Here is a 102,500-nt window from a genome sequence, read left to right as displayed (position 1 = left end):
ACCTCTGCCCGGCCAAGGAGCTGTCAGAAACCCTCTCCTCTCCCGTCAGCCTAACTCGAGTGGAAAAGGCCTGAGCAGCCGGTGAGGAGTTGGGGGTTGCACACCCATGCATTTTCAGACGTATGGGTTTCCCTCTGTATTTTAGGCTTCAGGCGTTCTTTATTAGCCAATTACGGATATTCCACTGCAGTGGAAACAACGCTTCTGCGAAGACAGGCAAATTACGACTTTCCCTGATGAGGGAAAATTGGAGTGAGCGTGCATCATCTGTACGGGTATATTTTTTAAAATAGGACTACTCTGTGGTGGGCGTTTCCTTTTAAGCAATACTAAACAATCTGGGAAGTTTTATTCACTGGACTACGTTACCCACAATGCACCAAGCCTCAGCAGATCTAATTGAGATGGGACATTCTGACTTAAAAAATAGGTATTTGTCACGGGTTTTATTTCCTAGCTTATGAGAAGTGAGTTTTGAGGGTAACTCAGGAGTGACAGGATCAGAAAAACGAGGCTGGAGTAGTGATGTCTAGCGCTTTTCCCCAAAGCTTGTCTTGAAAACTTGAAGAGCCATTGTCTTTGTCATTGCATATTACGTTATTGTTCTTATTGCTAATATTTTTAAGACACTACAGGCAAAACCATTGTTGTTTCATGCTCAATTTTGAAATTTTGGGCTATTTTGCATCCATATAACTTATTTTAGATATCCCTCTATAAAAAAAAAAACTTCAGATCTAACATGTCAGCAAAATGAAACAATCCAATGTTTATATTTCTGGCTCATTTGCATGTTTAAACATAACCTTTCAGAATACTTGTAATACAAAACAATTATCAACTGGGAATCACTTCCCCTATTCACTGTGGGATTTTGTTGCACTTAAACATTATTCATTGGTGTGACTATGACATGCAAAAATGAGAATGAGAATGATAGCCTATGTAATCCATTTGTTTGAAAAGCTCACCAGCACAATAATCACATTTGTTAAGGTTGCAAGATTATATGGTACATAGTTCCAACAGTATTGTGCAACACAAACTGATAACATGCAAACCTTGAATTCATTGCCAATTGCTGTGGGTAAAAGTGTCTACCAAATGATCATATACTGACTTTTGCTGGGATGCTCTGACTGGTCAACATCAACTGAGAAATCTAATTTTCCTTGAGACATATAAGAGGTCATCATACTTTAAGAATATCCTGTAATTTACAGAACTATAAACTAGTCCAGAAACAGCTTGTATTGACACCAGGCCCAGAAAAAAACAGGTTCTTCAAACTGGGGATCTATGGCACCAAAGGGAGGCAAGCAGCGCCTCTGCAGAAGAAGATCAACGCCTATCACTGCCTGTTTAGCCCCACCCATTGATTTACGCATGACATGCAATAGAGAAGGTAGCCTAAGTCACATAGGCCTACGTGGTGTTAAACTGTGAACATGCAGTTGAGGATACAGCCTGTAACCGTGTTGATTAATGCCTGAACTAAAAATGTAATGATTCATGTACAGTCAGATGTTCTTTGACTGTGGTCAGTAAATCAAACCAGTGACCAAACGTCCGCTTGCGTTGTTTCTCTTAGTAGAATGCAAATAATCTGTTATTTAATGGTGATTAAATTCTATAAAGAAAACGATCAAAGAAATCTCCCTTTGCAATCGTTGGAGCAGTGCACACGTCAGCTGTCAATCAAACAGAGAGTTTATCAGTGACGCTTTTATCAGTGACTCTCATTTCTTTCAACGGATCTCTTAACTATATCACGTTGAAGATGAAAGCATCCGTTAGTGTGCAGAAACTGAGCTGCAATGAAGCGATCACTGCATTCATGCGCTCATCAGGTCTGTGATCGGCTGCAATGCTCATCACTGCAACCTTTCATGCCACAGATCTAATGCCATAGATCTAAATATAATCCCAAAGATCTTAACATAATGCAACACTCTTCAAGATAAGTTAACCATTAGAGCTGTTATAGTAAAATCCTGCTAAAAGAGAATAATACTTAGCTATTTCATATGGAAAGACATTAGCCAACCACAGCAGTGGGCGTTTACACTGAAGTCTCTCGGACATGCCCATTAAAACAGTGTTCAGATCAGAGGCTAAAATCAGGGAAGAAAAAAGGCCTTTTATTTATAAATTATGACAATTTTTGATGTAAAAGCATTCTAACATTATAAGTGCACCCCAGGAAACATCGTAAAACAATAAAACAACAAAGGTCATGACCCCTCTAAGTCATATAAACATTAGCAACCACTAATAATCATTATAACTGACAAATTGGATGATGGCTTATATGGTGACACCTTTTCTGTACAAAAATGTTTAAAGCAATAAATAAATAAATAATAAAGTTTTTGCTCTGATCGATTGCTTACTGGACAGAGTGTAGTCAGTGATATTCTGGTACACTGTCAGAAAAAAAAGGTACATTGCTGTCACTGGGGCGGTATACCCTAAGGTACAAAACCAGAAAGGTACTAATATGCACTCTTAAAGTACTGATATGTACCTTTAAGGTACTAATATGTACCATTTAGGGGTGAGTAAGGTACAAAGATGTACCTTTTCACTCTTGTACCTTAGGGTACCACCCCAGTGACAGCACTGTACCTTTTTTTCTGAGAGTGTATTTAATGGAGGTCTGTGGGGTTTTTGTCCCTTTTTAAGTCATAAATATTAGCAAGAACCACTAATAATAATTATAAATGATTCATTGGAAATGGAGTCTGTATCGGCCCTGTAGTAATGAGCACTTTCTGGAGCGAATTATAGTGACTTGTATTTAACGACCTCCTTAAAAATCCACAAATATTTGCCATACTAACTGACAAACTGGCTCTGTACTTCCCTTCTCCAGGTGCATTCAGAGGAAACACGGCGCAGAAAGCCTCTCGTCTTCAAAGTGTCTGCTGTGAAATGCACATGGCCCTCGATATTTTGATGGACTACTTCTTGAAACCTAATCAAGATACGCTTTCCCCTCCCTGAACGCACTATGAGGCTTATTATTTTAACCCCGAATGCGCTGCATGATGTCTATACTGTATCTGCCGGCCAAGATTTCTCCGGTATGCTACGCTTCCTGCTTAAGCATGAAAAAAAAAAAATCAACATTCCTCTGGGTCTCTCAATTTGGCCATCGAGTTGGGATGGGACGCAGCCAGTACAAACACCCTGATGCCTGGCCAATTAGACATGCTAAATGCATTTGATTCACTGCCCTGTGAACCCTGATGTGTTCAATTAAACACGCCTCATCTCCATGCGCCCGTTCAACCTGATTACACCTCGGGTTAAGCTAGACGTCTCAATCGCACGAAGAGTCTCTTGAAATACGTTTTACTTGATGCGAGTCCGCATGAGGTTTTGATGTAGTCACAGCTTTTTAAATATAGGAATTCAGGTTGAGGACACTTTTTGCCATTGACATGACTGGGGAAAAGTGTCCCAGTCAACCTGAATTCACCCTTATATAAAACACAGTTCTGATCTATTTTACATCCATCATTGACATATGTGTTAAAGTCCACCTGTTGTTAAAATCAAGTTTTTAATGTTGTTGATATGTCTGTGGTGTTTTTAATATGCTTTTAGACAAACCATGTGCAAATTCATAAGTCAACATGAGTATTTTCTCCTTAAAACTCCATTGAGCGAAAGTCTCAAAAACATGGTTTGAAATTGCTGGTGTTTATGACGTCACAAACTACCTTAACCAATCAGGTCACGAGGGGGGCGGGGCTTTAGCATAGCATTACCTATTCTCTGAGGAGGGGAGTCTCAAGAGAAGCCATACCGGTATATTTTTCTGTTGATATGAAAAATCAGTTGCATTTAGCAATATAGCAGGTGAATTATGCATATGATGTATATTATGTTATGATGATCTGCCGTTCTCCACTGAAGTTTGAAGGGTTTCTTAAGGCCTGTACACACCAGGACGAATATTGCCCGCACTTATCTCCAGTGCTTTTTGACAAGGCTGTTTTGTGCTTGAGCGCCACCAAGTCGTGGTTTACTGTAACTTCAGCCGCTTCAGGCACATGAACAAAAGAGCTGATCTCATTGGTCAGGCAGCTTTTACCGTGGCGCATCATTTACTACAGTAACTTGAGTAAAAGTTGACTGAGTGGATCTCTGACCAGGTACGAGTGAGTGGGACGGGGCTAATTTGCATATTGATGGCTCCACCTTTACTAAATAAGGCAAGGATGTAGCGTTACATTCTTTTTTTCCACAGGGAAAAAAAACTAAACTTTTAGATATGTAATTTTGGTGATCAACTACAACAACTTCCTGTTTCATGGCGAAACATTGAACTTTGTCAGGCGCCACAGACACGCCCTCCAGGGCACGCTCAAGATCTCAAGATCTTCACAATGTAACATCGCAAAGGTCTTAATATTAGCCTGTGCAAGTATGATGTTGATCTGATTAAATCTCTAGGAGGAATGGATTAATGTACAATGTCTGGAAATGGGAAAAATTGCTACAATTTTGCAAAGAAAATAATATCTTACTTCTTATCATGATCAATTTTCGACTTTTTTGTAGGTATACGGCTGTTACATGTGTCTACTGAATTTCATGATTTTAAGTCTGGGTCATATTTTGTTGACCCTGGAACAACATTCCTGTCCAAAAATGAAATCTTAATCATATCTCAACCCCTAAACCTAACCCTAAACTTTTAATAATATAGGTTTGAAAAGGAGGCTTTTGCAGTAATGCCATTGAAGAACCATTTTAGGGTCCCAAAATGACATTTCAGGAAAGAGTTTCTAAAGAACCATTTCTTCTTGGTGTGAAACACAATCTAAAGAACCCACTATAAAGAACCTTTTTGTGTAATGAAGTTTTCGTGGATGTTAAAGGTTCTTAATGAAACTGTATGCCAGTAAAGAACCTTTATTTTTAAGAGTGTACCCATGATCAGAAGGAAATGAACCCTGGTTGTTGGCCTATATCTTAACATAAACTGTAAACTTGGCCCTCATATCTGATTGATTGGTTGAAATGTTGTTCCATGAATCAACAAAGATTGATCCATAAACATAAAATCAGGTTCTGCATCTTTATATTGAAGTAAATATTTGACAAATTACCTTTTTTTATGATTTGACATGCAATGCCATATTTTTTTACTTTCAGTCATGACACATTTGTCTCAAAAAATCTCAAAAGAAGTCTCTTCTGCTCACCACAACTGCATTTATTTGATCACAAATACGGTAAAAATAGGACAATATTATTAACATTTCAAATATGTAAATATATTTTTTAAGAAGTCATTTATTCCGGTGATCAAAGCTGAATTTATCATCATTCCTCCAGTCTTCAGTGTCACTGATCCTTCACTAATCATTCTCAGATGAGGATCTGATGGTCAAGAAACATTAATGATTATTATCAAATTGTGCTGCTTCATATTTTATAGAAACTGTGATCAATTTTCAGGATTCTTTTATGAATAGAAAGTTCAAAAGCATTCATTAGATTTTTTTGTAACATTAACATTTTGTCTTTACTGTCACTTTTGGTGCATCCTTTGCTGAATGAAATTTTGTTGTTTTGTTGGAAAAGCTGTGGAGTACCGTGCACAAAACCAGGAACATCCATAAGAACGAGCATGAGGTCAGTTTTGATTTCATGTTGACTTCAAGCTAAACTCAATTTGAAGGGTAAATGTAGTGGCAATTAAATTCAGATAAATGGCTGTACTTCTAAAAGCGCGCTCAGATTCGAGTCTAAGGCAGTGAATGTGTTTATTACAGCTTGAGAGCGCAAGAAAACGCATATGGATCCGCACCACTGTGTTGAAAGACACTTTAAAGTATTTGAAAGAGTGTACTAACAGATTAGAGCACTCCTTGATCTAATGAAAATCCATATTGCAAAACATTTAGCCATGAGAGAGGCATACATAATCTAATAAGACACATAACGCAATTTCTGAATTACTGGTAGAGCAAATAGATAATGGAGATGAACTTTATGGGCTTTATTTAATAATGTCGAACAAATTGAAAAATGTACCCATGAATATTCCCAAATTCATTATTATTTTATCTCATAATATAAATATAAACACACATTGGCATTAACACAGACTCAACCATATTCATGGTTTTACACCATGCACTGTAATAAATTATACAGCCGCAGTCGTACTTTACATACCACTGCACAAACTAATGGTCACTCTGATGTGCACGTCAATGTTAAACCAATCAGTCGTTCCTGAAGGCACAGGAAATAGACTTTATTAGCACTCACCTCCTCTCCTAAGACAACTTTTAGCTCTCATCTACACAATTAGACTAAGTGGCCTGTCACTGACCATTTCGATTCATATTCATTGTCCACACAGCGTCAGAACTGCCATGAAAACACTGAAACTTGGAAGGCTCTGGTCATACACTCATGTGACCTCAGATTAAGAGCCGGTCAAGCCTTTCCTAAAAGACTTCAGTTAGATAAAGGGCCAAAACAGAGAGACTTAACATGCATTAAACACATTTTGTAACAACTTTCCCTTAAAAAAAAGTACTGGAAGTACAGTGATGGAAATATTAGAACTCCATTATACCCATTTTAGCAGAGTAGTCGACGTAAAAAACAGTAGAACCATGGTGCAAAGAACAATACAAAAAAGTAATAGGCCTACCATGCTATACTTTTTTTGTAAATATCATTAGAGCGTGTGCATGATATGTAATAATGTGTGCATTTCAGTATCAAGGTATAGCCTATACGCTCTCAGAAAAAAAGGTACAGTTCTGTCACTGGGGTGGTACCCTAAGGTACAAAAGTGAAAAGGTACATCTTTGTACCTTACTCACCCCTAAAAGGTACATATCAGTACTTTAAGAGTGCATATTAGTACCTTAAAGGTACATCGTAGTGCCTTAAAGGTACATATTAGTACCTTTTCGGTTTTGTACCGCCCCAGTGACAGGACTGTACCTTTTTTTCTGACAGTGTATACAATCAAAATATAATGATGACATCACTGACTGTAAGTAGATTTGGATGTGCGCTGCTTTTAGACATGTACCTGAAAAAAACATGCTACAGCATTTAATTCAAAAACTCATAAGCATAATGTTCTGTTTTTGTGTGTCTCTTTAAATGCAAATGAGCTGCTTGTTCATGGGGCGGAGCTTCAAGAACTCCAGTTAGCTCTAATGCAGACAGGCAATGAAGTTGTTCAGTTTTTTATGTTCAAACCAGAGTCTGACAAGTCATTTATAAGTATATTCTGTTATGATAATCTCACCTCTTTGTTGTATGTTCCTGGAGGCGGGGTTTATATACATTTTAGGGTTAGTGATGTCACTAACCCGGGAATAAGCTCTTTGTTGTCTCTACACTGTAAAAAAAGGCAAATGTTGAACTTTTGCAGTACAATTGACTTGGATGTTTAAGTTTTTTCAACTTAAATTATGTTAAACTGACTTTAAAAAATGAGTTACATCTTGTAAAACTAAAAAAAAGTTTAACATTTCGTATTCTGATGAGATAAAACAATGTAAAAACATATGTTTTCATAACTTATTGAACATATACATTTTAACAGTGTACCAGCCATTTATTGTAATCCTTAAAAAGCGATTTCTTTAAAAGAAAATATCTCCCTTTGCATTGAGCTTTGAGCATCGCAGCTTTGATTTATGCTCAAACAGCAACATTCCACACTAAAGTTAAAAAAAGTCAAATCATAATCAACTACCCCTTTAAATACAACATAGACCTATACAAGTGTCGCCTCATAATGGGAGTAATAATTGGCAAGATTTTCATAATAATATCTAATATTTCATAGGCATGTTGGTATAAATTATTTCCCTGTTCACTGTTAGCACCGCTGTCTCTGGTGAAAGCAAAGTCGTTTTGAAACAGAAAGTTATAATTTTATTAGAAACTGCATAAGGTTTCATAAGATTTTGATTTATACAAAAAAGTAATCAGATTTAAATGATAATTACAAAGTATTATCATATTTCCATAAGAGTACTACCAAAACTCCAAACATTTGGTAGCTCTGAAAAGCCTTGAATGTGCTCTTTACAGGACATCCGGACCCAAAACGGCCTATACGGTGTCAAAGAAATGTACTAAAATACTGCAGTAGACAAAAGTCTATTCCTGGGTCCCAGGAGGATATTTACATCCAAACTAGGTAATATAGCCTAACTGTGAACTCAAAGAACATCTATTTTTTTAAGTTTTACAGTCTATGGTTAAAACTCAGCGTCGAGCGCCATCATGTGGTTCGTGTTTATATTCACGCGTAACTGAAGTGCAGTTTTTAAGCCATCCTCTAAGCGGCGCTGTCATAAAAACAAACGGAAACTCCAAGCAGACGCTCTTCACCGACGCTCTTCGGTTGTTTACCTTTAGCTTAAGCCACAGAGCTCAGTTCTCCGGTAAAACCGTTTAAATCTTATTTCCAACATGGGATGCGACGGCGGAACCATTCCCAAAAGACACGAACTAGTTAAAGGACCAAAAAAAGTCGAAAAGGTAAAAAGAATGCCTTAAATGCTCGATTATTTGTCACTAAACTTCATAAAATGAGCATGTAAGTTAGCTTTGTAGCACGTCTATAGCTCGTTAGTCGTCTTTAAACATTTATATTTTCTTAAGCTGCTGTATAATTTACACATGCTATACTTTTGTAAGTGATCTTTATATAATGTTACACGAATGTCCGTATCATGACATATTCCAAAGTACCATAGTATTAACGTTACCTAACCTCAGTAACGTTAACTTACCAATGTTTTTATTGCGATACCGTTTAAATACCATGGCATATATGAGTATGGTAACGAAACAGTACCGTCATAAGTATTAAAATACGTAACTATGATAATATTTATCTGCATTAATAAGCCATTACAAAGATACAGATACTGAATTCAACGAGGTTCACAAATAAATGTAACATTTTACACGCAAATGGATTCAAGTAAAATTAGTTTTAAAGTTTGATATTATCGGTGACACTTTACAACAAGGTCTCATTTGGTAATGTATTAACTATGAACATTTAATCGTTACTTAAAATAAGTGATCATGTGCTTTAACTAATGTTAGCAAATATTTTTCTTAATTTATTAGTGCATGTTGAGATTAAGATGAACTAAGATTAATAAATGGTGTATAAGTATTTTTAATAGTTAGGTCATGTTAACTAATGTTAACCCTATTGTGAATTGTTGCTGAATAATGTGACGATGTATAACATTTGGAATTGAACACTGTACACATTATTCTTTTTTGGCTCACAAAATTCACAACATTACTGTATAGAATCTGTATTAAGGCTTTTTGTGAGTGATGTTAATATTTGTAAGTCTCATTCTGAATTATGTCATTAATTCAGACATCTTTCATTTCATTCAATTCACTTTCCCTCTCTACAGAATGAATGTTATCAAAATTATTGGAAAATGTCTCAAAACGCTTTATTCTGCATGCCAGACAAGTAATTTCTCATCATTTTGTAAAGAAAAACTAAGTGCCTGCACGCGTGTATTCAAACCCACTTGCTATTGACAAAACATATAATTGTGTGTTAATTAGATTCATGGTTTTTTCATGTTTTCAAAGTTTGCCTTCTTTACCAAACACTGTTGCATTGCAAATGAACGGCTAATTAAAAGGTTTCTATTTTAGTTCAAAATTATGTTGTGTATGTAAAAAAATGAACGATTTTTTTTTTACAATGGAAATCAATCAATCAATCAATCAGTCATCAATCACAAAACGTCCTCTGGCCAGAGTGGCTGTATGTAACAGAGGCCAGCTAGTAGTAGTTGCTGTGTGAGTAAACCTCACTCCTCTGACCTCAAGAGACCCTCTAGCGACTGACGCAGCCTTTAGCCTCCTTGTTAGAGCGTCCGACTCATGCCGGTGTCATGACAAATCCTGTCCTAACTCTACCCGTATCCCACCTCAATATCAGCAAAAGTGCTTTGCAATATAATATGAACACTATAAGTACATTGTACTTACTTTTTGATGCAAGTACATAGTAGTTAAGGCCACCTAATATAAAGTGGGGTCGAAATTTTAATAGGTAATCTGTTCAGAGCCTGATTACAATTCTTACAAAATCGCATTTTGATTTTTGCTGTTTAAATTGTGTTAAAATAGTCTTTAATGCCTTACAACTCATATGTCTCATATACTAGTACCATATAACTGAAGCTATAAGTGCTTATATAAGTATATAAGATATAAACAAGCATATCTCGTATAATCTATTTATTTTGTGCACCCGTTTTGTATATTGCTGTTTTTTTTTAATTCTTTATTATTTACATTATAGGTACATTACTATGTCATGATTTTGTATTGGCACTTAGTTTATCAGTCGAAATAATTCAGAATATGTTTTTGCTCCCATTATAGCAATCAATTACATATTTCAAAAAAATGTGTTGCGTGTGTATGTGTGTACTTAGTATGGCAATGAACTCATAGTTTATTTTTAAACAATTGCTTTTCCAGACCCATGTATAACAACTTTTGATAAGCCATTTAAAACCGTTACCAGCGGACACGATTTCACCGGCGGACAGGATTTGTCATGACACTGGCGGACCCGGGTTCGCGTCCCGGTCCGAACAGAAGGGGTTACACGTACAGCCAAAACATTAATTTGAAGCTGACTTGACTTCTAGTGGTATTATGGCTAATAAATCAGAACTTGTGTTTTACAGGTCGATAAAAATGCAGAACTCGCTGCCAAATGGAAATACTGTGCACTGAGTCAGGAGAAGCTGAAGCGGCCCATAGTCGCCTGTGATCTGGGCAGGTACTGCATTGATTTTATACCTTAATGTTTTACTTTTGTTTGTGCTCAAGTACAGCCAGTTGTATGGAGTGATTTTTGTGCCATAATTAAACAAACAAATCCAGCATTTTGCAAACAAACACGATCTGCTTTGCAAAGGAAAACTTAACTCGCAAACAAACAGAAAGCGATGAGCAAATACAAAGAACAGTTTGAGCGAAAACACAGAGGAGTAACAAATATATGTATTGTGTTTTGCAAATAAATGAGTGAGCATAAATATTTCACAAATAAATACAAACCATCCTACAAATTGCATGTAACCTTTGAACAAATACCAAATCTAGTCCACATAAATGCATACATGTTTGTTACTATCTCTCAGCTTAATTTTCTCACAAATGCAGTTCAGGCTGATTTTCTCACAAATGCAGTTCAGGCAGATTTTTTCACAAATGTAGTTCAGGCAGATTTTCTCACAAATGTAGTTGAGCAACTTCCTCTACCAGAACAGCAGATGGCGCTTTGGGTCAATTTACGATTTTCAAACACGTTTTCAGACGAAAATGAGCGAGGAACCGGATGTAGTATTTCTGCCTTACTGTATATTAATCATTTTGAGATTTTCACTTTGTCAACCCTATTTCATAAAAACAAAACAAAAAAAACATAAAAATATTTAGATATTATTGTGACCAACAAGTGCAAAATCAGTAGTAACATGGCTGAAAACATTTTTGCTAGGGCTAGTTTTTTCTCATTAAAATGCATGCATCCATCCTCCATATCATTTATCCACTGTAGTGTAACGGGATATAAAAAAGTATTTACTTTTATGTAATTTGTACATTTGATGATACAATTCAAATAAGAACATTCAAAATAGTGTAAGGGTGTATCGTGTCACAATATATTGCAATACAAAAATGCAACAATATGTATTGTGGATTAAAGTTTAGACAGATTTAGTTTTGTAAATGTTACTGTCACATTAAATATGGTAAATCCTGATAAAATAAAATATATTTTAAGCAGAGTAGGCTATATATTATAAGCAGAATGATTTATATTTGTTTTTCTGCTGTCACCATTTCCCTGTGTGTGGGGGAGAAGGACCAAGCCCAGCCAACTATAGTTCACCTCTGATGCAATATCAAATTTAGCACTTTAATGAACACTGTTAAAACTATACCATTTTAACTATTTTTGTTCAAAGTATTGTGGGTCTATTGCACTGCAGGGTCGTAACCACTATATATATATAACCACAGAGGCTCTGTATGTTGTTGTTGGGATGACAAAAAGTTTAAAAGTAACATTTTAGTCTGTTTTGCCTCAGGTCTGACTGCGCTTGTCAATGTCAAAATGATTGAGATGGCCAATTAAATCAAAGTAGGCGGGGTTTGCGTTCTCTTTTGGCTTGTGCACAGCCTTCACACACAGACGAGCCAATCTATCGCTCAATCTATCGCTTAATGCCGTTGCGGAGAGAGACACTCTATTCCCCGTGTCCCTGCTTTTAATATACAATCATTGAATATCTTTGATTTTAATGACGAAGAAAAAAAAAAAAACTACATAAGAGCGGATTAGAACCAGAAACCTTTGACACGGTTAACATAAATTCTACCACCAGACCAGCAAGGTATACAGATGTATAAGCTCGATGTATTTATTCACTAAGACGAATAATCTCGGGACTAATAATATATTTAACACAAATTAATGCAAATATTGTTTGTGAATAGTCCCAAAAGGCTTATCCCCTCCCCCCAAAAATGAGTGAATTATTACATGCCTGAAATCTGCTGTTTTGGAAGAGAATTGCATTTGTGAGAAAATCTGCCTGAACTGCATTTGTGAGAAAATCAGCCTGAACTGCATTTGTGAGAAAATCAGCACAAACTGCATTTGTGAGAAAATCAGCCTGAACTGCATTTGTGAGAAAATCAGCCTGAACTGCATTTGTGAGAAAATCTGCCTGAACTGCATTTGTGAGAAAATCTGCCTGAACTGCATTTGTGAGAAAATCTGCCTGAACTGCATTTGCACATCGCTCTCTGTTTGTTTGCAAGTCGTGTTTTCCTTTGCAAAGCAGATCATGTTTGTTTGCAAAATGATGGATTTATTTGTTTAATTATGGCACAAAATTCATTCCATACAGTTGAACCAGTTATTGTTCTAGTTGAAGGTTATTGGCATGTGGCCTTAAATGTTGGATGTACATATGCACAATTAATACGCAGGATCAATGCACAGCAGAATTCTCATCACTGAAAAAAATAAAACTCTGCTTCACGTCAGGATCGCCATGTTGGGATATATTTTGACCGCTGATGACATTCTACCTTACATAACCTCTGTTAGAAAGATGGCATTAAAAACCAACCATTGTTTAAATGTGGTATCTGAAATAAGATCTGCGTAACCACAGGTCAAGCCATGGATGGATCCTCACGATAAAGCTCCACAGTTTTTAATAGAATTTGAATTTTTATTTTGACTAAGTGTCTTTCAGCAACCAAAGCAGAACTCTCTCCTCTGGTTGGCATATTATTTTAATATATATGGAAAATGTACTTTAGGGGCTCTGTATGTTGTCACTTCTAGAAAATCACTGAAAAATACAAACATAAATTATTTACAGATGACCAAATGTAAAGCTGAAAATAATGCTGTATGAAATAATATGGTCTGAAAATCCACAGAGAGGTTTGGGAAGTATTAAGTCTGGAAAAGTATAAAAGTTTGAATTGGAAAATGTGTAGGAAACCTGACTTAACGTCCTAATGATTTTTGGAATAAAGAATAAAAAAATCAATGATTTTTTGACCCATACAATGTATTGTTGGCTATTGCCACAAATATACCCATCTGACTGGTTTTGTAGGCTATGGTCAGATATAAAGCAAAGGTACATTTTAAATAAAATAAATGTTCTTCCAACAGACTGTATAATAAGGATGCGATCATTGAGTACTTGCTGGATAAATCCGCAGAGAGGCCGAACACAGAGGTTGTGGCACACATACGTGGCATCAAGGTCGGTATATACATTCTGCTGCCATCAGTGACAGGCTGTGAAAATAAGCTTTTCATTGGGCGATGCTAGACACGCCTCTACACGTGTGCTTCACTGGTATTATTGCATCACGGAGATTAATATGTTTTCATGGAAACACTTTACAATCAAGTTACAATCAAAATTTGTTAACTTACATAAGCTATATACATTGGCGTGGCCAAAGAGCAATATATTTTTGCAGCTTTTATTAACTTTTGTTAATGTTACTTAATAAAATGTTAATATTCATGTTAAGTTCACAGTGCATTAACTACTGTTAACAGATAACTCAATCTTTTTTATAGATTATTTTTGTAGAATTATTTTTATTGTTAGCTCATATTTACTAATGTTAACAAATGTAACCTTGCTGTAAAGTGTTAAAGATTTTTTTTTAAACTTTTAGTAATGTTTTTTTTTGTTTCGTTTTTTTAATAGCTCTTTATTGTCATTGTGAACAACAAAATATGTTTAGCAGCTCTTCATAATTAGCAGGATAACAATAAACAATGTAAACTTATATATATATATATATATATATATATATATATATATATATATATATATATAATATAATATATATATATATATATATATATATATATATATATATATATATATATATATATATATATATATAGACACACACCATGGGTACAAAAAGTATTCAGACCCCCTTACATTTTTTACTCTCGGTTATATTTTAGCCATTTACTAAAATCAATTGAGTTCATTTTTTTTCTCATTAATTTACACACAGCAGAAAAACACAGCATTGTTTACATTTTTGCAGATTTATTAAAAAAGAAAAACTGAACTATCACATGGCCCTAGGTATTCAGACCCTTTGCAGTGACACTCGTATATTTAAAGCTCCACTGTGTGATATTTTCCCCCATCTAGCGGTGTAAAGGTATATGACCATCCAGTGAATAATAGTTTCTGTTCCTCTCAATTCTGATTTTGTTTTAACTCCTACGGTGGCCGATTTAGTCCAAGATTAACATGGCAATCCCCCTCTTCACATTCGACACGGTGCCATCGAGTGTTAAAACGCGAAAGGCGAAGCTTGAATTTATGGGTATGTCCCTCTTTGGCTAATGTACTTTCAAGATGGAGGGGCAACATGGCGACTGGTATTCAGACCTCTCACCTGTATGTATTTTCAATGGCATATTATAAACTTACGAGTACTTTATTACATGAAAGAAGTAAATATACATTAATGAGCAAATATATTTTGGAAATAACTAAGTGTTTTTACCTAAGAATAAACTACAAAAGTTACACAGTGTAGTTTTAACTCAGGTGCTGTCCATTTCTTCTGATCATCCTTGAGATGGTTTTACACCTTCATTTGAGTCCAGCTGTGTTAGATTATACTGATTGGACTTGATTAGGAAAGCCACACACCTGTCTATACAAGACCTTACAGCTCACAGTGCATGTCAGAGCAAATGAGAATCATGAGGTCAAAAGAACTGTCTGAGGAGCTCAGAGACAGATTTGTGGCAAGGCACAGATCTGGCTAAGGTTACAAAAAAAATCTGCTGAACTTAAGGTTCCTAAGAGCACAGTGGCCTCCTTGATCCTTAAATGAAAGACGTTTGGGACAACCAGAACCCTTCCTAGAGCTGATCGTTCGGGCAAACTGAGCTATCGGGGGAGAAGAGCCTTGGTGTGAGAGGTAAAGAAGAACCCAAAGATCACTGTGGCTGAGCTCCAGAGATGCGGTTGGGAGATTGGAGAAAGTTGTAGAAAGTCAACCATCACTGCAGCCCTCCACCAGTCGGGGCTTTATGGAAGCCTCTCCTCAGTGCAAGACACCCGAAGGACTCCAAGATGGTAAGAAATAAGATTCTCTGGTCTGATGAGACCAAGATATAACTTTTTGGCCTTAATTCTAAGCGGTATGTGTGAAGAAAACCAGGCACTGCTCATCAGCTGTCCAATACAGTCCCAACAGTGAAGCATGGTGGTGGCAGCATCATGCTGTGGGGGTGTATTTCAGCTGCAGGGAAAGGGCGACTACTTGCAATCGAGGGAAAGATGAATTCGGCCAAGTATAGGGATATCCTGGATGAAAACCTTTCCCAGAGTGCTCAAGACCTCAGACTGGGCCGAATGTTCACCTTCCAACAAGACTGACCCTAAGCACACAGCTAAAATAATGAAGGAGTGGCTTCACAACAACCCCGTGACCGTTCTTAAATAGCCCAGCCAGAGCCCTGACTTAAACCCAATTGAACATCTCTGGGGAGACCTGAAAATGGCTGTCCACCAACGTTTGCCATCCAGCCTGACAGAACTGGAGATGATCTGCAGGAGGAATGGCAGAGGATCCCCAAATCCAGGTGTGAAAAAGTTTATGCATATTTCCCAAAAAGACTCATGGCTGTATCAGATCAAAAGGGTGCTTCTACTGAATACCGAGCAAAGGGTTGGAATACTTAGGACCATGCAACATTTCAGGTTTGCTTTTTTAATAAATCTGCAAAAAGGTGAACAATTGTGTTTTCTGTCAATATGGGGTGATGTGTGTACATTAATGAGAAACAAATTAACTTAAATTATTTTAACAAATGGCTGCAATTTAACAAAGAGTGAAAAATGTAAGGGGGTCTGAATACTTTCAGTACCCATTGTGTATATTTGTATATGTGTACAGACATTTAAATGAGAATAAATACATTTATTCAAATAAATAGACATAAACAAAGACTTGCAAAGTATCTTACAAAGATCTGCTTACAAACATTCTTTCAAAGATCTTCCTTTGCGTTCAGCAGAACAAAGACATTTATACAGGTTTGGAACAACTTGAGCGTGACTAAATAATGACAGAATTTTCCTTTTTAGGTGAACTATCCCTTTAAGTGAAGTGACCTGCTTTTTATTTATTCATCAAAAATGTGACAAATTCCGCATTATACAGTAAATTCCATGGGCATGTTTCAGCTTCCTAAGAAAGTACAGTCTCTTTTGGGCCAACCCTACCTGGGGCCTATGCCATGAAGCCGGTTTAGGTGGCTAAGTATTTTTCATTTTAGTTTGCCTAATCCTTGGTTTTAGGGACCCTAGAGACAGAGCGACACGCGTCATAAACTGAAAGCCACGCCCACCGGGGAGAAAACAAACCAACCATCTCCATTGACTTTCTATTCCGTGAAGTGGCCTCCTTGTTGTTTCTGACTTATTATTTTAAAAAAAACTAAAATCGGTATGTGACAAGGTGTACAGAAAACACCTTGAACCAAATACCCAATTTTTATAAGCTGTTGACCCAAAAAACAAGCGTTTAAGGACACAAAAGTGGATACAGGCAATTAGGACAGAGCGCAACATGTCATATTACACTGAGAACTACGCCTATAGAGGGGAACATAATCAGCAACAGGAAATATCATATATAAAACTGACATTTGGATATTTTAAAAAATGTTTACTGCACACGTAGACATACTGATGCATACTGAGTGTCAGGATCCCAAAATTGACCCATTCTTCCTGCTAAAGCTTCAAAACTTATTGCATGTGTTTACTTTTGTCTCCTTAAACGTTCGTTGACAGCATATAAAAACGTGGTTGTGTGATTTTTAGCTCTTTGTCACATATCAGCTTTTAGACATTGTTCTTTCTTTCGTTACAAGGCAACCGCTTCACGCAATACAAAGTAAATGGAGAGCATTCGATTTTCTTCAACTTGATTGCCTGTTCCTGCCCTGATTTTTGTCCATTCCCTCCTCTTATTGCTATAATAACTAAATGCCAGTGTGATCATCCTTACAGAGATTACATTATCAATCATGTTATCATTCACTAACTTTTCACTTCTGAACAGGTTGGGATGACCAAAATATTATTTCATGAAATTAGTCATTTAATATTTTTAAATGTAATTTTATAATTATAAAATACATTTTTAATTGTATCTTTGTTTTAAAAAAATAAGCAAAAAAATGCAAATTACAAACTATATGACATATATATATATATAGAGAGAGAGAGAGAGAGAGAGAGAGAGAGAGAGAGAGAGAGAGAGAGAGAGAGAGAGAGAGAGAGAGAGAGAGAGAGAGAGAGAGAGAGAGAGAGAGAGAGAGAGAGAGAGAGAGAGATAAACAGTGTTTTTTTTTTCAGCTACATTAGGTCTATTTAACAGTAGCAAGTCAAGAAAGAAATTAAATAATCAAATATAAAACTGCTTATACTCTTCACACTATACTTTAACTATATACTGATTCTTAATGAATATATTTTAGTTATTTAGCCTAGCATGTGGTGGTTTTCTTCTATTTTTCATTGTTGTTTGATTAACATTAATCAGACAGAATATTAGGTCTGTCTTAAAGGGTTAGTTCACCCGAAAATGAAATTGATGTCATTAATGACTCAACCCTAATGTTGTTCCACACCTGTAAGACCTCCGTTCATCATCGGAACACAGTTTAAAGGAACACTCCACCGTTTTTAGAAATGGGGCGTATTCAATTTCTTTCCTACATTTAGGTATGTGGGCAAATGCATTTTTTGTCTCAGTGCATGCATTGTTTTAGTTTGGCAGGGTTGCCACTTGTTTAGCTTAGCATAGTGAATGAAATCCTATGTTGTCAGCTAGCATGTCCCGAGTAAAAGTGACTTCTTGTGGCCTGCGTATTCACAACGACAAATTAAGACTAGGGAAGTTTTTCCCAGATTATGAGGATGCACAGGCGAAGCACTGCTACTTGGGCGCAGAGATATCACTGCTCTCATCCTCACATCCTCTGGCTGTTGAGCGATCGCAATGTGTTGCGTGATATCTCTGCACCCAAGTAGCAGTGCTTCGCCTGTGCTTCCCCTTAATATAGTCCCTAGGAAATCGCCTAGTCTTAATCTGCATCGCTATTTGTACTGGTTGTGAATATGCAGGCCACAAGAGGTAGTAAGTTGGGTTTTTCTTTTTTTTGGATCACTTTTACTCGGGACACGCTAGCTGGCAACATAGGATTCCATTCCTTATGCTAAGCTAAGCTAGCGGCGACCCTGCCAAACATGCACTGGGACAAAATGCATTTGCCCACATATCGAAATGTAGGAAAGAAGTTGAATAAGCCCTATTTCTAAAAACAGTGGAGTGTTCCTTTAAGATATTTTATGTTTAGTCTAAGAGCGTATGCAAGTGTATGTACACTATACTGTCCATGTCCAGAAAGGGAATAAAAACATCATCAAAGTAGTCCATATGGGACGTCATTTACATGCACAAAATACATTTTGGTCCAAAAATAACAAAAACTACAATTGATTCATGATTTATGATCATGAATAGGGTCAAATTAAGAAATACAGCTCATTAGCGATGTCCTCCTTAAAGTACCGGTACTAATAAAATTATTTTTATAGGTACTAATAAAATATATTTTTATATATTTTATCCATATTGTACCGTTTGTAATAGCAGGGTATTGCGATGCTTTTCTAGTACCAGTATATCGTGGAACACTATACACCACTGCATGTGTATATGGTGAGCTTTTAAGTTTTGGTTGGCCAAAATCAAGTGGAAATCAACTAAAATGGTCCATAGATGAACAGGATGAAATTGTAACAAACCTGGTGTGTTTCACAGGATGTGAAGGAGCTGAATCTCACCGATAACCCTGCGTGGGAGGGTGAGAGGAGGAACATTAAAGGGGACTGTTATGAAGACATGCACTGTGCCATGTTCATCTGTCCTGTGGTGGGACTTGAAATGAATGGAAAACACAAGTAAGGCCACATCCGTTCAGCTCATTCGCTGCTGTTGACTTCAACCGCAGTGCAACTGAATCCACTTTCAATCATCGATCAGGGCTTGACATTAAATGACTAGTTCACTCCAAAAGGAAAATGTCCTGATAATGTACTCACCCCCATGCCATCCAAAATGTTAATGTCTTTCTTTCTTCAGTGGAAAGAAAACATTTCAGGATTTTTACTCACAGACTGGCAACCAAAATGTTAAAGGTCCAAATCAATACAAGGGCTTCAGAGGCTCTGCATGATCCCAGCTGAGGAATAGGGTCTTCTTATCTAGCCAAACCATTTGTCATTTTCTAAAAAAATCTTTTTTAGAAAGATTGTGGCGACACACCACAGATTGCGCAATCACGTCAGAAAGATCACACTAGACTTAGGCAGAAGTACTGCCCGTCTTTACAAAGCACTTGTGCAAAGACTAATACTAACGTTCTTTAGCGAAAAAAAAAAGGTTAAACAATGATGTCAGACGATTTTGAAGTTGGATATTAAGTTTTTTTTGTAAAGGTGTTAAAGTGAGGATGGCAAAATAAAGTAAACTGTGACATATACCCAACAATTCTTCATACAGTGTATGTAAAATCTATGATACATTTGGGAGTAAATGATTTAGGCACTTTGAACTGAGCATTGTTGGCTCAAGTGTTTTTTTTTTAATTGTTAATGTGACCTTAGACACCACAGACTGAACAAAATGAAGCATTGCTTGCTCATTGTTTGACCTGAATTGGTTTTATCTAATTGTGTAGTTAAATCTAACAGCTGATTGGTTGATTGTAATCCATTACACACCTTTCTTTCAATCTGACATTATCAAGATTAATTTGTTCTGAGTTTAACTCTTTGATTTTTTGTCAGATTGTAATACAAGTTTCTAAACTACAGTGAATAATATACTGATAATGTGACAAAATGTCTGAATATATTTTAATTGCTGATAGTGAAAATGATTGCTTTTAATGGTCGATGCCTATTATTGGCAGATACATCAATGCATCCCTACTAAATATTATTAAATGTTATTGCATAAATAAAAAATCTGAACACTACAATTTTAAGTTGTTTAACATTAGTTAATGCATTAGCGATCATGAAATAAAACAGAACAAATTTGACAGCATTTATTAATCTTAATTAATATTAATTTGTAAATATACCAGTGTTAATTCATGTTGATTCATAATGCATTTACCAGTGCTGATTTATATAACTTAAAAATGTATTGGTATATGTTAGACGTTTATTGAACTAATGCTGTAAAAGTATTGTTTATTGTAAGATCATGATACCTAACGGATTAACTGATGTTAACAAATATTTAACCTGCAGAAAATATAAAAAATTATGCAGCTAAAGCTTAGTTCAGAACTAACGCTTTATAATTAGATGTAATTTGTTAACATGAATTAGCTACATTAACATAAACTAACAGTAAAGTATAAGTAACATATATATAAGTTGTCCCTTGTGGTTATTGACATGACATACAGAGAACAAATAACCTATAGATGCTCTTTTTAAAGTTTGAACAACTTTACACCAAATGGAATTTTTATTTTATTTTTCCACATTCAGCCTATCACCTCAGAGCAGCTCTTGATGGTTTCCTGTTTCCATGAGGGGAATGTAATTGCAGTGTCTTTGTGTTTTTCTATAAGGTTTTTCTACCTGCAGACCTGTGGGTGTGTTTTCTCAGAACGAGCTCTCAAGGAGGTCAAGACCGAGATTTGCCACAAGGTGGGTAAAAATAAATCTTCTGTGGCCTGTTTTCGCTGCATAATGCACAGATCTGATCTTTGTTTCTGTGCCACCTGTTATTCTTTTGATGATCGCTTTACTATGTGACACAGCTGACTGGTTTTGAATGGCTTAAAATGATGGCTATACTTTAGATTAGGTTCCAATTCACTATTAACTAACTATGAATTATGACTACTTTTGCCTCAATAAACTAAAAGTACTATAAAGTAAATAATACTAAAAGTTACTTAATTAGGGCTTAATAGTTAAAGGGGGGGTGAAATGCTGTTTCATGCATACTGAGCTTTTTACACTGTTAAAGACTTGGATTCCCATCCTAAACATAGACAAAGTTTCAAAAACTAATGTTGGGCGTTTGATGGAGTATTTCTGTGTCAAAAATACTCCTTCCGGTTTCTCACAAGTTTCGGCGAGTTTTTTTCGAGTATGGGTCTACTTGACGTTAAAAAGAGCGGAAGGTCCTTGTATGGGCCGTACGGGCTCTTCTCCCGGAAGGGTGCGCGCGCGCGTGACTAGAGCACGCTGTAAACAGTCTCTCAGGTGCAGATCCAGTCGTCCGTGAACATTTATGTGGCGCCGTGCTTCTCTTTATTCCTATGGGTGACGTCGAGCGACTTCAACGCTTCAGCACAGCATTCCGGGAAGGCAGCGCTGCATTTGAACCGATTTGAACGCAGAAATGACGGCAAGCTTCACAACATCGTTTCAGTTCTGTCTCAAAATGGATTTACACGCCACTGCTTTCACAGAACTTCACCAAATCAGACCAAAGAAGTGTGTTTTTGACGGAGCGGTCCCAGCGATAAAGGTCCTGCTTTGGAAGCAGCCGGTGAGTTAACTTAAACTGCTTCAAATGTCTCTGCTTTTGGCTACGGACGCATGAGTAAACATCAGTAAACGACACGATCGCGTGCTTCGTCATTCAAATGCTCTAACGGTTACTCCATTGTTGTTCTGTATAACGTTACACTAGTCTGACGTGCAAAACCGTTTTGCTTGCTACTTCTAAGGTCTAGTCGCATACAATAGTCCATAAACCGAATCATGTCCTCATACACTGCGAGTAAAGACACACAAATGTGGAGAGGCCATTAAATACAATAACTTACATACCACAGAGACGGACGTCCTGATGTTGCCGTTTCTCCTGTTCAATTTATTTCTCCCTCAGATTTGATTCTGGATCATATCTATTAGCTGAGATAGATGGGTTCCTCCACGCTTGAGGACGTCACCGCTTTGCGCGCTTGTCATTCTTTAGCTCCGCCCACACGATACGCCTCCAGGCGCTCGTTTTTTTCCGGAAAGACTCGGTACAGCCTATATTTCTTTTATAAATATGATAAAACTAAAGACTTTTCGGAGATATGAAGGATGCAATACTACTCTATAGGTACTCAAGATTGACATGAGATTGACTGAAACTGAGTGTTTCACCCCCCCTTTAAGAAAGTTGTTAAGTTTAGCTATTGGGTATGATTAAGGGATGTATAATAAGGTCAATGCAGAATAAGGGATTAATGAGATTGGACCCTAAATTTGCCAGCATGGATAAATTAAAAGATTACATGGATGTTTGCAGCGCAAAATCTGACCGAACAGATATATATATTGTAAAATAATAGAAATGTTTGTTGCTACGTTATGTACGGTTAGATCTACAATTCTGAAGTGAAATAAAGTAGCACTGTGATATTACATTTATTTGAATTATGATTTTGAATGAATTAACAAGAGAGAGACAGAAATGAAAAGTGAAGCTGTGAGTTTAATTGCAAAACCGCAGTTATCACCTCGTTGAGAAATATAATGTAGATTTCAGTAGCGAAGGGGTTTTATTTACAAAATTCATGGGGCAGAGGTTGAAAACCAGTTTCTGTGTGTCCAATTTCTTATAAAGTTTCCACTACAATAAAAAAGCTGAGTTTTTGTGTGAGTGCATATAGGCACATCTGCTTTATAATACAACATTGAAAAGCTATCTTTGTGGGCAAGCTGTTTGCCCTCGCCTTGTGGTGGCTTGGGATTACAGGGGAATCGGATTTGTGTCTGATTTAAAAGCACATTTGTAATTGGCTTAGAACGGATGTGAGAATCTGATCTCATGTGCAACAAATTCTGATCTGTGTCAGATGGAGGCTGTGGCCTCTTTCAGCTGGATAATACACCCTGCCACAAAGCAAAAATGGTTCAGGAACGGTTTGAGGAGTAACACAATATTAGGTCATAATGTTATGCCTGATGTGTGGATGTCGGCAGTGGTGGGGACAAGGCTCAGATAGACGATATAAGGCGATTATTGATAAAATATGTTTTTACATATCGCCCAGTCTGAGTGAAAACAGCCTTAAACAATAAACGACCAGTGGCATATATAATTCATTTGTTTACTTATGTAATTTGAGCTTATGGTTATGTCAGAGCTGATGGTTTCATAAATGATCTGAAATATCTTGCCATTATTTATTTTTTTCTCACTCAGTGTCAACAAAGTCAAGTTTTTTTCTTTTGTGTGTGTCTGTAAGCTCTTCCGCCTTTTCAGGATTCGTTGTTAAAAAAACAAACAAACATTTGAGCCTTGTGTACATGTTAGATCATTTTTTTTTATTCAATCATCTACAGTCTACTGCAATGCCCTTCAGATCACATGAAGCCTTAGAGCACACAGAGAGAACCAAATAAGAGACGCAGAGACCAGATTTGATTCTCAGTTTAATACAGACAAACATAGGATCTTTGTACAGATACAGAAACAGGACATCATCTCTTGACTGTTGTTAGTTTGCAGAGCTAGGTGTTGTCCAGTCACCTAAACAATTACTGGAAATAGGGTCTCGCACAGAAGCTTACCTTGAGATCACAAGCAGGGTGACAGAGAGCCAAAAAATATTTTACAGTACATTAGCTGGACTGAAAAATACAGTTACGTAATTGTATTCCTAATTTGAAATCTCTGTAAATGGGACATTTCATTACCTAAGAAAGACATTTTTGTATTTCTGTCTAAGTGATTTATAGGGACTTGTACTGAATTCATGTACAATACAGTATGCCCTCAAGTGCTTTATTGTGTAAATGTTAGTTTTATAACCGTGCCACATTTTCATCCACTCTGTGGTTGTAGATAGTGACTTCTTATCATAGGTGAAGATAAGCTGTGTAGTTAAGCAGTCGGCAGCTCTGATTATGGGCTTCTGTGCGCAGGTGATTTGTCACCTATGTGTGCACTTTCTATTGTGTTTATTTATGTTTGCGGTTGGGATTGGACAGAGTTGGACCGTGGGTAATGAGTGCGACTTGTCTTTTGCTCTCAGCAGTGAATCATTAACCTCACAGTCCCCTGCCTCAATCTAATTGGTTTCAGGCTCATCTAGCTGACGTTTCTCTGTTGCATTTGTCTCAATTAATCCAAGCATTAAGGCGGAAATGGGGAAACTGCATACTGAAGTCCATCTCTTCTCCAAGCCGGCAGACTGGAGCATGCCTGGCGTGCTGTGCTTGGACAAACATTCAGCAACATTTGAATATACAATATAAACCCCTAATGGTTATCCATTTCTAAGCAAATTTTTAACTATTCTCGGTGCTGTTAATCATAACCTGCGGTTATGTATTGTGTTACACGCATTTAGTTTTTGAATAGATATTTTTCATTCTGTGTTTAACACCAGGGAACGCTGACCCGATTGAAGGCTTAACCCTTTTTAACAGTTTTTTTAGACTAGGAAGAATTTTAAATTCTAGCTTGTATAGAAACATGGATATTTTAGAAGAATTATTCATGCAGGAATTGCTTGGTTTTGCAGAAATCACCTGCTGCACTTACACCTGGTTAAAATTGTGTCATGTTATAAAGTTTGAATATTTAGTGTCAGCTAGGGCTGCAAGATTTGCAGAATTTTTTTGTTGTTGCAATTTTTATGATAAATTGTGGTAATTAAAATTGTATTAAAAACTAAAAGCTTCAGGTTTGCTGTGCTTGTTTCTAGAGCTGCAGAATTTGTATATATATATATATATATATATATATATATATATATATATATATATATATATATATATATATATATATATATATATATATATATGTATATATATGTATGTATATGTATGTGTATATATATGTATGTATATGTATGTATATATATGTATATATATATACATACATATACATACATATATATACATACATATATATATATATACATATATATATATATACATATATACATATATATATATATATATATATATATATATATATATATATATATATATATATATATATATATATATATATATATATAGTAAAACTATATAATAATATTATATATTGATAATTCAATATATAATAATTATTATCATTATTTTTATATATTATCAAATTATTGCAATTTCAGTTTATTTACTGTGTTAATTTACTGTGCAGCCCAAGTATCAGCACACCTCTCCTCAAAGACCCATGATCTGAGAAACCGTTGATGTTTGTAGTGCAAACGGTTGTAGTTTCTACTCTGGCAGTGTGTACCGTCAGCTTCACCGTGAGTCAGTCAGAATTATTGACACCCTTGGTAAATATGAACAAAGAAGCATGTGATAGGTAATAGATCCACATTGTTAATTCTTTTGACTTTCTATTAAAATAATCACAAAAAATCTAACCTTTTATTAAAGCTTTCATTGAACAATGGAAAATCGGGATAAAATCTCATTATGAAATAAATGCGTTTCTCTAAAAGACTGTGATAATGTGAACCAGCTTTGATTCTTCTCCTATAATGCCTGATGAGTTTGGCGAGCAGAGACCATTCCTCCATACAGAATCTCTCCAGATCCTTCAGTCCATGTCGATACACTCTCCTCTTCAGTTTTCTAGGGTTCATGTCAGGGGACTGGGACCTTAATTTTGTGCTGCTCAGTGACCCATTTTTGTGTTGATTTTGATGTTTGTTTTGGATCATTGTCCTGATGAAACATCCAACCATGGCTCATTATAAGATTTCTAGCAGAGGCGATCAAGTGTTTTAATACATTTTTTTTAATTAGTTGGTATCTTATAGAATCCATGATGCCATGCATTTGAAGTGCAGGACCTGATAAAAAAAATAGGCCAACAATTTCAAAGATCCAGCAGTGTAATTAAAGGGGTGTTTCTGTGAACTTTTTTCTAGGCTTGGTTATGTTTACGGGGGGCAGTATAACATGTCTAAATACTTACTTATTTTTTTAAAAACTCCATATTTTTCTTATATTTGACCTTTATTCCACACCGCTGTCTCCACTGTCCTTTGAACGGCTCGTTTGCTTCCTGCTTCTATGAAGCCCATCCCTCCGAATAACGCAATGGTCTTAGATTGGTTAGATGGCCAAATGTAGTTTCCTGTATTTTTATTGGCTGAAGTGCAGAGCACAGGTTGTCCCGGAAACGCCATGCCCCTTCCCATTACGGGCAGAAGTCACATCTGCGGAGACTAGCGAGGGTTTATGATGTCACCAATCCAGGAAGAAGCTCGCTGTAGTCCAAACCGGCCATTTTTGTAGGCAATAAACTGCCATAACTTTAAAAGACAATATCTCCGTTTGCATTGAACTTTCAGCGCTGTAACTTTGCAGATACTGTTTATGCTCAAGCAGCGACATTACACACTAACTAAAGTTAAAAAAATGAAATCACATGCAACCACCCCTTTAAAGATGCAGTCTGTAAGTTTTGCCTCTTTGTCGTCATCTCTGTTTGAAACCTTTAATTGCAGTTATTTGCAGTTATTTCTATGTTGTCGAAATTTCCTTTGCAATACATTTTACTCAAAAATATAACATTGAATTAAACCACACTTTTAAAGTGTATGCTTTAATTAGAAATATCTTTTTTCAATTTGTTTCAACATTTTTCAAACACGATGATGGGAACACCAGTATCAGAAAAGTTGAGTATTTTTATAACGTCAATATTTACGCTTTAATTTCTACATGCTCAAAATGAGTACTATTGTTTTCGTTATTTTAGTTTTTGCCTGAACTATGTTTTTCATGTAGAAATTACATTTGTTTTTTCTGTTGAATTTACTTTCACTGAATATTTTTTATACATGCAGCTGTGATTGTTGGAAAGTCTTTAGCCTGTCAAAACACGCCTCCTCTTCCAGGCAGATTCGGAGCATTTCCAGTTAGTTGGAACTTGGTTGTTAGTCTGAACTTGGTTGTTTGTTTTTGTTTTTTGATTGCTTGCACAAATTTTCTAAAACTATGCCTCCATTTCTCAAAACTCAACATAGAAAACCACAAAACACAAGCCAGATTCAAACTGTCACATCTCTTGATGTTTGACATAGTTGTCACAGGTGCATGTGCACAAATACACTGCTTATACAGTCAGCATGCACATTTGATAAACTTTAGTTATTGAAATGAAGTGAACTCAATCAACACTGAACTGACTTGAGATAGATAATGACAGAGCTGCTTTTCAGCTGAATGTGTTACTATTGTGAAGCTACTTTGAAACAATCTGTATTGTGATACAATAATAAAGGTGGTTTGAATTGTTGCACATTGAATATACATTTATTATATTTACAAAAACAAAAAATGAAACGGTCAGAAATGTATTTGTTTCACACAACACTGAGTTTGATTTCTAAGTGACCAATTTAGATATATTTACACTACACAGAAATACAGGAGGGTAAAAAAAAAATTCTTTCTGAAAACACTGTTTTGATTTCTTCAATTTATGCATGAGTGTTTCACACATAACTGGGAAATGATTGTGGCATTTAAACAACAGTGTTTTCTATATGGAACACGAGCTGTAAGTTTTGAGAGATGTGTCTAATGTAGAGAACTGTGTTTAGCAAAAAGTTAGTTTTACAAATGCAAACTGAGAGTACAGCATATAATGTGTGGTCTGAAGATTAAGTATGTGAGAGAATGGTTTCACTGAGTGGCCTCAAGTATCACTTTTAGTGTATAAACATTTTAAAATAATTATTTCCCTGATGGTAGAAATGCAGGACGTTTCAATGCTTTAGCTATTTTCTTGCAGCCACTTTCTATTTTGTGAAGCTCAACAATCTTTTGCTGCACACCAGGACTATATTCTTTGGTTTTACTCATTGGGATTGATGATTAAGGGAATTTGGCCTTTGTGTTTTTGCTCATATTTATAATTCTGTGAAACCTTGACAATTTCATATTCCTAGTCCTCATGATGTGCTCGAAAACTGAATACGAGGGAAATATATATTCAGAGATATTTTACTCATAATAATTTCCAAGGGTTTCCATAATTGTGGCCAGCATGTATTAGAGAAAACTTTTATTCATATTGTTATTTTTTTTTTTCTCCCCCATATTCGGGTTTACTTCAGAGAAATGTTAGATTTTGATCATATTTACCAATAATTCTGACCTCGACTGTATGTTTAACTAAATATCGCACAGTGGTTGTGATATTAATGGCTGTGTGTATTGTGTTCCTCTGTCAGTCAGTAGTGTAATTCACATTGGCTCCATGTTGAACAGAACATTTCCAGATTTTTTTTGTCAAAGTTAGTAAAAAGGCACATTTATTAAGACAACAGTGGAAAAAAGTGCTTGATGTATACAGCTGCAGTTTCATCAGTCAAATGACAGCACTGACATATGTCAAGTGAACAGTGTTGAAATCTCAATTTCACAATATTTACTACTTAAGAGCATGATCTTGCATGAAAATGTACATACTGAAACATGGCTTACATTATGACATGATACTGCAAGTGAAAATAAAATATTTTTTGGTCGATGACTGTTTATATCACAGAATAAAAAATTGAAAATATCCTTTTGACCACTCTTTTGACAAATCATTCTTTTTTGGCTATTTAATGTTTTCTTTTTTTTTCTTTTTTAGAAATATATATATTTAAAATATTTAACATTTACGTTTAATGTAATTCATGTAAGATTACATTTCTTTAAATGCAAACAAATAATGAGGCTTATCTCTACAGTTTTGCAAAAAATTGTGTAGCAGTCCTTGTCGGAAAATGGACAAATCCTGGATTTGTCCATTTTCAATGGAATTTTATGCCTTTATTCCACTACAGTTTATAGTTGAGAAACAGTACATTATACAGCAGTTAATAAATAAATAATAAATAGATCTGTCAATATTACTAACAGTATACAAGGTACATTACTCAACACTCACATAACAATCAGTGTTTACAACATTTAAACACCACAAGCTGCACTGCGATGTGACGTGAATATTGTCATGACTCATTTACACTGTAAAGCAGACATTTTTTCTGTTGATCCTTTCTTCATTTTATACCACGATGTTCCAGAGTTGGACTGAAAGTTGACAAGTCTGTAAACGGTTTCTATTTCTTTGTCATTTCGGTTATGTTTAGTCAGACACAGTCCCCTGGTGTTAAAGTGAGAGTGCTGTTGGTGACTTCCACCTCTGTGGTGAGACGCCATGATGGCTGAATGGGAACTGACGCTTGCTGGAGAACTTTATGCCTGTGCCACAGTTCCAGACAATCCAGGGCCTCTGGGAAGCTAGCGGTCTCAAATTTATTAGCAAACATACCGTCTTTTTCGATAATCCATGGTAAATCACCAATCCCGAAAATGCAGATATCTCTGATGTATTGTCCTGTAGAAACAAACAGCGGTGTTGATATATATATACATACACACACACACACACACACACACACACACACACACACACACACACACACAGTTTACAACCCTATGTAAATAAAAAAGACAGTCTGTTGTTGGGAATTTGCAATGTTATTTCTGTACAAAAGACTCGATTGGCTCAGTAAATAGTGGGAGAAAAATATATATTCTCTGATGCATCACCTGAATTAAAGCCTGCATTTATGCACTCTAAAAAATTCTGGGTAAAAACAACCCAATGTTGGGTCAAATATGGACTAACCCAGCAATTGGGTTGTTTTAACCCAGTGATTGGGTTGTCTTAAGCAAATATTTAACCCAATTGCAGAGTTAAAACAACCCAATCGCTGGGTTAAAACAACCCAATTGCTGGGTTAGTCCATATTTGACCCAACATTGGGTTAAAACAATCCAGCATTTTATTGAGTGTGCAGTGAAATGAATTTGCATCACCAAATGCTTTTATAATGCAGTATTAATGTATAATATAGAGTGGGGAGTGGAAAGTTTTGCGTTTGAATCTTCTGATGATGCGTAAGTTAAAGAACACCGATGCAGCAGCTAATTTTCCTTATAACCAACACAATCTACCAAGAGCAGCACAACTTAGCATAGGGTGTCGAAAAAAACAGAGAGCTGATGATCAGCTTGCAGGTAAACGCCTAACACATCAGTTCGTTATAATTAATGTGACTCGGCAAACAATATGTTCGGATAACGTCTTCCCCTGGCATTCCACGTAAATAAACACGAGTGGAAAACATTCTGCGGTTCCTCCTCCTACAGCAACTATTGCACAATATTTAATTGATGCTGCAAATACCAGTAATTTGACTACTGCAAACCTTGGTAAATCACATTGCATGATTTATTTAAATGCTCTCCTCCCCTTACATTTGGCATATGAAAGGGAAGCCACTACAAATGTAGCTGCATGTCTTTTCTTCAAACCTTTCTCTCTTGTAAATCCTGACGAGTATTTTTTAACAGCAAGCTTTGTGCTGGCACAAGCTCCTAGTAAATCTGGAATCAGATTGTCAGGTGCCTAAAGATTCTCACTGCTAGAAATAAATGCAATATTTTAGTCAAAAAGTGTTTGTACCTTTACAGCCCTGGTGTGCGGCTCCTTCTTGGTCCCTCCATTTGATTGCACGAATATTACCTTCCCATCCACCGTCTACATAGCTGCCAGGTGCTTCTAAAAAACACAAGATGAGTTTTGATTTGGTGATAAGCTTCTGAACAGTTATGTTTCATCAATATTGCTTCTCATTATCTTGCTTGATCGGAAATCACTTAGTGGAAATAACACTGAGTCAACAGCACTTTTACAAACCACCCATGCTTATGATTATTGACTACACTGACACTATCACATGAGAACATCACGGTTGTCTTTTGTGGAGCTACTTTGCGGCTCAGTTCAATTGATTTCATAACTTTGGTGGTGGTTGAGGAGATTCCCCCTTCAATGTAAAGCGCTTTGAGTGCCTTGAAAAGCGCTACATAAATCGAACACATTATTATTATTATTATTATTATTATTATTATTATTATTATTATTATTACTATTATAACTGATTAATTTTACAGCATTGACACTAGTTTTTTCCATCACCATGTATTTATGCACATTTTGAAGTATTGCATGAGAAACAAGTGATGGAAACACCAATTTTTTTCACTTGATTTTTGCTCACTTGAAGTGTTTTTTGACTTGTGCAAACAGTTAATGCGAATAATGGGAGATGGAAACATATTTGATGAATAAATTCTGACGTAGTGGAATCATTTAAACCACATTAGAAGCATTTTCTTGGTTTTTCTAAAGGAGGAAAACGCTTAACATGTAATTAAACGCATTGCATTCATATTCTCAACTCTGCTTTTCTGTTCATATGCTTTAATAGTTTGGTGTTTACCAAGTTTGGTCAGTTAATACCATGTTCTTAAGCTACTTTAAGTGTTTTTCATGTTAAGGTTAAGCTGAGGGAGTTTTATTTACTGTTGGTTACTAGGTTACCAATACCCCAGTCATCTATTCAAACAGCTTAATGGAAACACTCCTAATTTGCATTTTTTTTTTTTTTTAATTTTTTTACGAACTTTGAAAAGATCCGCTTCACGTTTAGATGGAAACCCAGCTACTGTTATCGAACTGAATTGAACGTTATTGTCTTTTTAGAGCGGCTTTACTGCAGAAGTTTTTGCGCCATTGGTTATTTTCCTGTTTATTACTGATTATTTCCATACTTGATTTATTGCATTTTTGGCTTACCTTTGATGTGATTTAGTGTCACCCAGTAATGTTCATCTGGACTGAAGGTGTCTCTAGACCACTCCAGAAAGTCTTTGGCCACTGGGTTGCTGAGGACAAACTCCACAAACTGTTTTGTCAAAGCGTAATAAGCGGTGCCAAAGTAAATTGTTAGATTGTGTGGCGGTGGTCCCTTCTTTTGACCTTTGCCCTTTGGTGCCACATGGGTGCCCTCAACCTCCTCGTACTGAATCTCTGTCCTGTGCTTCATAGCGGGCGGCTGCTTCACACCCGGCGTCATGTTCCTGTCTTTCCATTTGGATCCTTGCATGTACCGGACTAACTCCAGGTTGCTCTGGATGGGGAAGTCCTGGCCGCACAAATTTATAACTTTTCTCCATTTTATTGGCGACTTCACCAGGTCTTTCATGCAGTTGATGTCAGCCTGCAGACGAGAGAAGCCAGCATAGGTCACCTTTTCGTTGACGGATGTCAGAAAGACGTTAGAGAAGCACCCAGATATGATTCGGACGCTTGTCTTGTATTCTTCTGGCGCTTTATCGTCGACGTGTATACAGTAGACATTCTGTGGTGCATAGATGGCTCTCAGCAGACGCACAAATGTTTCCAGCTCTTTGTGAATGGTGATGATGAAAGCCAAAGGAAAGTCTTCCTCTTCTTTGCTCAGCGCCGTCATAATAAAGTGCAGGTCTGTCTGCAGTAGAGTGCAGTTTGTGTTCGGTTTAGGCTCATAGCTGATTTTCTTACAGTCTTTTTGCTGCCATTTAAACCCTGGAGTTGCAGGTGAAAGAATGGTACAAACCTTGGAGGCTGGAGATTGGCTGCTTGAGTCATTTGTTGGAAGAGGTGCGTTGGATATTTTGGCTTTCAGGTAGATAGCAGAACATATTAGGATACAGATGGCAAGGCAGAAGAGAAAACTGCACTTGGTGTTCTCAAGCTGGACCATAATAGTCCAACATCTGAAAAGCAGCTATAGACCTCCTAAAACAGAACAGAAGAGCAAAATAATCAGAGAAGCAATTATCTCAACTAGGGATTGGGAAAGTATCAGTTCATTGTATCATAGTTCAAATATACATCATTTACTTTCTGTTAATCATTAAATAAGTTGTTTAGTTATGCTGTCGATGTGTTTGTTTAAAGGGACCAAGTTTGATAATGCTTACGTTGATCTTGTACAATCAGAAAAATCTTTCACCTAGAAAAGTAGTCCTAACTCTAAGCGACAATACAGACAACTAAACACACTACTGTTCAAAAGTTTGGGATCTTTAAGATGTTTTAAAAATTCTCTTATGCTCACCAAAGCTGTTTTTTATTTGTTAAAATACAGTAAAACAGCTATATCATATGTAATTTGCAATTAAAAACATCTCTCTTGTATTTTACATTTCTATTATATCATGTAATTTATTCCTGTGATCAAAGCTGATTCTTCAGCATCATTACTTCAGTCTTCAGTCACAAGATCCTCAAGAAAAATGGAAAAAAAGAAACACTTTGAAATTTTGTAGCAAAGTAAATGTCTGTCACTTTTGATCAATTTATTGCTGTATAAAAGCAGCAATTTCCTTAAAGTAAACATCTTGAAAAATGTGTGTGCTTTAAACAAATAAGTGTTTAACATTAAAGGTAGCTCTTTACAAAAAGTGTTATCATTATTTATAACCAACAGAATTTTGTTAATCTTGGTTAATGTTAATTTAAGTTAATTCATTAAGCAAATGTTGCCATTAGGTACATATTAATATGTAACTTGCATATATATTAATAAATGCTGTAAAAGTATTGCTCTGTTATTTTGTTAGCTATTGCATTGTGACGTATACAATTTTAGTGTTACCACGTTTTTTGTTATTTAAGTAATTTCTAAAAACAATAATTTTAAGCTAATAAACATCTAAACATACACTAAACAAGCACAGTAGTCTAATACAGCTTTCAGACAATGCCATAGAGGAGAATAATGTTTAATGAACATTTAACTCCTAAACAGCAGCTTTAGAGTAGATGCATGGATTTGGCTCCACTATCGGAGTTGTGTTGAGAGTTCATAGATGATCAATTACACAGAGAAACGTCTGCAGTATTTTTGAACAGGGTTCTCCATTACTCAGGAGCGTTTTATCTCTCATAATGACGCATAGTGATGAAAACCCCTATCATAGCCTTTGACAGTGATGACGATTGCCTTCATATCTCAGCAAAAGGACAGACGTCTTCTCCCCTGGATATAACTCTCTCGTGTCACTCTTTTCTAAGCGCAGCAACCCTCAGGGTTCCTTTTAATAGCACCCCAGAGAGCTGCGTTCACCATGAGGTCTGCTAAAGGTCCCATTTGCTGGACACAAAGGAGCTGTTGATATCAGTTTTGTCTTGGTAATGTAAGTTGTTTAATGAACCCGCCGGGGTTTATAAAACATGCTGACGTGGTCCATTGTCATCTTAAAGAATGAAAAGAACACACTGTTCTATCAGCATCATGTAGTGTTTAAAAGTTTAAAAATATGACTATAAAAATCAGTTTAAATCCAGAGGACTGTAAAAAGTCTCTAGTGGGATTTTAAGAACAAATTTTGTATTATAGCACTGTATGACATAACATTTCTTTACTAGGTGTGACTCTGAGTTTCACCAAAGATGTGTTGTGTGCTCACAATAGCTGCATTTATTTGATTAAAAATACAGTAAAATGGTAATATTTGCAGAATATTATTATAATTTAAAAGACTTTTCTATTTGAAAATATTGAAATGTGTCATTTATTCCTGTGCTGTAAAACAGAATTGTCAGCATCATTACTTCAGTGTCACATGAATGATTCAGAAATCATCTAATATTTAATCATTCTTTATATCTACGTCACAGCTAAATATGTTAAGGGTGTATTGCAACAAATAAAATGATAAATCAAAGATGGGGAATTAAGAGATAAACCTTTTTGATTACACTTAAATCATTTAAAATGCTATTATTGAATGATTATATATTCTGCACAGAATTAAAAATGTCAAAACAGTAGAAATTATAGAAAATATGTGAAAACATATATTAATGCTGGCTGATTCAGCAATCAGTAAACAGATCAGCATTACAGGATGCTGTGGTTTGGGCGAATGCTGTTGAAATCAAGTGATATATTTAACGGGATATGCATCATCATCACCATTTTTTGTGCAATTTTTTCTTTTTTTTTAAACACTTTTGCACAGATAAACTGATTAATTAATTAATTAATTAGATTTATTTTTGTAATTGCTTCGCAGTAAGTTGAAACATCTATAGCAAATGTTTATAATATCATAAGTAAAACTAATCTACAGCGAGGTGTACTTAGTAGTGTATGAATGTTTCAGGCACTTTGAATAGTGTCATCACGATACTGCAATTTCCAACATCAATACGAAACCTAGCAAAATATCTATATTCAAAACAATTTCACTACCATGTGGAAAACTCTCAAATGTACGTATATATATCGCCATGCAGATAATTTGGTATTATCAAATGTTTTGATAATCTACATTTACACACACACACACAAAGAGAAAAGTGAGTAAAGAGGCATTTTGACAATTTTTTATGTTTTTAACTTTAAGCTATTTTACTATTTTACTTTATTGTTTAAGCACAATAAGCCATGAAAAATAAGTAAATTTTGGTGGTATGAGCTAACTTGGTCTGGACCTTCCTAAAAAAAACTAAAAAAACTTTTAATTCTGATCCTCTTATCGTTCACAAAGGCGTTTTTTTCACAGAACCAAAAGATACTGAACCTCACGGCATAGGGATGGGCTCACAACCTCATTGGTCGGCTTTTATGATGTATTGCCCATTTTGAGACGGAACTCACCGAAAATCCAAATTTATGCAATGTTGTATGTGCGTCGCTCCATATGATGGTATTTTGACCGGTTGAGAACTCGTTAAGAGCTTATAAAACATTTAAAGGAGTCAAAACAGTGTCAGAAATCCCCCCATCACACACACAAACCAAGATCTGCTGCGAGGAGACGCGGTTCTGTTGCCTCTACCGAACTGATGATGGGCAACATGTGCTGAGAAAAAACAAGTGTGCTTGAGCTTTCTGTCCTGTTTAGGTTTTCATCTTCCTGTCCACTTATAAAGGTCAGTGGTGCACACAATATTTGGTGTGAGAATTGTCTAAAATGATGCACAATGCAAGCCCTATTCAACCGTAGCGAATGAGAAGAGTGAGTGAGAGGAGGCTGGTGTGTGTCAATTCGCTGTCGGAGAAAAGGGAGAGTGAGAACGCACAGCTGGTATTGGTGTATCGTTACTGCACAATAGGAGTATTGGAACTGTTTCAGAGATTTCAGCATTGAAGCATATCAAAATATCAATATTTTTGACAACTTTGAATAGAAAAAACACCTGTGATGTGATAGCTGTAAGGTTATATTGGTGGTGCAATCTCAGTGCTTTTTATTGAAACATGATTCTTGTCATTTTCTAACTGTCCGAGTAGTTGTTAGCAGACTTGTAAAGCACCTGCTACGTTTACAAAGGTAAATGCCCAATCAAAGATCCGCAGATTTGTGCTGATGGGAAGACATTATGCTTCAACAGGTTTTCGGTTTGTTGCTTTACTAATAGTGTACAACCAGCCTTTAAATGCAGTTCAACGTTATGTAAAATTTGTTGTTATATTAGATTTTTCTTTTTTTGTAGTTACAAGGAAAGCAGAACCTCTTTACAGGCTCTCTACTTCATGTGTTGGTTTTCTGAAACATAAACATAAAGTGTGTTTAGACACAGCCCAAAATAATCAATGACTCAAAGTGACCCTACCTTTTAGCTCAAGCCGTATCCACTTCTTTAAATGGGAAATGTGATTAAACATTCACAAATGCGCTCGGGTACGCTGACTTCCACATGACCTCTATCTAATGTGCTCCGCCGTGATTAGAAATCCACTGGCATGTACCGGCAAGCTGTCAGTGCGTCTGCCTTTCTGAGATAAGACTGCTTCGGGTGTGAGCCGTTGTTGTTATGATGTCGTCGCTGTCCTCCTGCGACTGTGTGATTTGGCTGCTCGGTAACACTCCCCAGTGAGGAGAGGAGGAGCGTAAGGAGGTGAAAAATGGTTGGTCCAGCTCAATTTGCACCTCTTTTGCTCTTTAACACCCCTACATATTTTTTTCTCAGGAATTATTGTCATGAAGCATGGTATTAACAATGTCTAAACAGTCCTGTAACTCGTGCAAAACTGGTTTATCCACACACAACTTTTCATGGTTTCAGGCTTGCCTTTCCTAGCTAATGGCTTTGGGGAATTAGTTTGCTAATTAGTTTGATTCTTTAGGGAATAGTTGCTATCATTCACAAAATGAAAATTCTGTCAACATTCTTTTATCATCTGTAATGAATGGGAACAAAGCTTGTCAAGCTTAAAAACAACCCCAGTGAAAATAGCCCATACAACTACTTTAGCAGGTCATATGAAGCAGCTTTGTGTAAATAACAGGGCAAAATTTTAATTATTGAAACACTGTGCACTGTATATAGTATGATCAGGACAAAGTAGTCAAAAGAAAACTGAAATGCATCAGCCAGATTTAGTATCTTTTGTTTAGCCGACGTGTTACTCTGTTTTTACCTTCATCCTTTTCTTCTCTGTTTGCTCGCTCCACCTCCTGTTCTCTTTGTCAGGTGCTTGGTTTCCAGAAAAATATGATTCCAGATGCATTACCTCCTTGTTTTTTCCCACTTGAGAATAGAGAGAGAGGATCTGACCTGATGTGAGCGCAAGGGCCGGCAGTCTGTGTTTGCTGATCACGAGAGAGATTAACGTTTTTGTGTGTGCCAGTACGAGACAATAGCCGCTGCTGAATGCCTCCCATCGTTCATGATTGTGTGTATGTGTGGCTTTCAGTTAACTTAGTCATCGGTGCAATATTTTTTTTAGTTTTTCAGGGCATAGCCCGTTATACCTGGTTTGTTATTAGGGTTGCGAATCGGATATTTATGTTCAGAAATTCCTCTAATCTATTCCTTTGTGTGAATTTTAACATGACTTTAAACCATTCAAGCACAAGAAGACCCCTACGCGCCAGCCAGCTCTCATACGGATTTTAAATAGTGCGTGATACTATGTGTGTCTTTATACTGTGTATACTTTATACTTATACTGTGTCTTTTTGCTCTTGAACGAACACAAAAATGTTGGTTATGTCTTAAAGTCTCCCTGTGGTGAAAATCAAGCTTTTACTCTTGTGTATATGTCTATGGGGTATTTTTTAATATGTTTTCAGATAAACCAAGTGCAAATTCATAAGCTGAACCACTGATATTAGTATTTTATCTTTAGAGGGGTGGTTCCGTGGTTTATTTCTAGGCGCAGTATAACATGTCTTAATACTTTTTTTTGTTTAAAACGCTGTATTTTTCTTATGTTTGACCTTTATTCCACACCGCTGTCTCCACTGTCCTTTGAACGGCTCGTTTGCTTCCTGCTTCTATGAAGCCCATCCCTCCGAAAAACGCAATGGTCTTAGATTAGTCAGATGGCCAAATGTAGTTTCCTGTATTTTTATTGGCTGAAGTGCAGAGCACAGGTTGTCCTGGAAACGCCACGCCCCTTCCCATTATGAGCAGCAAGTCACATCTGCGGAGACTAGCGAGGGTTTATGATGTCACCAACCCAGGAAGAAGCTCGCTGTAGTCCAAACCGGCCATTTTTGTAGGCAATAAACTGCCATAACTTTAAAAGACAATATCTCCGTTTGCATTGAACTTTCAGCGCTGTAACTTTGCAGATACTGTTTATGCTCAAGCAGCAACATTACACACTAACTAAAGTTAAAAAAATGAAATCACATGCAACCACCCCTTTAAAGATGCAGTCTGTAAGTTTTGCCTCTTTGTCGTCATATCTGTTTGAAACCTTTAATTGCAGTTATTTGCAGTTATTTCTATGTTGTCGAAATTTCCTTTGCAATACATTTTACTCAAAAATATAACAAAAATAATTAAACCACACTTTTAAAGTGTATGCTTTACTTAGAAATATCTTTTTTCATTTTTTTTCAACATTTTTCAAATCCCAGTGCATGATGGGAACACCAGTATCAGAAAAGTTGAGTATTTTCAACTTTTTCAAACTATTTTTAAACTACTCAACTTTTATAATAATATATCATATATATTATAATATATAATTTTATATTTACGCTTTAATTTCTACATGCTCAAAATGAGTGCTACTGTTTTCGTTTTTTTAGTTTTTGCCTGAACTAAGTTTTTCATGTAGAAATTACATTTGTTTTTTCTGTTGAATTTACTTTCACTGAATATTTTTTATACATGCAGCTGTGATTGTTGGAAAGTCTTTAGCCTGTCAAAACACGCCTCCTCTTCCAGGCAGATCCGGAGCATTTCAGTTAGTTGGAACTTGGTTGTTTGTTTTTGTTTTTTTATTGCTTGCACAAATTTTCTAAAACTATGCCTCCATTTCTCAAAACTCAACGTAGAAAACCACAAAACACAAGCCAGATTAAAACTGTCACATCTCTTGATGTTTGACATAGTTGTCACAGGTGCATGTGCACAAATACACTGCTTATACAGTATGCATGCACATTTGATAAACTTTAGTTATTGAAATGAAGTGAACTCAATCAACACTGAACTGGCTAAATAATGACATTATTGGCTTATTAGAGCTGCTTTTCAGCTGAATTTGTTACTAAAAAGTGATATCGCATTTAAAAAAAACACCCCTTTAAAGCTGCAGTGAACCAAAGACAAAAATTAATCGCTGGTGTTTCTGAGGTCACAAACTATGTTGTATGTTGTATAATTGTTATTTTTAAAATGTTTGATAAAAAGCCCATACGATTTCATCACTGTCCTATATTTATTAGACATAAAATCTTAACCTTTGTGGTGTTTTTTTATTTTAGCTATATAAAAGCTGGTGTTTAAATGTTTGAATAGACTTGCCCCAGAGCCACTTAGTTTTTTTGTTTTTAAAAAAAACAAAGTGGTCTTTTATATTGTCTTTTAAACAAACTGCAAGGTTTTAGATCCACGAGAGCGTCCACAAGTGGAGACTGTAAAGTTCCATTTTGTAGAACATCGTTTGCTCAGACAGTTTTTTCTGTGAAAGGAGCTATCCAATAAAACACTCTCCCTGCTGAGATAAAGACTCTTAAGCCCCTTTCACACTGCGATTCCGGCAAATACACGGATAATGCGACCCGGCATTTGTTCCCGGGCCGCTAGATTTGGTCCATTCGCACAGCCAGCGAAATACCGTAATATGTGCGCTTTCACACACAACGCTTAACGGTCCCGGGTCGAGTTGACACGTGACATCCTGATGTGACGTATAATGGCGAGCGATCTCAGCTTCAGCGCGGATAGTAAGGAGCTCCGTGGTCTCGACTTGTGTCCAGTTTGCGCACATTTCTGCTTGTTTGATTTTAGTTTCTTTTGTATACGAACACTATCTGCGTTTAAAACACCGACTAGCTCTTCTGGCACTGCAGGGTTGTGTTATTGAAAAATCAAGCTCAGGAGTCGCACGATAACTACGTACACGTTGCGGCATTAGTTTTGGCTTTTGTTCACACAGCGCTCGTCCCGGGTCGAATACCGCAATATCACTAGGTCCCCGACCCGGGTTGAATTCGGTAAACAATCCCGGGACGTGGTTGCTTTCACACAGAAGGCGACCCGGCAATGTTCCGGGAATATTGCGGGTCCGACGTGCAGTGTGAAAGGGGCTTTAGTAAACTGTCTACTTGCAAAAAACGGACAAAATCCTTCCTCTGTCAGCAACAATGTGTGAAATAGTATTTTTTTTTTTTTTAAATCTGATCTTTTTTGTATTCAATGTATTGTGACTCTTTTATTCCTTTACATTTACTGTAATATCTTAATACAAAAAGCCCTTCTAGGGACAAGTGTTGCGAATTAGCCTTTGGCCATAAACACTATGATGCTGGCATGGGATTGCTTAAAGAAGCTAAGCTATGTTTATTGTATCTGTCTCTATCAAATAAACTATTAAATAAATTAAATAAACCAATCACATCAACGTGGGATCGTCAAGTGTAGTGGTGCAAGTAAGTGGAGACGGGGCTAATTTGCATATAAAACCGCATATACTAAATGAGGCAATGGTGTAGAGTTACATTCAAGCTATTTCAAGGCATGAAGGGTTAGGGTTGAAAACGGGGGTTTTAAGTGAATGTAAACAGTTGACAAAGAAAACGCATGATTAAATTGGATCTGTGCAGCTGTGACAGCAGCCTAATATAGGTGTGCATTGACATTTATATGACTTTTGTATGAGCCTGAATTCAACGCTGGGGAAATACATGAAAATGTTTTGCCTGAGAACAATTTATAAAAATATGAAACAGGTAGGTCTTAATCCAAGTAATCTTATTGTCATATCGCCCAGCCCTAAATGTATAGTTTTTGGCAGCGTTTATTTAAAAAACATCAAGCAGAATATACAATAATAAATATTCAATTGATGAGTTGTCAATATAATGTATACAACAATACAATTTATAGGGTATTTTCATATTTGTCCCCAAAATTCAACGTGACAAAATGACAACTGCAAATCCATGTTTCGCTGGCTGGAGTTCAGTTGTTTCTGTGTATTGTTAATGAAGGCTAGTTGTTTTTGCTGTGATTTTTTTATGGTATTTTTTTCTTGTGTAAGTGTTGTTTAGCCTGTTGATTTTTGCTCATGGTGTTCAGCTACAATGACATGCTTTCCAATAAGACTTGTGAATGATAGCCAAGTTTTTTTTTTTTTTTTTTTTTTTTTTTTACTATATTACAATCTAAATTAGGAAATTGATAAGCAGAATCAGAATTGTTACAATACCCAACCCTATTGGTGTTGCGTTATTATTACATTTTGGTGACTTCATACTATTCTTCCATTATAGAATATTTTGATGACGTTTCTATTGTGGAAAATGATTAAGTCGTGAGTAGATGTTTCCAAAAGATTGTTCTGTATTTTTTCACCAAAAGTAGGATGACATCTTCTCACCTCCTGGAGAGGGTTGTTTTATCGTTATCAGTGTTTGTGTGTGTATCATTGATTGTAAGTAAAGAAGACACATAGGGTTAAGTCTTCTTCCAGTAAAGCTGTATTATCTTAGATCTTTAGCCAGGTTTAATTGCTCTATAATTTCTATTTGAAATGCTATTGATTTTTCGTCTCTTCAAGACATTGTCATGGATATATTTCCATTGTAGCATAACTTTAAATTGGTCATTTGCCTCATTTCGTCTCATGCAACATTTCAGCACAGTTTGATCCCAGTGGTAAAGGTTGCTTATGCCTCAAACATCAATAATTATGTCATGATTTAAGCATGTTTGCTAATAACTATTCAGTCCTTATAATGCAAGTAGACAGTAGATGACTTAAGTTGTAATAGCAGGGCTCCAGACTGCGGCTAAAAATGTATTTGCGAGTGATTTCCATAATTGCGAGCAATTCTGTTCATAATTTAAGTGAATCTTAGTTCCCAAGACATCCACAAAATGGATGAAAACGCTAATGCTGTAAAAATAGTGCAGATGTGACAACACATGAGAAAATTAAAGGAATAGTTCTACCAAAAATGAAAATTAGTCCATGATTTACTTACCCTCAAGTCATTCTAGGTGTATATGACATTATCCTTTCAGACAAAAAAATGCAGAGTTATATTAAAAAGTCCCGGCTAATCCAAGCTTTTTAATGGCAGTGGATGTAGATCTGTTTTTGAAGTCCATAAAAATGCATCTGTCCGTCAAATAACATGCTCCACATGGCTCCGTGGAGTTAATAAAGGCCTTCCAAAGTGAATCGATGCGTTTGTTTAAGAAAAATATCCATATTTAAAACTTTATAAAGTCAATTTTTGGCCGATCGCCTTCCGTATTCAATTTATGGAAACCGTGTTGAAAGTGCCTCTGCCGTTCTTACGCTACCAGTTACGCTCGGCAGACGGAGTGAAGTAATTGTCACCGATAGTCTCTACGATCAACTATGGCTTACAATGCTTTTGGAAAACGCAGCCCTGGTCGATTAAAACTGATTGAGGTTAATCATGGTATTTTATTTTATTCAGTGTTTATTATTATTATTTTTATTATTATATATAGTTATGCATACATGTTTTTGTGCCAAATCCAGTCCTGTAACAGTAATTTAATTTTCATGTTCTTGTCATTATTGTGGTTTTTTTTATAGTGTGGAGATCCTTTCCAAGAAGATGACCTTGTGGTGCTGAATGGGACTAAAGAGGACGTGGAGAAGCTACAGAAGGCCATGGAGGAGCGCCGATCAAAGGCTAAAACTGCAAAAGTATGCTTATGCCTTTCTGGTGTAGAGTTGCAGTGGTGTTTGGGATGTGCTTGATGGGAGATAAGATTAAAAGCTAGGGTTGGGCCGGTAGGCGATGCCATCACCTATGGCTGACTGACATCACAATGTTAAGCCCGCATCATGATTTCAACGTTAAAACAGCAGTGCAGATCACACCACAAGCACACAGGATGGTTTGTGGTAATGATCTTTCAGTGAGACATCCTCTAGTAGTTTTATCCAAAGCCAAATGCACTCCATTCAAGCTCTTTCAGCTCCGTGCACATTCTCTCTTTCTTCAGATGTGCGCCACATTAACGGAGCTCAACACTCAAACGCAACCCCCTGATGTCCTCATCCATCGTGATGATTCACTGTAGACATCATCTGACACATCGCCCAACCCTATTAAAAAACACCATTAATGTGAATTCATATCCGTGATCTAATTCAGTGAGACGAGAGGAAATGAAACCGCAGTGCAGATCGCACTACAAGGACACAGGATGGTTTGTGGTAATGATATTTTAAGTGATATATATTTTTAAGCGATAAAACCGAGTAGTTTAATCTAAAGCCAAACACACTCCATTCAAGCTCTTTCAGCTCCGTGCACATTCTCTCTTTCTTCAGATGTGCGCCACATTAACAGAGCTCAACACTCATAACGCAACCCCCTGATGTCCTCATCCATCGTGATGATTCACTGTAGACATCATCTGACACAAGACATCGCCCATCCCTATTAAAAAACACCATTAATGTGAATCCATATCCGTGATCTAAATCAGTGAGACGAGAGGAAATAAAACCCCTCCCTTCCTTTATACTTCAGTTTTTAAATTACTTTTTTTGTGTTATGAACTATTCTTATTTTTTCTTACTTTGCAGAAATCAAAGAAGAGCAGAGATACTAAAGTCTCTAAGAAGCAGGATTCAGCAGGTACAGTAACGCATACGGTTAAAGCTCTGACGTCAAATCAGTGCTTATCAGTGACGTCATTCATCCTTAGCTAAATTAAAGGAATAGTTCACTCAAAAATGAACTCCTTTGCTATTATTTACTCACCCGTTTCCCATTCCATGGCGTATTTCATTTCTTCTGTTCCCTGGAAATCATCAGTGTTCCACCAGACAGGTTCAGTCATGTCAAATGCACATCATTGTACTCCCAAGATTTGGTTCTGCTAATTTTCTGCAATGCAATACTAAAGACACTTTTTTTTTAACACGTACATTAATAGATTTTAGAGCTCCAACATAGAGGAAGTGGATTTTCCATCTGTTCCTCACACAAAACTTATCATTTGGCTTCAGAAGATTTTGTGTGCAATATACAAAATCCACCTAAAATCTCAGTTTTGTTGCTTGAGCTGTTAAGTTTTCGAAGAATGTTTATTTATGCATTACAGATATAATTCTAGTGGGTGGATTTCTCTCTGTGTACACATCCCCTTTTACTTGAGCATATTGTGTAGAAGTTTAACTGGCTTTACTGGCTTTACCGGCATTGCATCATCAAGACATCTGTATTGAAAGATTGAATGAAACTCAGATAAGCTCCTATCACACTAGTCTCATGTTAACACACACTACTGTTCAAACGTTTGTGGTCAGTAAGGTTTTCTTATCTTTTATTACTTTTGTTTTATTCAAAAAGAATGCATTAAATTGATCAAAAGTGACAGTAAAGCTTTTATAGTGTTACAAAAGGTTTTGATTTCAAATGATCAAGGAACCCTGAAAAAAAATGTCTCAGTTTCTGCAAAAATATGAAGCAGCAATACTGTTTTCAACATTGAGGTTCATAAATGTTTGTTGAGCAGCAAATCCTCATATTAGAATGATTTCTGAAGGATCATGTGACACTGAACACTTGAATAAAGATGCTTTGATCACGGGAATAAATTACATTTTACTATATTTAAATTGTTATAATATTTTACAATATTTTATTTTTTTCTGTATTTTTGATCAAAGAAATGCAGTCTTTTGTGAGCAGAAGAGTCTTCTTTCTAAAACCTTACTGACTCCAAAGCGTTGAATGATAATGTATAATTGCGTTCTTTTACTGTTAGGACATGATTTTAAAACAAATAGACAAAGCTTCAACATTGCTTTAACAAGAACTTCACATTTCTAAAAGCCTATAGATCTCTTTTTCATGCAGTCTATGGTGATTATTGACAGTGTGTCACACATGCTGTGGAAAAACTCTCATTGAACCCAAAACATTATTTTCAACTGCATAAGCAAATATGTGAGACTTGAATAAATATTAAACTTTGCTTAGAAATACTGAGAAGAGTTATCAATGTAGAACAAGTGTCAATATTAAAATGATTTTATTTTATCCACCCTTTCAGTTTTGCTTCATTCTGAATCATGTGATCCTGGTATTATTTCACATGTAAACATTGCTTTAGCCTTCATACTTAAAAAAAATGGAGACCTGTTTCCTTTTCTAAGAGTAGGTAGAAATGGATAAACAAGTAAACTACACAGGCTGCATTTGTTAATGTCATCGGTTTTTATAAACAGACATTAAAGACAAAATATACAACAATATATAATGTCTTATAATGTCATTGACATCATAAGACTTTTATATATTTATATATATATATATATATATATATATATATATATATATATATATATATATATATATATATATATATATATATATATATTGTATATTTTAAATGTGAATTAAATTAAAATAGAGTTCTTAACACAGCAGTTGATGACATTATGCCATGTCTCATAATTACTCATAGTGTACATTAACTAATAAACTGTTGAAGAAGACATGATATGATACAGTTTTATCACAGTTTATTCGCTATAGTTTAGAAAATGGTAATAAAATCTGACAAGAACTCAGAGTGAAACTCAGAACAAATTCATCTTGATAATGTCAGACTGATAGTGTAGTGATTCTTTCATCCACTCAAGGATGCTAAGGTAGTGATTGGTACTCGTGTCATCGCTGACGTTGTGATTTTTGGATCACCTGTCACTTAAAGGTACACTCCACCGTTTTTAGAAATAGGGCTTATTCAACTTCTTTCCTACAGTTAGATATGTGGGGAAATGCATTTTTGTCTCAGTGCATGTTTGGCAGGGTCACCGTTAGCTTAGCTTAGCTTAGCATAAGGAATGGAATCCTATGTTGCCAGCTAGCATGTCCCGAGTAAAAGTGGTCCGGAAAAAAACCCATCCACCTAATTACTTCTTGTGGCTCAGTATTTACAACGAGTGCAAATAGCGATGCAGATTAAGACTAGGCGATTTCCTAGGCAAAGCAATGCGAAGCACTGCTACTTGGTTGCAGAGATATCAGGGCTCTCATCGACTCATCCTCACGTCCTCCGGCTGTTGTGATCGCAATGTGTTGCGTGATATCTCTGTGCCCCATTGTAGAACATGCATTAATAGCAAATATTTGTGAGATAATTGTAATAGTAATTGATCAATGTTTATATATATTATTTTAAAAAGCTTAAGCTTTATCACATAAAGTGATCTCTTCAGAAGAAACATTTGATTGCCTAGACTTTCAATCGGCAGACAAAAAAAAATAGAAATAAATTAAAAATAGAAAAGGTCAATGGGAATCTGATCGACTGTCATCTCAAAGACGAATGTTTGCATTTTTAAAATTTTCAATAAATTAATTTGAAAGTGAAGTGAACCAGTTGAGTGATTTTGTTTGGGGTAATTGTTTTTACAGTTACCCCAGGTCCAGGTTAGATGGTAAGAAATACTATCAATACACAGTAATATATTTTGATTTATTTTTTTAATTAAATTTGCTTAAATATCTATTAAATAGATCCTTCTACTATTACAAAAAACAATTTTGGCTGCTTTTAGCATTTTCTCTTTTGATGTGATAAAAAGCTCTAAATAATTTTGACTATGTATTGGTATGTAATTTACAGTGGTGTAGGGAGCTGGAAAAAGCTTAAAATGGACCTTGAAAGTGCTTGAAAAGTGCTTGAATTTGACCTTGGAAAAGGTTTATGAACTGTTATAAGTTATGATGTTTTTGAATGTAAAAAACACAAACCTCACTAGTAGACCTCAGAAAACAGTATAAAAAAGCCAGTTCATGATACCTTTAAACATTTAATACGAGCTGCATGTAAATAATACAATTAAATGATCTAAATGCTGTGTAGAATAGTTTGTGAATGGGGAAGTGTCCAGAAGCATCAGCTCAACATCTTTATCATCCATATTCTCAGAAAACAATATTTTGTGGTGTTTAAAATTCCCCAATAATGGTCAAACTACTTAAGTACTAGTAGTACTGTTGTAAATGTACTAGTGTAGACTGTTACTCTAAGTACTTGTGTAACTACAATATTTTTTTCTTTTCTCTTATTATAGCAGAAAGTTGTGATTTACCCCAAAACACTCCAGAGACTGAATCTACATCACTTAATGGAGACGGCAGCAGTGAATCAGGTATCCCAGCATGCCAGGGTACAGAAGGACTGAGTTACATTTTAAATAGAATTAGATGTAAAAGGTTTGGATAGCACAATTATATAAGTGTTGCTTTCTCAAATGAAAAAGTCTCAAATCGAAAAGTTTCTCAAATCTGTGTAGATGTGATGCATTTCATCATCGTTTTGGAGAAATGAAAGGGAAACTCCTCATGAAAATCTGTTGCAGTTTTAATTTGCTATACATATTCATTCCTAAGAGTACTATAATGTAGTCAGGTCATGTGAGACAGTTAGCCTTGCATGCTTCACACAGTATTTCTGAATAGAAGTACAGTATGTATTGTTAGTACATACTCTATGCAATGGTATGTACAGTTCAGTGTACTGTTGGCACTATATGATAGTATTTCATTTTCAATATATCCATCATGACAGTAGATGGCAGCAGAGGAAGTCAACTCTTGTTGTCTTTTTATTTTACTTAACTAATCTTTAGCTAGAGTATACACTTTATATTAAATAATTATTATTTACAGCGCACAAATCACATGAACATCCACAAATCATTATAATATGAGGATTTGCTCAAATTTTATCATTTTTTAAGAATTTTTTTAAAGAATATAATGTTCAAAACATGTATGTGAAATATAAATATTTTATAACATTTTAAATGTCTTTTTATTGTCACTTTTGATTAAGTGAATGCATCTTTGCTAAAGAGTGCATTCAATTCATTCTAAATACATTTTGCCCCAATTATTTGCCCATTTATGGACACATTTGGTGTGTTGTATACATAAATATGAAAGTATAGGTCCTCTTTGACAGTGTTTCTCAACCACTTGTTTTCCCATGTAAAATTATAAAATAAAATAAAAATTGGTGTGATATATACATAAATATGAAAGTATAGGTCCTCTATGACAGTGTTTCCCATGTAAAATTATTAAATAAAATAAAAAAAGAACTGCTGCAAATAAGAATATCTTTGCGCTGTTGACCGAAAGCATGTATCTCAACACTCAAGAATCACTATGTCCATAAAGGCTAACGTCTTAGTCTTTGGCGTCCAGTTGTAACAAATATAGTCCTAGCCTACTGCTTTATATCTCCTGTGCATTGCACTTCATCTTTTGTTTATGAGATTATGATCATAAGATTTCAACAAGAAGAAAGCTGATCGTCCATATAGCTATAATATACTGCCTCAAATGCGACTGTTCCAGCGACAGACAAAATATATCTGCCATTCGCTGGTCAAAAACATCATAACTCCATGTGAGCTTGATTTTCATCAAATGTTAATATCATAATGACGTGCAAGTGTCTGACCATAGCTGTATAGAGACACATCAACTACAGCAACCGTGTTTCATTAAATACGAGGTTTCCAATCATATGTACATTTTTTTGTTTAATCATCATATAATAGCTACATAAATGACCTTATTTCAGCTGAAGTTTCACATTAAATGTGAGTACTTTTTTAAATATAATATCTGGTTTTAATATGCCATTTAAAGCAATGCATGTTTGAGTAATTTTGTTATATTTTTATGTAGTGGTGTGCTGTGGGAATTTTTACTTATCAAAACTGAGCCAGGTTGAGAAACACTGCTCTATGACACTTAATGCTAATATCTGCATGAAAAATATGCCGTGATGTGAATCCGTGAAAGCCACACTGGATTATATTAGCATATGATTTACCCCTACTATGCAAATGAAGTGGTTATGTCATCTAGGGACAAATCAGGCTACTATTATCTCATCCTCAAAAAGTAGTAAGCAGTAGGTTTAGAGAACTCTCTCGGGTTTCTGTGGGTCCTAATTTGACCTTCCACTATTAAAGGCCTTAAAAGGGCGGCAGTGGTTCAGTGGTTCATGTAGGTTGTCTACAAACCGGAAGGTTGGTGGTTCGATCCCCGGTTCCACCTGACCAAGTGTCGAGGTGTCCATGAGCAAGACACCTAACCCCAGCTGCTCCCGACGAGCTGGATGGCGCCTTGCATGGCAGACATCGCCGTCGGTGTATGAATGAGTGTATGAATGGTGAATGTGAGGCAACATGTAAAGCGCTTTGGATGGCCATAGGGTCTGTTGAAAGCGCTATATAAATGCAGTCCATTTACCATTTACCAAAAGTGTCTTCAATTGTATTAGAAAGTCTTAAATTCAATATCATGGCATGAATTTAGGACCCTATTATTTCTGTAATGCAAAAAAACATGGGCGTAATTTCATTCATAAAAATGGAATTTACTGTATAATGCAGAATTTGTCAAATTTTGGTTGAATAAATCAAAAGTAGGCCAGTACCTTAAAGGGACAGCTCACTCAAACGCTCTAATGTCGTTCCAAACCCCTAAGTCGTGATCGAGTCTCTTGAAATCTGGAATAAACTGCTTGATTGATTCGTACGGATTGGTTTTATGATCTCTTTATGAACTTTCTGAAGTGTTAGTGGAAGTTGCTTAGACGATCAATAAAGGAACAGAAATCTTTAACATTTATTCAATTTATTCAAAATAAAATTACAAGCACTGCAAAAGTACAAATTATAAACATCCTTAAATCAAGATACATTTACATAACATGCAAATTGAACACAATTAAGTGAGTTTATGCTTAAAACAAGAGCTGTTCTGTCATTGGGTATAAATATTACCCATATTCTTTGACTCCATGGCAGATATTTGTTCTTGTTGTAATCATAAAATCACTTTCACAAGATCACAAGATTTTTTTTTATCTCAAACTGTAAGCTTTTTTTGTTGTTAAATTAATTAAAATATAATTGAGATCTGTTGGAAATGTATTCTCAAACTTTGAAGTGTCACTAATAAAACTCATTGTGTGCTTAGACATTTACATTTAGAGATCATATTGACGTGGTATGTTCCCTACAGTTTATTCCTTACATTTTCTTTAAATGCTCTGAAAAAGGTCTTAAATTTACCTTCATTAGACTAGCAGAGACCCTGAGAACATACAAAAGAATTTAAGAAAATAATATAATTTTGTCAGACTTATGAGGTAATTCATGCAGAATTATGAATATATATAATGTCCATGTTAATCAGCACATTAGTAGTTTGCATGTTACATCACATCCTGAATGTTTAATAATGTTTGTGTTTTTCCCGCTCAGCTCCGGGACCGTCCACATCCGGCGAGTGCTCGAAGGCGTTAAAGGCACCCGTGGATCCCGTCGCCGGCAGCAAAAGATCGATCCAGGACATGAAGGATAAATCCGAGACCTACAAGTCTCTCTTCACCTCCCACAGCTCGGCCAAGCGCACCAAAGACCAGATCTCCAACTGGGTCACACACACGCCTTACCACTTCTGAGTGAGCTCTTCCTAGTGAAGCTCGCTCTCTAGTGGTCAGGCTTTGGAGGAGCGACAGTGTACACCAAATGATTGCGTTGCTTTAGCCTGTTTGTTTTTCAGCATCATTAACATTGCATTTTGTATTTACCTAGATTCCATCAGCTTCGTTTTGTTGCATGCGTAAGTCTTTATTTCGTATACCTGTCTGCTCGTGTGTTAAACTATCATTATTTGACTGCATTGTGCTTTGCAGCAATATCTTGTTTTAATTCACTTAATTTCATTAATGTATTGCAGTAAAACAGGATATCTCTGTGTTTTCCATCCTTAGGGAGCGTGAATGTGTTCCTGAATCGCTGTTGATATTATTATTGTCTTGTTACGGTATAACTGTAATAACCCACTAGTTACAGTAGTTATGCTTTGTACTTTTAAAGATGTATTATTTGCTGATACAATAAAGGTCCAATCTGGAGGAAAAAACAATGCACCATTTCTTTGTGTTCTTAGTTGTGGCAGTGAAGTTCATCTTTTGGCCACAGGGTGGCAGTAGATGTTTAGGAACGAGCGCTTTCCCGCTCAATCCGCATCAGATGAGTGTGTTGACTGTTAGCAGCTCCACATAATGCCGTCGTTTATGTCCCTCTGTCTGACAGGTGAAAAACAAATTCCACACATTTTCAGGTATGTCTTAATTCCTGTGTGTGTGCGTGAGAAAACTTGAGAAATGCATGCTTAGAATGTAAGTCAAACTTAAAAAATGTCCTGTATTAATTAATGTTGTGCAACCTGATAATATTGTGACATAATATTTTAAATAAAGTCTAATGGATTCCAAAATCCTCCCCCTTTCATGTAGGGCTATCGTAAAATAATGAAGGTCCCCACCTTCATAGAAAACATTTTTAAATATAACTTCGAATATTAGTCACGCAGAAACACGGGTTTGAATGGGAAAGTCGGTGTCGATATAGTTCTAATTTGCTCTCTGTCTTAATCACTGCAATCTTTCTCGTAAATCCGTGTGAGCAAGTGTTTGGGGATTCTTCAGATGGCGTTGGTATTCAATCACAGCGCCGTTGTGCAACAGTGTGACGATGACTAATCACCCTCATCGATTGGAATGCTCGTCCCCCGTTCAGGTGTTCCAAGAGTCCGCGCATGCGCTCTGCCTGCCCGGCGCATCCAGGTGTACTGAAGGGCAGGAGCGCGCGCGATGCGAACATTCGCTGCTTCACTGCGGGACTGAACGGCTAGTCAAGCAGATGTCGCTGCTGGAGAGGCTGGACTGGCGGGTGAGTTCTCACCTCTTTAATATCAGGCCCAGAAGGCTTCATTTATGCAACGAGGAAAAACTGTTTTGAAAAATCGATTTAGCATTTGTTTTATTATTTGTGTTAATATGCGTGCATGTATGGATAAACGCGTGTAAACAGAACCTTTTGCTTTCGTTTGCAGAACGAATAGCCTAAAGATACTAACAGCTAGCCTATTATTAATCATAATAATAGCACTATTGCAGAGCTTTTATTTTAGGGTGTGAAACTTAATCCCTGAATTATCTTAGAGGAAACAAAGCATTTGTATAATCATCTAAACATGTATAATTCGGTTTTATTAGAATATCGCAGACGCCTTTAGTGCAAATGAAGGGGGGAAACACAAGCTCATATTTGTCCATTTACAGCAGGAGAGCGGGTTATTAAACACCTTCGCCCATTAGAGATGAGCTACTGTCTAAATGAAGGATTTACTAAAATAAGAGTTTTCAAAATAAATAAAACAGCATTTTGCTCATTGGTTATATAATTTGATTTGTGATCATGTTAAATGACCAGCCGCGTCATCTGATTCTCTTCTTTAATTTGATGTTTAACATCTGCTCGACTTTCATCTCAATGATTTTAAAGGGGTATTAATATATCATATCTGAGCGCCGGTGTTTTTGTGTCGGCTGCACATTTGCTCGGACTAACACACGCAAACACATTTGATTAATTGTTAGCATGTAGCCTATTATAAAACACGTTTTGAGGAAATAAGAAAAAAAGACATTTCCGTGTGTTTGCATTAGCTATTAAAATTATTACAATTAAATCCGGTTGTTGTAAAATCACTAATGTTCAATAGGCCTATTTAAAATATTATTTTCCCCTGTTCTCTGTTATTATCACACGGTTACAACTGAACTTTCATCATATGCGTTTGGTTAAAATCTTCTACCCATCCCCGGGTTCCTGTTTATGCATTATATATTTAATATAATACGCTATATGTTAACAGTTAATTAAACACAGAATGTAGCTATATTATATTTATGTGTATTGTATTTGATAGCACGCGACAGGCCTGTATGATCAGGAAGTGTTCATTTCAAAAGGCTTCATTTCTTTTTTTATTAAATTTTATTTTAAACGAGACTAATTACTTCGTAATGTTGTTGTTATTATTATTATTATTATTATTATTATTATTATTATTATTATTATTATTATTATTATTATTATTATTATTACAAATACATTTATAATTCGAGAAAAAAATATCTGTATGCGTAAATGTTACATTTTACGGTATGCTTCATTTCGTTAATTTTCGTTTTGAACTGAAACTAAACACTGACAATAATTGCAATTATTACAGTGTTATATTGAGTTATCAGATAACTCATCAATATGACACTGTAGGTAATAATTGTAAGTATTGTCCGTTATTAAATGATCCGCAGTGATTCCGAGTTTTCTGCTCCAGGCTCTTTTGCTCTCTGACTCTCAGGCCTCTCTGAAATAATAATAATATTAATAATGATTGTCTTATGACAGTTGGCATTCCTGCGTTTTATCATTGCCTTGAGTGAGTTTTTCTCAGCTGGTTATATAAGTCGATGTTTCTCCCTCGGGCTTACAGTAGTTCTGATGTGACTGTAACATCACTAAGATCACAGACGCGCGCGCGCGCTTCATTTCACACACATTACAGTTCATTCACCTGCGCTAACTGATCAGCATCAGTCAGGGCGCGCGCGCTGTTTCTTTCTTTCTTTCTTTCTTTCTTTCTTTCTTTCTTTCTTTCTTTCTTTCTTTCTTTCTTTCTTTCTTTCTTTCTTTCTTTCTTTCTTTCTTTCTTTCTTTCTTTGTAGTCTATTTATTATTATTATTATTATTAGTATTATTATTATTATTATTATATAATACGTATTTTATATTGCATTTTATTGTTTAATTTAATGCATTCGTGTATAATCAGCATAAACATTAACAAAGAAAAAAATTACATGCATATTTTTAGTTTGTCCAACTTTTTCTTTATTGACAACAACTCCATATTTGTCTATCGATCGATCGATCGATCTATCTATCTATCTATCTATCTATCTATCTATCTATCTATCTATCTATCTATCTATCTATCTATCTATCTATCTATCTATCTATCTATCTATCTATCTATCTATCTATCTATCTATCTATCTATCTATCTATAATATTATATCTGTCTATATTTTTAATTGGTCAAGGGGCCAACAATATTAATAGTCCTATTTTTAGTAGCTAGTAGTGATTATTTGAATGGAGTAAATATCATTTAGTAATAATAATAATTTGCAGGTTATTTAACATGATTGTGTGCAGAGTTTGTTTCAGTGAATATCAAAACAATCGCAACTTTTCGTCCCGGATAGATTTGCCCTCTGCGCAGACGGACAGTTCTGCGATTGGCCCGTCGCTCTGACAGTAACCAATCAGCAGCAGGGTCTGCGCTCTGACGTAGCCAGCACAGCAGGTCGACGCCCACCGCTAGTTCATCCAAATATAGTAGTGAGAGTCCAAAGAGAGTCAGTGAGTCGAGACTGAGCCCTCGATCCGTCAGAGGGAGTCGAGCGCTTCTGTTTGGACCGCTGCGCGCAATTAGTTCATGAGTTTCTCCTCATTCATCCTCCCTTCTTCAACACTTGAGTTGATGCTTCACTTCTGCGCAGCGCGCGCCGGACTCTCTGGATTATATTCTAGAACACACTCAATCTCCTCCGCGGCTCCGCACATCTGAGACTCGCGCGCGCGCGTCAAAGACAACATGCTGTGGAAACTAGCAGATAACGTGAAGTATGAAGACGACTGCGAGGTAAGAGTTTAATGAATTAAACGTGCATTGTCTGCTTACAATTTAAAGTATGGATATTCGAAATTTCCAAATAACATGCAAATTGAGCTCTGGGGAAAAGTTAACTAACGTTAGATGCGCTGGTAATGGGTGGTTAGTTTTGCACGAAGTTGCATTCTTGTAGTAAAAAAATAAAAATAAATAAGTTTATAAGCTATTTAAAAAAAGCTGTTTACAATAAAAAAAAAAAGAAGAAGAAATAATTAGATATTTTAAATCATTCCTCGCGCATGCACATCGCAACAGAGCAAAGACCAAAATGCGTTCATGTGTTAATTTTGCAAATTATAAATGCATTGCAAATAAATAAACAATCGTTTAATAATATTTATTTTTCCAATTTATATTTATAGCTAATAATAATAAAAATATAGCTAAGGCTTTAGGCCTAAACATATCGAAGTAACAAATGTATTAATAAACGAATTGGAAACGCAATCATTGCGCGCGCGATTACTCTGCATCTTTATCACGCGATTCACGAAAAAAGTGAATGTTCCTCCTTTCCTTTTTTATTCGCAATCATTCTTGTTTTCAATTCTCGGTTTCCAGAATGAATATGAGTGCAAACTGTCGAGTGTGCTTCATGTGGTCTCCATTAAGCTGTCTAGAAATGGCCCGCCGCTCATTGTCATTCATGTGTCTCTGGTGACAGGGACCATCCGAGCAACTTTGCCAGACAATGGGAGGCATGAAAGCACTCACGAGCTCAATGTCTGCTGATGTTTAATTCATGCGAATTAGGAAAAGAACAAATGACACTGTACAAATGTTTGGTTAGGTAATCTACAGAAATGTTGCATATGAAAATATCTAAATTAGCTGTTTAATCCGAGTCGTTATGAATGCACTGGGTTAAATGAACGAAATGACATTTCAAGGGTCGAACAGTTGCACAAGAAAACAGTTATTTAGGAGGTGTCTGGGCTTGCATATAATTTTGCATGATAAATAAATAAAAGAACACGCAAAGACTAAAGTTCAGGTTTTAGTTTGCATGAAAATGTTTATACATGTTTTGTAATTGTCCACGCACCAAATGAAGCATTTTTGTTTTCTATTTAGACTTAATTAGACGTTTTTATTTTTGTGTTAGCTCAGATATTCATAGGCTTTCCTTGTGAAATGCATCCCTTTATGCTCCAGAGGTGTTGATGTCATCAGAGTGTGTTGTTTTAATGCGGTGCGCTCTCTACTCCAGCAGGAAAGGCATGATGTTAGCAGCAACGGGAACCCTCGGTTACCTCACATCCCAGCGGTGAGCCAGCACCTCTACAGCCCGCCGCCGTCCCTGTCGCACACAGCCAGCTCGGATTTCCAGCCGCCGTACTTTCCTCCCCCTTACCAGCCTCTGCCGTACGGCCAATCCAATGACCCGTACTCTCACCTGGGCGACCCGTTTAGCATCAACTCCATCCACCAGAACGCATCTAATCAGCAACAGTCATGGCCTGGAAGGCAGGGCCAAGAGCCCATCGGGACCCACGGCCGCGTCGGGCTCGGCAGCCCCATTCTGGGCCTCGAAGGGGGCTCGTCCGGGATGCGGCGGGATGGCTTTAGGAGACCGGACCTGCTGCCTCCGCACATCCATGGAATCGACTCCATAGGTGATGGCATTGGATTGCACGACATAGGCCACGGATTGGATGACGTCCAGGTGAGTTCATGTGATAAATGTCTTTTTAATATCATTTATTTGGGAGTGAATAGACAGTGATGCGTTTCCCTGTTAATTTCTTGCAGCATGAAGGTGATCACGGTGCCATGCCTGATCATACAGTCATCAAAAAAGGTTGGTTGCATTTTTATTTTCTATATAGATTCACCTTTGCGTATAGGTTCAGATCGATATGAACGTTTAAGGGAAAGTGTATAATCTTTTTAATCGCCTTTAGCTTTAAATGTTCCTGTGGTGTGACAAATGAAAGTTAAAAAAAAATCCATGTTGTCTTTCAATAAATATGAGCTCATTAAAGCTTTGTACATAATAATTATAAAGGATCTGCATGCTATTTAAAAATAATAGGTCCCACTTTAGATTAGGGTCCAGTTCTCACTATTAACTTCTGCCTCAATAAACTCCTGAAGTGATCAGTTGAGTTACCTTAAAAAAAGTGAGGAAACCCGTTGCCTTAAAATTAAGTAATAAAATTCATGCATACTTGAAAAAAACATGACAATTCCACATAACTTCATTTTTTTGTTTATATACTTAATAATTTTAAGTACAGTAGCCTGATCACTTTTTACAGTGGGATTAAGGGAATATGTAGAATATGTTCATGCATTAATATGTGCTTTATAAACACTAATTAACAGACAAAATCCTAGTGATATGCATGCTAATAATTTGAACCTAAACTAAAGTGTTATCAAAAAATATCATTCTATCATTCTATATAAAATATCAATATCATTTATAAAAAATAAAAGTTCATGCACACACTACAGGTGTCAAAAACCCTCTATAATTTTGTGAAATTTGATTCTTTTAATTTGAATAGTTTAGCATTTGCAATCTTACTCGGATCAATTTTTAGTGTTTACCTTGACCCAGAAGTGACAGGATTAAACCGTGTTAAAGACTAAAATCTCACACCTTTTCTGTCAGGGGAAGTTTATGTGGAAAAACTCAGTCAGGCAGGCTCCAGGTTGAGGAAGGCGTAGCTGAGGTGGTACTGGTTCATGCGTACATCACTAATCCTTTTGGTCATGTGTTCCATTTAACTAATCTGGCATTGATCCGTGGGGCATTCTGCCACTCTTTCAGCATGAATGGAAAGCCAAAGAAAGGATTCCTCTCAAAATGGCAGACTAGCCAAAGTTGGAGATGTTGGGCAATCCTTAAAATGGTGTTTGCTCTGAGAGAGGAGGCCTAGGCCTGCTTTTTAGTCTTTTGAAACGGCACTGAACACCGTCAGTACGCAATTCTGTCCCACTGCACACACACACACACACACACACACACACGCACACGCACACGCACACACACACACACACACAAGAAGACAAGAATCAACTGTAGTTGGGGTGTGGCTGCTTTTAAACATGTGTGGGTATTTTGTTCAGTCATATGCTGTGACATGAAATCTTAAATAAGCGAAACCGAAAAACAGTTTTGAACGTCTGTTTGTTTTGTGCTATCACTAGCTGTTGAAATGAATGGTTTATTTGCTTTATCCCTTCAAGCAACGACCCAATTTAAGACTCAAATATAAAAAAAAGTTCCTACATTTGCAACAGGGTATCTTTACAACGTTTGTTTAAAACAATGTCTTTTAGTTTTGTTGATGGCTTCTGAGGTTGACATCTAATTTGACTATCTTCTCCAAATGCATGTGCACCACAATACCATAGAGACCCGCATGACCTTCAACAGAAAAATAACGTTTTCTCCTTTCTTTTTTTAAAAGTTGATGTTCCTATTTATTTAGCTGCGGTAACTGTGCGTGATCATGTCTAGTTTTATAAGAAGCACAAATCAGAACAGGCTTGCAACCTCCCCGTTGAGAAACCCTGATTCATTCCAAAAGCATGTGAAGTTTTGCTCTTCTTACTTTTGAGATTCCTGCAGAAACACCCATCGTATAGAGGCACGAACGATCACAATTGAATGCAAAAGTGTTTGCTGGTTTCTTGAGCATTTTTCTTGCAGTATAATGCAGTGTTTTGGTCCGCAGCGTCTGCTGTGTGTCGTGGTCAGGGGTTGATTGACAGATTCTGCCATGCATTTTAGTCAGTCAGTAATTTAGATTTTCTTTCGAGTCACCAGAGTGCCTTGCTGAATTAATGTCTATGTCAATATTTTAGTCGGCATGATTATAGCATGGATGACTGCTCTGCGGGACGCTGTCCCGTTCTGGTTCATGTCAAAATTGATGTCACATCATAAACATCTTTATCTATAGCATCACAGCCTCTGCTTTGCAAATGCATACACTTTAAAAATGTATATATATGATCAATAAATATGTTTTTTACATTGCTTTAACGCACATTGCTACAAAAGTTAAACAAGATGTAAATAATACATTGTCACATGATGTAATTTGTTGAAATGACTTAAACATCCAAGCTGATTGTACTTAAACATTTAATGCAGCATTTTTTTTTTAATGTATTCTTATTCTCACTCTAAAGAAACTGTGATTACTGATCAAATATCTTACCCTGGTGAAGCTTAACCTCGTGTTTTCTCCTTCAAGTTGAAAAATAAAACCGTGATCAGATTTTCTCAGAGGCTAAAGTCAGTCCAAATCCAATCTTTGTTCAAATGAGCTCAAACATTTCTCATCAAACGACCTGGGCTGTTATCCACAATCATTTCATAGCTCTGGATAGTGTTCATGCATAATGCATGTCTTTATATGTCCCAAGGCCTTTTGGAAACACCTTTATATAAGGTTTCATTTGTTAACAGAAAAAACACTTCTAAAGCATCTATTGATTTTAGTTAATGTTATGTACTAAATGTGTACATTATTAATGTTGTTTAATGAACCTGAGCTACCAGTTGCATGTCCAACATTAGCTAAGACTAATAAATACTAGAACAAATGTATTGTTAGCTAGTTAATGCATTAAACAACGTTAACTAATCCTCGTCTACCTGGAGTAGAGGAGTTTTACTGGAATTCTTGACGCAATAATGCAAATTTTACTTAAAAAAAAAACTACACTGTAAAAAAATATTCTCCAATCTCCAATTGAAAAATTTCTAGTGATTGACCACATCTAAATTTTTCAATTGGCCGAATTGAAATTCTGTGAATTGATGCAATTTAATTCACTTGATGCAATAAAATTTCACTTGGAGACCTGATTTATTTTGTACAGTGTAACATGTTCCTGTTAATTTCTTTCTCATCTGTTTTTCTAAATCTGTTTGTTTGACCGCGCCGATATGTTTCTCATCTCCAGGTCCGGTGTCCCTGCCAAAGGGAAATGCGTTTGGAATCCCCTTCCAGAAAGAGGCCCTGCTGGGAATGGTGTCGAATCCCACCGAGGTCTTCTGCTCCGTCCCTGGCCGTCTCTCTCTGCTCAGCTCCACCTCCAAATACAAAGTGACTGTGGCCGAGGTTCAGAGACGCTTGTCCCCGCCGGAGTGTCTAAACGCATCCCTGCTCGGAGGGGTTTTACGCAGGTGAGCTCCGTTTTTGTTTTTGAAAATCTACCGAAATGACAATATGAATACTGTTGATATATTGGAGACCGGAGCAATTAAAAAAAGCCTTCTGGGTGAATCTTGTGAAACCTGTCAAGAACTTGTCCAGGTCATATTTCAGCCAAAAAATCAAGGCATATTTTAAAATACTATCGTGACATTGTTTTCATAACAATTACACACATTTTCACCAGAAATGATCAAAATCATAATGTGAAATAATAATTTTGATAAACATAAATCCAAATGCAATTCTCACTATTAATTATGACTTTACCTCAATAAACTCCTAATGTCCGCTTATTAATAGTTAGTAAGGTAGTTGTTAATTTTAGGATTAAGGGACGTAGAATATGGTCATGGATTTATATCTGCTTTGTAAGTCTTAATAAACGGCCATATCGTAGTAATATGCATGCGAATAAGCAACTAGTTAATAGTGAGAGTTGTGACCCTAAAGTAAAGTGTTACCAAATATTTGTTTATTATGATTGCATAAGATGTACTTTTCATCTGTGTTGATTGAATAAAAAGTATTTCAGTCATTTACTGCAATGTAGTGAAAAATACTACGGTGAAAAGTATCAAAATAATTGTGAAAACTCAAAAGTATGCTTATCATGAAAATCGTCACAATGCAAAATGTAATTTCTTATGTTTTATCTCTTGATATTTTTTGGGTTTTGTTGTGAAATTCCCACCTGTGTATTTAGAAATCATGGTAAATAAAAAGTTATGTGCATGCAGGTTCACGTTTGGTATCATCAAGCGGCATTTGTGTGCGTACAGACGAGATGGTTTTAATTTCATAACAACAGACTCAACCTAATGTCATTGGCCTTTATCACTGGGAATATTTTTCTGTCCGCATGTGTCTGACGCAAACACACTGAGATTGGTTAAGTAGGTCATATAGCTGAAGCGTTGGGAGGGGGAGGTGTCGGACGGAAAAAGGGGGCACTTACTCATGCCTCCCGCTAACAGTCCCTTACCCCACGAGTGAAGGGTGATGCCAGGCCACGACTCTAGTCATGCAGATCACAGAGGCCGAAACGGCCCTGTGTGCGTTTTTGTTTCACTGCATTTTAAACACTTGAGCTGTGACATCATTTTATTTCATGAGCCTGTTTGTTCGTGTGAACCTGGGTCCTAACCCTCTTTCCATATTGGCCTCTAAGTTGTATAACACAAACAAAACAAATAAAATCCATGTGTTTCACCTGCAATAATTGAGCCTTTCACTCAGAGCAGCTTTACAGAACAGGCCGTCAAGCAGTTTCTGCTATTTGGAAAAGTCGTGAAAAAATGCTGTGTTTATCGAGTCAAGTCAAATGTATTTATATAGCGCTTTTCAGAGCAGCATGACTATATTTTACATCTCTTAAGTTTACCCAATACATAAATACCTTACTAACTATTATTAAGCAGTAATTAGGAGTTTATTGTGGCAAAAGTTAATAGTTGGTTAATAGTTTTTGGAGTTTTTACAGAATTGGACCATAATCAAAAGTGTGACCTTATTATTTGTATTATAATCATGGTTATATTATCGCTCAGCTGTTTATATAAAGTTGGATACACAAGTATGATGTAAAATATGGTCGGGCATTAATAACTGCTTTATAAGTATTAATAAACAGCCAATATCCTACTTTTAAGCAACTACTTAATAGCGAGAATTAGACCCTAAATGAAAGTGTTACCAATAATAATAATAATAATAATAATAATAATACTATATCCATCTGAATTTCTAAGCAAACATGTACAATAGTTTGTCTGCTAACATGATGAATCACAACAGTTATTAAGATAGGATTGATAGCAAAAGGTCACTAATGAAATGTGCAATTTTCAATGTGCTAATTTTTGTTCATTTTATTACTAAGGGCAAAGTCGAAGAACGGCGGCCGATCTCTGAGGGAGAAACTGGATAAAATTGGGCTGAACTTGCCAGCGGGTCGCAGAAAGGCTGCTAACGTCACCTTACTAACCGCCCTGGTGGAAGGTAAGCGCGTTTTCCGCCGCTGTTACTGTAAAAGCAGCCACAGGGCAGAGTTTGGGCATGAAAGCTGAGAACATGAGCATATTTCAGTCTACAAAATCTTGGAGGATATCTTGAAGTTCTAGACGGAAAAGTGAATGTTAAAGGCTGGAAAACGCTGCATGATCTGAGCCCGGATATGCAGTCTGGAGGAGTCAGAGTTCAGTCTGGAGCGATCCAAATTGACATATTTCACAAATCGTAAAGTGCATGATGATGAGCACAGACTGTGATACTTTAGCTTCAGACTCGATTTTTTATATTTTGAGTCAATTTTTTGTGTGAACTGTGAACACACACACACACACAACAAATCATGGACATGATCCAAAAAAGTAAACTAGTCCTGAAAAAAATTGTTACACTAGTATTGTTCGTGGTCAAAAATGCAAAAATTGTATGTACTGTATACAAACAAAATCATACTTTTTTTCAAGACAGGAAATTCAAATTTGAAAACAATTTTTTTTTTTTTTATCCATGACTTTGATTTTCTCACAAAATTGTAGCGTAAACATTGAAAATATATATTTTATATTATATTGAAATTTGTATTTTTGTTCACTTTTTAAAACCTGTCGTCATTAAAAGAGAAGACATTATCTGTGTTCCAAAGCATTTATGATTTATGAGCGTTTAAGCTGCAAATAAATGTTCAGGTCCATGCTCAAAAAGGGAATAAATGGTTTATAACTACAGCATAAATATAACTTAGATTCATTCCCCTTAAAAATACTGAATATTAAATAAAAAAAACATTATCAAACTAAAATATAGTAGTCATGTCACTGAATTAATCAATTAATCATCATACATTGCAAATGTATGATGCCTTGTTTAGATTAGAAAAAGTGTGCAGTGTATTTTAGCCTTAAAGGGTTAGTTCACCCAAAAAAGAAAATTCAGTCATTAATGACTTACCCTCATGTCGTTGGACACCCGTCAGACCTCCGTTCATCTTCAGACACAGATGAAGATATTAGTGTTGAAATCTGATGGCTCAGAAAGGCCTTCATTGAGAATCATTTCCTCTCTCAAGACCCATAAAGGCACTAAAGACGACGTTTCAAAGCCCATATCATTACAGCGGCTCTACAATCATTTGAAGAAGACATAAGAAGATTTTTTTTGTGCGCAAAAAAAAAGCGAAATAACGACTTGGCGGTTTGACACGCGATCCGAATCATGAATCGATACACTGATCATTAAGCTCTGAGGCTTCAGGAAGAAGTGTTTCGAAATCGGCACATTACTATATAAGTCGCTATCGTAGTGAGATGGGCTTTGTAACGACGTCTTTCGTGCCTTTATGGGTCTTGAGAGAGGAAATGACATTGGTGTCAATGAAGGCCTTTCTGAGCCATCGGATTTCAACACTAATATCTTCATCTGTGTGTGAAGATGAACGGAGGTCTGACGGGTGTCCAACGACATGAGGGTAAGTCATTAATGACAATTTTCATTTTTGGGTGAACTAACCCTTTAAGTTGCAATAAATGTGTTCACAATTCCATTGAATCTTCCAAGAGCTAGTAATAATTCAAAACATAGATCATATATGTGAGCTCTACTCATGCATTGGCAGCAGAGCCTCAAGTTTGCATGCAAGCGATCTTTAATTTCTTGACATTTCATCTCTACTTTTACCTTTCGCATGAGCGTAGCGAACCGTCGAGTCACAGAGACGTCCGCGTAAAGATCACGAGTTAACTAGCACCAGGAGCGATGTAGAATACTTTTAGCTTTCTCTTTTAATGTCACCATTCTCACCACTAATGGGAGCATGGGTCTGAAGCAGGAACATGACTAGAAGGCGTAGTTATTTACAGACCTTCAAAGCTGAATTAGGGCTTGTTATCACATGTTCGCTAGCCAAGAGGAGAGTCTGACCTTAAAGACGACGACTGTGAATAATGTGCTAGTCTATCAATAAGAGCCTGTTGGGTCTAGGGGACCACTAGACGCCTTCAGCTACAAAGGCTCATTAAAGACATACAGTGTGACCAGCGCTATCCACAAGAGAGAGCTTATTCATCCGAATTCATCTTAGCTGATGATTCTCTCTGTGATGCCATTTTGAGTCAGATCGAGTCAGTGACTCATCTGTGTGGTTCAGTCACACGCTCTACGTGAGTCACCTGATTCACATCTGATCCTGTCTGCAGGTGAGGCCGTACACCTGGCGAGAGATTTCGGGTATGTCTGTGAGACGGAGTTTCCTGCAAAGGCAATCGCGGAATACCTCGGCCGACCGCACGTGGAGCGCAACGAGATCAACTCCCGCAAAACCATGCTTCTAGCAGCCAAGTGAGTAACCGTCTGTTTGTTCCTCCCATTTCACATTAACTCTCGAAGCATTAAGGTTAGGGTGGCCAAGCCCATTTTGATGGCGCCGTTAAGAATGAGTCCCCTGCTTCGCCTAGTCGAGAGCCTGTGGGAAAGATTTTGAGACGTCTGCTTTATGGTTTAATACTTTAACCGGTCATCTAATCTTTCAGGCAAATCTGTAAGGAGTTCACCGACTTGCTGACTCAGGACCGATCTCCTCTGGGAAACTCTAGGCCAGCTCCCATTCTCGAGCCAGGGATTCAAAGCTGCCTGACTCACTTCAGCCTCATTACCCACGGCTTCGGCTCTCCGGCCATCTGTGCGGCCATGACCTCGCTGCAAAACTACCTCAACGAGGCGCTCAAGCAGGTGGACAAAATGTACATGAGTTCGACCGGAGACTCCTCACAGGCGTCTTCCGACGGCTCCAACAAAGCGGACAAGATGGACAAGCACAGAAAGTGAGACTCGTTGAGTTGAGGTGGAACTGGATCGGACCATTTGAACGCAATAACCGTTTTTTTGTAGCGGAATTACCAGTTTCTACCAGATCTGACTTGTCATCGTCGTTGTCGTAGTTTCCGTTCTGCTTTTGTTTTCCGACATCAAACTCAAAGCCCTTTCGGTCCACGTCTTGGTCTTCCAGCACTTTCTCCTCTACAAAGACACAAACACATTTCAATGCTTAGCCTTAGTCGAGAGAGAGAGAGAGAGAGAGAGAGAGAGAGAGAGAGAGAGAGTGTGTGTGAGTTGTGTATCGGGCGGTCCCATCAGGAAGTTGTCTCTCAGAGGGGAACTGCAAAGAGGAAGTTGTTGAGTTTCCCAAAGACACCATTTCAAGAGTTAATGTGGATTTTAAACAATGTTTTCTTTCGCTACCAATCTGGGAGGAGGAAGTTTTGTTTCTCTGTGTCCTCCTCCTTGGTGCTGACCTCCTTTGGACTTACCAATGATGTGATTTATGTTTGAGACATTATAACCTGTTCTACGCTTGACTTCATTGGACACAGTGTTATCGTTCTTCTGTTTGTGGGAGTGTTGTTGGCACGAGTGTCTGTTTTGTGTGCCTGGATATACATGATTACTAAACAACCCTATACCCAGACAGCAACATGTGTCGGCCCACATCCGGCCCACGTTGAATCCACATGTGCCAGATGTGGGCGGACACCATGTTGCTGTCTGGGTATCCACCGATCAATTGGGTATTTGGCTTATATTTCCACTTGTTGAACAACTTTGAGTTTTGATTAAGTTAAAAGGATCAAATATCATACGGTTGGGTGGGTGTGTGTGTGTGTGTGTGTGCGTGCGTGGGCATCTTTTTGATGCCTTTACGTCAGACTAGAAGTTAAATGTTCCATTTGTCCTTCCCCAAATGTAAATATTTTCTAATTTATGTTGTAATTTAATGGGATTTGTAAATATTGGTACAATTATGGTGTTTGGCTCCACTTTTTAAAAAGATGTGTTAAGCTTTTATAAAGGGGTTTGTTTTTTATCATGTAGTGGTTAGGCTCTGGGATCGATATTCTTTATAGATATGTGTAATATTGGTTTAAAGCTGTAGGAATAAAAACTCAACACTCTTGAATTGCGTTGACCAAGACTCCCCGTTTCTGACGTTGAGTTGTACACTTCACTACACGCGTGCCCTTCCAGCGAGGCGTGCTGAACATTCATGTGTATAAAGAGTCCTTTTAAAACGAATGCTCACAGAAACTCGTCATTACGCTGAACATCAGCCTGTGTAAAAAAAGAAGACGAGCAGGCCAACCGAAAGCTCTCCTCGGAGAAGACCGGACGCTCTTTGAAACACCTGTCTTACCTGGATTACTCTTCCAATGTTTGTTTTTGTCATTTGCTCGAAACAGACAGTTCCCCTCTTTTCATAACCGCACTTATCTAGCAAATTGGCGTGACAGGACAACAGCGATGTGTGTGAAGTTTCCGCAGAGCTCTTTTCATATTTAAATCCTCTGCTGTGAAACTCTCAATGTGGTTTCAAGTGACAGGACTGTTGAGAAGAGCTAAACAAAGCCACGAGAGAATGCTGACTTTTTACTATCTCACTACTTTATTATTAATGCACCGTGTGGTCGGTTGCAAAATCAATCAACGTTTTATTCATGTTTTCATCCTTTTGTTTGTAAAGATAGCATATGTATCTCCCTCTGTTTAGATTGGGGTGGCTGATATGTCGATGCAGCTATCACATCTCCTTATCAAAACCATCCCCTATCTTAACTCGTTCTCACAGCAAGTCAGTTTTTTGCATGCGGCGTGATCGCAGGTGTGTGCGAGCGAGTGTGCTTGTTTGTCTCCGTTGAGTGACTGACTCATGCAACTGAACTGACAGTCGAGCAAGTGTGAGCTTCTCCCTCAGAACCAGTCGGACCAGATGTGTGGCTTTGCCGCGCTCCTACAGTTGACTTCAACCGCCTGCACTCGCTCCGATTCTTTTCCTGCACAAGGCTGTAAGTTGAGCTTTGACGGGCCACCGTAGGAGTCGGTGGCAGAACTTCCTCCTTGCAGGTGTTGATCGCTGTGACACACACACATCGACACAGACTTTGAACGGTCCAGTGATGATGAGTGTACACGGAAGTTTTACAAAAAGTTTGCAACATTACTGCATCTCTTCACATCCTGAGGATACGCTGTGCTTGTTTACACTGGCTGCAACCCAACTCTGAAAATGGAAAATGATATAATTAAAAGCATACGGAGACGAACACGATTGTAAAAAAAAGTCCCTTATTTCTCTTCCTATTAAATATTAAAAATGGGTGCTGTTGTCTCATGCAAAATTTTCCAGCACAATGGGTTGTTAAAATCTTTGTGCTTGCAAGTCTCTATGATATTATGTTTATTACTTGAGGTTGGGCGTTTATGTTTATTAGCCAAAAATTAACACCGTTTACTCGCCCGCATGTTGTTTCAAACCGTTGTGCATTTTGAGGAACAGAAAATATGAAATTTCAAAAATGTACACCCCCCAGGTCCAACGCTGTGTTTGACTTTTAGGTCATGGGTTAGTGCAAAAGTTTAAATATTCTTCGTAAAACGTCACTTAGGCTTTTGTTTTTATATGAATTTTAAATAAACAGATCAATGTGTCTCTTAAAGGGACAGTTCACTCAAAAATGAAAATATTATGGGTAAACAAACAGAAGTCAATGGGGTCCATCAACTGTTTGGTTACATTTTGTTAATTTAAAACCACTCATATGCATGAAGTTTAATTAGTCCCTTCTCAGAATCGGTTTTGCAATGCTAAGCTAACATTAACGCCATCTCTTGTGTTCTGGCTTTGCATAAATTACTGTTAATATATGCAAATATGCTTATTAAGATGTGCAAAGCTCATTTGTTCAGGGCGATATCTAGGTTTCTTGCAGCCCTTGATTGGATGACCTATGCTAACGCAGGTCAAAGGCAAGAGCGGGAAATGCCACGCTTCCGAATGACTGTGTCCGCTGCACAGCTTTTTACAGTACATGCACATAAAGAAAACAAATCTATTCTCAGACTAAATCTCAAGTACATGAACGTCGACTGGCTAATGCTAAATTGGTTGTCTGTACTTAAATAAATTCACATTACTGACTCGTATTGTATTTTTGGTTTCTGCCATGCTTTTATTTCTGGAATCAGATAATCTCTTCTAGATGAAACCCCCATAGGAGCCTGAGTAGTTTTGTAACGCTTTTCACTGCGTTTCTGAGCGGTCTGTGTCAGTCTGGTTTGAGTTAGGAGTCATTAGCAGTGACACTGATGGAAACAGAGACCCCAGACCACTGTAACCGCTCTTAAAGACACGCTTTAAAAGCTGTCTGAAACGTCCCTCAACCTCAACAGTGCCTGAATGTTTTTGCATTCTCCTTCAGAAAGCTTTTTAAGAGTAACACGGTGCTCAGAACTTCTCGTCGGATGTTGTCGTGCAGATGGAAGAGGGGGATGTTGCAAGAGCCAAGCCGAGTGGTTGCTTGTTGGTATGAGGAAGCCAAATAATGGGAACGTAAAAGCTGGCGGAGGGAGGGATGTGTGTGCATTTAACGGGGGGCAGGAAGAATTCCTGCAGAAAGTGCCGGGAATGAATTTAAATTACAGACTACGAGGAATTCGTCCTGCATGTTCGGGGTGGAGCAGAACCTTTCAGGGAGGAAATACAGGCACCTGGTGGGAGGGGGAGGTGGAGGGGTCGACAGAGGGGATGTTTTGTTACTTCTGCAGTTGTGTGTGGACGGGACCCTCTGTTCGGGGTCCGATAAAAGGATAATGGGAACTAAGGACAGCCTTGCAGCCTTCTAGGCCGAACCCTGAAATGTTGCATTATTTCAACTTCATCACAATATGAATATGTGTAGTTTTAATATTAACAGATCACTGAGTAAATTCTTTCTGGTAGTGTCATTGGTTTAGTCATTTTTTTTTTCAATCTTACAATTTTTTTTGAAAAAATACATAAATTATTTAGTCATTTATTAATTTTTTTTTTTTTTTTTTTTTTTTTTTTGCAAAAATACATTTGCCCTGTTGAATTAATTTGGCCTTGTTTAGTGTGTTTTAATCAGAAAGCGAGGAAATAATATTCATTAGTTTTTTTTATTGTACTTGTGAATTGGCTGATAATTTTAAAGTATTTTTTAAACGTCTTATTTAATCAGAAAGCGAGGGGGGGGGGAGCAATGATATAACAGGGAATGTTCTCAGAAAGGGCCTTTAAAATATTATGTTTTTGTATTTTTTCTATGTGGACTTATAAATTGATATAGTATTTTAAAGTTTTTTTTTTTTTTACTTGAATTATTGCACAATAGCACAGTCTCCTGAAAACGCCCCAGAACAGTGTAGGTTAGAACGGATTGGGTGCGTTATCCTGGACTGACTCTCTTTTCTTCCTTTCTTGGACTCATTCTGTGGGAATGTGATGGTCTGCCTGCGTCTCCAGTGTCAGGCACCCAAACACCCCCGCCCTCGCTCACAACACGCACCGCCAATTAGCCAGCGCTATCGCTAACGAAGCCGCGGCCTCCTCACCCCTCCACGGCAGACGACAGATGTCCGTCTTTCTGAGGGAACGGCCCAAAACGTCAAGATGGTTCTTGCTTTCTCAGAAACAGCCATTACCTACTTTCCAGCGCAAGAAATTACTCCACGGCTCACAAGACATATCCAGCTTAATTAAAAGCATCTGTCCCGCCTAACGATACGCAGCTAGTCCTGTTTATTCTCCTATAATGCACTAAACAGCGCTAATCGAAACAACCTGGCTGAATTCCCTGTCCAACTTTGGAGCCATTATCAGATGCAAGGGCTCTCTGTTTTGTAAGAGTACTTTGTTCGATCTTTTCTACAAAAAAAGGCCTCTAATTGTCTTAAATTCGATGCATAAAAAGCAAAGCCATATGGGTGCATGTACAACATGTTTTATGTCCACTGCAAATCTTTGGATGTATTTTCCATGTTTTGTCCATTGAACTGATGGCCAGATTCTCTTCTATTGATTGGGCTGTTGATGTTAATCCTGCATGTTCATATCCACCATATGGGTGATTCTCATGTCCAGGGACGCTTCTTTAAGCTGGGATGCTACAGGCGATGTGAACGACCACCTGTCATTGATGCTGCATGTTGATCCTTTATTTTGATCGTCACTTTGACTCCCACTTGTAAAATAGAAGTGTCCATCAGGAATAATCCAGTGATTCAGATGACTACTGTTCAGTTTGGTCAGTTTTATAAAGACATTTTATACACTTTTATATAGTCAGAACATGTTAAAATGGTCAAAAGTGACAGTAAAGACATTGATAAGGTATATCATTTTAAAAGCTTTTTAACGTAGTTGTACTTTAAAGGTGACAGTTCATCCGAAAATGTAATTTATCTCATAATTTGTTCACCCTTATATAAATCAATGCTTCAGGTGTAGGTGGGTGCTGTGAAGCACAGAGAAATGAACTAGATGAAATCAGTGTGAAACCCTTCCCTGAAATTACAATACCACAATGGGAAATATAATAGGCCTACTGAAAAATGCGATTGCCATTTATAAAATCCATTTGCACAACCATCACGTTGTAGATAGAGTGGGAAAATAACCAGCTTTTTTCTGCTTATGACGACTGCGTGGATAAAGCAAAGCAACCATTTGGACCTGATCAAACTCATTCAATATAAATTATATTGCCAAAAGTATTGGGACGGCCCTCCAAATCACTGAGTTCAGGTGTTCAATCCCTTCATGGCCACAGGTGTATAAATCAAGCTCTAGGCCTGCAGACGCTTCTACACACATTAGTGAAAGAATGGGTCGCTCTCAGGAGCTCAGTGAACTCAAGCGTGGGGCCGTGATAGGTTGCCACCTGTGCAATAAGTCCATTTCTGACATTTCCTCACTACTAAATATTCCACACTCAACTGGGAACAACAACAACTCAGCCATGAATCAATAGCTCCAGACCTCCAAACTTCTGTGGCCTTCAGATGAGCTCAAGAACAGCGTAGAGAGCTTCATGGAATGGGTTTCCGTGGCCGAGCAGCTCATCCGAGCCTTACATCACCAAGAGCAATGCAAAGCGTGGGATGCAGTGGAGTAAAGCAGCCGCCACTGGACTCTAGAGCAGTGAGAGTCTGTCTGTCTATCTATCTATCTATCTATCTATCTATCTATCTATCTATCTATCTATCTATCTATCTATCTATCTATCTATCTATCTATCTATCTATCTATCTATCTATCTATCTATCTATCTATCTATCTATCTATCTATCTATCTATCTATCTGTCTATCTGTCTGTCTGTCTGTCTGTCTGTCTGTCTGTCTGTCTGTCTGTCTGTCTGTCTGTTTGTCTGTCTGTGTCTATCTAATCTATAATATTTATATATATATATATATATATATATATATATATATATATATATATATATATATATATAATTTATTTTTATTTTTTACAAAGGCTATGTTTAAATCACCGTCGTGTTAATGTTATATCTTGAAATGAATATATTATTCTGAAAAGTGTATCTACAGCAAAACAAAATCATTTAATTTTACCTCAGGGTTTGAATGCGCTGGTTTTCTCTAATGGTTATTCAGATTCATCCAGGCTCGTAGGATTGCCGTCACCATCGCTGTGTGTGTTTTAAGCATTAACCAAGTGACACCCATTGACTTACATCATATTGATCGTTTTCATAAACGTCATTGTTTGTACTCATCTGAAGAAAGTAAGTCATATACTTTTGGGACGGCATGAAAGGGAATAAATTATGAGATTTTTTTTTTTTTTTAACTAGACCTCTAAGAATATAGCGCTAATCTGAGTTAGGCAAAACATTTGTTGAACCTTTATTCAAAACAGAGCCCAGCAATTCAGAACAATTGTGTGACTACACACTCACTGTTAAATACAATTAGTTAAACTTACTTTAAAAAAAAGCATGCAAACCGATTGACAAACAGACTGATGTCTCATACCGACTACTTTGAGGATGTTTTCATTCCCTTCTGGACGTGGACAGTATAGTGTGCATACACTTACATTTAAAGGACAGAAAGGCCTCGGACTAAATCTAAAATATCTTAAACTGTGTTCAGAGGATGAACGGAGGTCTTACGGGTTTGGAACGACATTGGGGTGAGTCATTAATGAAAGAAATTTCATTTTTGGGTGAACTAACCCTTTAACCTGGGTTTACTGAGTAAACAAAGCATGATTACTAGATTTTTACAAGACATGCAAAAAAGTGTTAGAGTAAAGACTCTAGAGCAGTGAGAGTCTATCTATCTATCTATCTATCTATCTATCTATCTATCTATCTATCTATCTATCTATCTATCTATCTATCTATCTATCTGTCTGTCTGTCTGTCTGTCTGTCTGTCTGTCTGTCTGTCTGTCTGTCTGTCTGTCTGTCTGTCTGTCCGTCCGTCCGTCCGTCCGTCCGTCCGTCCGTCCGTCCGTCCGTCCGTCCGTCCGTCCGTCCGTCCGTCCGTCCGTCCGTCCGTCCGTCCGTCCGTCCAGGTCAGGCTTTCTCAAGTCATCTTCAATATTTGTCTTGGGGAACTCTACTTTAAAACCAGATGAAAACTGTGGTTTAAACAGTAATAAGTGTTTATTATCTGTGAGTTTTTATGACCCCCCTCCAACCTTTTGTTCTGTCTTTCCGTAGATGAATCGAGCTTTAAATAGGCCGTCCTGACCCACCCAAACCCTCCCATACACACCCTTCTCATCCCAGCATGGGACCAAGCATTTCTCCATTTTGATTTGACCCATTGTGACTCCGATAACATGACACCTTTTATCTTACCATCTCTAAAGCCTGTTTAATTTTCCACATGAGTATGAAGAAGCTTCGAGGAAAAGTGACTAAACTAAACGGGTTGTTAAAGACCATAATTACACCACTATCAACATAATTCATCAATCGCACATCACAGAAAGCGTGCAGCGTTAGATGGCATATGTTCGCTCTATATATCTTCATGTCTTTTATTCATGCAGACTGATTTACATTTAGATTTTAATTGTCATTTGCTCTTCCAGAGCTCAGAAGACATTCATAGTTTCATTTTTCAAGTATCACTTAAATGTTATTTAGATTATGGAAAAGGAAATTAAAATGATGTGCATGGGCCATTTTGATTGCACACTTCTGATGACATATCTTCATATATTGATAAGTCTATGACTGTATGTGTCTTCATGTGCGTCTAGCTCAGGTTTCACCAGGATGAATTTCACCAAATTTCTTCATCTTGTCAGTTAACACATGGCAAAGCTCCCAGTCCAGGCACAGGTGTAATTCGTGTCGGTTGTGCTGGACAAACACATTGCGGTTTATTTACAGTAACAGCAACAGATGTGGAAGTGCAACCGCTGACAGTGTCTTCATTTTGAAGGCTATGAATAACGCGATACATCATTCATTAGTAATGAATAACCCGCCTATATATGGAAGTTTCCATTCAAGGGAGTTCCTAGGCTTTCTTCTGCTGAGATATGCCACTGCTGTCATGCAAATGAATGACATCTGCAAAGTTTGGCTTTTCCTTTGAAAGATTATTATATGAAACACACCAAACTCTACTTCAAAACCTAGTCAACTGACTGCACTGTACAGCATGATTGGCAAACATTGACATAGGATCTATTAATATGTTGGCTCAATGCAAGTCTCATTGCATTGCAGAATCACAAGTTTCCTTTTCAGAGAAATGCATTGCAACTCAGTGAATATGGTTCATTCTTGATGATGGAAGATAATTCCATGCAGCATTTAGTAACAAATATTTTTGTGCGCTATACATTTTGAAGTTGCATGCAAACAAGCAGATTACATTGACTTCTTCTTCTTCTTCTTTCGGCTGTTCCCCTCAGGGGTCGCCACAGTGCATCATCTGCCTCCATCCTATCCTCTGTATCCTCTTCTCTCAGACCGACTACCTTCATGTCCTCCTTCACTTCATCCCTAAACCTCCTCTTTGGACTTCCTCTTAACCTCCTGCATGGCAGCTCTAACCTCAGCATCCTTTTACTGATATATTTACTCTCCCTCCTCTGATGTTAAATGTTAAAGAAGGTTAAAGAATGTATGTTAAAGAAATCTTTTCCAGTTTTCTGCGCAATATGCATCACATGGTCAGTGATGGACTAGAATTTTTAGATTTATGTTTGAGCACTAAAAAGCAGCTGGTTTTGAAATGTCAGATTATGAGCAGTTAAACACTGGTGGCCAGAACTATGGAATAATTGTAATTAAAGATAATAATCAATAATTAAAGATGTATTAATGCTTTTGAAAGAAGTCACTTCTTCTCTCCAAGGCTACATTCATTTGATCGTAAATACAGTAATACTGTGAAATATTTTTCCCAGGGTATTCTCACAAAAATGCATATAAATAGTAAGAGTGTGCAATGTCGTGGAATGTATACGCCAAAACTCATTTTGCCGTGTCTATGGCACGCTGTTTTTCGCGTGCATATGATACGCATTTTATGGCGTATTATACATACAAACCCCCCACCCCACCACCCTAAACCTACCCAAGCGCGTGTCATATGCACGCCAAAATGAGTTTTGGCATATACATTCCACGACATTGCACACTCGTACTATTTATACGCATTTATGTGTATATCAGCTATTTTCTATGTGAATATATGTTAAAATGTCATTTATTCCTGTGATCAAAGCTGAATTTATCATCATTACTCCAGTCTTCAGAGTCACTGATCCTTCACTAATCATTTAATGCTCAAGAAACATTTGTGATTATTATCAGTGTTGAAAACAGTTCTGCTCAGTTAATAAAATGAATACTTTTTATTTAACAAGGATGCATTAAATTGATAAATTATTTGACCGTAAAGACATTTATAATGTTGCAAAAGATTGTATTTCAAATAAATTGTTATTTTGTACTCTCTATTTATTAAAGAATCCTGAAAAAATACATCATGGTTTCTACGAAAACATTAAGCAGCAAAAATATTCGACATTGATGAAAATAATAAGAACTATTATTAATAATAAATGAGCACTAAATCCTCGTACGAATGATTTCTGAAGGATCATGTGACGTGAGTAATGATCAATTGTTGATGATGAAAATACAGCTTTGATCACAGAAATAAATTATATTTCACTGTATATTCACATAGAAAACAGTTATTTTAAACTGTAATGATATTTCACAATATTTACAGCATTTTGGTCACATAAATGCAGGCATGTGAGCAGCAGGAAAAAAAACCTCTCTTAAAAAAAAAAAAAAAAAAAAAAACCTCTTAATAAAACTCTTAAAGATTCAGAGACATTCATCTTTCGTGAAACAGTCGACAATCCAGATGTGTGTCAAGTTGACCCGGAGATTACTGAACTAACTCTCTAAGCCAGGTACAAGGAACCAGATCCCGCGGTAAGCAGCGTGTGGAAGGCTGTTTTGGAAACTATGAGAGAAAGAAAGAGAAAGATTAAGAAAGACAAAGAGAGCGAGGCACAGCGCCTAAAGGCGTAGACCAGTCTTTATGGTTCACCGAAAGGTAAAACTCATTACTCGTTCTGCCATCTCTAACCAGCTGTCTTACATGGCAAAAAAAAAGGTCTCGAGGCCTTCCGCCTTCATACTGATAACACAAATTTGGAACTGGTTAAGTGAAAAATATAAAGCAGTGATATAAAGCAGAATAGGGTCAAATTGAAATTCGCATGTGCATGCTAGGAACCGCTTACATGTCAGCAGCACACATTCAGGTTCATTGATAAGTTACCCGTTTCCAGATGGAAAGATTTAACCTAACTCTTACATCTCACGTTTTTAAAGAAACATTCAACAAAATGGTTCTCCTAAAATCCCTAAAAAAATGCACATGCAGCTATAAATCTTGATTCATTTTTTTTAAATGATCTTTGAAAAATAAAGAGAAATGTTTAAATTTGAGAAATTATTGGACTTTTCTGAAACTCTAGAGAAGACATTTGAATGTTAAGTCATGGAAATGCTGCGCTGATTCAGCCCATGTTTGGGTCAAATATGGACAAACCCAAATGTTGGTTTAAAATTTTGCATTTGACCCAAACATGGGTTGAAACAACTCTGAATTTAAAAAAAATTATATGAGCCTAATACAAAATTCCTCCAATTTTCCCATAACTATTCTCATTCATTCATGCCAGTTCCAAACATTAAGTAAAATCCATTCATTTAACCCCTTTCCAATGGGAAGCGTTGAAGTTTCCTTTGAGAACCGCACAGTTTAAACGCACTCATGTGAATACCAAAATTAGCAGTGACTTAAAGTTGGGCTCTTTCCTTCAAGCTCTCACAATAAACAAAAACAACAAATAACCACTAAAAAATGTCATCTGGTGCAGTAAACATGCCACACTTTGTCTAAAACCTGGAATGAATCTTACAGACATTAAGTGTTTCCAGTCTAGGGTGAATCATGGCTCAACCACACTCATTTCCTGTATGTGTTTATCTGGGGGGTGTGTTCGCTGTCCGGGCTTGTTTTTAGTGCAAAACTGGATGAAAAGAGGGAGGATGACTGGAGCTGTAGTATCTGAAGGGTTTCAAAAAAAAAAAAAAAAAAAAACAGAAGAGAGAGTTAAATCGAAACCAATCACAGAACTTACAGCCTGGAATTAGTCACTCTTAAATGAAAATGGCAATCAAATTCTGGTAGCACTTTATTTCAGTGGTCCACATTAGACGTTAAACCATGCATCAACTAACTCTCATTAGTAGAACATTAGTAATATCACTTTATTTTGAACTTTTTATTTTATAACTTTGCAAGTAGCCTACCTACTTATTCTACTAACCTGAACCCCTTATCCCACTTTAGTGGGAGAGTTAGTTGAAATAGGTGCAACATTACATCAACAGAATGTCTAAAACGGACCATCAAAATAAAGTGTAACTGGGATGTTCACTCTAGATATCAAACTATAATTAACTTTGCATGTCAACTAGCATTCATTTATTAGTAAAATAAGTTGACAAGTAGTTGCAAAGTTACTTACAGTCGGTAGAATGTCTGTTGAGGTGCATTAAAACTGTTTGCAGATATGAAACAGTCTACTGACAGAGGAGACTGGAGACGTTTGTCTGTCGTTAAAAGAAAAAGTGGATTCAGACACGCCCTAATTGCACCTGCGCCAATGAGCTCAGAGCGTTAAAATTGGGCCCTGAGAGGTCATTCGCTGAAAGAACACACACACTTTTCAATTTTTCCATAAACACCATTGAAGAGCAATGTATTTTTAGGACATTAAATGTTGTGCAACACAATTGCTGTGCCTATGTGTGTGTGCGTGTGTGTGTGTGTGTGTGTGTACTGTATTCCTGACACATACAGGTTCAGTCACTAGCTATGTTAGATCCACATATTTTTATGCGAATTTTGAGATATTGGATAAAAGCGCTGGATGAAAACATCAAATTGCACATACATTCTTATAATGTGCACAATAACTTGTGCGTTCCATTGGGGCAGATCATTTTTCAGCTTTAAGAAGACATGCACATAAACCATGATGGAAACACATTTACTGAATAAATCCCTCGATACACTAGTCTGGATGCCAGCCGAACTCAGCCCGGCCTTGCTCCATAGAGGAGTAATTATCCCCGAACAGAAACTGACCAATGAGATCATCAGGGCGGGCTTTAGACGATGACGGACAGATGATCAACAGTAACGTAATCATCACGTCATCAAAGGGGCTTGGATTATATTTGTTTGAATCCTAAACGGAGAGCTTGTTTGTATGTGCGTTCACCTTCACTATTTCTCTCAGAAATTATGATCATGTTGGGTAAGTACTCTGTGGATCATTAAATTATTTTATTTTTTTACAACACCGGCAAAGATCGTGTATTCCAGCGCGCGTGCAGACAGGGTTGCCAAGTTTTTTACAACAAAACCCTCAACTACTAGCCCTAAAATAGCTTCTCGGGGGTTCTCCGGGGGGAAAATGGCGTTTGGGGGATAAAATGTGTGTTATTTTGGCAAGGTTGCCTGCTAAAATTCGCACTCATTGGTCTATATATCACATAATAGTCGCTTCAACCCGCGGACATAGAAAACAACCCGCGGAAAAAAACGCGGACTTGGCAACACAGTGCAGTTGAGCTCTGTTGACATTTGACAATGTGTCGCTTCGTTGCTCTGATTGGTTGTTGGTCTGTCCAATTGAGGTCTTTCCTGGTTCGGTTGAAACACCCCATAATCACAGCCCAATGGAGCATCAGACTCATATTCTGACTAGAATTGAGTATGACCACGTCAGGCTATCGATACGCAACAAACTCACATGATTTTGCCTCAACAGAGGATGTGATTGATAACTGATAATAATGTTACTTTCTTGCCTGAAAATCAGTTTTTTTTTTTTGTCATAAAATCTACAACTTTCTCAGTCACACGTGATTTCTCAGGTGAGCTCAAAAAGAAGATGTGAGTGTATGATACTGATGATGTTAGCACAGCTCTTTTCTGACCTGTCAAACACACAACCTGTGTTCACTTACAAACACTCCCCCTGCTCTAATGACTGCTAGCTGACATGCTTATTGAAAGAAAGCGTTGCCAAAGATCACCATGCCACACGTATGACAAAATAACTCATCTGACATTCAAAATAAGTGATTAATGCTTAAATTAATGATTCACGTGCTATCTGAATTGTCATAAATAGGCATACGAGTTTCCTTGGTAAAATTGCACATGAACGCCCTCTGATTTCGTGTTTGCCGCTGGGAAGATCGGAAATAATTTTGATACCCAAATTCCCGAGATGGGCGTGCATAAACTTTGGCGACGAGGAGAACTAGTGCTGGGACAAGTAGGCTATTATTTATTTGTCAAAAAAAAAAAAAAGAAGCTAGATCGTCTTGTCTAGTCATTAACATAGTGATAAACATAATATTTTTACATAGGCCCTATATGAGTAATTTAAATCGCATTGCTATACACAGCAAAAATAGCCTGAATTCGACTGAAATTACAGAATCTGGATAGCATCGTAGCCTACATGTTTATATGGTTGTCAGTGAATGTGACACTACATAGCCTATAATTATGGTTTTAAAGGTGGGGTAAGTGCTATCTGGTAACCGTTATTGGTATTTCAAATCACCAAAACAAACACGTCCCTACCCCCAAAAGGGTCTCGCCCCTATTTTGATAGCGCCACCCCACACATACGTAGCCCAGAGGCATCAACGGCTATGGCAGAATCTCTGTGTATCTAATCCAGGTCGAATATTCAATGAAAAAGTCATCCCCTCTATCACAAAAACACAAACCGTTCTCATGAACAACTCGATAGTACACGAGCAAGACAGTCCAACTAACGACATATTACAGTTATGACCAGATTAGAGATAGCGATCACAAAATCACAAACTGTTCTCATGAACAACTCGATAGTACACGAGCAAGACAGTCCAGCTAACGACATATTACAATTATGACTGGATAGGGGTTATATAGATCATGAAAAGAGTAAGCAAACATATATTAGGGAGTATAGTATCTTACTTGTCGGAGACATTGTGTGAGCTGATCTTGAAGCACACAGTGATGAGATTTAAATGCTCCAATGATCGCAAATGGACAAACAAGCGAACATGACACAGGAGCATATTCAAGCAGCATATATTGGGCTAGTTCTCGGCTAATGTCCGTCATGTGTGACTCGTGTGTTTTGAATAATGCGTGTACAGAGCGAGAGCGAGCGCTCTTCTTACCATCATTAGTAGACACGCCCCTTACCTGCTGATTGGCTACAAGTTTGTTATTCCACTCGGCCCGTGTCCTTTTTCTAAAACGGTTTTGAAATAAGACTTACCCCACCTTTAATAAGATTTCACCAATAAATTAGCAATAAATAGGCAAGAATAAACCTGGTGTCGACCATGATTGATTGCACTTGAATGCAACAAGCTCGTCATCGCGACTTCTCAAGTGAGAATTTTTGGGGTGAACTGTAGGCTATGTTGGTTTCTTACCACTATCCGGTGAAGGCTAGAATCTGCTGATTTCTCGAAATGTCACATTTTGGTTCAGATGGAGATCTTGGTTACATACAAAACAATCCCCAACCCATAGCTCAGTCAAGATAGACTGTGCCAGTCTCATGGAGTACCAAGGCTCGACCAAATCTGATATTTTTCAAACCACACTGTCCATACCTAAAACAAGTAAATGCAGAGTATTTTTATAAGCAGTGGAAAATAACATTGGGATGGATTCAGCCTATAAACGTGTTTGCTTGAGGTGAACCATCCCATACATCTCCTCTGTTTACTCTGGCTGTGTTTGTCTTTTGTTTAGGTGCTGTTTGACGTTGTATCAGGCCACATTCCAGGGTAAGATTTCTGGCAGAAGGAGCTGCATGCTGTTGAAATGTGTCCATGCCACCTTGTCAGATGGTTCCCTTCTTTAAATAATGCGAATGAAGGGAAAGAGCAAATCAGACCTTTATCAGATATATCAGAATGATAATCTACACACTGCTTCTCTCTCTCTCTCTCTCTCTCTCTCTCTCTCTCTCTCTCTCTCTCTCTCTCTCTCTCTCTCTCTCTCTCTCTCTCTCTCTCTCTCTCTCTCTCTCTCTCTCTCTCTCTCTCTCTCTCTGTGTGTGTGTGTGGATGAGGGAGATACTGTTGTTTTATTTTAAATATATCACCCAGAACAATGTTTGTGTGATTATTTACTCCCTCTCATGTCCTTTCAAAACCGGATGACTTCCTTTCTTAAAAAAAAGCTCAAAAGAAATAATCATAATCTCCAAATGGCTTGTGAACTATATTTTTAGTCAGTGGCATTACTCACATCAAACCAGATGAATTGAGTGTGCTTTAGTTATATAGAAAAGAGCAGTGTTAACATTGGTCAACATTTCTCCTTTTATTCAACAGAAAAGGAAACATGAGGACGAGTCTGTTAAACTTTAAAACAAATGCATTATTGAGGGAATAGACAAAACATCTGGGAAGCCAGCTTTTGTGGTTAATTGATGTTTAAATACTGAACTAAATACTGGAATGTACAGGGAAGGAAAGAAACAGAGCAACTTCACATGTTTATAACGGAGACTGACACATGCTGTCTGGGTGCAGGTTTGTACCAGCATGCACCTGTGCAATCTCCGCTTCTCACGACTCGAGCGTGACTGCTGCCCATGATGTCTGCTGCCACAAACACTTCTGGAGAAAGACACGGCTGTACCTGACACCAGCTAAACAAACACAGATACACGAGTGAGGAAGAGATGAGCAGATGCTAAAGGTAATGTAAAAAAAAACAATAACAAAATGTTATCTTAAGATATGACATTTGCAGCAGCGTCCTCAGATTTGACAAGATATTGTCAAATATCTTGTCAAAGATAGATATCATATCAAATGATAGATATCATATCACATTTTTAGATTTGATATGATAATTTGATATTTATTGACAAATTATAGAATTGCTCAAAAATGGCCCATAATGGAAAGATAAATAGATAGACGGACAGACAGACAGATTGACAGATAGACAGAGGCGGATGGATGGATGGATGTGTCACATGCCTGTCCTGTCTTGTGTTCACATGTGGGTTTTGTCATGTCTAGCCTGTGCTCCTGTCATTGTCTGATCCCTCCCCCTTGTTATCTGATTAGTGTTGATTTCTCCCACCTGTTCCCTCTTGATTTCTTCCCCTTATAAGCTCCTTGTGTTTGTCAGTCTGTGTTGGATCCTTGTTTCATGTATACGTCTTCCGTTCCCCCAGTGACTTTGAGTTTTAGTTTATGTTCTATTATGTGTTTTGCCCCCTCGTGGGTGTTTGTTTTGTATTTATGTTTTGTTAATAAATTATCACTTCTTTTGCATATGAGTCCTCGCACCATTTTCCCTTGTCTGTGACGTGACAGGATGGATGGATGGATGGATGGACAAATTATAGAATTTCTCAAAAATGGCCCGTAACGGAAAGATAAATAGATAGACGGACAGATGGACAGACAGACAGATGGACGGATAGGCAGGCAGACAGACAGACAGATGGACAAATGGATGGATGGATAAACAGACAGACGGATAGACAGATAGATAGACAGACAGACAGACAGATGGACAGACAGAAGATAGACAGATGGACAGACAGAAGATAGACAGACAGACAGACAGACGGATAGATAAGACAGATGGACGGACAGACAGACATACAGACAGATGGATAAACAGACAGACGGATAGACAGACAGACAGACAGATGGACAGACAGAAGATAGACAGATGGACAGACAGAAGATAGACAGACAGACAGACAGACAGACGGATAGATAAGACAGATGGACGGACAGACAGACATACAGAATGATGGATAAACAGACAGACGGATAGACGGATGGATAGACAGATGGATAAACAGACAGAAGGATAGACGGATGGATAGAGATGGATGGATAGAGTGGGTATAGAAAATAATCACCCCCTTTAAAATAATCTGATTGGGTTTACAGCTCAGTTTTAGGAAGGAGGTGAATCTTTTTTTTTTTTTTTTTTTTTTTCAGAATGGTAAGGTAGTATTATATCTTTAAATTGGATGTTATAATTTCTAAATACAGCTGAATAAAAGAAAAACTGTTTTTGTCTGTTTTCCTTTCAGGCTACAGACAGACAGACAGACAGACAGACCTATTAGAATGATGTAAATGAAACAGAAATAGAAATCTCCACTCATCCCAAGCTTTGAAAGAGCAGCCCGTTTATAAATCACCTTCTCTTCTGTAGAATGAAGATCAGCAGCTCAATGAGAAGAGCTTCTTCCCTTCCCTTCATCTGAGTCCTGAAGCAGCACCATGGACCAGTGCAATGTACAACAACTATAACACTACACTGTGTTATTGTTATGATTATTATTATTGTACATGACATCTACATACCAATTTGTTGCAAGTCAGCACAACTTATTACTGCACAATTGGAGTTTATTGCACAATGCACATATTTCACATGTCAGATTGTGTCTGCCCTCAATGCACTCATATTCCAACCCGATCACATGTAAATGCGTATAAATAAAACTCATTTTGGCGTGCATATGAAACGCTGTTTTTCGCATGCATATGATACGCACTTTATGGCGTGTATATGACACGCAACATTGCACACTCGTACTATTTATACGCATTTTCGTGAGATCCGCCTGCATATTCATACCAATTTATATTTATGAACATTACACTCACCTAAAGGATTATTAGGAACACCTGTTCAATTTCTCATTATTGCAATTATCTAATCAACCAATCACATGGCAGTTGCTCTACTGCATTTAGGGGTGTGGTCCTGGTCAAGACAATCTCCTGAACTCCAGACTGAATGTCAGAATGGGAAAGAAAGGTGATTTCTTACCCCCAGTGCATCCAACATCATGTAGGTGTGTTTGTTTCTTCAGTAGAACACAAATGAAGATTTTTAACTCCAACCGTATTGCCGTATAATGCATGTCAAGGAGTTTTTTTATTTTATATGAGAGCCAATATGAGACTAAAAAACACATACATATGAATCCATATTAATCCATATTCGCATCAGGTTTTGACCTTCTTCAACAGAAGTACTGACGAATGGGAACGCTAAATAAGAATTTTCTACTATGAGGTAAAAAAAATGACAAATACTGTTCGGTTACCCGCAGAACCGGTCGTTTCGTGTTTTAAGACATCAATGTATCATCACGAGCCGCAGAGTTTAATATGGATTCGTATGCATGTGTTTTTTACTCTCATAGTGGCTCTCATACAAAACGGTTGGAGTTAAAAATCTTCATTTGTGTTCTACTGAAGAAATAAACACACCTAGATGTTGGATGCACTGGGGGTAAGCAAATACACATAAGATTTTCATTTTTGGGTGAACTAACCCTTTAAGCAATTTTGAGCGTGGCATGGTTGTTGGTGCCAGACGGGCCGATCTGAGTATTTCACAATCTGCTCAGTTACTTGGATTTTCACGAACAATCATTTCTAGAGTTTACAAAGAATGGTGTGAAAAGGTAAGAACATCCAGTATGCGGCAGTCCTGTGGGCGAAAATGCCTTGTTGATGCTCGAGGTCAGAGGAGAATGGGCCGACTGATTCAAGCTGATAGAAGAGCAACTTTAACTGAAATAACCACTCGTTACAACCGAGGTATGCAGCAAAGCATTTGTGAAGCCACAACACGCACAACCTTGAGGCGGATGGGCTACAACAGCAGAAGACCCCACCGGGTACCACTCATCTCCACTACAAATAGGAAAAAGAGGCGACAATTTGCACAAGCTCACCAAAATTGGACGTTGAAGACTGGAAAAATGTTGCCTGGTCTGATGAGTCTCGATTTCTGTTGAGACATTCAGATGGTAGAGTCAGAATTTGGTGTAAACAGAATGAGAACATGGATCCATCATGCCTTGTCACTGTGCAGGCTGGTGGTGGTGGTGTAATGGTGTGGGGGATGTTTTCTTGGCACACTTTAGGCCCCTTAGTGCCAATTGGACATCGTTTAAATGCCACGGCCTACCTGGGCATTGATTCTGACCATGTCCATCCCTTTATGACCACCATGTACCCATCCTCTGATGTCTAGCCTAGAAATCTAGACGCACCCTAGCGGCAGCAAATTTAATTTGCCCGCAAGTGTCATCTAGGAACTCTCAATACCATTCTGAGCTGTATTCCTCACAATCTGGATGGGCCAATCACATCATGTATAGAGTCGGCGGGTGGGGCTATAATGACGACGGCCGAGTTGCGTTTGCGTGCTTCTAGTAAACACAGAAACTGGCGAACGGCGGCGGTCTTTCGAATCAGCTTTGACCGCGATTCTGGAAGACTTGGAGTTAAGCGTTTCTCTGAGAAAAGAACAGAACGGCACTGAAGTCATTCTTAAAAAGGGAAGATGTGTTCGGAGTAGCCGACCGGATACGGCGAATGTTTAATCTGTCAGCGAGCTCTGCTTCACCATCGTTGCTCTGGTTGGTTGTAGCGCTATCCTATCGCGTGCAGAGGGAGTTTGAAAGACAACCGTTTATCTGCCCCTCGGATTGAGCTGTCAATGGTGAGTTTCCAGACCAAACATCTTGATGTGGGTCTGACTTGTCAGGCTATCTGATGGCTACTTCCATCAGGATAATGCACCATGTCACAAAGCTCGAATCATTTCAAATTGGTTTCTTGAACATGACAATGAGTTGACTGTACTAAAATGGCCGCCACAGTCCCCAGATCTCAACCCAATAGAGCATCTTTGGGATGTGGTGGAACGGGAGCTTCGTGCCCTGGATGTGCATCCCACAAATCTCCATCAACTGTAAGATGCTCTCCTATCAATATGGGCCGACATTTCTAAAGAATGCTTTCAGCACCTTGTTGAATCAATGCCACGTAGAATTAAGGCAGTTCTGAAGGTGAAAGGGGGTCAAACACAGAATTAGTGTGTGCTCCTAAAAATCCTTTAGGTGAGTGTATATTTCTTCCTTCTCTCTATATAATTCTATCATGTTGTTATTCTTCCAATTTTATAATGCTCAGATTCAGATTGATTTCTATTTTACTTTATATTTTTATTCCTAATAAATAGTATTCTGTGGAGAGTTGCACCAAGCATTACACTACATGTCGCACTGTGTATGATTGTGTGTGTGACCAACTTGAACACATTCTTCTTTTATCTTTCAGGTTTTTCAGAAAAAGAAAATCGAATGAGTCTGGAACGACACGAGGGTGAGTAAATGATGACAAATCTGTCATTTTCTTTTTAGATTTATTTCTTTAACGCCGCATCCTTCAAAGCAAACGTGTTGAGAACATTCCTCGTTCTCCTCATTGAGCAACGGGTTGTCAGACAAATCATTCTCTCCTTTTGTGTGTCACTGTCACAGCAGCTCTGCATGTCTAAAGCTGATCTCTAAGACAGTTACTATGAATATAACAGCTACTGCGGTGAAGAGACCAGAAAAGCCGGTTTTAGAAAGTGTGGAGTCCCTCCCAATGCATCTTTCTCAGGTATGTGTGTGTGTGTGTGTGTTTTCTCTTTATCACAGATAAATTAGAACTCGACTCTTTTCATGTTGTGATGGTTTCTCATTGTCTTGGGTGTGAGAAAAAAAATCAAACTGTTCAGATGCAATGAGTCACTCATTCAGAGCCATCATGGGCTGGGAAGCAAACACAAGAACAAGGTGTGCTGGTTTTTGGCAGATGTTTCAGCTTAAGGAACAGATCAGCTATTGGGAAATCACATTTGTGGGTGGCGGTGACAAACGCAGACGAAACACAGATTGTTATTTATGATTTCCACTGAACGGTTGCAGAGACATTATTCCGCTATAACGTAGTGGCCTTTCGCGTTGCATTGCTAAAGGTAAAGTTTTCCAGTACTGAACATTGATAAACATTTACTTGAGAAGCAGAAGGGAGAGTCCCTGAGTGAGGTGTGGATAGAGTTGTGTTCTTCATGAACTCCCTCCACAGGCAGCATTTTAAAGTGCCCATATTGTGCTGTTTTAAAGGCTCCTTATTTTGTTTTGGAGTCTCCTACAATAGCTTTACATGCATCAAAGGTTAAAAATAAAAAAAAACGTTCGTTTGCAGATTCATTCTCCCTAAATCTCTCCTTTCAAGAGCCTCTTCTGCTCTGATTGGTCAGATGACCCAGTCTGTTGTGATTGATCTACTCTGCTCTGATTGGTCAGATGACCCAGTCTGTTGTGATTGGTCTACTCTGCTCTGATTCGTCAGATGTTCCAGTCTGTTGTGATTGATCTACTCTGCTCTGATTGGTCAGATAGCCCAGTCTGTTGGGATTGATCTACTCTGCTCTGATTGGTCAGATGGCTCAGTCTGTTATGATTGGTCAACCACTTACAGAGCATGTCAGAAATGAAATGCCATTACCATATCTGATTTTAGCTCCAGATCTTGTTCACAGTGATACAAACAATAATGTTAATGTAAGTTTTACCGGATCAGTGCTGTGTCTTTTTGAAATGTATCCACAGAATTAGCACAGAAAGATACTTATTCGCGACATGAACAATACAAACCAAACTCTTAGAGTTTTATCTTCAACTACAGTGTTTGAGGGCGGGGCATAGTCAATAAAAGCAGGCAGCCAATGAAAACCATAGGCTGGCATTATGCAAATGTTAAATTATGTAGGTATATATCAGGAAGTGAGACTAGAATTACTGACTCGTTTCAAGCAGTTTAGAACTGATTATATACAGTAACTTAAATGCACTTTGATCTTTAAAACTTTGCAGACCTTTTATGTTCACAAACAGTGATTAATACACACTGCATGAAATGTGATATTCGAAAATGCATAATACGGGCACTTTAAGGCCTCAGAGGCGTTCTCCTAATGCAAGAGCCTGAAATGTGGGTGACTTAAATATCCTGCATCCTAAGATTATTTTCATAATATTCAGCCAATATCCACATGCATTCCGTGTGGAAAAGGTAATTATCATATATATAAAGTATATACATTGTAAAGAGAATTCAGGTCTCCAATTGAAAATGTTCAAGTGACTGATAACATCTAAATTTTTCAGTTGGCCGAATTGAATTTCTGTGAATTAAATTGCATCAATTCACAGAATTTCAATTCAGCCAACTGAAAAATGTAGATGTTATCAGTCACTTGAAATTGTTCGATTTTTGCCACGTGGATGAAAAAACAGGTTGTTACACCACCCTGAAAACCCCCAACAACACTCTAGTATTGTGACATTGAGTTTTGCATATAGACAAGCACTCACATATTTGTCAGAAAATGTAAAAAATCTAGTTCTCTCATTATTATATTTAGTATTTAAACCCACTGGGTGTCTTGTGAAGCAGAAGTATGCAGCCCGTGAGAGAGTTTCAGTCTCAGCGTGTCAAGCTGTGACATGTTTTGCTGAATTTGCACAGCACATGTAATAAGGCGAGAAGTGTAACCCTTTACATGCAGCATGAGTGAAGCAAAGCCCTTAATTCCACTTAATCAACTGAAAGGATTTACAGAACGAGAGAACACAAATGTTACCGGATGTTTCCAAAATGAGAGGCATTAGGTGAGATGTTAATCAAGGACAGGCTGAAGATTTTACACAAACACTCTGAAATGAAAAAAATAAATAAAAAAAATCCCCTTATAAGTTCCCCCCTTGTTCTTTTTTCCCTCGTTTTCCTCTCCCGTCATGGTCTGTTCTATTTATTTACGGTTAGTTAGTAAGTAAAGGCTGACTTCAGAAACCTAAGTGCACTCATTGACCTCTCACTGTTCGCCTGCTGTCAAGAAGACATGCAACAAAACTGGGAGTCATTTCAGATTAAGATTTATATATTATAAAAACTTTAAATTCGGTCAGGACAAGTGTCTTGACTGAATTTAAAGTTTTAATAATATAAAATGACCAATACTTAGGCCTAGTGAACATTTCCCATCTGGACAATGCCATTTTTAGAGCTCTTATCAAGCCACCCTTGACATTTTTTGTATTCACAAAGTGTCGTGTCTTGTTCACACTAAGTTGCGGCATGTCACCCAGACTATATCATCCATACTAATGTTAAATTAATGGTAATGGTGCATGGGGTGCCATGGGGTGTTTGTAAATATAAACATGGAGATTTATTTTTTACAGCCTGCATCTTTGATCATATTTACCAAGGTTGACAAGAATTCTGGCCATATAAATAAAAAAAAAAACATTTATTGTAACATTTATTTATTTATTATTATTAGTGATATACATAAGAGTAAAATATCCTTAAACTATCTAAATATTTTATTGTCTTATTTCTATGCATTTTCATACACATTTCAACTGTGCCTCAGTTATGGCGTCGCTGTCACCACAACCAGCAATTTTGCCCCAAGTTATGTTTTATGTCGGTATACTTGTTTACCAAGGGAACATCAGTGAAGAGCTTGAGATGAAATATGAGACATCAAAGAAAGTAAATATCACTGGTGAGCAGAATATTGCTATTGTGCATCATTTCCAGTCAAGCTGTATGTCACTTATGCTATTTAAGAGTGTAGTATTGTGTAGATTTAGGATGCATAACATACTACCTATGACAATAGTCTATTAAAAAGGGCCATTTCTGCCACAGAATGCATCAAATGAAATAAATACTATTTAATATTTTAAAATGATGCTCTCCAGATGATGCGTTTTTTCCATAGATGTTGCTCTAAATGATCAAATGCCTGCTACAAGTGCACTCATTGACACTGCTTTTACTTTCATTTGACTTTGCTACATTTATCATTCTAGAGTATCATCGCCTTTGGTTTGGCACGGAAGCGCTTCTTGAAGATTTCTGCATGCTAGGCTCGACCGGGCTGTGCTCACTGACTGAGCCTGTTTTGCGTACTTGGCCTACAGGGAGAGGTCACACAAATCTGGGCCAAGCCGAGGAGGTCAGGGGTAGTTGAACCAAAAGCGTGTGAAGGTGATCTCCCCGATACGCTCTCTTTGTGTTCGTCTGTGTATCTGTGTATCTGCGTGTGTGTCTGGGGGGTTGAAGCGGAGGAAGTGGATGAAAGAGGCAAAGCAAGGCCAAGGGTGGGAGGGGAGCTGCATGTAAACATCCTGCGGGCAACGGGACTCATCCTGGGAAATATTTGTCTTAGCTGGTAACGCAGAGAGGCAGCCAAAGCCTTCATCTGGCCCTCAGCTATTTTCTCCCAAAATCTGGGGGGACGAAGGGTGGAGAGAGAGAGAGAGGGAGAGAGAGAGAGAGAGAGAGAGGTGGAGAGAGAGAGAGAGAGAGAGAGAGAGAGAGAGAGAGAGAGAGAGAGAGAGAGAGAGAGAGAGAGAGAGAGAGGTGGAGAGAGAGAGAGAGTGTGTGTGTGTGTGTGTGTGTGTGTGTGTGTGTGTGTGTGTGTGTGTGTGTGTGTGTGCGAGAGAGAGAGAGAGAGAGAGAGAGAGAGAGAGAGAGAGAGAGAGAGAGAGAGAGAGAGAGAGAGAGAGAGAGAGAGAGAGAGAGAGAGAGAGACCGTCACTTCATTAACTATTTTTCTGAAATGTTATACACATACACAAGTTTTTTAAATCAAAATATTAAAAACTTCATAATGTTGATGTCGAGCGTGAAAAAGGTCCGTTCTTCCACGACCATTTTTAAAACAAAGTGACGCCCATGGCAAACGTCTGAGGACTTTGACCAATCCAAGAGGGCAAGAGAAAGAGAGGAGGAAGAGAGGAAGATAGATAGATGCGGACAGGCAGTGTTGGCGACCGGAGGGCAGGCGTTCAGGCGCGAGCGGTGAACGGCGTCACGGGAGCCCGAGGGCGGCAGCGCGGAGTGTTGGAGGCTTCTGGAGGTGGAGAAAGAAACCTGCAGGTCTCACCTGAAGCGCATTGCAGTCTTCTGAGATCTCATCTGACACTCTGCATGCTTCTCAAGGCTGATCCACACACACGCAGAAGGAAACGTTCACATCTTGTAGCTCTCATACACTGTACAGGCACACACACGGCCATAAGTGTGGACGCGCGGATAAAGCTATAACACACATCCAGCTGCACAATACCCTCCTTATTAAGATTAACGTATAATAAAATGTGACATAGAGGAGCATGTATTTATTCCTCCCTCGTGTCTGAAGGCGCGAGCCCTGTGGTGCAGCCGTTCCTTACACTGAGAAAATGACACAATGCATTCATATTAAACCCAATGAGATCATCTCATAATATCAGGATAATAAAGCTCATGTTTGGTGATATTGTGCTTTATCTGTGTATGCTTGTCACCTGGAAATATGGGTTTAAATATACAGATTTTTGCTTTTTGCTTTATGATTTTTGATTATTTTGCTGCTGGTATTTATATATAATTATGTAGGAGATTATCAATTAATATTTTAAATTAGCTTTTATTATTAGATTTTCAGTTTAGGTTTGGTAACTTTGTTATGTGCTTAAAAAATATTTTAAGCTTAATTTTAATTTATTTTTTTATTATTTTTTTATTTAATTTGTATTTATTTATTTTTTATAATAATTGCCAATGCAACATTTCAAATTTTCTTTTAACTTCTTAAAATGTAAATGTTGCATCTAATATATTTTATTTCTACTTTATTTTAATGAAAAAAATGTTAGTTTTAGTTTAAGTTATTGATAACTCCATTGTGGTCTAATAGGACAATGTGCATTTATGCAATTGTTAAACAAAATAAACCACTTTTATGATTTCTTTTCAAACTAAATCTGTTTCAAATGTTTTTTTTTTTAAATGTTTAATATAAACTTATATTTTCTGCAATCAGACACTATAGTACAAATACATGTTTTCCTTAAGGTGTGCCTTTATTTAGCCCCTTGTACCCTAAACTCACACACATCCATTAGAACAGACAGCGCTGAGTGTGTGTGTTTATGTGGAGATCTCTCACAGTATTGTCTGCGGTCAGGCCTGGTGTTTGAGTGGCATGTTGCATATGGTCAGACACGGGCAGTCACTGCCTTCAGTTCCCATCAGTTTGGTGGACAGCACAATACATATCAGGAGGGAATGTCCTGCTGCAAATATTGTGAGAGGAGCTTACATACTGTACTTGGGGGACAAATTGCCTCATCTGTAAAAAAAAAAAAAAAACAATTGTAAAATTATATATATACTGTATGTGTATATACACTCAAGATAACTAGAATAACAACATGAGAAAATTATATAGAGAGAAGAATCACAGTAAAATAAGGTGATAGAAGAAATATACACTCACCTAAAGGATTATTAGGAGCACACACTAATACTGTGTTTGACCCCCTTTCACCTTCAGAACTGCCTTAATTCTACGTGGCATTGATTCAACAAGCAGCTGAAAGCATTCTTTAGAAATGTTGGACCATATTGATAGGAGAGCATCTTACAGTTGATGGAGATTTGTGGGATGCACATCCAGGGCACGAAGCTCCCGTTCCACCACATCCCAAAGATGCTCTATTGGGTTGAGATCTGGGGACTGTGGCGGCCATTTTAGTACAGTGAACTCATTGTCATGTTCAAGAAACCAATTTGAAATGATTTGAGCTTTGTGACATGGTGCATTATCCTGCTGGAAGTAGCCATCAGAGGATGGGTACATGGTGGTCATAAAGGGATGGACATGGTCAGAATCAATGCTTAGGTAGGCCGTGGCATTTAAACGATGCCCAATTGGCACTAAGGGGCCTAAAGTGTGCCAAGAAAACATCCCCCACACCATTACACCACCACCACCAGCCTGCACTGGTAACAAGGCATGATGGATCCATGTTCTCATTCTGTTTATGCCAAATTCTGACTCTACCATCTGAGTGTCTCAACAGAAATCGAGACTCATCAGACCAGGCAACATGTTTCCAGTCTTCAACTGTCCAATTTTGGAGAGCTTGTGCAAATTGTCACCTCTTTTTCCTATTTGTAGTGGAGATGAGTGGTACCCGGTGGGGTCTTCTGCTGTTGTAGCCCATCCGCCTCAAAGTTGTGTGTGTTGTGGCTTCACAAATGCTTTGCTGCATACCTCGGTTGTAACGAGTTGTTATTTCAGTCAAAGTTGCTCTTCTATCAGCTTGAATCAGTCGGCCCATTCTCCTCTGACCTCCAGCATCAACAAGGCATTTTCGCCCACAGGACTTTTATACTGGATGTTTTTTCCTTTTCACACCATGTGTGTGTGTGTGTGTGTGTGTGTGTGTGTGTGTGTGTGTGTGTGTGTGCGCGCCCTGGAAAGCCCAACATTATGTCTAAGGATGCCAATATCTAAAATCCTTTTCCTTGTTCTTGTGGGGACATTTTTTGGTTCCCATGCTCAAGTGATGTTTTTTGAAAATGTAAAAATTTTCTTTGTAAAATGTAAATGTAAAGCACATTTCTTGTGATCATTTGTGATAATTTTATTCTTTGGAAATATTTTTCAACTGCATAGCAACGCCCTGACAACCACTCACACTATCATGTCATAGATTATTGCACAGGCAAATATTACTCAGTTTTCATAAGAGAATGTAAAAATCTAGTTGTAGCCTTTGTGCTGTACTGACTCACAGGCCATTTTGAGACAATTCTGTCAGCGAGAGATGTGTTTAAACATGCAGAGTTTCACTAGAGGTAAAGTGACAGAGTGGAAGAAATAAACACACACACACACACACACACACACACACACACACACACACACACACACACACACACACACACACACACACACACACACACACACACACACACACACACACACACACACACACACACACACACACACACACACACACACACACACACACACACATACGAGAAAGCAGGCCTTTTACAGGATTTATTGCAACAAGTCTGTTGGTTTCTTCACTCAGTGCTGTAACTTTTAACATTTCCACTTTCTCATAATATAATTTTTATGTCATAAATGTATGCATCTTTTGCAACACAGAGCATGTAGTGGATTTAGCAATTTCTAACTGCATACGGCCTATTCAGAATGAAATGTCAATTTAATCTTCTAGATATAAATACAGCAGAAAGCCTCATTGCTTGCTCGGGATCCCCATCTGGGTGTTAAATAACACCAGTAACACCATGCTCTACTGTTACCAATATGGCAAGTGCAGCAGCTTATATTTACATTATGATTATGCTTGTGTTTGTTGTACTAATATTGATATTAGGGACACTTAAAATGCAGGCCTTAAGTTGACATGAAACTGTTGTGATGTATATCCGAGTGAAATAGCGAACAAGAACAAATGTAGGGCGGAGCTTGATTTTGTCCCTGTGGAGTTGATTGGATGGTTGTGGTTTGTATTGGTGGATCTCATATGAATGACAGGTTGCCCTGCCCTCCTCATCGGAGGAGAGATTATTTTGATTCAAGATTACGAGGGAACATGAATTTAAAAATATTGATGAGCACAGATAAATAACTTAGAAAAAACTCATTTTAATTGATTTTATGGTGCATTTTAATTTTGGTGGGGGACTATTTCTTTAAATGATTGTCAGAACTGAGTGTTTCTTTGTGTGCCGTTTGAAATGTACATACAAGCCCTTTTTACGCTCCGCAAGTGGAAGGGGGGCATATTATGCAAGAGCCTGTGGTGTTGGAAGGGCAAATTACATCGCTGTCTCTTCCAGTGAACGTCACATTGTCACACACACTGCTGTCCTTCCCCAGAGCTCAGTGTAACCCTGAAGAACACACACACACACACACACACACACACACACACACACACACACACACACACACACACACACACACACACACACACACACACACACACACACACACACACACACACACACACTACTTATCGGCACAGAGCAGTCACTGCACACCATAAAACACCATTTCTATTGAAGTATAATGGAGTAAGACAGGCTGGTTACACTCTTAGAGAACTAACATTATGAAGAACTTTACCACCAGAGTTGTGTGGATGTCCCAAATCTCTAATTTATCGGCTATAAGCCTTAAAACAGAAACCACCAAATCAGAACAATCTGTTCCAAAACCTAGCCACTACCTTGCTTTTATAAGATCATGGTAAGCCAGTGATGACTAATGTGTTACCAAATATGTCCGAAGAAATTACTGTCCAAATGCTTGCACGGGCTTCAGTCATTATAAAGGGCATTTCCATACTGTTGCAAATAATTAGTATTCGCACCCAAAATAAAATCTTTGTGGGGTTTTTTTTCTACCCAAAACCTGGGCTGTGCCTTTTAGTCCTGGGTCAGATGTAACCCAGTGTTTGGGTAGTTTTTGTGTTACTCAGATCCTGGGTCAGACGTAACAACCCAGTGTTTGGGTAGTTTTTGTGTTACTCAGATCCTGGGTCAGACGTAACAACCCAGTGTTTGGGTTGTTTTTGTGTTACTCAGATCCTGGGTCAGACGTAACAACCCAGTGTTTGGGTAGTTTTTGTGTTACACGGATCCTGGGTCAGACGTGACAACCCAGTGTTTGGGTAGTTTTTGTGTTACTCAGATCCTGGGTCAGACGTAACAACCCAGTGTTTGGGTAGTTTTTGTGTTACTCAGATCCTGGGTCAGACGTAACAACCCAGTGTTTGGGTAGTTTTTGTGTTACTCAGATCCTGGGTCAGATGTGCCAACCCAGTGTTTGGGTAGTTTTTGTGTTACTCAGATCCTGGGTCAGACGTAACAACCCAGTGTTTGGGTAGTTTTTGTGTTACCCTGATCCTGGGTCAGACGTAACAACCCAGTGTTTGGGTAGTTTTTGTGTTACTCAGATCCTGGGTCAGATGTAACAACCCAGTGTTTGGGTAGTTTTTGTGTTACTCAGATCCTGGGTCAGATGTAACAACCCAGTGTTTGGGTAGTTTTTGTGTTACCCAGATCCTGGGTCAGACGTAACAACCCAGTGTTTGGGTAGTTTTTGTGTTACCCTGATCCTGGGTCAGACGTAACAACCCAGTGTTTGGGTAGTTTTTGTGTTACACGGATCCTGGGTCAGACGTAACAACCCAGTGTTTGGGTAGTTTTTGTGTTACACGGATCCTGGGTCAGATGTAACAACCCAGTGTTTGCCTGTTTCCCTGATTACCCGTTTGGGCGGTGGTCTGAAAGTTTCCCCGCTGAACACGACGCAAGCTCCAGCACGAGATCCAGCGCCGTTACGGTGGAAACAGGACAACAGAGACTGCTCATTACGCTTCAATTTAAAAAAAAAATATTTCTAAATGTTTATTTTTATTTTTTCTTCTGATGTTTGTTAAAGTAGCTTAAATGATAATATGTATTTAAACAATATAAACTATGCTGTACTGTAAAATATGGGAAGCTTTATAGGTAAAATGAATCAACGCACTGGGTAAAAATCACCTCATCATGTGTTGTCCCCTATATTTACCAAGCCAGTGGGTTAAAAAACAACCCACTGTTTTAACCTCACAGTGTGGTATGATTCTGTAAAACTAGAGTTAGTGAGTTACTATGATGACTTTATTATGAATTATCCTACATCATGCTATAGTCACAATAATTATGAGCCTGGATATTAGTAGTTCTCTGGAGGTATAAAAAAAAAGTGGTTATTGATTAGCTAATAATGAACTATTTTATATAATTAACTTAATGCTTTTAACTGAATTTAACAGAATGCTATACACTTAATCATTTGTTAATCAGAGTTTCTTGTTAGGAATAGTGCTAGAATGTTAATATTGTGTAGTTATTCATTAATGACAGAACAGTATTCTAAAGTGTTACCGTTTTATTGATTCTTTTCAGTATAAATGAAGTCCATTTATAGTCATAAAATTTGAACCACCACATTCTGATTCTTTTAATTATTTATTTAACGTAACTTTGGCAAAAATCTCAGATGACAGCGTGATGTTACATTCTACATGTTTTAGCAGCCCTAACTCATGGTGCTGTCTACAGGTTTTGAAACAGTGCTGTGCTGTAAGAACATGCACGGAAGGTCAAAAGCTTACAATTAAACCAGAAGACATTTTTACTGTCTCTCTCTATCTGTCCATCTTTCTGTCTCCCCTTGGGCCATGCAGATGAGTCTAGTGAAGATTAATTAGTGAATTAACTGAGCCTCCCTCAGGACTTTGGCCACGCCTCCTGCCGTAGGAGGTGCACTCAATTAGATCTAAACAGAAGCTTTCTCAACTTCGTGTGGGGAGGGGGACCTTTTAATTGAATTATCATTACGCCCTGTCCTGATTATTCTCTTTGCATTGTGCTCCATCGTGTTAGACGTCCTGCCTTCAGCGACAGCTCGTGAGTTTAATGTGAGTAGAGGGATACACACATACATGCACGTAACCCCACTTCAGCTGCATGACCTCACATACACCACTGTGTGAATGATATATATGTGTATATTATATATTCTATAACCACTATTTTAGACAAAATTTCATGCTTACATTAAAAAATGTCATTTAAAGTCAACGTAAATCAAAACACACGCTTTGCTGCTTAAATGCACATTCCTGATCTCAGTGTTATGTCGGATATCAAAATTCAAATCAATTTTTTTTTTTTTTTTTTTGACATTGCAAACCTCTTTTGCATTTACAACAGATTGCCTACAATCACAATTATAACAGCAGATACAGTATTTGCTTGTTGAGTATCTTGTTTCATTCAGGGTTAAGTGAGATTACAAGAGTTAAACGGATTGTGAATGGCATGCTTTGATGACTTTTATATTAGCTTATATAGTAATAATGCAAGTTGCTGTTTTTTTCCCACTTTTTTTTTCAACATGTATATGCACAAGTTCAAACAGATATTTAGAGATGGCACATTCAACAGATTGCATTGTTCCAGGTATTTTCCTGTTGCTCAACATGGAACATGTTACCATTTCGTACATGTAAATGTGTGACACATGCACACAAAAGCAAGTTGAGGCGTGTTTGCGCTCAATAAGAGGAAGTTTGTGCTCCTGTGTGGAGTCACCATGTGTGCATCTGCTGATGGACAGGTGATATACTGCAGAGGTCTCATATTCTCACAGTTTTCCAAAAATAAAGGTTCCAATCAGAACCCAAAAGATGAATTTTTGTTTACACTTTAGTTCATGAACCAATAAGCAAGCTTATTAGCATGCATATTACTAGGATATGAATGTTTATTTTGTGCTTAAAGCACATTAATGCATGATCATATTCCCCCAACTCAATACCTAAACTTAGCGACTACCTTACTATCTATTAATAAAAAATAAATTAGAGTTTATTTAAACAAAAGTCGTAGTTAATAGTTAGAATTTGACCCTTAGCTAAAGTGTGACACCCCCCCCCCCCCCCCATATCCCCCTGAGACGAGAGATTTAGGCATTTTATTTCTGGAAAAAATTCCTCGCATGAAGCAAATATCGTCAATTTGCGCCATCGGAGGAATTGTTGGCCAGAGGCTTAAGACTACAGCCAGCAGAGGGAGCCATTTCCAAATGTTTTCAACTCGCGCATGGGGAATGGAGATCACACTCACAGCTCAGCTCGGCTCAGGCATTCATGTTTAAACGGTGCGGCCAGCAGAGCAAAGTAAGTCTTTCAACTTCTCAAACTAATTCCTATGAAAGTTAAGCTTTCAAAGGCATGAACTGAAAATGCGGCAGACTGAACATGCGCTGTGAATCTATGCCGCGGACGCGTTTACCTCAGCTCTCATCATGAATGTATGTAATCTGACTCCTGCAGCGTTTGTGCTGTGACACTCCCTCAGCGGCTAAATCACATTGAACAGACACGTTCAGTTTTAAATTGTAGTGTCTGTTCTCTAACAGAACTGATTTTATGAAAATGAACGCGGTCGCGGTGGGAAAGTGATCAGTAATCCAGTAATCTAGTAGCGGTGGCTTTGGGAGTGGCCTCGTATGGCAGCGAAGCATTCTGGGAATTGTTGTCTTTTATCCCCATGAGACAAAAATACGTTTTTTTTTGCATATGTAAGAATGGCATACATAATATATGATGTTTATAGTTTTAGAACATGTTTATTTTAGAATTGTCATTTTAGGCTGAACTGTTCCTTTAAGTCTTAAGTCAAGATCTCAGAAGTACAGTGTTCTAGATCAGAACTCAGCTGAAGTCTCCATGTCTACTAAATTGACACAATTCCGAGTTGGGATGTTTCTTTAAAAAAAAAAAAAACATCTCCAGGGAACCATAACTAACTCAAAAACCCTATATAGCCCAAAATGGGTCTTGATAAGAAGAACTGTCCCGTGGCACACAGCTCTGTGTAAATTTAGATGTTTGTTCCTCTCTGCGGTCATCCACGAGACTCCTTCTGCGATGGCCGACAGTGTGTCTGCTTTCCGTCCCTCTACATCTGCAACTGATCTCCAGCAGACCAAAGATTCTCAGAGAGTGAGAGAGAGAAAGCAAAAGGAGTAAAAGAAAAAAGCGGGGAAAAGCAGTTTACGGCACATTGGTACATCCTGTCTTAATGAGAACCCCCATCTGTCCCCAGCAGGACGGGGAGAGAGCCGCTGCTGCGGAGAGAAAGGACAAATAAAGGAGGAGAAACTGAGGAGCCAAGAAAGGGGCTCGGCTCTTAGTCGCGGGGGCCCCGCGGTGACCCCTGCGTATAGACGCTTCTCATTAGCTTAAGCTGGGGAAGCTTGTTAACCTCGCTAATCGCAGAAGGAGCTCGCAGAAAGAGCTGGAATTTACTGCCGGTTTTTTCCTCATCAAAGGACGGCATGTTGCGGAGAAGGGGGGCGAGTGTGTGTTTGGGGAAGGTGTGGGTTTGCGTTGACAGGACGTCTGATAATAGCATCCCGTGATGGGAAGGAGTGTTCGAGGCAGGTGTGAGAATTTTGGTTGTACATGCACGTGCAAAAGTGCGGGGAAGCCTTCTCTTATGGTTTGCATGACAAATGAAGCCGCCAAAGTGCAACGTTTAGGCTTATGGTTTCTGAGGTGTGCTAAATGGTTTTTAGTGTGTTAGAGTGATTGAAGATAGACGCTGCGTCCGAAATCGAATACTTCCCTACTATTATATAAAATGTGAAAAGATATAGGAAAAAAAGTCCCTAGACAGCATATACTTCTAAAGTGTGCATTCGATGGACACTTGGGTTTATGATTTATGAATGATGCCGGAAGGTCACGTGGCGAACAACATGGCGAATACGTCTGAATGTCATTCATTCTACCAGGTTTTAACATTAACACCCACCAAAACTGCCTAATGCGTGTGTATTTCAGCAGTGGTGTGTAATGCAGTCATGTTGGCAGGTTGAATTTTATATATAATTTTTTCAATCGTAGTCTTTTATAAAGGCATGTGAAATAATAAACTAAGTGCAATGTAGTTTTCTTTAAAAAAAGATTGATGCTGAAATATCTGAAACACTTCCAATACTCATTTAATTTAAAAATTAACCAAGCCTCTCTCTCTCTCTCTCTCTCTCTCTCTCTCTCTCTCTCTCTCTCTCTCTCTCTCTCTCTCTCTCTCTCTCTCTCTCTCTCTCTCTCTCTCTCTCTCTCTCTCTCTCTCTCTCTCTCTCTCTCTCTCTCTCTCTCTCTCTCTCTCTCTCTCTCTCTCTCTCTCTCTCGTTTCATTTGCTCTGGATGAATATTTTTGCTGTTACAAGGATTGAATTTCAGTGTGGGATTTCGTACTCTAAATCAATTTCTAAATCAATAGCTACAAACCTCCAAACTTCATGTAGCCTTCAGATGAGCTCAAGAACAGTGCAGAGAGCTTCATGGAATGGGTTTCCATGGCCGAGCAGCTCATCCAAGCCTTACTTCACCAAGAGCAATGCAAAGCGTGGGATGCAGTGGAGTAAAGCAGCCGCCACTGGACTCTAGAGCAGTGAGACGTGTTCACCACAAGCGTGACCAATCACGCTTCTCTGTCTGACAATCCCATGGACGAGTCTGGGTTTGGCGGTTGCCAGGAGAACGATACTTGCCTGACTGCATTGTGTAAATTGTAAAGTTTGGTGGAGGGGGGATTATGGTGTGGAACTATAAAGGATTATAAAGGAAATCTTAATGCTTCAGAATACCAAGACATTTTGGACAATTTCATGCTCCCAACTATGTGGGAATAGTTTATGGGTTGTCACTTCCTGTTCCAACAGGAACCAGTGCACAAAGTGTCAGTCTGACATGGATGAGGAGTTTGGTGTGGAGGAACTTGACTGGCGTGCACAGAGTCCTGAGCTCAACCCAATAGAACAGCTTTGGGGTGAATTAGAGCGGAGACTGAGAGCCAGGCCTTCTCGTCCAACATCAGTGCCTGACCTCACAAATGAGCTTCTAGAAGAATGGGCAAAAATCCCCATAAACACACTCCTAAACCTTGAGGAAAGCCTTCCCAGAAGAGCTGAAGCTGTTAGAGCTGCAAAGGGTTGGCCGACTCCATATTAAACCCTACGGATTAACAATGGGATGGCATTAAAGTTCACATGCATGTTAAGGCAAGCGTCCCAAAACTTTTGCCAATATATTGTTATTCTTGTTCATGCTTCATTACACACACACACACACACACACACACACACACACACACACACACACACACACACACACACACACAAAGAAAAACATTTTTTTTTTTTTGGGAAGATAATTAGCAAGGATGCATTAAATTGGTCAAAAGTTACAGTAAAGACGCTCGTTTCAACATGTTTATTGTATATATAATGTCAAATGTTCTTTCTATTAATCAAAGGATCCTGAAAAACTTTGAAGGTGTCCACAAAATATGAAGCATCAGCACAAATGTTTGTGAAGCAGCAAATTATCTTATTAGAATGATTTCTGAAGAATCATGCGACACTGAAGACTGGAGTAATGATGCTGAAAATACAGCTTTGATCACAGGAATAGATTACATTTTATAACATATTCACATAGAAAACAGCTTTTTAAAACTTTTTCAAAACCACAAAAAAATATTGCAGACCCACAACTTTTAAACAAAGTATATTAATACAGATAATATGCACACATGAAAAGGTGAAGGTAGCCTATGTAGAGAAGTGAGCGTCAGGAAGCTTGTTTGTTGGGCGTCAGAATGAAGCAACCAATGAATCAAAAACTCGTTAAAGTTTTATGAGTGCAGCTCAATGGACAGGATGGCTTGCATGTTTGTCTGCATGCACACAGGCTTTCTAAAACAGCACATAGCCAAGTTGAACTCGACGCATTCGCTACCAAAATACACACACTGCGGGTTAGTAATGGCAGTTAAACTTCATAAAGTGCAC

At 37.6% G+C, this 102,500-nt stretch overlaps 3 protein-coding genes across 6 annotated transcripts; 2 read left to right on the top strand and 1 right to left on the bottom strand.

Moving 5' to 3' along the window:
* Positions 1-8,372: 8,372 nt before the first annotated feature.
* On the top strand, positions 8,373-52,021 carry rtf2 (replication termination factor 2). 2 transcript variants are annotated; one of them, XM_067458767.1, is made up of 9 exons: positions 8,373-8,544; positions 10,752-10,846; positions 13,775-13,868; positions 19,498-19,637; positions 21,326-21,404; positions 43,625-43,738; positions 44,630-44,681; positions 48,140-48,214; positions 51,353-52,021. In XM_067458767.1, the coding sequence occupies exons 1-9, from the start codon at positions 8,476-8,478 to the stop codon at positions 51,550-51,552; spliced, it is 918 nt and encodes a 305-aa protein (XP_067314868.1). In that variant the 5' UTR covers positions 8,373-8,475; the 3' UTR covers positions 51,553-52,021. The 2 variants fall into 2 exon arrangements, with proteins under 2 accessions (XP_067314868.1, XP_067314867.1); XM_067458766.1 differs by having other exon boundaries at positions 48,137-48,214.
* Positions 28,862-37,604, bottom strand: gcnt7 (glucosaminyl (N-acetyl) transferase family member 7). The gene is made up of 4 exons (XM_067458226.1): positions 37,201-37,604; positions 32,386-33,369; positions 31,210-31,305; positions 28,862-30,075 (listed from the first exon to the last, which is right to left on the bottom strand). The coding sequence occupies exons 2-4, from the start codon at positions 33,332-33,334 to the stop codon at positions 29,828-29,830; spliced, it is 1,293 nt and encodes a 430-aa protein (XP_067314327.1). The 5' UTR covers positions 33,335-33,369; positions 37,201-37,604; the 3' UTR covers positions 28,862-29,827.
* Positions 52,022-52,098: 77 nt separating the features above from the next.
* tfap2c (transcription factor AP-2 gamma (activating enhancer binding protein 2 gamma)) lies at positions 52,099-67,963 on the top strand. 3 transcript variants are annotated; one of them, XM_067458765.1, is made up of 8 exons: positions 52,099-52,217; positions 52,676-52,828; positions 56,899-57,351; positions 57,438-57,486; positions 60,615-60,837; positions 62,748-62,866; positions 65,068-65,209; positions 65,401-67,963. In XM_067458765.1, the coding sequence occupies exons 2-8, from the start codon at positions 52,799-52,801 to the stop codon at positions 65,693-65,695; spliced, it is 1,311 nt and encodes a 436-aa protein (XP_067314866.1). In that variant the 5' UTR covers positions 52,099-52,217; positions 52,676-52,798; the 3' UTR covers positions 65,696-67,963. The 3 variants fall into 3 exon arrangements, with proteins under 3 accessions (XP_067314866.1, XP_067314865.1, XP_067314864.1); XM_067458764.1 differs by lacking the exons at positions 52,099-52,217; positions 52,676-52,828 and adding an exon at positions 55,378-55,655; XM_067458763.1 differs by lacking the exons at positions 52,099-52,217; positions 52,676-52,828 and adding an exon at positions 55,378-55,655 and having other exon boundaries at positions 56,896-57,351.
* Positions 67,964-102,500: the final 34,537 nt, after the last annotated feature.

This window comes from Pseudorasbora parva, chromosome 12 (assembly GCF_024679245.1).
Source record: "Pseudorasbora parva isolate DD20220531a chromosome 12, ASM2467924v1, whole genome shotgun sequence".
NCBI lineage: Eukaryota > Metazoa > Chordata > Actinopteri > Cypriniformes > Gobionidae > Pseudorasbora > Pseudorasbora parva.
This window is presented reverse-complemented; position numbering and strand designations above follow the sequence as displayed.

Bases quoted from the DNA above. Each gene is read 5' to 3' on its own strand.
- rtf2 (XM_067458766.1), top strand. From the start codon at position 8,476: ATGGGATGCGACGGCGGAACCATTCCCAAAAGACACGAACTAGTTAAA. The intron at 8,545-10,751 runs GTAAAAAGAATG...TGTGTTTTACAG, and splicing joins GACCAAAAAAAGTCGAAAAG to GTCGATAAAAATGCAGAACT. The intron at 13,869-19,497 runs GTCGGTATATAC...TGTGTTTCACAG, and splicing joins CACACATACGTGGCATCAAG to GATGTGAAGGAGCTGAATCT.
- gcnt7 (XM_067458226.1), bottom strand. From the start codon at position 33,334: ATGGTCCAGCTTGAGAACACCAAGTGCAGTTTTCTCTTCTGCCTTGCC. The intron at 31,306-32,385 runs GTAAGCCAAAAA...TGTGTTTTTTAG, and splicing joins GACACTAAATCACATCAAAG to AAGCACCTGGCAGCTATGTA. The intron at 30,076-31,209 runs GTACAAACACTT...TTGTTTCTACAG, and splicing joins CGCACACCAGGGCTGTAAAG to GACAATACATCAGAGATATC.
- tfap2c (XM_067458763.1), top strand. From the start codon at position 55,608: ATGCTGTGGAAACTAGCAGATAACGTGAAGTATGAAGACGACTGCGAG. The intron at 57,487-60,614 runs GTTGGTTGCATT...TCTCATCTCCAG, and splicing joins TCATACAGTCATCAAAAAAG to GTCCGGTGTCCCTGCCAAAG. The intron at 62,867-65,067 runs GTAAGCGCGTTT...TCCTGTCTGCAG, and splicing joins ACTAACCGCCCTGGTGGAAG to GTGAGGCCGTACACCTGGCG.